Source organism: Urocitellus parryii, chromosome 8, assembly GCF_045843805.1.
Source record: "Urocitellus parryii isolate mUroPar1 chromosome 8, mUroPar1.hap1, whole genome shotgun sequence".
NCBI lineage: Eukaryota > Metazoa > Chordata > Mammalia > Rodentia > Sciuridae > Urocitellus > Urocitellus parryii.
In genome coordinates this window covers 152,240,430-152,383,156 of record NC_135538.1, presented here as the reverse complement: position 1 = coordinate 152,383,156, position 142,727 = coordinate 152,240,430, and the positions used below count along the sequence as shown (strand labels likewise).

Below are 142,727 nucleotides of genomic sequence, written 5' to 3'. Positions count from 1 at the left end.
GAGGTTGTTTTCTTAGGTATTTTTTGTCACAGAGACACAAAGCTGACCAACACAGACTCCTATTCTCACAACTGTGTAAAACTGCGGTGTCTTAGAATGAAGGTTGGGCAGAGAAAGACATGGAAAACACCAGGTATAGGATCATGCCTGTTTCTCCTACATCTTCTATGACATCATCAATATGACCTCTAAGAGGAAAGCAATGCTTTGATTTAGGTCACACACACAGGAAAATTGCACCCCCAAAGCAGTGGTCCTCTTTGTACCTGCTCACTGCCCCCCGAAAAATGGCTTCTACTCTCAAAGCTGGCAATGGTTTCCTCACCAGGTGGATATCCTTTCCAAAGTGAAAATATGCGGGGTGCCGTGGCTCACGCCTGTAATCCCAGTGGCTCAGGAGGCTGAGGCACGAGGATCCCGAGTTCAAAGCCAGCCTTTTCCCAGTTGAGGGCTGTCAGCCTCCATTCGCCGGGCTCTGCTCTCAGTGAGCAGGATGCTGGCCAGGCCTTGCCTTAGCTCTGTCCGGCTCCTGCAGGTCAGAATGTGCTTGTGAAAATGCAGATTTACCCCAGGTGAGACACAGCCCTGAGAGTGCGGCGGCGGGCAGAAGCCCGCTGGTCTCTGGCCAAGAGTTCCGAGGAGGAAATTCCTGCTTTGGTTGGGGAACTGGCTAAGTGGCCTCTAGGATCTCTTCCAACTCGGAGGTCTCGTTTGCATGAGTTGAGGTTGCTGTTGTTTATTTAAATGGAAATCCCAGATGGTGTATCTCCCTCCAGTGTTGAAGGACGGTTCTAAAAGTCGATTTGACAGCTCGCGTACTCTTCTTTTTAAAATGGAGCCTGAGGTTGCTCATTCCATGGGCAAGCAGAAGCCCCGGGGCTCAGCATGTGACCTAAAAAATATAAAACAGAACTTTACAGCCCAAAGGCATGAAGTAGATGAAGCTTGCTTTCACCTCTGCCCTCGCTCCTCCTCCCTCTGTTCCACCTCCGAGCAGCAGCAGCCTCAGGGCCCCCATGTCGCAGCCCCCACTGCACCCCCAGCGGCAATCATTTATTCACAGGCCCCTGTTTCATACTCCCCGAAAAACTTCCCTCTTTCCTGGCCTTTCATAATCCTCTTTCCTTCCCATGACATCCAGCTAAGGAGATAATAACCTGTGCCTGGGTGTTCCCCACTCCCGGGACCCTCCTGTCCTCCAGAGCCCATTCTGTCCAGGTGCAAAGGTGGGAATTTGCCAACAGGTGAGACAAGGGAGTGCAAGGAAGCCCCAACACCTTCCGTCCCCTGACTCCTTCTGCATCTAGCACTGAGCCTCTGACAGCTGTCTCTTCCATCCAAGATGTTCTTACTGCAGATGTTTTAAAAGAAAAGAAAAAAAAAATCACTGGTGGCAGTTTGGCTCTTTGGATATTGAAAGCTGAGTCATTGTCATGGTATAAAATTGCATAGTTTTGCAGTAAATCCAGATTTGAAGCAGCTCTTGGAAAATCAGGAGATGTGGCAAGCGGGGGGGGGGGGGATGTCTCTCAGTGCCTCCAGTAGAGTCCAGTAGAGACTGTCCTCTTCACACAGGACACAGCTTCCTGGGCCCAGTTTCTACCATTCCCCATGAAGGCAGAGACATCTTACAGCACATCTTGCCCACGTCTCTCACTGCCTGGCCCCCGTAGCTCCTGTGGGCATGAGTTTTATAGTGCTGCTTTAAAAATTACACACAGTGCTGGGCACACCTGTGATCCCCATAGCTCAGAAGACTGATGCAGGAGGATCACAAGTTCAAAGCCAGCCTCAGCAACTTAGTGAGGCCCTAAGCAACATTGAAGCCCTGTCTCAAAATAAAATAATAAAATAGGTCCAGGGATGTGGCTCAGTGATTAAGCACCCCTGGGTTCAATTACACACAGTGCTCACTTCCCAGGGCTGTGCAGGATCGTACAAATGAGTGTGTGTAAATCATGTGAAGCATCTTAGACATCAACAGAAAAATGAGCATTAGTCTATGAACCTTAAAAATGTCAAAACTTTAAAAACTGTCTTGTTCTCAGTTATAAATATACAGGAAAATGAAAAAAAAATAGTAAAACCAATGTTTATTTAGTAATCGTGGCTTAAAATATTAGAAATATTAAGAATTGAAGTATTTATTTGTAAAAAATTGATCAAAAGCTGTTTATACTATGCATGCCCTCTGTATCATTCACACAGCGGGGCTACCATTTTTTCTACACCCTTCAAACTGTCCTTATTTCTAAGCACAAATCATGAGTTTTATAGTCCTACTTAAAAAAAAAAAATCAGCTTCCAACACTTTATCTTTTGTGCTCTCGACACCATGAAATACAGCTGAGGGGGTCTTTATTATATATATATATATATATATATTTTTTTTTTTTTTTTCATTCCTCTGAGTCTGGCCCTCCTAGCTCCTGTGGGCGTGAATTTTACAGTGCTGCTTTAAAAGTTCGCCCGGGCGAACACACCGCAGCTCCCCTTACCTGTGGGGTGGCGTGTGACACGGAGCTGTTCCACGCGGTGCAAGATCACACACCAAATCTTAAACTAAAAGCCGGTGGACGGTTCCGTGGTGAGGGCGGCACCAGGAGCTTTCCACCTGCGGGGCGCTCAGCGAGAGCCCCGTGCCCACTGCTGGCCGCCAGGGGGAGCGCCAGGCTCCCGTCCTGCCCGGGCCTCCCCAGCCCGAGGCTCACCGCGCCTCCGGGAGCGCACGCGGAAAGGCGCCTCCGGGTCCAGCCCTGATTCCTCCTGCGGAACCCTCTCTCCCTCCCGGGTGCGGGAAGGGCGTGGGGCTGCCCCTGCCCGGGTGGGAGCCCTGCCCTGCCCTGCCCTGCCCTGCCCTGCCCTGCCCTGCCCTGCCCTGGAAGGGCTGCAGCCAGCGGGTAGACCAGCTCCCCCGGCTCGCCCCCGCTGCCGTCCCTGGGGGGCTGCGTCCCCAACCCTTCAGGCTGCCACTGTGGGCCTGGGGATGCGGAGCCGCTGAGCCAGTCTGGGTGGCCTCCTAGTCGAAGCAGAGGGCTTCAGTGGTTCCCAGAGGCTCCGCACACAGTGAGGTGTGGTTGGGAGATGCAGGTGCTGAACTCCCAGGTGGGATTTGTTCCTGGCCCTGGGCACAGATGTCCCTTGGGAACCCAGGAGGGGTCATGATCATAGCAGTCAGCTGGTCCAGAATCCCGCCGGTCCTGGGGACAATCACCTGGATGACTCGCCACACAAGCAGTCCCAGGAGTCCACTGTGGAGAGACTCATCACAAACCCCAAAGCCCAAGTCACAGGTCATTAAATAACTGAAAATGCACAGCCAGGCCGAGGGCAGGGGCACCAGAGGGAACACGAGGCCCTGCCCGAGGGATGGACAGACCCAGCTGCTGGGACCCCAGGGTGTGCAGACTGGCCCCCATCCACCATCACCAGTGACACTACAGTGACAATGGCCAAAACTGAGGTGTGACTGAGAAGTCCTCGGCAGAGGGAGCCAGAGCTAGTGGGACACAGGGACACCTGGGCTGCGCACAGCCTCAGGTCCTGGATTACACTACCGATCGGCCGCGGGTTCCGTTTGTGTGTCTTAGGAGAGAACTCAGAGGCCCTGATGTGGGTGTGGGGTCCGGGGCTCCTCTTACCTGGTACATCCTGAGTGTGTTCTCTCGGGTGCTTAGAGCTTCACCTGTCTCGTTCCGGTTATTTTCTCCTGGATATTAGGCTCCTCCTGGTGTGCCCATTCTTTTCTCTCCATATTCAACCTACCATGCTCTCCTCTCTCGCCAGGACTCCTCTTAACACATGTTCTCAGTTTCCTCCACCCCATTTGCTGCTTCTGTGGCATAATGGAAGCACTGAGCATCACCTGCCTGCCTGCCATCAGCTCTGCTGTCTACACAACAAAGTTTCCCCGCATCTGCACCCCTTTTAGTTTACTCTGGGAGAGGATCTACTGAGGTTGGCCTCAAACTTGTGATCCTCCTACCTCAGCCTCCCGAGTTGCTGGGCTTACAGGCAAGTGTCTGGCTGCTCCTAGCTTGTTGGTTTATCTTCCCTGCTTCCGCATCAGAAGTGCCGACTATGATGTCTTTTTTTAAAATAGCCGCCTACTGAAGTTGATGTGGACTGGCTTTCTGATAGGACCAGAAGTCAAAACCATTATCCTTTCAGCCTGGTGAGCTCTTGTCACCATGCTCCGTGGTAAAGCACTTGTCTAGCTTGCATCAGGCCCTGGGCTTGCTGCCCAACACCCAGACAAACATCCCCAAAATGCCACAAGTCCACAAACATCATTAACTTTTCCATAAGCCAACACTTTCATCGTGAGAAAATATCCTGAAACCTAGACTGAGATTGTATTTGTGGTGTCGTGTTTTGTTGTACTTGGCCTGTTTCATTGGCATCGATACAACAAGACGTGCTGAGTAGGAGCCTGTGTACACTGCTGCCATAAACAGTGAGGGACATAGTAAACGCTCTGTGTACTTAACTCCTGTTTATTGTTCTAAGTGCTGAAATCAGTCAAAGGATGACATCTTTTCTAAATAATCATTATTCTTTGAGTTTCCTTGACAATTTTTCAAATCTCTCTTTTTTTACTTAACTATAGTGCACTGATTATAAAACTAATGAGTTCCATTGTGACCCTTTCATGCATGCGTAGAATGTGCTCTGATTGCACCCACCCTCCCTAGCACCCTCACTTACCACCCCCCCTCCCAGGGTCTCAGGAAAGTTCAGTCCGTCAAATCTTTCTCAGGTTTCCCGTGAGATATCAACTGAAGTTATCAACTGAAAGCGTGTCAAACAGAGACATGAAGACAGATGAAGGGGCCAATCGACATGAACGTGAACCACGGTGGCGCATTCCCTGGGTCTAGTCCCTGGGTCAGGCTGTGCGCAGGACGTCCATATCCCGGCTGCAACAGTCCCAAGGACCCAGCTCAGTGCTGAGCAGAACATGTCAGGTGTGGGGTCCCACCTGCTACCAAGATTCTGTGATTCAGAGCTGTTGTTTGTAGCAAGGGCCCTTCGACATGGTAAGAGGAAATCAGGAGCCACCTGTTGGTGACAAGACCCGTTTTCATTCATTGACTTACGGGTACAGAGTGAGGAGCCTTCTGTTTAGACAGATCCCGGAGGAGTGAAGACCTTGGCCAACTTGGCTTCACTCTGCTCCACTCCCACTAAACTGCAAGGGCGTCTACACACAGGGGCAGAGTCGGCGTGGCCCTCGGTGTCTGCCGGCCTTCCGAGCATGGTCCACGCCAGGAGTGTGTGCTGTGGCCTGCGACCTTGGGGCCTGGTGTGAGCACCTCTGTCTTATTGGCTCCACCCCACTCTCTGGGTTTTGTTTGGTCTTTGGCTTTCTTGGCAGTACCGGGGATCACCTGCTGGGCATGTGCTCTAGCACCAAGCTAGGAGCCCAGCCCTCTTCCTGTGTCTGAGGGACTTAATCCCATTTGTGAGTGAGCCTTTAACTTGGTTCCCCGGCCCCTCTGCTCCATGGTCCCTGGGGGGCCTGGCCTGGTCTTGCAGCTGGCCATCGTTTGCTCCCCCAGGATCCCACCAATCTTGGGTTGAAAATCACGGTTGTGTGCGTTCTGAACAGGTGCAGGCTCTGATTCCTCGTCAAGATTCCTTCCGCAGAGCGCAACCCACTGTGGCCTCACACTTACACTGCATCGGGTGTCCTGAGCCATCCAGAGGCCACCTGAAGCACGCAGGACAAGCGTGATGCCATTCTGCACAGGGACTCGAGTGTCCCAGCATTGGGTATCCTAGGGGTCCTGGGCCAGTTCCCTGCCACACCAGGGACGGCTGTTCTCGGAGGCCTCCTCTGCCAGGAGATCACCCCACACACAAGCACCCATCATTCGCTGCACCCGACTCTCACCCTGCACCCAACCCCAGGCCCTAAGGCATGTGTGCTGCTTGACTGCCGAGGAAAGCTGAGCCGGTGGCACACAGGTCACCCAGCTGGTGAGGAGCAGGGCCGGGACCAGAAAGGGGCTTTCCTCAGTGCCCTGCAGCCTCCTGCGGCGGCCACCTCAGAGCGGCCACTCCAGGCTCCCACCAGCCTGTTCCATTGTATTGTCAGCTCAGGGTAGAACCTGGGCCGAAGTTCACAATCACTCCTGTCCCTTGAAGGGTCCTGAGGAAGCCCTTCGCAGGTGTGGAGAGGATCAATCTGGCTCTCTGTCCCCTGTCCAAACAGCCACCTCCAGTGCCCAGCGGCTCTGCACCTGAGAGCCATGTTCAGACCTTAGTCAGCCTGGGTTTGCACGAGGCTCGACCCCCAGCCTTGAGCAGACTGCTGCAGGGAGACCAGGTGACGTGGAGAGCACAGTAGGACCACTGTGTCCCCTGAACAGAACACCTGTGGGTCCTGCTGCTGAGCAACAGTACTTCAGGTGTTTCCTGGCAACCATGGCATTGATCTTCCCTGGAGGCAACCGCCTAGTTAGCGCTAGTTTCCAAATCGCTCCTTCAAGAAATGCTCGTCTACCACACGCAACTCGGAAGCCGTATTTATTTTTAAGGTGTTCGTTCAGTGCCTGAACAAATGTGTGGATTTCTAGTCCAACGTCAGACCTTTCCTCCACTGAGTCCCCCGAGAGGCACAGGACAGAGAGGTTAAGAACATGGACAGTGGCAGTGTAGATCCCTGTCTGCCTACTGTGCGACTTCGGGCAGGTGGCCGCGATCGCAGTACCTGTCACAGGGCTGTCATGGAGACTGCTGAGTGAATACACACAAAGGCCTCCTCACAGTGCCCAGTGGTGCTGGGCAAGCGCTGGTCATCTCCTGAAGGAGGGTTGGGGAGGAGGTCTGCCCGCAGCCCCGGGCCTTCACCACCCTGAGCTGTGGCCCTGGCCCCGAAGCTGCTGGGCCCCGTGCAGGATGTAGAAGCTGCTCTGTCTCCCGGCGCCAGGAGCTGCCCTGCCTCCTCAGCTCCTGAACTTGGTTCTGCCATCGGTCTCCCAGCTGTCGCTCAGAACCTCCAGAGCCGCAGCCCCCACAGCGGCTGTCCGTGAGGCTCCGCCACCTGCACTGACCCTCTGCACCAGCACCCATGGAGGTGTGAGGGGCAGTGCAAAGCCACGGTGTCCGGCCAGCTGCCCAGCCTGTGATGGGGAAGAGGTGGCCCTGAGGTACTGCCCTCTCCTCTGGCTCACAGGTGAGAACGGGGTGAGACTCCAGGGACAGTGCTCTGCTGGGCCTTCAGGGCCAGTCGGCAGCTTGCTCTTGTCAAAGGTCTGTTCTCTTTCATTTCGGGTTGTTTTATGTTTTCTAATCACTTGGCCTGTGCAGCCTGGACCCACCTCCTGCCCAGTGTCCAGTTGGGCTGAGCTGCTTTTCCTGGCCACCTCCCAGCAGTGTTAGAAGAGAGGAACCCCTGGAATTCTCGGAAGTGACAGAGCCCCCCTCTCCCAGCAAGACCACTTCTGTCCTTTAAAAGGAGCCCAGCCCAGTGGATCTCTTATACAACCACAGAGTCAGGGCCCTGCTGAGAGTCCTGCCGGGTTGAGGGCAGCTCAAACCGTGGTGTTTCCTTGTGGCTGTTGGTGAGCTCTCCACGCCCAGCTGGGAGATCTAGGAGCGCTCTGGTTTGGAACCCTGACCCCTCAGCTGTGCGGCCACAGGGGTGGCAGGGGACGCGTTTCCTGGGGAGGCCCGAGTGCCTCCCTTCCCTTCAAGAGCTGCACCCCCTTCACTGGTCTGGCAGGTAGCAGCGTGGTGAAGGGTGCCCAGGGCCCCCTGCTAAGCTCAGCACCAAGGATGGACAGACAGCAAAGAGGGACCCGACAGGGCAGCCTTGGAGGGACCAGTCTACCCACAGGGAGGACTGCGGTGCCTCCTTGTCCTCCATTATGACAGAACAGCCTCTGGGCTCTTGGGCTGATCATTGTTCCCTAAATCTTGGACACGTTCATGTTGATAATGACAACGGAAGCGCACGTTTCTATTGAGCATTTTCTGTGGGGCCAGGGTGCTGCTCTGGCGTCCTCTCATTCAGCTCGTGAAGACAGGAATTGCTATTCCATTTTATAGATCAGGAGACGGTGAGTCACTTGCCCCATGTGGTTAGGATTGGGCTCCACCGTGCAACTTAGTGTAGAGGGAGACAGAAAAAAACACGTAGAAGCCCGTTTGTTTTTCTCTCGCATGTACAAAAAGGCTGGGAATAAGTAGTGCAGGGCAGAGATGAGGCACCAGCTCTGAAGGCCCCGGCTCCGTGCACCTGACCCGCCACTCCCACTTGTGCCCAGGGCCACCCAGTTCCAGCCATGACATCCTGCTCCAGGCAGCAGAGAGGGGTAAGACCACAGAAGCTTGCGCTCCATCCTTTCAAGGAACTTTTGGAAGCCATGTGTAGTATTTCTGCTGTATCCATTGGGAGAGCTCGGCCACGGCCACACCTCGCTGCGGAGAGCGTCAGCAAAGCAGGTTCCTTATGCCAGACAGCCGCGTGCTCCGCTGAGCCTCAGGGGTTCCCCACCAGGGGAGGGGAGAAGGGGATGGGAGCCGCCGGCCGTCTTTGCCATGGTTAGAACCCGGTCAGTCAGTCGGGCCCCAAGCTCACAGCTTCCTGGAGAGGTAGATATGCCCAACTGAGTAGTCAGTTAGGCATCCATGAAGTTGTTCCAAAGGCAGACAGAGTCCGGGAAATCAGGCTTCAGGAATGAGCCCCACACACACCCCTCCCCTAGGTTCCCCCACACAGGGCCACATCAGGACCCACCACAGCCACGGGAACACCAGCTGTGTCTTATGCACAGGAAGTCACGGAGCAAGCCAGCCATGCGTTCAAGTAAAAAAAAAAAATTAAAAAGAAAAAGAAAGAAAAGTGGGAGCTTCGTAAACGCTTAGTTCCTGATGAAGCGATAAGCTCACGGCCACTCGCAGCAGAAAGAGTCTTTCTAGGACAGCAGCAGCAAGCCACGCTGAGTCACAGAGGTGGAGCCCCGGAGAAGCTCCAGAAGGGGCTGAGGCGCACTAGTAATGTCAGTCACAGCAGCTGCCCAGTGACTCATTCTGTGAGCAGACAGCAGGGCGAGAAGAATCTGGGTCCTGGAGTGGCAACAACCAAACAAAACTATTATTCCTTTCTGTGTTTCTCTTGGTACAAAGCCAATAATTGTGACTGATCTTTAGAAAACGAGATTTCCAAAGGAAAGTATTTTATCTTCATTTTCTCAGCTTCAGAAGTATGTGACTTTTATCATAAACATGTTTCTCTTTTATTACTAAAACAAACAAACAAACAAACAAACAAAAAAACCCCAAACCAAAAACCAGACTTTCAGCACTTAGAACTTGCTAACTAACACACTATGGCTCGTGGGAAGGTCAGACTGAGGCCCACAGCCCGGTCGTTTTTCATTCATGACTTCCTCCGAGTCACAGCTCCAAGCCCCGTCAGTGTGTGTCTAGAGCCCACCCGCTCTCTGCTTGACTAAGGCCTGGGTCAAGGTGCGCCCCTTGGTCTCTGTGTGCACTACCCACTACCGTAACCTCTGCTTCACAGATGACGGAACTGTCACTCAGAGAGGTTAAGTGACTTTGCTAGGGTTGAACAGTTAGCAAGTGATGGAGGCAGGGGTGAGACCCAGCAGGATGGTTCCAGGGTCTATGATGTTCCAGAAGCAGGGTGGACTGGGTAGGGGAGCTGGCCAGGAGACCCAGGGCCCACGTGGTACAGATCTAAGGACCCAGCTGCCCCCCCACACCTAGAGGGGAGAAGAGGAAGCCCTCCCCCCACTGGCTCATACTGTCCCCTACCTCACCTGTGTCCTTCCTGAGCAGAAGGCCTGCAGCTCGGAAGGAGAAACCTGCCACTGTGCACAGGCTCGGCTAGAGTCTCCGCTGACAGCTGTCCCAGAGCCCCGGGTCACCTTGGGGAGGGAGCCTGGGAAATGTCTGGGTGACCCGTGCTCTCCTTCACTCTCAGGAAACTCCCGGCTCCGGGGCCACAGAGAGCAGCATTGAGAGCCTTATCCCCAGATAAGATCCCCGTGGCCCGTGGTGCCCTCCAACCTCCACACCCGGTGTTCAAGCAGGAGAGCGGCAGAGCTGATGGAAAGGAATGGCAGCTATCCGAGACCCACCCCTTCTCCTATCTCCACGAGAACTGCAGAGAGGAATTTGAGATAGAAGACTGGGGGCAGATGAATGTGTCCATTCAGAGGGCCAGCGAAAGGCTGTCGCCCCGCCTTCTCCTGCCGTCCCCTCTCCTCTGCTTGGACCCTGGCCAAGCTGGCTGACCGCACCCCAGCCCAGCGGCCTCCAGCCAAGGGCCTGTCTGGCAGGCTGGAGAGGCCTCAGGAGTGTATTAGCCCCCACAGAGCCACACCGCACCCCCTGCCTCTGGCGTGGCTCGTCCACCCACAGGCAGGAGCTCTGGGTGCCAGGAGAGTTCCCGCCCTGTACCCAGCACCCCCATGTGCTCTGCCTCTAGGTCCCCAGTCCACTGGCACACAGGCCACAACAGCAGGCCTGGGAACTGGGCACTCGCCAGGCCTGACTTTCCCATCGGGGAAACGCACACTTTGTACCAGTGTCTCTTTGCCTTCTGAATGCAGCCCTCCTGGCTCTAAGCGTTATTCTGTTCTTTAACGTTTGTTTCTCTCTTCTCCCCTCTCCCCCTCCCCAACAAGATTAGGGGGACCCTTACCTTTTCTTCCCCTAGTTAACTGCCCTTGAGGCACCCTAACCCACTACAGGAAGGAGATGCCTGCTAAGGACCTGGGAGGTGAATGTCTCCCAAATTAACAAGTGAATCCTGACACGCCATCAGGGACCCCCCTGTCAGGGCACCCTGAGACCCCCTGTCAGGGCACCCTGAGACCCCCTGTCAGGGCACCCTGAGACCCCCTTCAGGGCACACCTGGAATGTAAACCTTGAAAAGTTCTTTTAAATCCCTCCTGTCCCTCCTGATGGGGAGAGTCACAGCCTTTGGGGCAGGAGTCCCCTGTTTCTCCTTTGCTAGCAAAGCAATAAACCTTTTTCCTTTTTCTCAAAACCGTGTCCTCATTATTAAATTGGCATTGATTGGCATTGGAGACTGGGACCGAGCTTTCGTTTACAATGTTATTCTTTTAATAATATTTACACAAAAATGCATACATTGGTAAATAGCATGCTGTTGGGTCACACTTAAAATGACCAGGTGTCCAGGTTTGGCTCAGTATTGGTGACAGCAAAAGTTGTGGACATGGTCCAAGGAAGGTCCCCTGCAGTCCAGGCTGCACTTGGGTACATTAGGGAGCAACTTACTGGCCTTGTAGATGTTTTAATTGGGCAGAGCTAATCAGAGAGTAATTCAAGTAATTTACGGTGTTGTTTGAGATTCTTAGCAGCTTCTTGGTGGCACTAGGATCAACCGTGCTGAATCTATGGAAAGTGATCTCTTTGCATTAACTATCAAGGCCAAGGGACCTCTCTGGAATAGGACTGTCCAACGGGTCCCAGCAGAGGGGACCTAGGGCCAAAGTTCGTCGTCTAAATGCGGGCTCTTCTCAGCCACAGCAGTGTTTTATTTGCAAGTTCCTCCTGTGTACCAGGTTTTTCACTTGTACAACTCCATGTAATTTCCACGAGGAACGCATTTCTAGTCCCATGGTGCACGGGAAGAAGTTTAGCTAAGGGGCTGGTCATGTACTGAATCAGTACCAGGCTGACTGGAAATCAGAGTGGAAATCTGACATCGTGCTCCGCCACCAGCTTGCTTCCAATACTTGAGTTCATTGTAATTTTCCAAATTGAAACCCATCATCTGGATGGCAGATCAGCCACGGCTTCGGCTCTGGGTCATAAATCCAGCGTGGAGGAAGTCATGAGAGCTGGCCTTTCCCTCCACAACAAGGCGGAAGGCGGAAATGGAGGGTTTCCATCAGTGGCATTAATCATTCCTGCCTAGAGTTTTGTGGAAGTTTTTTGGTTTTTCCTATTTCTTTTTTTGGCTTGTGGTGCTGGGGATTGAACCCAGGGCCTTGTGCATGCCAGTCAGGTACTCTACCAACTGAGCTATACCCCCAGTCCTGGAAGTCTTTTTTTTAATAACACCTGATGGTTGGTTACAAGAAAGAAAAATAAGATCCAGTTCAGTACGGTGATTCCTCAGAAAACTAAGAAAGGAACCACCATATGACCCAGCTCTCCCACTCCTTGGTATAGATCCAAAAGTCCTAAAATCAGCATGCTATAAGGATGCTGTCACATCAATGTTAACAGTAGCACAATTCAAAACAGCCAAGGTACGGAACCAACCCAGGTGCCCTTCAACAGATGAATAGACAAATAAACTGTGGGAAATATACAAAATGTAATATTACTCAGCCATAAAGAAGAACGAAATCATGGCATTCACTGGTAAATGGATAGAACTAGAGACTATAATGCTAACTGCAATAAGCCAGACCCAGAAAGCCAACAATTGAATATTTTCTCTGATATGTGGAAGCTATTCCAAAATAAGGAGAGAAAAGGAAGGAGCAAGAGAGAAAGGAAAAATGGGAGGGGGAATTCCATCAAAATAGAAGAGAGGTCAGTGGACTCAGTGAAGGGGATTGAGGGGGAGGAGAAGGGACGGGAGAAGGGGAGAGCGCAATGACCTAACTTTCCCAAATACATGCATGAATATACCACAGTGAGTCTCACCATCGTGCATATCCATAAGACACTAATGAAAAATAAAACTAAAAGTAAGTAGCAGAAAAATCAGTGGAGGGAAGGGAACAGGGGAGGGAGGAGGGAGAAGAAAAGGAGAATACTAGGGCTTGAATCAGAGCAAATCATATTCTATGTCAAAAGGAATTCTAATATAACAAAAAAGAACCAATTAGAAACCCTAGTTATTAAAAGACAAAATTAGGGCTGGGTTATAGCCCAGTGGTAGAGCACCTTCCAGTGGGCATGAGGTCCTGGGTTCAATCCCCAGGACTGGATTAAAAAAAAAAAAAAGACAAAATTAAAACAAATCTAGCTGTGCCGATCTCAATTGGCTTTACTTGGGATTCCAGAATCAGGCAGCAGTCTGGACCAAAAATAGTCCAGAATACTGTGGACCATCTAAGCGGGTTTTATTGGTAGCAAGAGGACAGGAAGCCACAGGAAGTGACATGGAAGATGGCAGTGAGGTCCAGAGATGGCCTGGTGGGTTACGGCTCCTCCTGTCTCATCTGAAGGTGGCTGGAGCAGGGAGTCACTTGTGACTGGTTGAGTCTCAGCTCCTTGTTACACGAGGCTGCACTCTGTCCCCACACCAGGCCAGGTCAGAGTTCACCAGGCACAGAGGAAACCTTAGGCCAAACTTACATATGTATGGAGGTGGCCTTAAGCCAGTCTGAAGTCATTTAGCATAGTCACCCTGGAGTGATGGAGAAGGTGGAGAAGTCGATTCCACAGGGGAGCGGGGAACGGCCAGGGATCAGCTCACCAATGGGGAAAACCAAATGAAACCTTCAGCCCCAATCTCAACAGCATGTCCCTCGCCCCGTGGGGAGGTTCCCATCAGCCTCATCCTGTCGATGCCCCTGGGGGACTGCCACATCTCTGCCCAGAGTGCCCACCTTGTTCCAAAATCCTCCCACAGAGGAGTCACGCCCAACCCTCGTCGCACCCTGTGAGAGAGGCCAGATGGGAGCCCTCGATGGCTGAGAACACCAGAGGGTGACCAGGGCCCTGCCCCAGGCGGCTGAGTCAAGGGGAGCTTAGGATGCCCAGCCAGGTGGTCCCACCCAGGACAGCCCCTGTCATTCACCCTGTGGTGTCAGTGAAGCAGCTCAGGGCAAACTCAACCCTAAATACCAGACCCCGGAGCTAGGGCTTCAGAGCCTGTGCTTCCTGGAGGGAGAAGACACAGGGATGCTGTGGAGGGCAGGGGACGTGTGTCTCAGGGCTGTTTGGTGGAGCCGATTGGCTTTCATATTTGGAGAAGCTCAGGTATAAAGGAGACCCTGATTCCCAGCTCTGTGGTCCCTCAGGCGTCATGTGTTTATGTGGTCATGTGAGGAGTCCAGGGCAGGGGGTGTACACAGACAAGTGAACTCTAGAATTTTAAACCTTGACCACACCCTGATCATGAAAATGAGGAAACCAAAGCTCAGAGAAGTCAAGGTCGGTGCCGGGACACCCAGGTGGTAGCTCTCAGCTTCACAAAAAACGTTTCTGTCACTGAAATAAGCTGACCCCAAACACTCAGCCCAGGAGGGAGACACTCACAGGTTCCTAGTGGCTCTATGGCTGTGTTTAAGGGATTTTCCACTTGAACCCATGCTCACTTATCCTGAGACACAGAGACTCCAGGCGGTTGGATCCAGGGATGCTTGAGTTCTCGGGGCTTCACAGACTGAGACCTGCTTCTCCTTCCCGGGACCATTTCAGAATCCACAGCCCTCCTGCTGCTGTGAGGGAGTCCTGAGTTCCCCTGGCTGAATCCCCGCTGATTGCAAGGCTTTGGATCCATAGAGGGGTGGAGGAAGCTTCTGCACTTGAGAAAGCACTTCTACTTTCCTTTGAAATGCTGATGACTTTAGTCACATGCTGAATAATTAGGCTTTCAAGAGCAAAATATTTATAAACCCACAGAACCACAGGGCAGCCTCTCTACAGCTCCCCCACCCAGGAGGTGCCAGGCCACACCCACTCCTCCCCCATCAAGGTGGTCTTCAAAATCAGAGGGTGCTTATGACCTGTGGCCCCGATTTCTTAGGTTGGAATAAGTGTGAAACGATGGGCTTATTGCACAGTGGAGGTGTGGTCCCTGGATTTCATTCTTCTACTTCGAGAGATAAGGAAGCCGCTGGCCGGCCGTGGAGACAGAGGAGCTGTCCCATGAACAGGCAGGGCCCGCCAGCCAGACAGCAGAAAATCCAGGTTCCGTGTCTGCACCGTAACGTCCTTATAACTGCTCTCAATTATCCTATTTCCAAACGAAGTCCCATCCTGCGGTTCCTGGAGGTGACAAGGTTCAACATGTTTTCTTCAGGGAGCAGAAATCACTGGTGATGCGAGAGCTCCTTTCATGATCGGGCTATTCTGATTCGTTCCAGAATTTTCTCAGAGCAAAGTCTCACAGAAGATGGGTTTGGTGGCAGAACAAGGCACGTGAAAAAGACAAGTCGTGACACAAGAGAGGCGTGGCCTGCCAGAGCCTCGCAGGCCCTCACAGTGCCCTAAAGACCCAGAGGAAGAAGAAAAGCCAGAATGTCAGGAAATGGAGGCTGGGAGGTGGGCAGTGTCCTGGCCGGGGAGTGTGGGAAGGGGCGTGGGAGGATGTTCAATACTTTAATAAGCAACCTGAGCAGTATTGAAGGGGTCCCTGCTGTATGCAAAGCCAGGGGCTGGCGGGCACAGAGTGACGGGCTGGTCAGGAGGTGGCTCCAAGCCGGCATCCTGGGCTGGCTGTCCAGCTCACTCCTTACTGTGGCGTGCTCTGGGGACAGTGGCTGGCCCTCTCCAAGCCTGTGAGGTGAGGGCCTTCACAGGCAGGGGGTGGGGACACAGAGTGAGCGAGAGGACACCTGACTACTTAGTGCTTGCTGTGGGACAGGAGCCATTCTAAGCACCTAAATGTTAACTTGTTTAATCCACAGGGAGCCGGTGCAGTGGGTGTGCTGTGGAACGTGGGGTCCAGCAAGGCTGAGCACCTCCCTCCAGGCCTCCCAGGCAGCCTCCTGCCGCTGGGTGCACTCAGGCAGCCCTGAGCACAGAAGGCCCTCCTAACCTTGGGCGGGCGGCTCGAGGTGGAGAGTTCCCAGGGGCCCAGGGCAGGGCCAGGTGTGCTTGTCTGGGGCGGGACGAACTTGAGCACCAGACTCAGGAAGACAGAGTGTCTTGCAACTGGAATTCTTCTCGGTTTTCTGCTTTGCTGCTTGAACAAGTTGTGGAGACTTAAAATCATAGGTTTTGTGTGGCCATGGAAGGCCTTGCAGTAGAGATGAGCAAAACCATTTCAAGATTGTTCTCCCCGTGACACAAATTATGGTCTGAAGAGGAGAGAGTGTGGGGGTATGAGCGGCCAATTAAAGAGGGATGAGAGAGCTGTGTCTAGGGAAGGGGAGGTGGGGGTGAAAAGAAGAACACAAATTTGAAAGATAGAACTAAGGGAAGAATATTAGGTCCATTAAAAAAAAAAAAAACTTATTATACTAGTCTGTCCTGGCATTTAGTACCAGAGGCTGTACGATCTTTTTGTTTGGTTTTTATGGTGATACGTATTGCCTAGGGGAGGTAGGATGCAGAAGACTTCATACATGTTCACTGTGGTAGGTTTTGAGCTTTTGGTCATTTCAAGAATAACACATGGATATACTCCATGTATGTATGATATGTCAAAATTCATTCTACTACCATGTGTAACTAAAAAATAAAATAATGTAGTATTCGGGCACCGGGTCACATGCCTGTCATCCCAGTGACTCAGGAGGTTGAGGCAGGAGGATCGTGAGTTCAAACCCAGCCTCAGCAACTTAGCGAAGCCCTATGCAACTCAGCAAGACCCTGCCTCTAATAAAATTTTAAAAAGGATTTGGGATGTGGGTCCATGGTTAAGCAACCCTGGTTCAATTGCTGGTACCAAAAAAATAAAAATTAAAAATATCCAAGGGGAAAAAAAGATAGCATATGGAGTTCAGCAGTAGAGCATTTGCCTAGTGTGAAGGAGGCCCTGGATTTGACTCCTGCACATGCAAAATGCATTTGAAAAGCTAAAGCAGGAGATTATCAACAGGTGCATGTGAACAGGTGATTGAACCTTCCAGGACAGGTTGGTCTTGTGAAAATCTCAGGAGTGAGATGTGCGTTTTAGAGATGCATATCTTTACATCTTCAAATGGGGGCTTTGGAAAGAGTTGCTTTTGGACATGGCTTTTGGAAAGATCCCATTTGCTGGGATCTCTGCTAGGGGCCCAGGGCTCTGGAAATGGAAGACTGCTTCAAAGGGGCCTCTTCTGGTGGAGGCAGGTCAGCCGAATGGCAGCCCCAAACCCCATTGGGCAGGCTTGTGTGTCCTCCTGCATGTCACCCTTCCTTTGATGGCTAGCAGGCGACTGCAGAGAAGTCCTCCCTCTGCCTCTCTACCCTCCCACCCGGGAGCAGACTTAGGGGCTCCTCACACCCAGCAGTAGAGAAGGGAGTTGCTCACGACTTTCTCAAAAAGTTCCGGTGCAGCCATGTGTCTCCAGCTAATAGGTAAGACAGGAGTTAGAATATTACGCCGCCTTTAGGTCTACCTTTTATTTTCTTTTTTCTCACTTTTATTTTGAAATGATTATAGGTTGATACAAAGTCCCAAAAAAAAAAAAAAACAGTGGAAAGTCCCATATTGCCCTCATTCCATCTCCCTAGAGATTACGTTTTGCAGAACTGTGGCACGGTATCAAAATCAGGCAGATGACATGAGTGCAGTATGTGAGTGTGGCTCTATGCCACCTTATCAGACATGCTAGCTGCCACTTGGGACCCCCATCCCCTCCCGGTCATAGAACGATGCCTCTCCACCAAGGTCTCTCCTGCTCCCCCTTCACAGTCCCCACCATCCTCCACCCCTGGTAGCTACTAATTGGAATGCTATAGGGAGGGACGGTGGCAGGTGGGCTGTGGAAACGCCGCTTCTCCCAGCAGGTCACCGTGTGCCAAGGGCCCCTTCCCTTCTCTGCAGAGCCTTGATCTGAGGTTGGATTCCCAGGCCGTTCAGCCAGTCACCCACAGAGTGACAAGTTGGTCTTTTTCAGTATTTGACTATTATAAGGAAAACCCACAGACATCTGTGTGCAGGTTTTTGCGTGGATACAGATTTTACTTTCTGTGACATAAATGCTGAAGAGTGTGATTGATTGACTATATGGTAAGTGATTCTTTAGTTTTTTGAGAAAATGTCAAACTAATTTCCAGAGTGGCCACCATTTTGCATCCCACCAGTAATGTGAGAAACATCTAGTTTCTTCTTGTCTTCACCAGCACTTGGTGTTACCAGTATTTTTTATCTGAGCTGTTCTGACAGGTGCACAGTAATAGCTCATCTCCGTCTTAACTTGAGTTTTCCTAATAATTCCTCCGCTACCGGAGTAATATTTTTTCGTGTGTCTTTTGCCATCTGTATGTCTTCTTTGGTGAAGTGCATTCAGGTTTCTGCTCATTTTTTAATCAGGTTCTTATTTTCTTAAGTTTTGAAAGACCTTGCCTTTGCTCTGTCTTGTTTTTAACTTTGTCTTTTCTTTCACATTCTCTATTTCTTTGGCTGCCCAGCTGCATACCCAGCGCTGTCTTCAGATCTTTGTATTTCATGAGTTCTTTTCTCAGCAGTGAGTTTTATTCTGTTATTATCTTTATTTCCCCAGTACAATTCTATTGTCTTTCAAACTTGTCTGAATAAGAATATTCACACAAGATTATTCACTATAGTTTCTAGTCTCCTGCAAGTTATTTTCAAACTTGTGTTTTTTAAAATAAGTTAAACATGACCCTTTTGTAGCCTGTCTGATCATTTTATTTTGTGTAGTTTTCATGAGCCTCTCTCTGCCATCTCTAGTCTCTTTCACAAATTGTTTAGGGACTGAGCTCTCAGAGAGTGAACTCTGACGGGCCCTGCAGATGCCCCTCCTTGGGCTTCTCAGTCCCAACCAGCAACTTTCAGAGTTGCTAGCCACACACCAGGCACTGTGGACAGATTCTTTTCCTGCCTCACAAGGGCTTCAGATTGCCAAGTCTGGAGCCTCTCCCATGAGTACCAGGGAAGGAACTGAGCTCTCGGAACACGTACGGAATCACCTGCCGCAGGACCTTAAAGGCCTTAGGGAGAAACCCAGTGGGACTGGGCACAAAACAGAAAAGGAGGATCTCTCTCTCTTCCTCCTCCCTTGGTCAGGTGCAAGTTCTTTCCAACTCTGAAGAAGGAACAGAGGCTATGAGACCACGTTTCCTGTCTGAGCCTCCTCACTTCAAACACGACGCTCACAGATCTCAGTTCACCCGGATCATAAGTTAGAGACAGAATCGGATCAAGCTCTCTGCGGGGCTCCTCATATAACTATATATGCCCCATTTTTATAGTATCTGTGCTTTCAAAAGAGCTTTAAAGGACAGACGGATTTTAGGAGTAACTTCCCTGGCTGATAACACTCTTTCCTTACATACTGTTGAGTGCACAAGCCTTTCTGATCATAAATCCCGGCTGGGGGCACAGGCAGTAAGGTGTGTTTTCACACTTGAGATGCTGAAGTCAGTCACCCCTGGGAGACCGTGGACCAGATATTTCACTGTGACGATGCGAGATGTTCAGAGCCCTGAGCCTCACCATCCTGATTAATATGGTATTAAGATTTCACAATTCCCTAACCCTCCCGCAAGAGTTTCCTTTCTTGCCGGCTTTGATTCCTGTATCAGGCAGCTGGGATGCCACGTGTGGGGCCCTGCCGAGTTGGGGAATTATACATTGGAGGATTATGAAACCAGGCTTGATTGATTTAATCACTGTGATCAGCGCCATTGTGTAGCTATGCAGCCGGAGGTTCTCATCCAGCGACCGTGCATGATGAAGTCAGCTAGCTGCCAGCCTCATCCCGGTGGGAAGGAGGGTGGAGAGTGAGGTGTGATCAGGGTCGGGCACTGCTAGGTGAGCCCACACCATGGGGCCAGGTGAGATGAGTCAGGCCCGGAGCTGCGTGAAGTCACCTGCCCTATTGGCTCCTTGGGGAAGGGCCAGGAAAAGAACTTGATCTAACTGAACGTACATCCTCCAAGAGGGTTAAAAGGCAGGGTCTGGTACGTGGCCAGAGCTCCACAGAGGGTGGTCTCTTTCTCCATGACAACCCTTGGAGGGTGCAGGAGGGTGGGGTGCCCCCTGTGGCTACCTGTGACCCTCAGTCCTGGGAGGATGGGCACAGGAGTGGCTTCTTCCCTCTTGGCTCTAGAGATTGGCTGGAGTGACTGGCCAAGCAAAGGAGTGTCCAGTGGGGACAGTGAGCCCATCTCCCAGGAGTTGATACCAGTCAGGGCAGCTGGTCAGTCTTTGGAGAAGGCTTGGGAGAGAGCCAGCAGAGTCTGAACAACCATCACTATTGTGGTGGAACTTCAGGCCTCAGCGTGGAGGACGTGTGCTGTGGCCTGGGAGAGCGGGGCAAGCCCATGTCACAGAGCCCTGGGTGTGCGCCCGCGGGAGGCTGTGCAGCCGAGTGCGGGTGGGGACCCGGGAAGATCAGGAAGTTTGCCCTGAGCTGTTGTCCAGGGGCAGCTGAAGGGTGAAGGTGTGTTGACAGGTCACACTCAGTCACAGCTTTGGGAAGGAAGCAGGGCCTCAGAGACCCTCTGCCCCAACCCCTCATTTTGCTGATGAGGAAGTCAAGACTGGCCAGGGTGCACCAGACCACACAGACTGTGAGCGGCCAGGGGGTCCCTGCCACCCAGCCTCCTGATATGTCCTGGTCCCACTTCCCATGCAACGCACTGTGCCGGAGAAGAACATATGGGTCACTTCCATGTGAGATAGATGTGATCTGATTTAATCCTGAAGCTGCTCCTGTAAGGGAGAGAGTTTCAGTGATTTTCTTTGGTGAATGAGGAGACTGTGGCTCAAGAGAAGTCATGTGACTTAGAGACTGTGTGGCCAGGGCATGCACTAGACCTGGAGGCCAGGGCAGGGCCAGAGAGCTGTGGCTCCAAATCAGCAGAGGCTCTGGTTCAGTGTCCAGCAGCACAGGGATACAGGTGGCCGATCCCCTTTACCTCTGTCTGGTCTTGGCTGTAGGAAGCCAAGCCTGTGTGGGGTAGGTGGGCCCCTTCCCCTCCACCCCTCTAGGTCGTCTTCAGGTGCAGCCTTCAGTTGCACGTCCTTGACAAGGACTTGAGCTACTGTTGCCATGGAGAGGGAGAACAGGGCCTCTCAGGCTTGGGCAGCATCCTTGTCCTACTCCGGGGTCTCCTCCTGCTAATGTCCCTGCTTGGGGACCCCGCCTCTAAAGGAGAAACTGTTACAAATCCTTGTGCCTCTACTATACCAGTGGCTTTCAGCTGGGACAGTTTTGCTCCTCAGGGGACATTTGGCAATGTCTGGAGGTATTTTCTATGGTCAAAAATTAGGAAGAGTAGGGAATGAAGGATGGCCAGTGGCACCTCTTGGGTGATACCTGGCTAAACAGAATCAAGACACAGTCTGGACATCCTGGGAAGGTGCTGTAGGACTCAGAGACTATGAATGCCACGCTGTACCTGCAGGGCATGGAGTGAGGGCTGTTGGATCAGTGAGCCCCACCTGCTTCCTGGCTTCACCCCTAACATCCAAATGATCGGGATGAACTCCAGCCACAGGGGACTCTGCAGCCCAAGCTGTAGGGAGAAACCCTACCTGCACCCCTTCCTGAACTGGATGGAAGGGGCTGCAGCTCCCCGAGATCTCCCGCAGCATCTCGACCACCTCCCTGCTGTAGACAGTCGTACAGAGCACCACGAGAGGACACCAAGGAGCTCCAGGCCTGGTTCTCACACCACACCTCAGGCCACAGCTCTCTGGCCCTGCCCTGGGGTTTCTAGTCCACAGTGTGGGGCAGGGCCTGGTGTTTGCACTTTGCATGTGCTCCCCAGATGCTGATACGCCAGTCCAGGTCAGAACACCTGCACAGGCCTGGATGTTCCGGGGCCCAAGGACCAGCAGCAGCTGATCTCCAGGGAGAGTGTGAGAAATGCACACTCTTGGGCATCCTGCCCAGCCACTGGTGAGAGCAGACCCCACTGTTGACTCAGATCCTTGCTGGTTCACCTGCACATCAGATTTTGAAGAGCTGGGCTCTAAATCAGCATGAGGCTCTGGTTCAATCTCCAGCACCACACGGATACATGTGACTGATTCCCTTTACGTCACTCCCATTGCTGTCTGAAAGATTCAGCTGTTTTAAAGTCGCACTTGACAAATCATACTACTAAATGTGACATACGTCTCCACAAGGCTTGACAGCATTTGTAAATTGGCATTGTGATCAAATAACATTTACAGTTAGATGGCATGTGTCTCCTGCCCTGGTGTAAGGGCATACATTCCCAATCATGTATGACCTGTAAGGTCCACAGGGATAATATTTATTATTTGTATGGATTTTTACTTTGCTTGAACAATTAAATTGACCAAATAACTCTGTTGTCACAAACCCTAAGGTTGTGGGATTTGGGAGAGGGTTGGCTCTTTTGGCAACACAATGTAGAAGAGGGATAGTTTGAGTTGGTGTCAGAAGAGAAACCCAGTTAAATCCAACTCAGCTGAAGCAATTGGCATGATCTACTGCTTCTTTCATCAAAAAAGAAAAGAGGACAGATTTTCTTTTCTTTTCCTTTTTTTGGGGGGGAGGGGGAGGGTAGTTTTGAATACACTTATTTGAATAAGTAAATAAGAGCACCAATTAAGCATATGTGCAGATAATTCATAACTAGTTTGGGAAAGAAAAATATAAAGAACAAAATTAACTTGTCCTTATCAGGACAATTCAATGGGGAAAGAGAAGGATTTTCAGCAAATGGCAGTGTCACCAGCAGTAGCCACACACAAACGAAAGAATTTGGACCTCTCTGCACACCGTTCACAAAAATTAGTTCCAAATGGGTCAAGCGTAAAGTATAGGCATTCCCAGAAGAAAACAGGAGTGAATGTTCCTGACATTTGGTTAAGCACCGATTTCTCACATGTGAGTCCGAAAGCGCAAGTCAAGTAGGTAGGTACAGGATTTCATTTATGCATCAAGGACCCGATCAAGAAAACAACCCATAGAGTGGGAGAAAATATTTGTAAATCACATGATTTATAAGGTGCTTCTATTCACAAGGGGCTTATATATGAAAAGTGCTTCCCAGCGCTGCTCAATTTAAAAATGGGCAAATAATTTATATAGAGATTTACCCAAAGAAGATATGCAAATGTCTAACAGACACATGAGGACTCATTCAACACCATCAGTCCCCAGGGAAATGCAAGTCGAAGCTACAGCGAGATGCCACTCTGCACCCACTGGTGTAAGTGTGGGGAGAGGACAATGCACGCAGCCTGGCGCATGCTGGAAGGAACACTAGACCTCGGTGCACCGAGCCTGGCGCATGCCGGAGGAATGCAAGAACTCGCAAGGCCCCTTCAGAAAGATTTGTCGTGAGTGTTCCTAAGCGACGGTCCACGGCAGCGTTATTCATAGTGGCCAACAGAAGCTCAAATCCTTGAAGACAGCCGGACACCCGCGGACCGCGGAGGAAGCGCAGCCGTGGGAGGACGTGAGGTGCGGCAGGTGCAGTCGCCAGGGCCCTGCGGACTTCATGCAGAGTGGGGGAAGCCAAAGGCTGCGGGGAGGTGTGACAATGTGCAGGACAGACAAACCCAGCAGAGAGCAGGCGAGTGGCCAGCGGGCGCCAGACTGGAGAGTGGCTGCTAATGGGCTCCGGGTCTCTTCAGGGTGTTGAGAGTGTCCTAGAATTAGATGGCTGTGATGGTGGGTCAGGTCCATGAATATCCTGAAGCCACTGACCATGCACGTCTGGTGGATAGGTTAAGCCTATCTCATCAAGCCCTAATAAAATACCCATTTCGGAGACAGAGGTCCCCCGCAGAGGACCCTGTCTGTGGACTCCGCAGACCTTTCCCGCAGAGTGGAGCCAGGTGAGCGGAGGTACGGGCACCCCAGGATCTCACTGCCCTCAAGTAACCTCTCCCCTCGGTGTTCTCCAGGAATCGAAGTCTAGCTGTCAACTCCCACACTTATCAGAGACCAGGATGTTACTGTGGGCAGCTCCTTGGTACAGAGAAGAGCCAGGTCATGGTCTCTGCCTCCCTGTCTACACCTGCTGTCCAGCCGAGCTCCTCCGAAGCCGCTCCTGCACCTGCCTTTTCCCCTCCCTTCCTAGTGCTCTGGCCAGCGCCAGCATCATTCCTACCTGGATTGCTGCAGGGACCCTATCATACCCAGGTTCCTGTCCCAGTGCTACGCCCCCCAGCAGCCAGGTCAATGTCTCTCTGGCTTAATGCCCTTCCATGGCGCCTCTCCTTCAGAGCAGGTGAACATGCCTTCAGGCATCTCAGGAGGCCAGCGACAGGACCTGGGGGGGCCCCTTCCCACAGGCCCTTCCGCCCACTCCACTCTGCCCCATACTCATGGCTCCTCCCGGGCCCTGGGCACAGCCTTCATGTCTCTCCTCCAGTCCTGGACCGCGCAGACCTCCCTGCGCAGAGTCGGCTCCCTCTCTTGCTCTGGGAACCCAGCAGCATTACCCCGACCAACAGTCTGTCCTGACACTGCAGCCCAGCTAGGCCCTTGCTAAGAGTTCTCACAGAACCCTCACTTCCCCTCCGATAAACATCTATTGCGTAAAATTGGAATTACCTATTAACTTTCCTCAAAGTTAAAGGTTGGGCAAGTTTTTGTGTTTCCTATAAGAAATGGGGATAAAAATAGTCCCCATAGCATAGCCGTGCTGTGAGGCTCAGATGAGACAGTGTCTGTGAGTCACAGAGGACAGTGCCTGGAATGTTTTAAGTGCAGCAGCGTGTGTGTGTGTGTGTGTGTGTGTGTGTGTGTGTGTGTGTTTAAGAGCGTTGCACACACCTCTGGATTGTAAGTCCCAAGAGATGTTTTATTTTATTCCCTGTTGCATCTCCTGTCGATGAGTTGAACAAATGAGTGCCTAAGGGAAGGCACATGCTCAGGTAACTCAGAACTAGCTCTGATTTTCAAGACCTGGTGGGGAGAGCGGAGAATAAATGAGGCATGTTTCCGAAGAAGGCAAGAGAAAATAGAAGCCAAAACAAAGGTAGCACTTAATACTGGTGGAGGTATCATAGGCTATTCAACAAATGAAAACCTCAGATCATCAGGCTTATGGGGAAAAGCTGAAGTGAGAATCCACTCAGCGTAAAAGGAAGTAGTTCCACGGGCAACTAGTAATTGAGAAGAAAAAATTATTTAAAAGCACAGGAGAGCTGGGGCAGCTCCATGGTGGGGCCCTTGCCTTGCCTGAAGCCCTGGGTTCTATCCCCAGCAACACACACACACACACACACACACACACACACACACACAAGCAGTCACCTGCTGCTGGGGTGTGCAGATCTCTGCAACCTTGCACGGGGAGATGTCTGTTGGTGTGGACAGGTTCTCTGTGAGCTCAGAGCTGCACAGGTGGGTCAGGAATCCACCTAGGGGACATGCCACCTACATCCATCCCACCTTGATGCAAGCAAGACGTTGAACACATCACTTAGCTTTGTTAGGCCTCCATTTCCCATCTAGAAAACAGAGACCATCATCGTAGTAGGACTACATGGGGTGTTATGAGGGTGACGGAACAATATTTGTGTATCACAAGTGACTTTATAGAAGTATATAAAAATTATGTGGGCTGGGAATACCTCAGAGGGGAGATTTGTGTTTTTCTTCCTCTTAACTGTGGAGTCTGTTCTACAATAAGCATGCCCATGACTAAATCAGTCAGGATCACTCCACGTGAATTGAGTTGGCACCAAATAATCACAGAGTCAGAGAATATACCTTTTTCTTGGGGTTCAGCAATGGATCCCCAGCCGCGGCTCCCACAAGGGAAGCAAAAGAGGCAGAAAAAAGAGAGAGAGAGAGCATGCCTGCAGCCCTGTTTATTGAGGGGAAGTTCCACCCAAGGAGGCAAGGGATTGGGTTTCAGCAGGGTGAAGCCCACTCCCAGAGTTACAATTCCCCTGCAGAGAGAAGATGGGATTCACCTGCGCCCAGCACCTCCATTGCTCAAGGCTAAGGGTCATGCTCATCTCCTTGTGCTCAGCCCCTATTTATGGCAGCCCAACAATGCCCTGGTTTTTAAAGTAACAAAATCATTTTCAATTTTGAAATATTATTTTTGCAGCTAGAGTGTAACTCAGTGGTGAAGTGCTAGCCTGCCATGTTCAAAGCCCTGGGTTCCATCTCCAGCAACAATGAAAGAAAAAAAGAAGGAGGAGGAGAAAATGTTTTAAAATCTCCTTGTTGAGTATTTGTGGTCATGCAAAAATATTCATGATCTATTGTAAGACAAAAAACGATTTATGAAATAGCATGCAGAATAATTTTAATTCTATAAAAAATACAGATTTAAACCACAAAAAAATACAGATTTAATGTACAGATACACACAACCACAAATAGAAAAAACAAAGAATTTACAATATTAGCATCAATTGTCTCCGTGTTTGAGTTACATCTAATTTTTATTTCCTCTCATATTTCCTAAAATTTTAATTGATTATAATTACCTATAAGGCCAGGGGTAAAAGTGTGTTTTTGTTTTGTTTTTTGAGAAATAGCATGGACTTTCATAGGTAAAAGATAGATTTCAATCTGACCCAGGGGGAGGAAAGGGTGGGTTACTGGTTAAAAGGTGGACGAGCACCTGAGGCGCCTCTGATGGTCTGTATCTTCTCTGCACTACAGGATGAAAGGTGGACAGGGGCTTAAGCTTTGAAATGATCGTGGAGACTGAGAAAGAAAGGTTAAAAAGAACACGTGAGGTGCAGGCTGAAGCTGCCTGTGTGGAAGAGCTAATTTCAGAGTCCAGTGAGCTGGGAGCCTGGCCCCAGAGCTCAGCGGCACCGCCCTGGAAGTGAACTGTTTACTGAGACTGCTGAGCGGGTGGCAAGGACGTCCCCCGATGGCAGAGCTGGAGGGCTGTACGCTGAACATCCACAGTGGTCATCTCTGTTTCCTTGGCTTTTTAAGAACGGACAGGCCTTACAGAGCCTGGGCCCTGTTTGTCCCCGCTGCCATGCTTCTGGGAGGTAGTGGAACTTTTGAGGTAGGGCCTGGCAGGAGGCCTAGATCTTTGGGGAGGGGTGCCCTTGGAGGAATTGTGGGACCCCGCCCCTTCTCCTTTGCCTCTTTCATTTCCCAGCCTTAAGGTGAGCAGTTTTGTTTTACCACCCAAAGCTCCCAACACATGGAGCGGCTGTCCCCAAAGCAACAGCAAGCTGACCATCAACTGAAGCTTCTAAAAACTATGAGTCAAAATAGACCTTTTCTCTTCATAAGTTTGTTATTTGGCGTATTGGTTAGAATAATGGAAAGCTGACTAACTCAGTGGTATTGTTTATTGAAGATGAAACTAATAAGAATACAAACAACTCAAGCAAATGTATGAAAGTAAATTCTCCTCCCAAAATGTATCCCCCAGAGATAAACACCTGCTGGCATTACGGCCTGCATTTTTTCTCTGGACACACACAACAGTTAGCAGGTATGGCATTACTTCTTCTATAGATCAGAGTATGAATAGTCCTGACTCTTAATGTTTTTTTGCAATTTGCTCACATTTACATTAGGAAGAGCTCTCTTAAGTTCTCCACAGCCACCAAATTGTCTAAGAATCTCAAAGACATCTTAAGGGCACACATTTTGTTCTCAATGTCAGAAATCCTGGCAACTGGAAAATGTTAGTAATCCAATTTTTGCTATTTGTTTTGTCGTGGGGGGAAGTCACTGTCAGGGACCGGGCCTTCCTGGCTCAGCAGTGTGACATGATTGTATCAAGCAGCTCCCGGCCTCTGTTCTCCCAGCCCTGCCTGCCCTGCTGCAGCTCTCAGCATGGGCTCCAGTGTTGGAGTCCTCTCTGGCCAGGCCCACACTTGGCCAAGGATGGCGACTGTGCTGGGTGCTTGCATCTGAACAGGGAGGGGCCACCTGTCCAGTTCAGATCAGTCCTCTGTGCTCCATCAGGGGCTTCGGCTGAGCCCAAGTTACCAACATCTTCCCAAGGTGATCATATTTACCTGCATAGTGTAATCGGGCCGTCCTGAAAAGACAGCATCAATTGGGTGGTTCAAACAACAGAGGCTTATTTTCTTTTGGGGTTTGGGGCTACAAGTCCAAGACCACGTGTGTTAGTCAGCTTTTCAGCACTGTGACCAAAATACCTGAGAACCACCTAGAGAAGGAAAGACTCCATTTGACTCATGGTTCCGGAGTTTCAGTCCATGGCTGGCCCGCTCCATGGCAGAAACATCATGGTGGAAGAGAAGGGCGCAGGAAAGCCGCCCAGCTCTTGGCAAAAGAGGCTGTGGAGAACCTAAACCCTCTGGGGGTCTACCCCCCAGCCCCACCGTGACTTACCGCCTCCAGTAAGTTCCACCTCCCAGCAGCCCTCCAGCTCGCACTGATGAGGTCAGAGCCCCAGGATCCCATCGGTGCCTAAAGGCCCACCTCTGGACCTTGCTGCGTTGGGCACCCTGCTTCCAGCACAGGAGATCTGGGGGGACTTCCAGGCCCAAACCATGACATAAGTTTCCTGCTCTAGGGGGAAGTGTCTTCCCCTAGTGGGTTTATGGCTGAGGCCCCTCTAACACAAGACAGATCAACAAGATAGAAACATACAGAATGGCTTGACGTGTTTCCCATGACACAGGAGCCTTCAGACACGGAACCCCAAAACAGAGACAGCCATGCCCATGAGTGATTGGACACTGGGGGTGAGAGCAGAGGGTCACAAATCGGGCCCCCGAGCAAGGCCAATTTATTCAGATTTTTTATTGTTGTGTCTTTAGAATAAGGACTTTCCTTTGATCAGGTATAGGGTAGGTGCTTCTCCAGCGAGGGTCTTCTAACCTGCTTCAGGGAGGGTGAGGGTGAGGGGAGGTGTGAGCTCCTTGATTCTGTGCTCTGAAGTGCCATGGTCCTGTATTCTGCTGTCCTGAGTCCATCGAGAGCTCTCTTCCTGACGGGCGTTCACAGTCTTTCCTGGTGCATGTTCTTGGAGAGAGCGTGAGTTCTCCGATGTCTCTTCTTATGAGGACACTAATCCTATGAGACCAGGGCTTCACCCTTACAATTACATTTAACTTTAATTAACTTTCTTACTCCAGATACAGCCACACTGTGGATTAGGGCTTCCACATATGCCTTTGGGATGGGACATTCCTTCCCCACTAATTTTATACCCAACTCTTTCCCCTACTGTACTGTCACATCAACTGTACGGCTACTTCTTATCTACATATGTCGTATATATCTTCTAAATTAAAAAGAAAACTACTTTCATAAAGCAGACAACATACATTACTTACTTCTATCCAGCAGTGTGTTACAGCCAGTGCCTGCCTACTTATAAGAGACATTATTAGGCCAGGCGCAGTGGCACACGCCTGTAATCCCAATGGCTGGGGAGGCTGAGGCAGGAAGACTGCAAGTTCAAAGCCAGCCTCAGCAATTTAGGGAGGAGCTAGGCAACTCAGTGAGACCCTGACTCTAAACACAAAAAAGGGCCAGGGATGTGGTTCAGTGGTTCATTTCCCCTGAGTTCAATTCCCAGTACCAAAAAAAGAGACTTTATTATAATTTCAGAAATGTTGTGAGCTATTTGTTAAAAGAACCATGATTAAAAGTTAAATCCAGGGGGTGTAGCTCAGTGGTAGAGCGCTCGCCTGGCATGTGTGAGGCACTGGGTTCGATCCTCAGCACCACCAAAAATAAAATAAAGGTCCACCTACAACTAAAAAATACATGTTAAAAATTTAAATCCAGTAATTATACAATTTAAAAAATATATTTTTAAAAAAATGTTAATACATGATTAAAACCCATCAGTTCCTAATTAATGTATTTTACTATAATTTGTGCATTGGAGATTATTTCTGTCACATCTGTATAGTGGTGTGCTACTGCACAGCTTTGTGTTCAATAATGTCATGCTAGTAACTTGAGAGTATTTGCACTATGCAATCAGTACAGACTGCAAGTCAGCACCCCCACCCAGGAACTAGCACCTCACTCTGAATTTGTATCAGCAGCAGCTAGCGTGTTGGGGGCCTAGGCAGGTGGGTGGATATATGGATGGGTGAAGGATAGATGGATGGATGGATGGATGGATGGATGGATGGATGGATGGGTGGTTGGTTGGCTGGGTGAGCAGACATGTGGATGGATAATAGAAAGGAATGATACAGGAAAGAGAAAGCAGCAGAGGCTTGGAGATGAGAACCACAGAAAAAAAGCGAACATTGCCAGGTGGGGCGCTCAGGTCTGCCCTTTATCTTGAGCCTGCAGTCTCCGATGTTCCTTTTCCTTCTCTTGTGGGTTTCTTGTGCTGCGTTCTTACACATTGTGCAAAAGAGTGCAATACAGTACAGAAAATGTGCTCATCCCATTGCTGAATTCTGCATTGCTTCATCACATTTCAAAAGAGGTGTGAATCGTAAATTCCGGTTCATCCCACTCAAGACACTGGTGTGGCAATGCCCAGGGCGCTGTGCATATTTACCACACACCACCTCGTTACAACTGGGTCCAGCGGAAGGTAAGAGGGGTGGGGCCCTTCTGTGGCAAGGTAGTCTTCACCACAAGTTCCGTTCTCACATGTTCTGATTCCAGGGCATCTAAAGAAAAGGGAACTAAGGGTGACGCCCACAGCTGACCATGCTTGTGTTAGGAAGCAGTGAAAATACTGCCCAGAAAACGCTGGACGCCACGACCGACCGCCCTCCTCTCACAGAGCGGTCCTGATGCTCCCTCGCAGGCCCTTGGCAGAGTCCGGTTTTTGATATGCCCAGGAAGTGTCTCCGATATGGTTTCCTTTTAGTCCATAAAAATGGGATGGGACCAGAGAAAGAAAGAACAGAGCCTCAGATGGCGAGGCCAAGGAAGTGGAGAGAAAGTGGGGGAGAAACCCTGTTACCACGAGAGACACGCGTAGGAGTCGTCATTAAGCTACTTTCAAGGGGACCTTTCATGAAGCCTTATCTCTGTCAATTCAATTGGAAGACTCCTGGTCTGCAGGTGACCCTGTGCAGAGACACTCTTGGATCAGCTGATGAATGGACATGAGAAAATCTGCATGGCTTCCGCATCCATAGAGTCAATCAGCTGAGGATGCAAAATGTTTTTTAAAGATTGCCACTATACTGTACAGGCACAGAATTGTTCTTGTCACTGTTCCCTAAACAATACGGCAGGTAACTAGATCCTGTGTTCCGTGTGGGGCATTGACATTGTGCTGGGCATTGTGAGTGGACGTGATGGGAACCATGCAGGAAGACGGGAGGGTTACAGACAGCTAACTTGCCATTGTATGGAAGAGACTGGAGTATCCATGGATCTGGGTCTCCATGGGGATCTTGGAACCAGTTTCACGTGGACACTGAGGGTGACTGACCACATGGAAGAAAACACAAGTCCTCCCACTTGCCCTGATGGGGCCCAGCGAAGGGGGGTTCTTCTGGCCCTTTTGTGCAGTTGACAGATTTCAGTGTAAGACACCTGTGGCCTAGTGTCCTCACTGCCCTGCCAGAGTCACCCCACCCCTGCACCAGTGGGCCTCCTGGAGCCTCTGGACCTGACACCTAGAGAAGTCAGTATTCACTTATTTGAAAAGTGCGCATGGAGCACTGATAGGCATCAGGGCTCAAGCCCATGTCTTGCCTGACCTTTGTCTTGGAGGATCTCAGAGGTAGCAGGGCGTCCTGGCTCCCTAGCTAATGCCTGGACTGTGTCCCGTGGGAGTGCAGGGGCCAGCACAGGAGCCGTCTGAGAAGTCAGCACCAGAGAGCAGACCCACCCCACCCAGGCCCTCTCCCTGCCGCCGGGTAGATGTGCTCTAGCTGTGGGAGGGGCCGGAAGCAGCCACCCCAAACCAAGAAGCAAACACCAAAACTAAACCTCATGCAGCCTTTAGGAGGTCGAAAGTCAAGTTCGTTTCACTGCAGATTTGAGAGGCTTCTCCCACAACTGAGGTACCCACAAAGCCTGAGAACCCAAATTCTGCATTGCAGCAGGGGGGCTAGGGCTGGCCCGGGCATCTCCTCTCACTCTCCAGGTTTCTTAAAGAACACACTCACCTTCATTGGCATGAACACTGCCATCACAAAGAACGGGGAGTCTCCGGAGTACAAGGGAAAGCAAGACCCATGTTTTCCTAAGAGCAAAGACAGGATTGTTGGAGAAGAGGGAGGGAGAAGAAACGGGAAAGAATTTTGCTTATGGCACAGGCATTACTCACTTTCTCCCCTTACAGAGTTATCTGAACCAAAAAAAGAACCTATCAGGGTTATCATCATCAGAGAATATCCACAATCAATTCCAGCAGGTGACTTTTGAATAAAGATTTTTTAAGATACAGTCCAAGGAAAGAAACTCCTGGGAGCTGTTCGGAGCATCTGGCACCCAGTTCAAGCTGGCCCTGGGGCACTTACTACTCCATAAATAACAAGCACCACACCCACCGCCACAGGAAGCTGCCTGCATCTGACAGTAGTCCTATCTGGGTTGAGCAGTGCCTGCAGAGCGGTGCACCTGCCCGCAGGGCTGCCCCTGCCTCCCCCTCAGAAGCCCTTTGTGAAGATACTGATGACGGCAGAAAACAATTCAGCCAGCCTTCTACCACCTCTCCAGGAACTGGCTGCTCCCAGGGCTCTCCCTGAGGGAAAAGGAGCTGGACCCTCCTGAACACCTACTAAGCAGTTTCCAATCTGCAGGGTGTTTTCCTTCGCCTCAGGGTGGCTAGCAAGCCCCCTGCCCTCACTCCACAGTCTCCGTGACATGGGAGGATGAGCCGTCGGCATCTGCCAAATCTGCAGAGACAGTCCACTCTGCCTGCTTATCGCCAAGCCCCCAGAAAGCTGGCCCAACCCACGGTCCCCCAACCTGACCCTAAGAGTGTCCTGAGAAGCCAGGAGCCCCTTCCCATGCAGAACTGAGAGGGGAGTCTTGTGACTCTCCAGGCCCCACCGCTGAACTGCAGGGATCTGGGTTCTCAACCCCCAGGGAGCCTGGTTGTGGGAAATGTCTCAAGTCCGTCTACAGTGAAAACAGCTTTGACCCCTTCCCCCTCCCGAGGGCCGGGCTTCCTGGTCTCTGGAGTTCACCTTCTGCTCCCTTGGCACTGGGAGCTGCGGGGTCTGTTCTTGCTCCCTGCCGGCCCCCACGTGCTCTCTGGTCTACACCCTTGTTTATGAGCCTGCTTCACTGCCTTCAGCTGTTTGTGGTCTCACAGAGGATGGGCGGCACTCCTCAGCCTGTTATCACGGCAGATACAGTTCTGGGAAGAGAAAAAATAAGGTCTTGTTTTGAAGAGGTAGGTGGGAGAGACTGACATGGAGGTGCAGATAAAAGGCACCGGAGGTTGTTTTCATGCCTCTCCACTGAAATCAGAGAAGAGCCACAGAGGAGCAGGGCGCCCAGACCAGGGGAGGGCCCATCCGGGCCTGGGAGGAGAGAGCCCTGGGCCCTGGCAAAGTCTCTCTGGGGCAGCCTGAGCTCACATTTAAAAGGGGGAAAGGTGTTTGAAATATGCAGAGTGGTTGATAGCTGTGATGCCCATTGAGACCACCATGGGGGACAGAGGGAAGAGGGGGACAGGAGCTCCCAGCGTTTAGAGCAGGCAGGCCTCAGGCTTCTCTTCCCTCCTCCTGCCCTCCCCCTCCCTCTTTTCTCCCTCCCCTCCTCCCTTCCTTTCTGCCCCACCCTCCTTCATCCCCAGCCTTCCTCCTTCCTTCCACCTTCCCATTCTTCCTCCCCTCCCTCTCTCCTTCTCCCTTCCTTCCTCCTCCTCCTCCTCCTCCTCCTCCTATTCTTCAGCTGGCCTCTCCGGGTTAGAAGGAAGAGGAAGCTGAATGTGGTGGCCCAGGCCTGAAATCCCATTGACCCAGGAGGCTGGGGCCAGAGGATCGCAAGTTCAAGGCCAGCCTGGGCAACGTGAGGGAAAACACACGCAGGCTGGGGTGTAGCTCCGCAGAAGCAAACCCTTGCAGCGCAGGGAGGCGAGGAAGGAGCTGGCAGGTGGGACACCTTTCCCCACTGTGGCCCTGCTGTGCCACCTTGGCTTTGGGGGAAGGCAGGTTTTGCTGCCCTGGTTCAAGGTGAGAAGCCAAGCAGAGGCCGGGACCTGGAGAAGCCAATCGGGGCCGCAGGGCTTCTGGAGCAGGACCTTCCATCTCCTAGTTGTAGGGCACGTGGTCTCCTTTTCACGGGGTTTGGTCTTCTCCTTGTCCACTCCAGATTGCGATTCACATTCCAAAGTGAAATGTTAGCGCAGAGCCTGGGTGGCGGCTGCCAGTGCACCAGGGAGGAGGGTCGGCGTCCTCTGTCATCGTCATCCCCTCCGTCCAAATGGAGCCTGAAGCACTTGGGTCTTGCCTGACAGGCAGGTTGGAGCTCACCGAGGGAGCCACACCCCAGGAGGGAGACTTGGCATATAGTCATGAGTCACCGGGACCCTTCTGCCCAGCATCAGTGACACGCACCCAGAACCCAAATTTCCAGGAGAGCCAAAATTTCAAAGGGTCTTGTCAGGGACCCTCTAAGATAGCAGATGCCATCCGGAGTGTTTTCTTCCCAAAGGAGACCCTGCCCTCCTGGAGCACTCCCCACTCCACTGCTCCCTGTGGTTTTTGAAGACCTCTTCCTCCAAATTCTGTTTTTGTCCCCACATGTCAGAAGTCACAAGACAAGGATGTTGAAGAGAAGCCACACGGGGAAGGGTTTTCAAACACAAAAAACAAGATCAGAACATAACAAGTTCCGGAGTCCAAATTCTTACACTTCCCGGTGGAGAAATCTTCTGAAGCCAAGAGAGGGGCCACCAGGTGACTGGGTCCCGTTCCCAAAGCAAGGCAGGTGGAGTATCGCTGATTCAAAACGCCAGGGGCCACAAGTGTTTCAGACTTGGGAATTTTTCACATTTGGGAATACTTACATACACATAACTTGGGGATAGGACACAAATGACACACGGATTCATTCATGTTTCATTTATGCTTTATACAGGCCGGGGTGACTTTATGGAATGCTTGGCGTGCCATGCATCCTGACTATAACCAATCATAGATGCAGGGGTAGAACTGTCCACTTGTGGCATCATGTCAAAGAGTTTTGGAGGATTTCAGATTTCAGGTTTTCAGATAAGGGATGTCCGACCTGTACGCAAAGGGACGGAGCTAGCAGGCTCCCTTCTGCAGTGCCCGGCCTCTTGGTCCCAGTGTCCTTAGGCTCCCCTGCCCCTGACTTTACTCAGTGTCTTAGGAGTCCTATGAGGGTCTCATTTGGCTCAGTGTGAGGCCTGTACCAGTGATCTTTACCTGTTGAGTCAAAAGGTAGGTTCCTGTCACATATCTAGATGAGGTAATCATAAGTTCTAAGTTAGGAAGGGCGTGATGTATAGAGTGGTATGTAGACATCAACAGTGGTCCATGAAGTTTACGTTATTCCTTTCTCTTGTTGATTCTGTTCCTACTTGTCTCCCACATGGAATTTTATCCTAATTGTTAAGACAACTTCTCAGACAAATTAACCAAGTTTTGTCCAAACTTACCATAAGAGAATGATTCCAAGGCAGCCGGCAAAAATATTTTCTGTTGATAGAGGCATTTACAAGAAATAAAAGATCAACACTAAAAGACAAGTTTTGTTTTGTTTTGTTTTAAAGAATTCCAGTTTTAGATCATTAGATTCAGTCTAAGACTGAAAATCAGGCAGGTCGGGATAAATCAGTACTCCAGAAAGGCTTTAACATCGTTAAAACCCATTAGAAATAGACCCAGGGTACAGAATAGAGGACCCAGAGACTAACCCCAAAAATTAAAACTATCTTATATTAGACAAAGGTGCCAAAAGCATGCACTGGAGAAAGGATAGAATCTTCAACAAATGGTGCTGGGAAAACTGGAAATCCATATGCAACAAAATGAAGTTGAATCCTTATCTCTCACCATGCACAAAAGTTAACTCAAAATGGATCAACAATCTAGGGATTAAACCAGAGACTCTGTGTCTAATAGAAGAAAAAGTAGGCCCTAATCTCCATCACGTGGGGCTAGGCCTCAACTTCCTTAATAATATGCCTAAGCACAAGAATTAGAACCAAGAATCAACAAATGAGATGGATTCAAACTAAAAAGTTTTTTTTTCTCAGCAAGAGAAATAATATGTGAGGTGAACAGGGAGCCTACATCCTGGGAACAAACTTTTACCCCTCACACATCAGATAGAGTTCTAACCTCTAAGGCATATAAAGAGTTCAACAAGATAATCACACACACACACACAAAAAAAAAAAAAAAAAAAAAACAGATAATCAATAAATGGGCCAGTGACCTGAACATACACTTCTCAGAAGAGGATATACAATCAATCAACAAATATACAAAAAAGTACTCATCATCTCTAGCAATCAGAGAAATGCAGATTAAAACTACTCTAAGATACCATCTCACTCTTACTGAGTGGCAGCCATTATGAAGCAAACAACAAGTGCTGGCGATGATGTGGGGGAAAAAGCACACTCATATCATTGCTGGTGGGACTGCAAACTGGTGCAGCCAATCTGGAAAGCAGTATGGAGATTCCTTGGAAAACTTGAAATGGAAATACCATTTGACCCAGCTATCCCACTCCTCAGTTTATACCCAAAGGACTTAAAAACAGCATGCTACAGGGACACAGCCACATCAATGTTTATAGCAGCGCAATTCACAATAGCTAAATAGTGGAATCAATCTAGATGCCCTTCAGTGGATGAATGCATAAAGAATAGAATATTACTCAGCATTAAGAGATAATAAAATCATGGCATTTGCAGGTAAATGGATGGAGTTAAAGATTACCATGCCAAATGAAGTTAGCCAATCCAAAAAACCAAAGACCAAATGTTTTCTCTGATATGTTGATGCTGATCCATAATGGGGGTGGGGGAGCATGGGAGGAATGGAGAACTTTAGATAGGGCAAAGGGGAGAAAGGGGATGGGATGGGGTATGGGGGTAGGAAAGATGGTGGAACGAGATGGGTATCATTACCCTAAGTACATGTATAAAGACGTGAATGGTGTGACTCTACTTTGTGAACTACCAGAGACATGAAAAATTGTGCTCTATGTGTGTACTATGAATTGAAATGCATTCTGCTGTCATGTATAACAATTTAGAATAAATACATTTTAAAAAATACATTCTACTATCATGTATAACTAGTAAGAGCAAATTTTTAAAAAGAATAAACCCATTAGAAAACAGATAGGAATATTTTAGGGATATTCAATACATTTTACCAGGAACCCTAGATGCATGTCCGGAGGCCCACTAATGCATCCCATCAAAAAATTCTCCTACAGCCCAAATTTGGGACAGTGTTTCCCTTCTCAATGGAAGGTAGTTCTATACTTAGAAGCTTTTTTTAAAAATAATCTATCATATTTCTGTGAAAGAAAAAGATGTGTGTGTGTGTATTTTTCTTGTGACTAAATGGTTTTAAGTATTAAAATTTTTAAAGAGTTATCATTATAAGAAAAAGTAAGGAACACTAGAAATAACTGCCATTGGTAAACATAAGGGACATACAGATGCATTTTTGCTGATAACTCTTTCCCTCCATCTTACTTAAAAGACTACTTTGTAAAGCATGTGAGTCTGTGTGGACAGACATACAATAGGTAAGGGTGTAGCTTGTGGGATGGGAGCAGCTCAGAGGACAGGGGAGCCCTGACCCAGGATTCTATTTACTATTGAAATGCAGGTGGTAAAAATCCAAATCAGGTTGTTATAATCCCCAGGGCAATCACCAAGAAAATCAATTTTAGAATATAGCAAAAGAAAGGATAAGGAAATTAAAATTGTACACTAGAAAATATTCAACACAAATAATTGAATGATACTACCCTAACAAAATTCCCTCCATTTTTATTTACTTATATATGTAAACTTGGCTGCTTAGCAAAGTAAAATAAAATATCAGAATATATATAACTAATCCCTGTCTCATTATAGAAAAAAAATTAGTACTCATTCACAAAACTCATTTTTCAGCCATTTTTCTTGAATTTCTGGATGCCTTTCCAAAAAGTTGATACTGACCATTTCCCCAAGCATTTATTATTGCTTTTATGGAAAAGAGGATTTTCAAAAAGTCTTTACAACATCATTTTCTCTGATATACAACCTGATTAACTGAACTTTTTTCTCTATTATATACCATGATATATAGTCATAAAGAATTCCCATGATGAATTGTCATAAAGAAGATTTTTACTGATTTATTACTAACAACTCAACAAAGTCTTCCTTCAATACTTTGGAAAAAATTAGAAAGCCTGTGATTTGTGAAAGGATTAACTAGCAGGCATTCAGTAGCATTACATTCTTCAATGATGTTTTCTAATGTCCCTGGTTTCGCACCCAGTGGTTCAATATGCCACAGAGCAAGCTCTAATTGTAGTAGTCATGATGGCTGAGATTCATGCTTTTCTTTCAGAGTGGAAGTACTTCTTCCTGCTCATGGAGATGCCCTCTTGGGGCACAGACCCCAGGGGTGATTCTCTTAAACTCTCCCCGTGTCTCTTGCTGCTGTGGAGATAGGCTTCTTACACCTGGTCAAGGTTTAATCCCTCTGTGTCTTCTCTTCACTGCTTCTGACACTTTACACAGATAGCTTCTATACCAAAAAAAGGCAGGAGGGACAGACTAACCTGTACCTATTCTAAAGCTGATGTAGGGCCACAGGGAAGGATTCACAGCTCAATTAATGTACCCAAAACCCCGAGAGGTCAATTTTAGTGGCCAGTGGCAGTCACGATACTCACTGAAAAGGCTTTGGGCTTACATTCTGGTTGAGACAGAAGGTTCAGGCCAAGGAGAAGCTCAAGTTCTGTTGGTATAGCAAACACAATGTACTGATGCAGGCTGTATTATAATTTGAAGCAACCTGGGGACGGAGGACTGAGTTTTCCCTTAGCGCAGCCACTGATTCAAAATTCCATTTTACAATTTAGTGAAGATTCAGTAACTTCAAAGAGCTGGGCAGTAGCAAAGCCAGGATGAAACTCAGTCCTGCCAAACCTTAGAACCAGCTCATTTTAATGAAATTTTTTTAAAGCCACTGATTGCAAACTAAACACTCCCAGTAATTAAACCCTCAGCCCAAGGCTCAGGCGGTGCCGACCATGGCCAGTGTGCGTCTGGCTGTGGGATCGTTCTTACTAGGCCCTTCTCCTTCCTTCCTGAGTAGAGGGAATGGGAATCACCCAGAGGGCCATTGCCATTATCTCTAGTCCTAATGAAGAATCCGACCCGGGGCTTTGGTCAGCTTGTCCTGCAGGCTTCCTTAGCACCTGCACTAAGTGACCCTTGGTGTGGCTCCTGCAACCTGTGGTGCCCTGAAGCTGCAGGGGTGGGGTGGAGAGTGGAGGGGACACTTCCACAGGCCCTGGAGGGCTGCCACATGGAGACAGGAGCACTGTGGACAGCCATGAGCCTCTGGTCCCAGCTCTCCGCACGCAGCATTCTGCAGCTGGACACCTTTCGTGCCCATCCTTACTGGCCACTCACCCAGAGCCAGGACTGGGTCTGGCCTGTGCGCCTTTCCCCTGTTCTCCTTCCCTGGTCCCGGCCGCTCCTCCAGCCTCGTTCCCCTTCCTCCTCCCATCTCCTTTCTGTTGCTGGACGTTCCACCTGCCTTGCCCAGACCCTGTTCTGAAGTGAGTACCTGAAAGTTGGGTGTCTTGCCTTGCCTTCCGGAAGGAGTGGGAAGTGCTCCAGATGCGCACCGTCTGTGGGAAGGAGGCCCACACTGGGCCATCATTTTCCCACCAGGGCAGCTTCCTCCTCTGAGCGAGTCACAGATGGTATTTGAGATTTTCAAGACAGCGAGCCAGACAGGGATGCTTTAAATTAATAAGTAAACCAGGACCATCACAACTACGTCATCCCGCCATGAACGAGTGGCTCTGTCCACACACGTGCTCAGCCACTTGAATGTCTCTTGCTGCACCTGAAACCTCATTGGACATTGTTTGAATGGACAAAGGAGCACAGGGATCAGTAAGCAAAATTTCTCAAAGCCAGGGCCAGGCCTTGCTCATCTCTCCAGTTCAGACCTACTGTGGCACCAGTGGCCGCCGACCATGAGGGTATAAAATGGCGCCAGGCTCCTGTGCTTCTGACGTTTGATGTTCTACTGTTAAACTCAGCCCGGGTTGTCATATGCCAAGCTTTGATCAAAGCAGTTGACTCATCCTGGTTCATCCTCGCTTTTGTTCTCTTCCTTAACCCCAGTCTCTGGGCTGCTGGCCTCCACCACTGAGAAGCCAGGTCTTTTGTGTTGTTTCAGACTCACTCCTTACTTCTGAGCCACAGCTGCCCTCTGAGGACACAGAGATGCCAACTGCCCCTTCTGGTCACTACTCACTGTGCAGGTGTAGAGATGTGACACTGAGCTCCTGAAAATAGGAACAATTGTACTATTTTATTAAACTAAAAACATATTCAAAAATAAAATAAAAAATAACTCGCACTCTATGGTGCTTACTTTGTGCCAAAACAGCAGAAACAAAATACCCTCTGTAGCCTACAGCCCTAATCTAATCACTGCCTTCCCCGGCCTTAGTGTCTTTTCTAGTTTGGATTTGAAGGGGACCAGAATGTGCCCCGCAGAACATGCCACTTTAGCATGAGGACTATTTACGGCTGAAGGCAATTGAGAAAGAGCAGATGCTGGAAGAATTCTCTGCCTAAAACAAGGTACAAACCTCCCTGTGTGGAGGTGACACAGGCCTTCCTGTGTGGAGGTGTCCCTCTCCCACATGCCAGGAACTTGGTCCCTGGAGGTGGCTCTGACATAACCGTGTGCCACACCCTTATCTACCTCATATCTCCTAGCAATATGCCCCCCTGGGAGCCCACCCTCCTGCCCTGCTGTCTCTGTACGGCCACTTCTTCACAAATTTATTGCCCTTTGTCAAAATGGACGGATGCCACCACATTTAACCACTTCTTTGGGGTTTGCACTTTTTTTCTCTGAAGACCCTCTGCACAAAGAACTGTCAATAAAATCTGCATGCCTTTTCTCTTATTAATCTATTGTCAGTTCGATTTGAAGGCCCCAGTTATAAACATTAGAGGAAGGAGGAAGATTTTCTTCCTTATCTGCAGATTCTGGGACTAACTCCGAAGTGAGAATTCTCACTCTCTTTCCACACCAGAGCTTTCTACCTGGTTCGTTTTGTTGCCGAAAGCCCTGTCCCGAGGCCAATCCAATAATGAGGACATGGTTTTGAGAAAAAGGAAAAGAGGTTTATGGCTTTGGTAGCAAAGGACAGGGGACTCCTGTCCCAAAGGCTGTGATTCTGCCATCCTCAGGAACAGGGGATTTAATAGAGGTGATTCAGAGAAAAGGAGCTCAGGGAGGAGAGATGGGGAGGAGAAGGTCAGGGGAAAGATCAGAGAAGAGAGGGTCAGGAAAATGGTTAGGGAAAGAAGATCAGGGAGGAGAAGGCGGGGAGAAGGTGATTAGGGCAAAGAGGATCGGGAAGGAGGCTAGGGAAAAGATCATGCAGGAGAAGGTCAAAGAAGGTTGGGAAAAAGAAAAAATATGTAAGTTTCAAAGCCACAAGGGATACAGTCAAAGCATCAAGTGACCCCGGTTACAGTTGGCCACCATCGACTCGTGTGCCTCAGTGGCTCTCTGCCTCTCACTGGGTTGAGGCACTGGAGATGCAGAATTGAAGGAGAAATGGCCCCTGCCCTTGAGGACTGGAGGGAGAAGTGACACAGACAAATATGTGACTCAGGGGAGGGCAGCAGGTCTACTCCCAGGAGTCAGGGAGGATGAGGGCTGGGGGGAGGGGGGCTCCTAGACTGAGCCTGACCCGAGTAGATAGTTCTCAGGTTGATAGAGATGGGGGAGGGGAGCCTTCCAGGCAGAGGGAGTCATGTGAGCAACAGCTTGAAGTGCCCGAATCTGGGGACCTGCAGATAGCTCCAGGTCCCTTTATTCCTTCAGTGTAGCCCGGGCCTGGGTCAGGCCCTTGGGTGGCTCCTGTCACCTCCTAGGGCTTTTACTAACATGCAGACATTGACTCCAATACCCAGCCTTGGTGTGAGACTGGTGAATCCTGGCGTGGACAGCTGTATCAGCACTGTAGAAGTGGTTCCTTCCTATCATTAGTGTATTTTTTACATTTTGCCCACTTTGGGACATTCATATGGATATAATCGATACGTCTTGGAAATCCACTCATCTGGATGCACTTATCCGCAGCTTGCTGGTTTCTAGGTCAACACACTGCATGTTTCCCTTGTCTCTCTAAGGTCATTGTGAACTCTGAAGAGCAAGGACCGTGGTGTCTATTTCCCGCTGTCACGGAGTTCTTGGTGGCATTTGTATTTGTTCTGAGGTTCTTAGCTACGGTTTAAGAGGTCTAAACTGGAGAAGAGGAGACTGGAAGCTGTTGAGATTTTGCCTGGAGCCTGGTGACTGATCAGTGTCCATCCCCCTGAGGGGAGAGGCACCCTCCACACACCTGCCAGGCCACAGGCCACAAAGTGCGCTCTAGTTAGCCACATCTGCTGTGGGATCCCAAGAGAGTTGGTCCAGATCCAGAGACTCCAGGGTCTCATCTGTAAAACGGGATGGTGACGTCCACTCTGTGACAGTGTAACTACAAATGATAGAACCCACTCACGCCTCTCACCTCAACTACACCACCTGAGCTCTCTGCCATCTCCTGGTTCCCTACATTGGGGCCCATTTTTGATGTCTATGCAATTAACTGCAGCCCTTGACCAGACACACCATTTGGGTGCAAGTCAGGGCAGGGAGTGGTCAGAGAAAAGCAGGGGAGATGCAGAGACAGGGGCAGCTCTGGCTGTCGGCCTCAGAATCTCTCAACGGGCCCTGAGTCTCCCTGGGGCCAGACAGTCCCTCCTCCCCTGTGCACTGCGGGAAGCTGGTCCTTCCTGGTCCCTGGGCAGCAAGGCATTGGGTCCCAGTGACAAGCCTTTGTGCAACTCTGACACCCACGCTGTCTAGCTCTCCTGAGGATGGCTCCAGCCTGGTGGAGAGCCACTGTGGTGCCGCGTCTTTGGGAACTCCCAGCCACCTGCTCAGGAGGGACCCGGTGCTCAGTTCGCCCTCAGTGGCCAGTTCTGTCCTCTGAGATGACGGTTCTCACTGATGGGCTTCTCCAGCCCCATTATCCACTCTCTTCCAGCAGAAGAGGGCACAGCTGGGGGAGGAGGGCACAGGTTCTTGGCTTGGGACTGGGGGGTGGCACTGGGGCACTCTTTTCAAAACCATGCAATAAATAACGCTCCAGAAATAACCCGGGGTCAACAGCCCTCTCTGTCACCTCTATTTGCATCTCTGAGCTTCTGCGCCCCCTGAGAGACCCTGGGAAATCCCAGCTGAAGTCCCCATATCTCAGAGATCTGGGCCCAGCGCACAGGGCCGGACTTGGGGCAGCTGGGTACGGTGCAGAGGCCCCAGCGCCACAGGAAGGGGCCGTGGCCACCCCTCCCTTGGGGAGGAACTGCTTTTTCAGTTATGTTTTCTCTTTCTCTTCTATTGATAAAGTCTGAACTATCCTGCCAAGTGAATATTGTGAAATGGCAGTTGTCTCACCAAAACCACTTTATCTGCCACCGGCCATAGATGTAATCGGGACCATGAGAGCCTGGATCTGTACTGAATTTGGCTTCGACAATGCAAAGTTTCCAGTTCTCAATTGCAAAAGGATTGCAAAACAGAAAAAACAAGGATTACTGAGAAAAAGTAAAGCTCCCGTCCTCCCAGGCCTGCTCTGGGGTGTAGTGGAGCAGCTGGCTTAACTTTCAGATAAATTGTCATTGAAGAAAAACCAAGATAGGAGAAACGTGAACCCCCTCTTTCAACACAGTCCATTGTGTTCAAAGTCATAAGCAAGAGAGTTAAGAGCCCACCTTCCTTTCTAAGAAAATATGAAAGTTAGTGCTTTGAAATAGAATTCATGGCTCTGGGACTTTGAGTGATATCTGCATTCACATCCAGCTGGATCTGCAGCTCCTTCCAAACAGTTCTTTCTTCTCAGCGGTGAGAATTACCTCGTCTGGAATTCCCTCTTCAAAAGGCGCTGGAGCCCATTCACCTATGAATGAATCTGCAGCCCCAGGCCGATGCGGAAGGGCCCTCCCCTCCCGGGCAGCAGCTGAGAAGGAAGTCACCCCAGCACTGTGGCCTGACAGCCCGGGAGCACAGACCTGCGGCCCACCATCTCCCCAAGATGCAGTTTCTTGATGTGGAGGAGCCTCTGGCTGATGAAGAGGATGACGTTTTTGGTGAAGGTAAAGGATCTTTCTGGCAGGAGCCGTTCTGATCTGCTTTGCCTTGTTTCGACACCAAGGAAAACTTCTGCGGTACTTTGAAATGACGAAGCGAAGCTTTCTGAGGGAGATAGTTGTGGCAGATATCAACTTGGGCACCGAGGCACCTGGGCAAGGTTGGGCAGGGTTGCCAAGCGGTTCCTCCAAATGTTTTTTATAAAATCTTGATGGATACAGGTTTGCTTTAGGTCAGAAAACAGTATTGAATCTTTCCGCTGGTCTCTCCTCTGCACTGTGGTGTCTGACGCCTTGGGGGAAGCTGTCCCCAGCTTGCTTTCACAGCCAGGCTGCCGGTGGCTGCAGTCTGTGGGCTAAAGTCCGCGTCTGTGCCAGGATTGGTTCTCCCGGGTGCTGTGTAGCTTGGACCTGGCTCTCCTCCTCGGGCAGCACTGGACACCCACGGGCAGCGCCTAGTTTTACACTCTCATTTGACAGCTCTTCCGTAAATCGTCTGTGCAGTGGGAAGTTTGCTCTCAGTCTAAGTGGCTCATCTAGTGATCTACAGAGGTTTTATGCCAGCACTTTCTAGGAGATGGGCCTTAGGCAAGAGCTTTTCTAGAATTTGGACCTGCCTAAATAAATAGGAATCTGGACCCAGGGATCTTGAGATTTTGATTATTTCCCATAAAAAAAAAAAAAAAAACATGTTCAGTGATTTTTTAAAAAAGATTTCTATCAAGTAAGTTTTTCAAAGTGAGACTTTTTTGATGATTAGCCAAGTAATACAAGTTCACGGAGGAAAAATCAGAGAGCATTGCCCAGTAAGAATGCCCCATCATCTAGTCATCTGGGTTGACAGCTGTCAGGGTTGGTTTCTGTCTTTCTTATTTTTTTCCAACCACAGAAATAACTAAGATGATAATTTGGGTTTTCATCACCACTTACACCCATTTGGGGAATGGCTACCTGAGCTTCGCTGCTGTGGCGTCACCCTGGTGACTGGCATCGCGAGCCACCCGCGAGGTTGAATCCTAGGCCCCTTCCTTGGCTCTCACTTCTCCCTGAGGGTGTCTTCTCTGCTGATTTCTGCAGAGATGCTCACGCTCTTTGCAATCTTACAAACGTGCACCAACAGGAAGATAAGCCTGGGCTGGATGATGTGGTAATTGTTTGTCCACTTTTCACACCAGGAAGGGTTTTCCAGAATGCCCAGCCCATTTCTTTCCCAAAGAATTTTCCTTTGGGGGCTGACGACAGTGTTGAAGAGCGCCAGGTCTAGACTGGGGGTTCCACTCTGGATGGAGTGGTGGGGGTCCTTCCTGAAGGGAGCAGGGCTTGATGAATTGCAGGACCCCTCTCCACAGCCTGCGTGAGTGCCAGGTGACTGTAACCTCGGCAGCCCTGCTGAGGCTCAAGTCGGGGGCCAGAGGAGATCCAGCCTGAGTTCCGTTTCTGCCTGGTGTTGCCTGTGCCTGCCTGGCCTTCTCCACGGGGAGCTGGGACAGAGAGAGCTATCAGGTTGCCCGGCTTCTCTTTTTAGCAGATTCCGGATGTTTGCATTGCTCTTGAGGGTGGTGTGGTTGGCCCTGTCCAAATAGATCATCTCATTTGCCTTAATCCTCGTAGATTAGAGAGAGAATCCTTGCAAGTTCAGTGCATTGATCTTCAGTTTCCAGAGTCAGGGCTGGTGTCTGGAAGCTTGGCCAGCTGGTGCCTCCCTCTAACCAAGCTCTGTGCCAGGAAATATCACGAGCACTGCAGTTGCCAGGTCTGGGCTTTGCCCATTACCTCACTCTGTGACCTTAAGCAGGTTGCTTAATCTCTCCGTGCCTTAATTTCTTTCTCATAAAGCAGATCACACACGTCATGGGGCTGTGTGCAGATTAAATGCTATTATAGGGAAAGCATTTAGAACAGTACCTACACATGGAAGTACTCAATAGATGCTAATTCCCTACATTTCAAGGAAGAACATCAGATTTTTTTCACATGTCTGGTTAGTAGATTCAAAGCAGGGTTCATTTACATCAGTTTGTAGGCAACGTTTCAGAGTTTAATGGGGAGGAAACGTTCTTGGAGTAGTCATCTCCATTCTGCACGGCAGCCAGGCTCCTGCTGCGACGTAGCTGTAGGGCCTTGGGCAGGTCTTCATTCTCTCAAGCCTTGTTCATCTTAAATCAGAGGGTCGATTGCATTCTCTGAGATCTCACTTCTTAAAAACCTCAGAATTCTACCTAATCTTCTCTGCATGGTGACGAGTCTACCTAGACCTCGTGCCTTGTTCTAGGTCTCACCTAGGGGACTGGCTCACTTTCCGTCCTATGGAAGCAGAAGGCTTTCCACAGGCTGAGTTTCCTCTAAGTAAAGAAAGGACAAGGATATGCCCTTGCCACTAACAGATTTTCCTAAAGGAACATAAGTTTAGAATTTACGTCCATTTAGTCGAATATATATATATCCACACACTCATTTAGATATACAGACCCCGTAACGACAGGGGGTTCAGGGGTGGGAGAGGTGCTGATGAGTCATACTCATGATGTTTTCTAAACTGCCTTTCTGATCCTGTTTGCTTCAGCTATTATTTTCTGTGGTTAAAGAAAATGTTAAGTTTACAGATCGAGGAAGCACTGGTGTGCAACTCTGCTCTTTTTCCACAGCAGGTTGCATAGGAAGAGAGAGAGAAAGAAAAACAGTCTCCACCCACACACCACACCACAACCCCAGTATTTCTCTCTCTCTCTCTCTCTCTCTCTCTCTCTCTCTCTCTCTCTCACACACACACACACACACACACACACACACAGCCCTCAGTTTGCTTTCTAAACACCACCAATGTCATTATGTCATTTAGAAATAGTGACTCTTGGGTAGATGTGATCTTTCTTGGGAGCTGATTGATTTGATTATCGGGATATTCAAAAAACGGTAATTAGATTGAGAGGCTCTTTCCCCTTGGCTGCCTCAAACTTATCAAATTCGAGGGCTTTATCTGTTTTGGCACCGTGTGGTCCTGACAGCCAGCCTGGTGAACTTAGAAGTAGCCGGACGAGGGATCGTGGTGATGGTGACAGTGACGACCATGGAGAGGGTGGAGACTGAAGAGAGAACACAGGGCCACACACAGGGGAGCCCTGAGCCAGCTCAGAGCTAGCAGAATTCATGTGGGGGAGGAAACCTCTCCAGGCTCTGGTTGGTCAGCATCTCCCTGCTGAATTTACTCCTGAGCACAAGTTAGAGCTGCAGTGGCCTCTGGAGAAGGCCAGACCTCGCTGCCTCCACCTGGAGCCTGCTCAGGGGCCTGCTGTCCCGGGGGGCCATGATCAGAGCACAAGACACATGTGCAAAGCTCACAGCAGAGGTACAAAGTCTTCTCTGGCACTTGTTCCCTGCCTGTTAGGATCTCCTTCTTGGCCACGTGGAACTGCGTCTTGTAATGTGCCTGGGGCTGGCTCAGCACACCACAGCAGAGCAGAATGCTCCCCGCCTGCTGGGTAACAGTGTCCGGGAAAGTCAGTTCCTCTCCCCAGCGAAGGCAGAGCCTCCAGGCAGACATGAGTGGCAAGGGGAAGTCCACTGGACCACGGGCTGCTGGCAGCTCTTGAAGAGAGGGCTGGGACAAGGCCACCCACTGGAACCAGTCCCTCATGTTTCCCCAGGCTGCCCGCCCGTCCGACTCTTCCTCTTTCAAAGGGAACTAAGAGTGAGCAATAGGATTGCAAAATGAGTGTCAAGAAAATCATTTCCTGCAGTTAGGATACCTGCCCGCTTTTTATGGACTGTTTAGGAAAACAAGGTAGTTCTATTGTTTTTATTTGTGTTTTTATAAATAGATAAACAACTACACAATCTGTTGAAATCTGATATATTTTGATACTGCATACAGAATTACATTTGCCCCTTCCAAAATTGGAAGAAAGAGAGAGAGAGAAAAGAGATTCAGGTGTGATAGCGCATGCCTGTAATCTCAGCAATTCAGGCGGCTGAGGCAGGAGGATTACAAATTCAAGGCCAGCAACTGAGTGAGACCCTGTCTCAAAATAAAGAATAAAAAAGGGCTGGGGATGTGGCTCCGTGGTTAAGTGCACCTGGGCTCAATCCCCCCCAAAAAGCAGGAGGCAATGAAGGAAGGAAGGAGCTTTAGTCGGTTATTTCACTGCTGTGGCTAAAGGATCTGACCAGAGCAACTGGAGAGGAGGAAGAGTTTATTTGAGGGCTCAGAGTTTCAGAGGTCTTAGTCCAGAGAAGGCCGACTCCATTCCTTTGGGCTCGAGGTGAGGCTGAACACCATGGTGGAGGAGTGTGGCAGAGGGAGGCAGCTGACATCACCAGGAAGCAGACAGAGGCCAGCTCCAGGTACAGATGTGCACACCCAAGCCACGCCCCCAGGGAATCACCTCCTCCAGCCACACCCCCCTGCCGCCAGCCACCACTCAGTGACTCCCATCAGGGGCTACTTCACTGGCTGGGTTAAGGCAGTCAACCATTTCTCCTCTGAACCTTCTTGCATTGTCTCACTCGTGAGCTTTTGGGGAACACCACATATCCAAGCCATAACAGAAGAAAAATTAAAATATAGGTATAAAACCAGTAAATTGTGCAAGTGTAGATTGGTTGTCGACACCTTCATGGAAAAAGTAAGAGAAATAGAACATGAAAGTGTGGGAGCCTTGGGTAGAACATGTTGGAGCTGTCTGTTTGATCGTGCTACATTTCACGTCACGTGGACAAATACCATCGTGGTTATTTAACTATGTCGAATCTTTCTCAAGGAATATCTGGGGTCCCAAGTGGACTCAAGTCATGGCACTGGAGAAAAGACGGGGCGAGGTTGTCCTAGTTTCTTGGGCTGAAAACAATTGATCACTCTTTGCTTTCATGACTGGCCAAGATTGATGGATGCATCTCCACCCTGGGGCTCCTGGATACCCTCTGTGTCCCGGGATCCGTAGCACACAGACCTCCCCACAGTAATTCTTGCCTGCCTGACTGCAGCTTTGGATTAATAAAAAACAGCCTCTTCCCATAGATGTCTAAGAAGCTTCCTTGGCTGGTGCCAAAGGACTGGTGTCACTTCAGGGACACACGCTAAAATAGCACATGGCCCAACAGCTAGGCAGGCTGTCCGCCTCGCCATCGAGCCACCCTCTGATTGATGGTCTCAGTGACCTCAGAGCCATCTATGCAGATGAGTCCAGTGCTGAAAGGGGCCCCACAGCACGGGCAACGCACCTTCAATGTTTATTTTAGTATCTCCACGAGCAGCCAGCAAAGTCTTAGCTGTTTAGGCAGAGTGAAGGTGTGCTCAGGGGTGTCTTCTACAGGATTCCACCTGAAAACTTACAGGCTGTGCAAACTCATTGTACAGGTGATCATCTCTTAAAAAGAAAGATGGGAAAAGAAATGTGAACGTGTTGTAACAACGTTGAATAAATGGGGAAGACTATCTTCCTGTCCTCGATAGAGCCGGGTCACTTACTCAAGCCAACACATCTGTGGAAGAGAGGCCACCTACCCAGTCAACCAGGCCACGGTATCTCCTGGAGCTTAGCAGGGGCCAGCTTGTTCAGCTTCTCATTTATTTTTAAAAGGCTAAATTTTGCCCATGGACTGTTTGCCAAAAGCTGTGATGGTTAATTACGATGCTTCCTATTAAGTTTGACTCCAGAGTGATTCTAAAGGAGGAAAAGGTCTTAGTTGAGCCAAATTAAAATGACTGTTTCAAGAACCAAAAAGAAAGCAGGACAATTGGACAGGAAGAAAAAACAAATTAGGATAGGGCAGTCCTATCAAGTCAAAACGAAAGAGAAAATGGACCCCAAACCGGGGCGCAGGTGGGACCGGAACACTCGCAGGCTTCCCCACGTGCAGTGGGCTCCAGGCTCACCTGTGCTATTCCCTGGGGGCCTGGGGGCCCCAAGGCAGCAGTGCACCTGGGAGGAAAGAAGGCTGAGTGGAGAACCTAAGCTCCATCCAAGCCAATGCGCCCCGAGTTCACACAGCTGAGCACCTCTCGCTGTGTGGTGTAGACAGAGCACATCCCACCAATCATCTGGGGCCTCTTGTCATGAAAACAACAAGCTACTCCTTCATGTTTATCTGTTTTTAAGAGGAAGGTTTGACCCCTGCTGGGATAACAATTGGAAGGCAAAGATAAGGAGCCAGGTGTGGTGGCGCCTGCCTGTGATCCCAGTGACTCGGGAGGCTGAGGCAGGAGGGTCACAAGAGCAAGGCCAGCCTCAGCCACTTAAGGAAACAGTGTCTCAAAATTAAAAAAAATAGAAGAGGCTGGGGGGGGGGGGGTGGTTAAGCACCCGATTCCATCCCCAGTCTCATGAAGAAGGAAAACTAGCAGTGATGATGTTCAGTTTACGGCACCAGGTGTGTGTGTGTATTTGTTATCCTCACTCCTACACTCTATGTCTGGAACTTTTCATGCCTCAACTTAAAGAATGCTTCAGACAGAGGACAATTAACCCATTAAGTCCCATGTTTTTAGTTCTGCAGATATTTCAATGAAATTGACATGAGTGCACAGAAGTAGGTTGGAAATCACACCGTAAACCTTATTATGTAACATCATTAATAACAACAATGGATATTACTGCTAATCACTTATCTGTGACTTTTATCAAAAGAATAGAACTCCAAAAGCATAAACGTTTATTTCAAAGTTACTATGAATAGTATATTGGTGGCTGAATTTCATTGTTTATGGGAGTCCCAGGTAGGGGATGATGGGACCTAGCAGCTCAGGGAGACTATAAAAGTGAGGCAGCCGTGGGCTCCTAGGGAGGGCAGTGTGTCTGTTTCTCCAACTGACAGAAGGGAAAACATATCAACTTTGTAAAGATTTGCAGTCCTAGAGAAGCTAGTGAGCAGAGAAAAAAATCCTGCAGGTCTTCATGTTCTGCACGGCTTCCCTCCCGTCTGGACTGTTGGGAGCTGAGCCCGGCCATGATTGCACCCTGGGACTCGGCTCCCACAGGGAGGACTCTTCTTCTGCAAGACTCTGTTGTACATCATTTATCAGAGCTGGAAGTCATGAGCTAGACACAAGGAGAGAAGGATCTGTCTTTCAGATCGCAAGCTGTCAGCTGGCTGAGCTGTTGGACTCAGCTTTTTATTCTCTGGAATTTCGCCTCCAGAAAACGCTGAGAGGGAATAAGTACGGAGACATTTCCTGTGGTGCAGTCTTTTCCTTCAGTTGGTAACAGCATGGGGTACTGGTAGAGTGGCATTTAGGAAAATATGCCAGAGATGCAGTAGGCAGGTGCTTTTACTCCCTTAAGCTAGCTTGTGTGACTGAAACCCTGGAAACGGGCTCTTCTCCTCAAGTCCTGGCCCACATGCCGTGGGTCTCCATTAACTTCTCTCAAAACCAAAAACCATCAGAACTTAAAATCCCACCATGAAGTCTGATAAGAAGCCCCTCTAGAAAGCACCGCTGCTCCGAGTGACGGGCACACTGCCACTGGGGCTTGTATCGTGTGCTCCCTCCGCCAGGGGTTTCCAGAGCAGGGCCAGGCGCCTTCTCCAACCTGCTGCTATAGCAAGTATTTACATACAGAAACTCTTCAATCTTTGATTTTTACTATTCAGAGTTCAAACTGTGGGAAAGTAGCAATATGCTACAGAATAAATAAAGTATTTGAATTCAAACTATCAAGTTCGACTTACTAGTTGTTTGATTTTAGTCAAATTATCTAACCCTTCAGAAATTTCAATTCCTCCTTCCACATGGGGATTGCAATACTGATGGTGGTGATGGTGGTGATGGTGGTGATGGTGGTGATGGTGGTGATGGTGGTAATAATGATACTGGGTGAAGATGTGATAGTGATGGTGATGGTGGTAGTGGTGATGGGGAGGGGATGATGATGGTTATGGTGCTGATGGTGGTGATGGTGATGATGGTAGTAACGGTGATGGTGGTAGTGGTGGTGGTGATGATGATGGTGATGGTGTTGGTAGTGTTGGTGATGGTTTTGATGATAGAGGTATTGATAGTGATGATGGTTGAAATGATGATGATGGGGATGGGGATAATGGTGATGGTGTTGGTGATTTCGATGATGCTGGGGATGGTGTTGGTGATGATGATAGTGGTAATATTGGTGATGGTGGTAGTGCTGGTGATGGTGATGGTGATGGTGGTGATGGTGAAGGTGGTGATGATAATAATAATAATGGTGTTTGTCCCTTCAAAAAATAACTGAGTGTTAAGGGGGATAATGCATGAGACAAATGAAAGTCATTCAGGGCTCACTATGTAGATGTCGACTATTATTCCACTGTGATTTTCTCAGTTGTCCCAGCTTCCCAAGTCTATACAGTTTCCCTCTTCTACTCCTGGTTTTTGTCACAAACAGGGACAAGTTGGCTTAATCAAAGACACGGCAGGTTAGAGCAGGGCTGTTGAGACTGCCCCTTTCCTAGGGCTGTAGAGATGCCTCTGGCTCAGAGACAGCGAGCCTGGCTGCCCCCATCCTCACCACGTGACCAAGGCAGGGCTCAGAATAACCTCCCTGCCTGGCACAGACGCAGGGCACAATGTCTCCCCCACTTTCTCTCGCTGTCACCAATCTGCTCTCCCTTTGGGTATTGAAGAGCAGAAGACACGATGGCAGTTTTTGGTGGAGAGGGGCCTGTTGCTTGGTCCGTAAGTGCTGGAGGTGGAGGCCCTTCCTAACAGTGTCTCTAGCCCTAGTCGGGACCTGTTTCCTGGTAAGCATTTACTGTGGTGAACTCATCCCCGTTACTGCCAACCTCTTCTCTGCTTTCCAGAGCTCTTTTAGGGATGTAATCTGAAGAGGGCTGCCCTTTCCACATGTGTTAACCATTTCTAATTTGCAGTCACCACCACTCTAAACTTTGATCATATATGTATACACGCACATACCCTCAGGCACACGCAGACACGTTCATACGACTGCATCATCTTGGGACAGTAACTAAGATTTTAAATGAAACCTCTGTAATTTCCCCTTGGGAGGCACTCTGTGTTCATTTTTACTTCCTTGGCTCCTTAAATATTTCCAGTGGTAAATAACAATGACCCTCTGCTTACGTGCATTACGTGCATTTGCATGTGAAGATGCTCATGGCGCATGAATGTACAGGAGGACAGACACTAGCCTCCGGTGCTCAGTCCACGACTACAGAGGCAAGATAGCAGGTGCGTAGAATCAGCCCTGGGGGAACTGACCATTCACTGAGCTCTGTTCTGACCAGGGCTCACCACTGGCCAGTGAGGTTAGCAATGACCCCAGCCGTAGCAGGGCCGACCAGGAATGGACCCCAGGACCTTCCTACGGCGAGGAAGACTGTGGGTGGTGGGTCAGAAGCGTCCTCTTCCATCTGTGAAGACACAACACATCTTGTCATTTACAAAAGTATCACCATGCAGAAGACAGAGAACCCCTGCATCTTCCTAACATTGATGATAAGCCCAGAAAGACCACGGCTAATGCCTTCAGAACCCACGTTCGTGGGTTGGACTGCCAAAGCAAGCCAGAGGCTCTCTGCCTGCTCTTGCTCCAGGCAGGGGCTGACAAGCCACCACCTGCAGGCCAAGTGCAGCCCACAGCAAGAGAGTGGTCTTCACAGATGAACCTCTGCAATTGATTCCATGTAAGGTACAAACTTTGACTCTCAGTTAAGGAAAATTAATTGAAAATTAATTGGAGAAGTCTCTCAAAGATAAAGAATTCCATTCTTCTCTTTAGTACACCATTATTACCCAAAAAAGTACTCAATGATTGTACTCTAAACTTCGTCAATAAAAAATGTGAAATTTTGCTTTTTCCCCCTTGTTATGAGTATCTACGTAATTTCCTCATTTTTACCTCTTGGCCCACAAATCCTAAAATATCTCTTACCTGGCTATTTAGACAGAAGGCCTTTGTGTGGGCTAGGAGCGTCTTCTCCTTATTAAGTCTCTATCTGGGAAGGGACTTACCCCTCATGGTTTTGTTGAAACTCTTAAAGACAGCTCGTATCATCCTATTACATAATAATGTAATGGAAGTTGGAAGGGTGACAAAAATAAGGGGTGCCACACAGCGTGCTCTGGCTGCAGAGGGGGTGGTATCATGCACAGGGTGAAGGAGGACGAGGTGAATGGCCAAATGTCTGTCTCCAAGCTCAACAGTAAATAAGGTGAAAGAAGATAGCTCACAGCCAGTGTCCAGGGGCCTCCCACTTACTCCCCTGCACCACTGCAAGGGACCTCTCTCCCCAGGAGACTAGGGCTCCCAGGTCTGTGAGATCAGAAGCCCTTTGACCTACTCATAGTCAATGACTGATCCGCAAGCAGGACCCAAGATGGTCTTTGGGGCTTTCCCACACACGCAAGTCCCCTAGTTCACCAGGAGCAGCGACGCAGGCCTCCTCCGAGGGCATCTCCCAAAAAACCACAGGTGGGAAGTGCATTACCTTGATGTTAGAAGATTACATGGGATTAGTGGGGTTTTGATCTTCCCAAACCAGTGCTGGCTCTTGCCCACTGCCCCAAGTCTGTAAGGCAGACCAGCATGAGCGTGCTCAGCCTGCATGTTAATTTGAGAACAAGGAAGCCTTTTCAAAAGAGACGCGACAGGAGAGAGCTAAAAGCACTGCCACACACACCCATGCACATTCAGCAGGGGCCGCTCGGCTCCTGGTTGCTAAGCATTAGAAGAAGTAGGAATGTTCAGCTCTATTAGGCATCTCTGAGCAGCTCTGGCTGGCTGGAGGGGGAAGTCAATCTTTCTACTAAAAAGACTTAGGAAACTCTTGTGCACTGTTGGTGGGAATGTAAATCATGGTGAGTTCGTCAGCCTTCTATCACTGTGATCAAAACACCTGACATAAACAACTGAAAGAGGCAAGTTTATGTTGGCTCCTGGTCTCCGAGGTTCCGTCCGCGGTTGGCTGGCTCCATTGCTTTGGGCCCGAGGCAAAGCAGAACATCATGGCAGAGGGTGCGGCACAGCAGAGCTACTCGGCTCAGGGCAGCCAGGAAGCAGAGACTGAAAGAGAGCGGCAGGGTGCAGGGACAAGATCTAGTCCCCAGGACACACTCCCTGGACTTACTTCCTCCTATCAGGCCTCACCTGCCTACAGTGAGTTCATTCAAATGATTCATTCATCAAATGGATCAATCCACTGATGAGGTCAGAGTCCTGATCCAGTCATCACCTAAAAATCCTACCTCTGAGCGTGGCTGCACTGGGAACACGCATTCAACACAGGAGACTGTGGGGGAGGTTCTGGATCCAAACTGTAACAGGTGGTGATGTAAAATTGGGTGCCATTGCTATGGGAAATAGTAAGGCAATTCTTCAAAATATTAAAAATAGCATCACCAAAAGATCTAGATTCCAGTCTGGGAATATACCCAAAGAAATTGAAAGAGGGTCTTGAAAAGGTAGGTGTACACTGTATTTGAGTGTTATTGACAACGGCCAAGTGGTGCAAGCAGTTAAGTGTCCCTTGAAGGAGAAGGCACATGTGAACTGTGGCACATACACACACGGAGAACGATTCAGCTCTAAGGAGAGAAACTCTGACACCTGCTACAACATGGGTGAATCTTAAGGACATTATGCTAAGCAAATTCAGTCTCAAAAAAGACAAATACTGTATGATGTCACTTATATGAGGTACCTAGAGTCATCATTGAGACAATAAGTGGATGGCAGTTGCCTGGGGCAGAGGAGAGGAGAGGATGGATGACTTTAATTTAATAAGCATAGAGTTTCGTTTTACAAAATGAAAGAGATTGCAGAACAAGGGGAATATACTTTTCACTATTAATTCAGGGTACACTTGCAAATGGCTAAGATGCTAAATTTTATGTTAATGTGTATTTTACCACAACACACACACACACACACACACACACACAAATGTATGTATCTCTTCACTTAAAAAAAAAAATAGTTCAGGATGGGTATACCAAAATACAAGGCAATTTCTAAAAGTCTGCACAGCCATTGCTTTTCTTTAAACCACGTCTACTTAACAGGAGTGAACCAAATTGCAAAGAAGATAGAAGGGATTCTCAGGGGCTGATCTAGACCATGCCAAGGCTGGGTTTGTCTAACTCAATCTTAGAAAGACCTTTCTTCCTCACAGCGTGGGAGACCGATAGGGGATGCCTTCTAGCACTCTGTCTCCTTGGGAATCCTCTGCAGGGTCTCTGCATGAGTACGTCAAGATCAGCACCAGCCAAGCTCCTCTGGGGGGTGGCTCGGGTGAAAGAGGTGGCTCACTTGGGAGCTGATGAGCTGCACCAGGGTAGAAGATGGGTTTCTTTGGTCATTGAACGAGTACTGTTAGAAGTCTGCCATGAGCTAGGTTCAGTCCTGTTCTGGCTCTCAGCGGTGACTTCAGGAAAGGCCCAGCCCCTGTGTAGTGACACTGTATTGTACGAAGGGAGGTGGATAGGCACCCCTGCAGAAACATGACATGTGACAGGTGACGCGTGCAGTGGTGGTGCAGGAAGGCTGTGCTGAGTGCCCGGAGGCTGGGGGGCAGTGGAGGCCAACCTGTGGGCGTGAGCAGGAGGCAGGTTCAGGAATAGCAAGGAGACCAGTAGCCGAGGACAGGGGGAACAGAGCCGGGGGAAGGAGATGAGACCCCAGGAGGTTTGGGGGTTCCAGCTCCTGCAAAGCCCCGTAAGAGTTTTTCTTCTCTGCATAACTCAGGGAGCCACTGGCCAATGCCTACCAAAGAGGCGTCCTCTGGCTTGACTTACAAAAGGATCCTTCCGCCCGTGGGAACGGGGATATGCTTTTCACTGCTAAATGGTACACTTACAAATGGCCAAAATGCTAAATTTTATGTGTATTTTACCACAACACCACACACACACACACACACACACACACACACACAAATGTATGTATCTCCTCGCTTAAAAAAAAAATAGTTGTTTTTTTAAAATGGAGACGGGATAAAGGAAGCAGGAGCAGAGGCTGGTTAAAGGACTTGGAATAATCCAGGGGAGGGGCTAGGGGGAGCCTGCCGGGCCTGGCGCTGGGGAGTCCAGGGGCACATGGCACATGAGGGGAAGAGAGCCGTTAGACGGAGGCTTCGTCCTGGGAGGGGACCTCACTCTTCCTGGGGTGAGGAAAGCTGTGGAGGAGCAGGCGGGGCTGAGCAGGGCTGCTGTGGTGGGGAAGCAGGAGTCCAGCTGGGGACAGTCAAGTGGACAGTGGGTGACTTTGTGAAGACCCCTCTGAGTGCTCACATCCACTGAAAGGCTGCCGGTGAAGCAGCACAGACGGGTGAAGGTCCCCCACAGACCCTTCTCCAGGCCGGGGGACGGGGCAGCAGGACCTACATGGGCTGGTCACAGACCCTGCAATGCAACTGCTCCGGGTCAACCACTGGGCCACGGGGAGGGCTGGGCGGCCTGGGCAGGCTCCTGGGTGAGCAGCTGAGGGTGAGAGCGTGGCGTCCTCCCAGCAGGCCTGTGGCAGGGGAGCTCTCCACTCCTTCTCCTGCACCGGGTGCTGTGCTCTCGGGGCCAAAGCCTGGCCCTCTGCCTCCAGGCTGTGGCTCATAGGCTCAGGAGAACCGCTCCTCCTCCTCCTTCCCCTTCCCCAAGGAGCGTTCGCGGCCTCCCTGGCCACACGTCCAGAGCAGCCAACAGCAGTGCAGCTCCTTCACTGGAGGTTAACTCCAGTCTTTCAAGTTCAATCACTTCTTTATTCTAATCTTAGAGAAAGTTGCTCTTCTTCCTGTAAGACTGTCCTTGTATCCTCCAAACACAAACTAACACACCACTGAAGGAGCCAGCCCAATGTTTGCATTGCACTGGGCACTTGAGCCGAATGACGTACCGACCACCAACAAGAGGCCAGTGTGTTCCCGGGGGTGAAGAGGCCAGCTGTCTGTGAGTGAGCACTGAGCACAGGAGCGCCCGGCCCGCAGCTGCTGGACTTGGATTTCTCTGTGGATGTGGCGCCCAGAGACAGACCCACGTCGGCTTGCTCTTCTGGACCCTGTCCCTGGGGTGTGCTAATGCTGACTGGGCATCGTGTGCTCAGGGCTCAGTGAACAGAGGTGTTCACGTTTATCTTTCTCATGAAGCCCCTCGAGGCTCCTTGGGGGGTGTCAGCAGGGGAAAAGGTTAAAGCAGAGACATCATCCCTGGTCTCGCCCCAGCCCACATCCAGCTGTCCAGCTGTCCCTGAGGCTGCTGATGAAAACCTGGCTGGGGTCCACCAAGACATTTAATACAGGATTGCTTGGAGAAGCCACTGACCGAGGGATTTGCTTAAACCAAAGCACCTGGATTTGTGACCATCGCTGTGAGACTCTCACCTCCAGCAGCCTTCGCGCCAATGACCTATTTTGAACGTGACAGCCGATGACACTTCAGTGGCGTGAATGATTCATTAGGTGCCAGAGCGCGGTGGATGCCGAGATAGTACAGCAGCCTCACTCGCCTGGCTGATCATGGAGGATGGCAGCGCTCTGTCCTGTGGCCACAGCTCCTGTCCTCAGCTGCCAGGGATGTGGAGTGTGTGAGGACAGAGGGTGGGAGAGGGGAAAGGCCACAGCATCTGGCTCCGGCTCCCACCAAAAAGGCTGTGTGGGCCCAGCAAGCTGTGGGCCAGAGTCAGGCTCCTACTTCCCTCTCTCCAAGGGAAACTCTGCAGGGCCTGGGGGTGGATCTTGGATCCAGGATCCAGATTCTGCATAAAATGTATGCCAGCTGCGAAAGGGACCTGGGAGGGAAGAGGCCTCAGATGCTGGGGCTATCTAGGATGTCCGGTGGGCTCCGAGCCACCAAGAGCCTGCTGGACTCAGAGCCCCGAGCAGGGAGAGAGCTGCTGGGGAAGGTCCATGCACAGCAGGAGGACCTCCTTCCGGCTGCCGAGGGGGCTCCCTGCGTGTCCTGTGCCTCCAGACTCTCGGCAGCTCTCTGGCCTTGCTTCTGTGACAGCTCACTGAACCCCCTGAGACCTCAGTTCCAGATGCGAATCACACTCCAAATAAAGTCCCACAGATGGTGAAGATTAAACACCAGTGACAAGCTCCAAGACACAGTGCCAGGCCTCTGATTCCTCCTCAAGACACCTCCTGAAGCCCCCTCCTCAGCTCATGAAGGGGAAGGAACTGGCCTTTGGAACTATCTCTGCCAGTTCAAGGGCCGGGAGAGGGAGATGGTGGAGATGGTGTAGAAGCCAGTTCCTTCCCCTTCATTTTGGCCTAAATTGGAAGGAGGAATGAATATCAAATTATAGGAGATCCATGAATAACAAAATATCTTTAAAATATGAGTGGATAAAAACAGACCTTTTAAAAAAAATAATCATCCTTTTTAAAAAATTTTAAGTAACAAATGCATTTTAGCTGCTCTCGGATAAGACCTCCTGGGGGATGGCCAGTGTAGGGGTCATTCCTCATCTCTCAGAGCCCCATCCTGGAAAGCAGTGAGGAGCTGGGTTGGCTGATTGTGGTCACCCTCTCAGGCCAGCCACAGAATTAGAAGGAACAGGGCGTCTCATACTTTCAGCCGACTGCCTGGCTGGAGACATATCCAGGGTCAAATCGTGGTGTGTGTGTGTGTGTGTGTGTGTGTCCCTCAGCCCCCACCACACGCCACACTCCAGCCCAGCCCTGAGCTTGCTCTGAGCCTTTTCCTCACAGTCCCTTCCAGCTGACTCTAGCAACCCGCTTGGCCTGCCTTGGGGTCCATCCTGGGCCATTGTGCGCTGTGCCCCCCAGCGTGGTGGGTGGGCAGTGCTGGTGGGTGAGCAGTGAGGCGTGGTCCTCTGGCTGGTCTTGAGGGGCTTGCCGTCTTCCGAGGCTTTCTCACACCCAGCCTGAGACCAGCCGTCGGGTGACCAGATTCCTGGGAGTCCAGGGAGGAAGCCAGGAGCCAGAAGGACAGCATAAGAGTGGGCTGGCCAGGTTTGAAATGTTTTCAATGATCAATGGGAGATTTAGTTTTAAGAGAGAGAGAGAGAGAGAGAGAGAGAGAGAGAGAGAGGAGAGAAGAGAGAGAGAGAGAATTTTTTAATATTTATTTTTCAGTTTTTGGTGGGCACAACAACTTTATTTTTTATTTTTACGTGATGCTGAGGATCGAACCTAGCGCCCCGCGCATGCCAGGCGAGCGCGTTACCGCTTGAGCCACATCCCCAGCCCTAATAGGTGATTTTTAATAAGTATGAATCAGGGCATTATTGAGAAACTGATGACTCCCTCAACTTAGAATGAGTCTGGAATGTTTTGCTTACCAACGGGAGAGGAGGATGCAGGACAGGGCTGGCTCAGCCTCAGCACTCAGAGCCACTGCTGGACCAAAGGAAGGATAGGAAGAAGCTGCCGCAACCTGTGAGGAGAGACAGCTGTGCAGAGGGGGCCACCGGAGGGGAACAGTCACCCTTGGTGAAGGACGCAGCCTGAGGGGACCCCACAGGGAGAAGCCGGTGGGTTCATACCCTGGCAAGCTTCTGTCCCTTGTTAGGGGTCAGTTGGCTAGACCCAGCCTCTGACGTGGTCCCTGGGTGGGCTCAGACAGAGAGCAAGCTGGAGAAGGCTGTCCAGGAGCAGTGGACAACCCGCACCCAGAGGCTGCCTTGAGCCAGCTGGGACGCCAAGCAGTCACGTGGGGAACCTGAACGTCTTTACTGTTTCCCCTGATGATGAGACAAAGGAAGGGACGTTGCATAGTGAAAGTTAAGGTCCAACCTTAAGGACATTAAGGACCTGGCATTCTGCATACAGAAAACTCTGAGTTTCCACCATTTCTACTTCCCTGTGAATTGCTTTATGCTCATATGAATACCTTATTAATACTTAATAGTAAGTATTGTTTAACCAATAATGCTTACTGGTTAAATGCAAGCTGTGTACTTTCAGCCTTAGGCATTCAGAATGATAAAGATTCTCAAATTAAGGGCTGGGGATGTGGCTCAACTGGTAGCCCGCTCGCCTGGCGTGCGTGCGGCCTGGGTTCGATCCTCAGCACCACATACCAACAAAGATGTTGTGTCTGCCAAGAACTAAAAAATAAATATTAAAAATAAAATTCTCTCTCTCTCCCTCTCTCTCTCTTAAAAAAAAAAAAAGATTCTCAAATTAACATTTTGCCAACATTTTTGTCAGTCTGAATCACTGGTTCTTAAAAAATTGTGGTCTGAGGACCCCTGAGGTTTCCCAAGACCCTTTCAGGAGTCCCCAACCTCCTCAAATTTTTTTAAAGTCTAAAATGGTCTGGGGACCAAAGCGTTTGAAAATGACTGCTCTAGACTATGTTCTTGTATGGACAGGTGTTGGGGCCAAAATAACTGGAACCACTGGCCTAGGTTACGTTACTGCAGAAAATGGCCTCTGTGTGAAATATAACAACAGTGTATGAAACCTGGAGGGCAGGGCTCGGAGGGAAGGAGGCTGTGCTACACTCAGAGCAGATTTGATTTCCCATCTGCTTACTTCTGTCTGTGCAGCCTGCCGGGCACCAGGTGTGGAGGCGAGAAGTCGGGTGGAGGTGGGGTTCAGGATTGGGGTGATGGTCAGAGCACCCGGGCCTGACGTCAGCACCCTGAGTCATTCATTCCTGGGACACGCTAACATGCCGATGGTGGCAAGCGAGCTTCCACCGTGCAAGCAGATGTGTAAGGTGATGGTGAGGCAGCGGCCCCAAGGGGTCTCTGCCCCAGGACGCGCCTCGTACGTAGACACAGGGGCAGGACCAGGTGAGTCTCACGTTCAGCATGAGCAAGCCCCAGCTGTTGCCCCCCAGGGGGAAACACGCTTCTGTGGGTGCTGCTTGGATGCCAATAAATGCAGGCTTGTGATGCCATTTTCCAGGGGAGATGGTGACGGAGGCACGCAGGGGGCCAACAGGGGGCCAGCAGGGGCAGCGGGAGCTCTCATTCCTCATTTAATGCTATTCATTGGCCACCTCTATGCTCCGCGTGGCACGTGGCTCCTGTGTGGAGGAGTCTGTGACCTCGTGAGGAGGGCACCCGTCTCCACAGAAGGCAGGTGTGTGCTCAGGGGTGTGCTCTGGAGACGGAGGGCTCAGAGGGTGGCCGTGTCATGTCATGAGGGAGGTCGGCTGAGCCAGGCTTTCTAGGCCAGGTAGGATCCTTGGAGAAGAACCTCAGAAGCAGCAGAGAAGGTGATTGGAAAAGACTCAGCAGAGGAGGAAGACTCCAGGAAGTAGGAAGGCCTGAGCAAAAACAAAAAGCAGGAAATGTCAAACGTTGGAGCAACAGGCCGCCGGGCCATCGCTGTCTGGATCTTCCTGTGACACATGAGGATACAGAGGCCCCCAAAAGCTGAAATTTGCCAAGTTCTCCATTGACAACTAAAATAGAACTGAAGCATCTCCGCCCTGAGTCCAGGACCCTTTCTAGGGCTGTCCCCTGTGTGGGTGGCTGGCAGCAGGGTGGCACACAGCCAAAAGGTTTCCAGAACCTCACTGCAGAGCCGGTGGGGCTGGACGCCTCTCGGGGCTTTATGTAGACCACTGTTCCAAAGCACATTCGGAGATGACTGTCCGGCACCGTCGTGATCTCGATGGAAGGATGCGAGGTGACCTGAAAACCTGCATTTGAGACTCTTCCCCAGGTGATGCTCATGCACTTCATGAGTCAGAAAGCTGAAAACAGAGAGAGGAAGAAAAACTGGTCAGAGCAACAAAGGAAGAATCAACAGATGGGGTCGAGGTGGAGGGCGGGCAGCACGGTATCAGAGCGTGAGAAAGGAGTTGGAGAGTCGTGAACTGGCGGCATTCCAAGCTGGAACTGGGCCCTGCACTTGGGTGGCCACCCTCTAAAGAAAGGTCATACAGCAGAGGAGGGACTTCAGAGCAGGGTGTTGGATCTGCTGCCCACGTGGGCGTTGAGCCTCGCAGTTGGGAAGAGACTGGGTCTCGGGCGACCTCTCACCTCCCTCCAGGACTAGTCAATGAGGTGAGAACCCACCAGCACAACAGGCACGAGGAACATTCAGGAATGTAAGTGGAGAGGGTGGTGGACAGGAACACATCTCAAGACCTCCTGATTAAGCGGCAACTCCACTCCCTTACAGTGTGGTCCTGGGCAGGCTCTGAGCTCTGTTCTCCTCATCTGAAGTTCTCAACCAGGAAAGCAAAGTGGCTGCACCTTGGGGCCTTTCCCGATGTCTCCTGGTGACCACTGATAGCAGAAAGAACGGTCAGGCTGGCCTGGCCGAGTCGGCTCTCCAGTCCAACACTGGTTTACCAAGGGTCTGTGAGGGGAGGTCAGCATAGGTTCAATTATGGGAAGAGACGCTTTCCAGTGTAGCCCAAGTTCATACACTGGCTTGTGAGGCCAAAAATAACTGTGGTTCCCATAGCACCGTGGCACTTCTTCTTTCATAACACACCTCACTTATTTATAACCACCTCCAGCGCCAGGCTCACAGGCACGTGGTGAGACTACTGGGCTTCCCTCTGCACCCACTGCCTGAGCAGAGTGCCTGGTGCATGAGCTGTTCTCAATTACCCTGGGTAATTATTGAAATAACACCTATCACCTGTACTCAGGAGTGATTCCAATTAAGACTGATATATAGAGAGGTGCCAACATGGGGGTGCATGCCTTTAATCCCAGGGACTTGGGAGGCTGAGGCAGGAGGATCTCAAGTTGGAGACTAGTTTGAGATCCTGTCTCAAAAACAAACAAAAAAAAGAAGAAAGAAAAAGGAAGAGAAAAAAAGAAAAGAAAAGGGTGTGCTAGGGATGTAGCTAACAGGTAGAGCACCACTGGGTTCAATCCCCAGTACCCCACCACACACACACACACACACACAACATTCACAGGCAGCCCTCAGCAAGCTACCCCCAGCCCCAAAGGGGAAGTTGGGAGGGAGTTGTGGTGGAACATTCTAAGTTAAAAGAGCACTAAATTTGGATTCACACCTGACCTTAAATTTTAGCTTCACTTTTGTGATTGTGAGCAAGTTATTTGCTCAGCTTCTCAGAGCATCAGCGTTACCTTTCCAACGGGACAGAAATGGAAGGGAGATGGGGCAGGCTTGAGGGGGTCACTCAGTAGGGTGCCCGCCCTCCTGGCCACCCTCCCTTAACCCTGTTCATCATGCCCAGCAGACACTGCCGGAGGAAGGCGGTGAGGGGAAGTGGGCCTCCCGCCAGGGTGGGGATCAGCTCCGCACCCCGCACCCCCCCAGGTGTCCTGGAGCCTGTTAGCGGTAGCTCTTCACGCTCTCCCCAGACCCCACTGTGGCTGTGTGATTGCAGTGACATATGGCGCCGTCAGACTGTACACCATGCAAGGTGGGAAGAAAGGAACCAGAGCCCTGGTGGCTGGAGCTGGGGAGGAGAGGGCCTATGTGGGGCCAGAGGCTGGAGAGGCCCCGGGCCTGGCCGGCAATGGGATGCAGGGTGGGATTTCTTCTGCAGTCCAAGTAGGCAATGAAGGCAGGGCTTTAAGCGGAGAGTGACCACAAAACAGTTTCTATTTTTTTTTTTTAAAGAGAGAGAGAGAGAGAGAGAGAGAGAGAGAGAATTTTTTAATATTTATTTTTCAGTTTTTGGCGGACACAACATCTTTGTTGGTATGTGGTGCCGAGGATCGAACCCAGGCCGCACGCATGCCAGGGGAGCGCGCTACCGCTTGAGCTACATCCCCAGCCCAACAGTTTCTATTTTTAAAGGTCACTCTTTCTACTGCTGCATAATAAATTGCCACAAAGTTAACATCTAAAACAACACACGTTTATTATCCCAGGAATACAAGCATGGCTTAACTGTGACTTCTGAAGAATGGGGGACATGATGGTAGGGCCACCACAGCCTGGGTACTACAGGTTCCCAAACCTGTTCTTTTTCTTTTTTTTATGTGCATCTAAAGTTGATTAAACTTTAGATTTCAAATTGGACAAGTCTCTTGAACCTTGGTTTTCCCATCTATAAATGGGGATAACAATACCTACTGCAGGATTACACTCAGAAGTCAATGGCACAGTGCTGTAAAGTAACTGCTTTGCAGCCCAAGGATAGAATGAGATGGTCAGAACTCTGTAGTGTTCAGTTGAAGTCAACCAAACTCACTGGAGACTTGACTCTCGTGTATTGATCAGAAGACCAACATTGAGCACTTATGAAGAACCACTTGCCAGGCACATGGGTTCCTGTGGTGTGCTCCATCCATTTTCTCCTCTAAGGGAAGGTCTACACAGGAACATTCAGTGCTGTTGACCCGGTGAGGGGGTCACTGGAAAATGCAGCTGTAATGAAGGGCTGGACTGTCACAGGTGTGGTGACCAGTGGGGGCTTGTGGTTGCTGGTGCAGGTCTTAGGCACACCCTGCTCCTCTTGTGCCCTGAAAGGCTGAGGAGGGCACGTGCAATGACTAGGCTGAGGTTTGGCTTCTTCCTTCCAGTTCTCCTTTACCACTGAGTGGAACTTGACACTCTCTTAGGAACAGCTGCTAAGCTCACTGATTTCTTACTAATGCCGTCCCAAAGTGCCTCCCTGGGGTGGGGAGGGGTGGTGCATTTGTGGGTACAGCTCTAGTGAATATGTTGTAAATGCACAATTTATTCAACAGGGTGTTTTTGCAGACGAGGAAACAGAGGCCTGCCAGGGAGTTCCTATTGCAGGATGGAGGTGGAGTTCAGACCCGGTCTCCGAGCTGTGTTTATGAGCTGCTTTTGCCTAGCAGACCCAGTTTCCTAAGGGAAATCTTTATGTATGCTTCATATCCACCAAAACAAAATTTAAAAAACAATTTTCACCCCCATGATAATTAGATACCTGTCCACACAGGCCCCGGTGGAGTCCCGGTACGGTAACCCCAGCCCTCTCCCGGGGGCTTTCCGGAGCAACCTCGCAGGAGCCGGAGCCGGAGCCCCCGCCGACTTCGCGGCCCGCCCTCCCCCATGTTTTCGCCGCGCGGCCTCCTTAGATCCCGTCGCTGCCCTGGGCCTCCCTGGATCCCGTCGCCGCCGGCGCTGGTTTCCCTCCCGCCCGCTCCCGTGCGCTCGGTCCCGCAGGCCGCTCCAGGATCGCTCCACCTGCGAGCGCACACGGAGCCAGAGCGCGGCGACCGGCTGGAGCGGGCCGCGGCACTGTCCGGGAGTAGCTGTCAGGCAGCTGTCCCCGCCGCGTCTCCGCCCCCACCAGTGACGCCGCGGCCCCGCCCGCGCCCCGCCCCGCGCTCCGCCCGCCGCGCCCCCGCTCCGCCCCGCAACTTCGCCCCGGGCAGCGACCCCGGGACGGCAGCTCGGGGACAAGGCTGTCACCGCGGCCCTTCCCTTCCACCCGCGAGAGCAGCTCCGGCTGCCCGCACCGCAGCGCGCCCGCAGCCGGCATTGTGTGGGTGCAGCGGGTGACGTGCCCGGAGCCCGAGGGTCGGCCTGTCATGACAGGGAGCGTTCGTCGTTAGGTAGGCGCACGGTTTCGTTTGTTCTTTTTGCTTCGGATTTGGTGGGGAGGGGCGTCCTCGACAGGAACGATCGTGGCATGTTAAGAAGCCGTGTGGAGACACGGGCGTCCTAGGTCTCCGCCACCCGGTGGGTTCGGGCATCTGATGCCCTCCGGGGAGAGAAGGGAAGTTGCTGAGCGAAAGGGGCACACGCACTTTTTGCAGGCAGAACAGAAGGGTGCCCTGGAGAGAGGAGGAACGGCCAAGAAGGTCAGAGGAGCCAGCGGCAGCGCCCGGGCGGGAGCATTTCTGGGGCCGGGAAACGCTAGACTGGATGTGGCTGGGAGGTGGGGAGGGGTGCTTGAGCCCCGGCGGATGGGGGTCTGGGTGGCCCCTGGTTTAGGGAACGACTTCTGGCACTCTGTGCCAATGGAGCATCCAGCTCAGGGTAGGATTGCGGTCCCCAGGTCCTCACTTGTCCTCAGGCTGACCAGTTGAGCTTGACCATGAACCAGCCCCTTCCTCCTGGCGTCTGAATTCCAGATCTGACAGGTGGGGTGGGTGGGATGGTGAGGACCGGGAGAGGGACTGGAAAGGAGAAGTGGGTTGCCTGGATGTGGACCTGTGTCTGGAAGGATGGGGGAGTGGGATGCTCCTGAGGACAGGAGCTTGGGCAGTCCTCTTGGCAGGAGGGGCCCAGAAGCCAGGCATCTGCAGCCCAAGACTGTCCCCTCCTGTCTCCTCCCACAGGGCAGTGGCCATAGTAGGACCTTCACTTGAGAAGGAAGTGGTGCTGTTTGAAATTCAGTAAGCTGAAGCTGTGCAGGTGTTAACGCGGCAGAAGAGCTGTGCAAAGTGACAGCTCAGGAGCAAGACAGCAAGTGGGGTGCCAAGAGAAGCTGGCTGGCTCTGTGCAGCCTGGTGGTGCCCAGTACCTGGCAGCAGAGGTGCCCGTGTGTGGTGTGAGTGACAGAAGAGAGAGTGTGAGCTTCTCGTCTGGGGGAACGTGGGGCTGGTCCTCCCTGCTCCCCACCGTCTGCCTTGTGTCCGTGCCTTGGCTACAGGTCTAGGATTGTGACTAATCATCACCCCCATTCCCACAGAAACTGCCTGGCCCTCTCTAGGGGACTGTGCATCACCTGTGGTCAGCTGTCCATCCCATGATTACCTGACACAGTCATTTCTTCCTTTTAGTTTTATCTCAGGTTTGTGTGGTCTGAAGATATTGCAACCCCCCCCCCACCTGCCCCCCCCCAGTATTCCTATTGGCTTAATTTTCCTCTTCCTCTTGCTCTTTCAGTCTTTTTGGACCAGGCTTTGGGTCTGTCCACACATGTCTTCTAGGTCCACCACACTGTTTTACCTACTGTCACACAAGGACTCCCCAGAACCAGGATCGGCACAGCTAGTCTGTGGTGGTCAATCAGGAAGCAGCCAGTAGCTGCCCTCCTCCTGTAGGGACGAATTGCAGGGATGTGACAGTTGCTAGAGAATAAGGCCTGCCCTCTTCTCTCTGCCCCTCTAGCCATCCCTGAGGATCAGCCTCCTGTGCTCAGCTGCCCTTCAGTAGAGATCCTTCCAATAATGGCTTTTCCCCTGGGAGGCAATGCATTTGTCCCAAAATGTGCTGCATCTAAAAGCCTAAAAACAAGCATTGGAGAATCTGTTAATAAAAATCATCCTGCAAATGTGGTTTTCCAAAAGACTCCCAATTGGTGTTGCTTCCTTCTTCCCCTGACACGCTAATGTGCGCTTTTGCTCTGAATATTTTATCCTCGGTATGCATATAAAGATACACAAAGCCAGAGAAGAAAACTGAAAGTGCCCACCGGGGACTTGCATGGAATTCTGATTACCCAAACACAAACTCCAGAAATGGCTCCCTTTCTTTGTTATTGACTGTTATTTCCAGCAGAGAAGGCAGACCTGTCCCATTTCAAGAGTGGCCTGGAGAAGTCTAGGGGACTATGGAGGAAATATTTATGTCTACAGATCTTGGTCGCTAAACTTACATACAAATTCCATGCTTAGGTATGGAAGTTCATGGAGTGGGGCCCTGCTGATGACAGCCAGGTGCCCCACACTAAACCTGAGGTCACTGCAATGGAAACATTGTTACCATAATAAACCCCCAAAGTGCAGCTGCCATAGCAGCCACATGCCCTTTCCAATTGCAACCAAGCCACTTCTGTTACACTTTGGGTGAATTCAGGGAACTTCCCTCTGTCAAGGGACCCAAACACAGCCAGGGACAGCTGTGGACAGTGAACGGCATCGCTTTCCGATTTCGTCGTAAATGGTGTGATCGCGCAGACAATAGGCTCTTGGGTTGGAGAGTTTGCCAGCCGGTGTTTTACTTTATAGGTCACTGCATTCAACGTGTTGGAAAAAATCAAAAGCTGTCTTGTTGTTATTCTGAAAAGAAGTCAGAAGTCTGAAGCCCGGTTCTTGCTTTCTTGGGAGGAAGTGGTGGTGGAAGCGAAAGTCCTTTCATCTGCACAGTGGGTGCTCCTCAGGGCAAGGCAGAGCTGACTTTCCAAGGGGCTTCCTGTGCCCCGGTGGCCAAGAGCGGCTCGTGCTCGTGCACAGCTCCTTTACCAGGGTGGTTTTCTTCTGCCAAGCAGGGCTCCCAGAGCTGGGGGAGATAGACAGCTTGTGTTTGTGGCCATTCAACCAGAAAAGAATACCAGCCAAACAGACAATGGGGGAGAGGACTGGGTGGGGGTGGGGAGCAGGAGGGATGGCCCCTCCGCACTTAATTGGTTCCCAAAGGCAAACCTAGGTGTGCAGCGGAGTCACAAAGCAGTTGTCATGCAGACACCCCAAGAGGCGACTATTAGATCTGTCTGGAAAAGGAGATGATGAGGAGTATTTCCACCCGAGCAGCCCTTCCTCTGGCCCCCTTTCTGCCTACTTCCAAATCATATTCTCACAGGCAGTCTCCGGAAGCAACACATTCGTCACTGAAGCACAGGGAAGCCTTCGTGTGGGTTCAATGGAACCAAGTCCCTCCCCGCCTCCTGTACCTTGAATGAACCACCATGGAAGCCCGCGAGTCCTCTTCCCTCTCCGTTAAGGGGCCCGGTTTGGGTCTGGGTTCGTCACCGTACAATGATCCCACTTGGGCTGGAAATATTCCCTGAAAATGTTCTCCTGAGTGTGGCAGGCCACCAGGAAAGGCCATTGGACAAGTGGCCCTCTGCTGCACTGCCCTCCCTCAAAGGAAACCCAGAACCCTATAGACTTGGAGGAGTTGCTTTGGTTTATTGTGCATTGTTGACGTGACACCAAGGAGCACTGCGTGGGGGAGAGGAATGCTTTCACACCTTCATTACGCTAATGAAACAGGAAATGAGATTTTTTTTCAACAGTGAAAGCAAATAAGGTGCAATATTTCTGTGCTGTTTTCTATAAGATCAAAATGAAGTCGCAGCCGGACCAGGGAGGGAGGTGTCTTAAACAAAGGGAGCGTTTTTCAGATTGTTTAGCATTCTAAAATATAATGAACCACTTAACAATCATTTTAAATCCTCGGGCGCATTTTGAGTCTAAGCCTGCAGTGTGATGTAATTTAAGCGAATATCACTCTTTTTTATTTTCAGTTTAAGCATGTGTGCACTGAGCAACTATTTTGGGATCTGGTCTAAGTAGATTCTCATTCAATATTAATGTGTAAGGTATTGATTATGCCTTCCAGGGAGTGCAGTCTGACAGGGGAGAATAAGGGACCAATGCAGGACAATATGTTATGGGTGACCACAAGCCTGGTTTATCCCATGTGTGCTTTTTGTCACTATAACAAAATACCTGACACAGGCTACTTAGGAAATAACGGTTTATTTAGCTCACTGTTTTGGAGGCTGAAAGTCTAAGTGGCATTTTTGCCGGCTTGGTGAGGGCCACCTCTTAACACCATCACCTCAAATAGTTGGAACTCCTGCAGAAGCTAACAAGTGATTACCTCTTGGACCAAGTACAGAGAGAGACAGGTGTCCCACAATCCCCTCAGAGACCAGGCCACCAATTGACCAAGGCCCTCTTGGCCCTGCCTCCCAGAGGGTCCACTATCTCCCAATAGTGCCACCCTGGAGACCAAGCCCAGGATCCCCAGGGGCCCTGGGGAGTCGCTCACGCCACACCCCAGCCCACCATGCACCTGCTGTTGCGGCGTGATCCTTCCTGGCCACTCCTTCACTCAGAAGGTTTGGGTTTAGATAAGAGGACACACAAGGTCCCTAGAAAACAGCCGAGGAAGGTCAGGGGAAGCGAACGGCTGTGGGTGGACCAGTGGTGATTTCTCTCGTGTGCCTGACGTTGTGGGTAAGTGGAAGGGAAGGGGCCGGGCAGACAGGAAGGCCAGGAGGACAGGGAGCTCCCTGAGGTGCCGAGCTCTGTTTAGCTTGTCCTGCACCCGCAGAGCGCAGAGCTGGCGGGCCGCCCTCCTGGGCGGACTTCAGAGGTTGGCTGGAGCGAGATTGCAGGTGGGAAAGGTCAGGACGGGGTGGGGTGGAGGCGTGCCTGGCAGGGAAGGCCCTGGGGCAGGCTGTGAGCCAGGAGAGCTGCTGGTGACGGCAGAACAGGGCCACCCCAGAACGGCCTTGTGTGGAGAAGGTCCTGCAGCTCCCTCTTGGGCTTGTTCCTTACCTCTGGGTTTGGGCGCCACTGGCCCTCACCACCAGCCCTGGAAGTGAGCTGTTCCTTCTCAAGGGACGTTAGAAGAATGTCACCATTCTCCGGGCTTGTGTCCTTCTGTCCTTGTCTTCTGGGACTCTTGGAAGGGAGAGAGGGCAGGAGGGAGACGGAGAACCCTAGAAACACAAAAGCAGCACAGATAAAGAGCAGGCGTACTTCCTGCTGCGAGGAGGAGGGATGATTGAGGATGACAGTTCCCTGGAGCGAGAGCCACCTCGGGAGGCCAGTTCCAGAGTGGCATTTCACTTCCCTGTCTCGCTGTGTGTGATGTTCTGGGATGACGTGACCTTGGCCTTGGCTGGGACCATCTACCTTCCAGTTAGTACGTCCCCACATTGAGATGCCCTGATAGTACAGAGGTCTGGGTCAGTCAGTTCTGCAAGAAGACTTCAGAATGACCACCAGTGGCAACCCCTGGGTGGGGGCCACACCATGCGTCTGGCTTACAAGGCGACGGGCAGCATTTGCTTTGGTACAATCCCTATCCCTACAAGGTTCGGTCAGACTCAGAGTCGTCGGGTGCTGCCTCGTCCTCAGCGTAGATTCTTCAGAGCAGAATCCACGCAGCAGAGAAGGGATCAGTGGAGACTGTTGCAGAATGGATGGGTCAGGGAGGCCGAGGAAACGCTGTAGGTTGAAGGCACTAGGGTGGACTTGGAAGGCCAGGGTAGAACTGGGCTACCAGTGGACCCACCACCCAATCTACAGTCCAGAAGCTGCCTGTGATTCCAGACACTCCTGGCTCCACCATGGTAGGGAAACAGCCAGCCAGGGGGGGGAAAAGAAAAAAACAAAACAAAACAGGTGCCCCATGCAGGTGGCTGGAGACAGCGATGATGGGAGAAGCAGGGGGCAGAAAAGTAATGCCCCCAGGATGCCCGTGTCTTAATCCCTGGACCCACAAATACACTTCCCTGTGTGATCGGAGGGCTGGGCAGGAGGGTCAGTGCAGGACTTGACAGCACCCTAGGTTCCCCCCTGGGCCCAGCCTGACTCTGAGAAGCCATAGGACCAAGGAGGAGGAGCCAGGGAGGGGCAACGCTGTGGCCCTGGAGGTGGAGGAAGCGCCACAGGGGAAGGAATGCGGGAGGCCTCCAGCAGCCGCCAAGGTGAGGGTTTTCCTGTGGAGATTCCAGAAGGAAGCACACCTCTGAACTGGTCAGTGAAACTCGGTTCGCCCTCCCTCCTCCAGAACTGTGAGCGTGTTGTGTTTGAAGCCAGTGCATTCGTGGGCCTTTACCGCAGCCACCATAGAAAACGGATCCGTACCTCCTCCCTCTCGTGCCACCTCTGATCTTGTGCCACCTCTGATCTTGTGCAGCTGTGTCTGATGGGCCCTGCTTCACAGGCGGAATCCTAGCTGCAGGGGATTCTGGGAAGCAGGCTTCTGGGTGGGGTCAGAATGACACTGCATGCCCTCAACGCCCCTGACAGCTGCCGTGGGAAGATGAGGAGCTTGGGGAGCCCAGGAGGATAGGCCCAGCACTCTTACCTGTCCCTCTCTGAGGGATGGTGGCACGTGGCAGAGCAGAGGTGAATGCCTGAGGCGCTTGGGAAGTTCAGCAAGTGTTGTTCAGACACTGAGGCCCAAGGGGTTGTGGGGAGGAAGGGGGCGTCAGAATGGGGCAGACCTAGCATGTTAGAAGCCACCGTCTGGAGATGAAGGAGAGATTATTCGTAAATGTCAGTATCAGGAAAAGACACACTGTCTGCAGCTGGGCCCTCATCCACAGCCCATCCCTGGAGAGGACTGTGTGTTGCACAGGTGACCTCAGCAATTGGCTACCCCACACAACCCTCCCACAAGACGACCCTCCCCCTCCACCCAAGAAGGGAAGGAGGCTCATGTCCCTCCCCTTCAGAACAGTGACAGTCGTGACAGACAGAGTGTGTGATGAAGGCAGATGGCAGCAGACAACCCACCTTCTACCTGTCATGGGAGCGGTAACTCTGGAAGCTTGAAGCTGCTTCACCATGTTAGCTCTGACTGTTCTGAGACCACCATGCTGTGAGGAAGCCCAAGCTAGCCAACCACAGGGACCTGAGAAGAGAGAGAGGAGGTGGCCCTCAGCAGCTCCAGCCCTGCTCCTCCACATCTACCAACTGATGAAAGACCTAAGACAGAACTGTCCCAGACCTCTCCAGTGTCCGACGCACAGCTGGCCTCAGGCCTCTGCATTTGACAATGATTTGTCTCCCTGTACGGGTTGGTCCATACCGTCAGATGTGAAAAACATTCAGACCACAGTCTTGCATCCTCCCTGTCAAATTTCTCGATGTGAGGCCAATAACACTGCAGTGATCACTAGCACAATAACCAAACCTAAAGCCCACATTGGCCTAAGGAGTACATTCTGAAATTCTATATCAGAAGCAAACATATTTGGTTGATTTGTCGGGGGAGGCTTGAGGAAAGCGGAGTTGATAGCATTGAGAAGGAGTGGCTGATCCCACATTGACTAGGCAGGAATCCAAACTCCTTTTAAAAGCAGAGCTATCTCGGTTAGTAAGCCCAGGTGCTGCAGGTCTTTACTTTGGGAGTGTCCTCAAGTCAGGGCCCACTGAGGAGATGAAGAGAGAGAAGGAAGAGCAGCTGGGCTGACCGCAGTGACCGCTCCTGAGGCCCAGGGCACAGAGGAGGGGAGCGCCCACTCCTAAAGGCCAACGCTGCTCCCTTCTCTGTCTGCCCCTTCGGCCTGCACCTGCGGCCTGCCTGACGGCCTTGCAGCTGCTGTTCCTCAGCCTGCATTCGAGGTCTGTTGAGAGCTGTGTAACCCCTTCCCTGCAGGTGACAGGACCCCCCCTCTGGGTGGGCTCTCGCAGAGCCCAGCAGCTTTCTCCTCCCTCATCCCATTTGAACCTGAGAGCAGCCCTGGGATGGGACTCAGTGTCCCTACCTCACAGTCAGGCGACGCAGTGGACAGTTACCTGGTCTGCCCAGGACCACTGCACAGCATCAGGGGCACTGGGGGGCCTGGCTCCTCGCCAGCGTCTCCCACCCAGTGGGTGCCCCTCGCCACTTCCCCGGCGGTGGCGGTCCTGCTGGAGAGGCAGGGTGCTCTGTTCTGCCTCGCCCTCCTCCTATCTGAATGTGGCCTCTTTGAAGCCAGAATTGTCAGGAGGCCTGAACTGTGGCCGTGCTCTTATTACCTGACTGACGCCCTCCGTGGACCCTTGGTTTTACAAATGGAAACCCGCCCCGTGGTGACATAAGAAAGGTCAAGGAGTGCCCCCTTTTCAGGCCAAAAACAGAAAAGTCTGCCCTTTGAATCTTGTCACAGGGATCTTTGGCCTAAAATAGGACATCAAGGACACGTGGTATATCTTTTCCGAGGGTCATTTTCTTTTTTAAGAACTTCGATGTGTGCTTCTTCACGTTAAGACATTTTCCAGATGTAGTTTTTAGACTTTTTGGCTCTCTGCTGCAAGATGGCTCTTTCCCCACTGAGGGAAGGAAATAGCCAAAGCATCAGGCGGCGAGGGTGACTGGACTCAAGAAGCTTTCGTAAAGGTGAAGACAGTGATCGAGGCCGAGGGGCTGCAGGAAAAACGTGTCGAGGGTCACAGATTGCCTCACTCAGGGGCTGGACTCACGCCTCTGCAGATCAGCGGGGGGGAAGATGAACCCGGCCCAATCCCGCCCAGAGGGGTCCAGCCACAGGAAGACGGCCTTCCCTGGCCTCTCCCTTTAGGTACGTCTTGGGGTCCTGATGCAGGTGGAGCCCGGGCCTTCCTGGACACAGGGGAGTCTGGAGCCAGCTAAATGCCATGGACCCGTGTCACATGGCCTGTTGACACAGAGCCTGTCCCGTGGTGAGACCTGAAGAAGGCTCCCTAGTCATGCTAACGAGAGCCAGCATTCGGGAGAATGTCTTACCTGCCAGGCACAGGTGACGACCCACGGAGTCCCCCCAGCCACACGAGGTAATGACCTCCATCATCTCCACTTTATCGATGGGAGAGCGGAAGCCTCACTGCATGAGTAGGACGCAGGGCTGAGTTTCAGCCCCAGGCTGTGTGACATCGGAGTCCAGGCTGTCCACACACAGGGCTCTGAAGGCAGAGCACCAGTTCCCACAGCAACGGCTGAAGAGGAGCAGGTCCTCCAACCTCACGGGGTGGTGGCTGCCGGCTCCTGGGGTCCAGCCACTCACCTGGCTGCCCGCCCACGCAAGCTGAGGTTCTCATGGATACCCAGACGATCACGAGGTTCTTCCGGACCCTCGTTGTCCACGGGAAGCTTTCCCACATCATCCAGGAGGAAGGTCCGTTATTCCAGCCAAGTCAGCAACCAGAGCGCCCACCCAGGTGCCCAGTCACTGGGAAGTGAGACGCCCCTTTCCTCTGAGTGAGCGAGGCGTCTGATAAACCATGTCAGGTCAGGGACAAGCCTCTGCCTCTCTCGGAGGCAGGTACCCAAAGACCCCACAGAGGGGAGGGGACGCAGAAGACACAAACCTGAGAGCTTCGGTTCTGTGAGGAGGACTGTGGTCTGATCCCTGCCCAGATGTAAAGCATCCCTTGATCATTTTCACCCTAATTACCAAATGCAGGAAAACACATCCCTGTGAACTCGTGCAGGTTTAATTTATGCAGAAAAGAGCTACGCAGGATAATCACCTGCCGTTGAAGAAAAATGACTGGTGTCAAGTGTGGTTAGTACACGCGCGATTTACCCTCCCGTCTCCATGGAAGAGACCTGGAGCGGCAGCCCATCTGCAGGACGTGTGCCTCCCTGGCTTTACGGGGCACAAGTATTATTCCCTTTGATTTGCATCACAATCAGAGCTCTCAGATATGGATGGACTAGATTTAAATAAAATTCCCAAACAACAGCTGAGGCTCACTTCTCTGTACCCCTGATGAAAGACACTGGATGTGACCCTCCCTGAGATTCTGTGTCACCTACTTGAGCTGTGATGGTGTGGAACTGTCTCTTCCTCAGGAAGTAGGTACCATATCTGCGAGCCAGCTGCCGACACAAGTGCTCTTACATAGTTTGCCTTGACCCTGAAAGTGCCCACGAAGAGAGCTGCTAAGTCTGATTCTTGCCATGTCCTGCTGGGAATATTAATTGTGGCGCACAGTGGAATCCGGAATTCCACTCTGGAGGGCAGGGTGCAATGGCTGACTGTGCCGGCCACCTGTCCACGCTGCGGTCCCTTCCCTCTTCACCCTGAATACCCCGGTCTGAACAGTTGGAGGGCATCTGCTCCCGGGCCGGAACACCCGCACTGCTGACTCAGAAACAATGGGCCCGCCCTGCCGCAGGAAGTATTTTTGGTGCAGAGAAAAATCCCATCCCTCCTAGGAATCAAGATACATTCTTCTGCGAAGGCGTGTCGTTTTTGAAAGACATCGCCTAGTTCACAGTCGGAATTCTCCTCATCCCATCTGATTATCCTCAACACCCACAGTCCATGTTCCCTGGGCTTTCAAATTCCAAAGTCTTGCCACGAAGTTTGAGAAACACGCCGTGTGAATGGCATCCTTCAAAAGAGAAAAGTCTCAGAGTGACTGAGTGTCTGGAGGGGATTCGCTTAACATCTGAGGGATCACACCAGGGGAAACCAGCTCTTGGAAATACCCCGGGAAGCCTGTCATTGTTAATACCAACGGCATTGTGTGAGCTGGAAGAGCCAACTGCTGCTCTTTCTCTGCAGATCTGTATCACCTGTCTCTATAACAGAAGCCTCACGGGCTTTACTAAGTCAACTTTCAGGACCGCCGAGAAAGCCCCATGCTTGTAAGCGAGAGCCTGGGCATGTCTTTGAGCTGGTGAAGTCAACCTCCTCTGATTCCTCTCTGCTGAGGGGTGTGCTGGAGTTTCCATCTAGACCTTCTTAAACTGGCCCTGACGCTCTGTCCTCCTCTGCAACAAGGAAATAAGCAGGGCTTACTCACTGTCCTGGGCTCCTGTGCCATTAACGTGCCTGACTCCACAGCAACCTGAGTTTGGTCCTCTTACTGCCCCATTTCACAGATGACAGGGGAGGTCTGGGGAGGTCGAGGAGCCGCAGGGGAGAGAGACCACACAATAGGAACAGAGCCGAGAGGCCAGGAACCCCGCGGCTGGACCCTATGGTGTCTGTGTCTGGGGTGACAGGCACTCGTTCTGCCAGGCAGCACTGGGAATCGAGGACAGGTGACCACAATTCCAGTCCTCACACCTGGCTCCTTCAGTCTTTGCAACCCTTGGAAAGTTCTTTTAAGTCTTAATATTTTCATAGACATCCTTATGTTCCAAGAGAGACGGTTTTAGCCTTTTTCTCTGGTGGAGACTTGCAAAGCCTTTTTTCAGATATCTTTTGAAGTCAAACAAAAAAAACATGAATGACTCAGGGCTTTTGCATATCATGTGAAAGAGAGGCAAGAAGTGCCAGTGATGGCTGCATCCTGTGTGTATGCACAAAAATTCAACCTGAGAAACATAAACAAAACGTACCCGTGCCCAGGTCCCTCTCCAGATCAGCTAAGCAAGCATCTCTGGGCTCAGAAAACAACTTTTTAAAAAAGCTCCCAGGTAATTTTAACATGCAGTGGGTTTGAGGACCCCTCAATTAGATAGTACGTCTCATCAGACTCCTTCTGGGGTTCTTGATAGGTTCATCCAGAAGCAGATGCGGGATTCAAGTTGAATATTTATTTCAGTGTAGCAGCTGTATTCAAATAAACCCCATAATCCAGTTCCTGGGGTGCACAGGACTTTGTGGATTTAACCACAAGAGAATGTGGTGCAGGACGTTGCTTCCCAAGCAGCAGAGACTGCCCATCTAGCCCTGCTGGACACGTCATGATAATTACACTGTCTGTCAACACTTCACCAGCACGTCACGGTGGGGACGGTTGGAGGGCATGGAGGTAACGGCTCGGGCAGCCAGCTGACCTCGTGAGCACTGGGTTTACACAGACTGAGTTGTCTGGGGGGCCTCAAGGCATTCTGGGTACTAAGACCTGGGGAGCTCTGCTTCCGCAGCTAAGGGGCAGTGAATGTGGAGAGGAACAAGCCCTCAGCTGGGAAATAGAGATCCTGGTTCAGGGTCAGTGCTGCCCCCATGTCATTGGAACGGTGGCCAAAAGGCCAGTGTCCTTACCTGTAAGACAGGACTAATGACGACTCAGCCACCTAGTGCACAAGGTCACTTTCAGGATGCACACACAGCCCATGTCAAGGCATTTGAAAAAGTGCCACTTGTAAGCACGCACTGTGAGGAGTGGCCTCTGGCAGAAGGCATTGAGTCCCCTAACTCTAGTGGAGATGCATATGGCTGGGAGCCACCAAAAGGCAAGCCTTTCTTTTTGCTGATTTTGCTCTCTAGTGAGTCACCTGCTCCTGGTATTCACTAGGGCTAAATTCTCAGCGAACCCCACGTGGTAGAAAGGCCCCTCTCTGTTGGCCTGCACACCCCACTTCCCTACACAGAGATTCTTGCTTTGTTCTGTTTTCTCCAGGCTCCTGAGGCCGGCCGGGTGCTCCCTATGTGTTCAGAGTATGCCTGTTTCTTCAGGCCCTGACAGTCTGAGGCCTCTGTGTCCCCTAAGTCCCAGAATACTCCCACAAGCTTCTCCCAGAAGATTCAGGCAAAATTGGAGGCTTCCTCTCAACATAATTCCCTGCCCCCGTCAGCCCGTCCATGTCCGAGGGAGATGGTCCCTGGCGAGGGACCCGTGTTTACACAGATGCTGGCCTGAGCAGAGGGGAGAATGGCTGGTTCTGGAACTCATCACAGCTGGCTCGCATGACCACCAGTGTGGCTTCTTGCAGCTGGACAGATAGACCCATCCAGCTAACAGGCCAGATCACGTCTGCTTCTCCTTGGAGAGAACACAGACAAAGCTCCCTTCTCTGACCATCTTTTACCTGCACTAATGTTCAGGAGGACAGGGCCTCCTTTTGGATGGCCTCCGTCCTCCATTCCGTCCTGCTCTCACTCACCATGTCCTGATGTGCTCATGAAGACTAAGGCTGTCCCTGGGACGGCACTGGCCTGCTCTACGCTGCGTGACAGTCTGATTCCCAGGGCACTGGGGATTGCCTGTGTGCCCAGGCACTGGACCATCGGTCCATACATTATCACAACATCAAACAGGTACCAAGGAGGTGGACCGGACAGCCAGTCCTCAGGGAGCCGCTGTCTAGCGGCAACACTTGTCAAGAGCTCCCTTGATGGCCTCTCCCATGGTTATTGGGGCCCTGAAGCAAGCGACAGCCAGTCCGAGCTCCTGCCGTCTCCCGGCTGTGCTCTTCATGGGGCGCAGAGGTTTTCTTTCACAACCCCAACACCACTGCAGGCCTAGCCCAAGAGTCAGGCTTCCCTCCTGTCACCTAATGTCTCATCCATATCAAAATCCCCAGCAGCTCAAATGTGACTTTGCAGTTGGTTTGTCGTGATCAAAACAGGGTCCCCGTGCTGCCTCTGGCCGGCCTTCTCCTGTCCTTCCCAGGCCCACGTGAGGCGTTTGTTGGATCAGGAGTCCCAGCCCAGGTTCCCCAAGGGATCAGCTCCTCTGTTCTTTATAGCTTCACCCAAGAACGTGAGTGAAAACCACTTTCTCGGCAGCGAACCAGGCGGCGGGTTAAAGAGAAGGCCAGGCGTTGTGCAGTGACCTTCGAGCCCAGAAATCAGAATGGGTCCTTCAAACAATTCTGGTGTGGTCTGGAGGATGGAGTGTGTCTGTGAGGCCACAGGGAAGGGTGGAGTACAGGACGGTACTTCCCCAGGCAGCCCCGGGCAGCAATGTAGACTAGGAATAAGCGGGTCCCCGCAGGAGTCCTGGGAAAAGTCCCTCAAACCTTCAATTTCCTGCTCGATAGAAATGGATGTGATGCCCATCCAGGCAGATGGGCTAAGGACAATGAACAGGCAGAGGATTGTGGGCGTGGAGAGTGGCAGCTGACCACAAGCCTTCAAAAGAGGGGTGTGATCAGAGGAGCCATGTGGGCACCTTGGGGACACAGTGCGACCTGCCTTGGGGCTGGGAATGCAAGCACCAGGCTTTCCATGGTGTACAAATCAGTCTTTAATGTATTCTTTTGTCCCTGGTGCTGGGAGTCTGCCATGCCTTGATGAACCCAGAGTTGGGTGCGAGAACATTCACTCTCTTGAGGCTGCGTTGTGCTTGCAGCTAAGGATTAGAAGGGCTTTTTTGCCTGGTTACTGTTTTGCAAAGCAGGGGATAGCAAGAAACTATTAAAAACCTTTGGTATACAATGTTAAAAGAATGTAACTCTGATTTATTGATAATCTAGATGCTTGCACATAGCTGTACCTAACTGCTTTGCATTCTGCTGGCAAATTATTTGGTTTTGGCAACCAAAAATAACTGAGCAGATGTTATGCGTGTGGCCCCTCTTGGTATGCAGCAGCAAGGACCAGTAATGAAGCCACTGTCCCTGTTATAGCCCTTTAATTTTCTAAAATTACCAGGCAGAGAACATGTGTGCAGGCCCCTGGAAGCCACTCGACTCTGAAACTGCCGGCGTGTGACGGCACATGCATACATAGTGCCACCCCACACTTCTGCTAGAATAGCTTTCACCAGGTTGTCCCCAGTTAATCATCTGTTATAGTTTTCTTCCCCTCCTCCCTCCTTTTTTTTTTTTTTTTTTTTTTTTGGTCAACCTTATTCATTAATAATTTACATGATTGCAAACAAAACACACAGATTTAAGTAGACCAAGATAAAACTATCATATTTCTTTCAAGACAGAGAATTAAATATAACAGATAAATTTTTCTCCCCATTTAATCATAGTGACTGAAAAGGTCTAATGTCCAACTAGCGTACTAGTTAGTGGAAACATCTTCCTATTTGTATAACACCAAAACAAATTTCAACATGAAACTTAACAAACATCTCTGTTTTCATCAGCATAGGGCCCGCACAGCTGGTTACCGACTCCATTTCAGGTTCACACTAACTACAATAGTTTTTTACCGATTGTTCCTTTTCATAATCATTGTGTGTTCTGAGAAGTTTTTCTTTCTTAGAAGTTGCATTTACATAGTGAATCATTCCAATAGCTTGCCATGAGTGCCTGAAATCAATCAGAGCGCACCATCATTTACTGGCTCCTAAAAGCTGCGTGACGTAGGCTATAATCAAGAAAATGAAACACAGAAGGCCATGAAAGAACTTCATTTTTACGAATGCAGCCAGAGAATAGAGACTGGGAATAATAATAAGTATCTTCCCACATACATTCTTCAAGCTTCCCTCCCCTGGGCGAACCCTCACCTTCTTGAGGGGAGGGAAAAGCCAGAAGTTCGAGAGCTCTAGGCCCAAAGCCAAGAAAGGGGCGGGGGTGTCTCGGTCGGCCTCTCCTGGTGGCCACCAGGGTGCCACCAGGGTCACGAGGCCCCTCGGCAGCGCCAGACACCCTGGTATATCACCTTCAAGTCTATAATAAGGTGCTAAGTGCTCAACATTTGAAGTGCTGCTTTTCAACAGTGTTGTCATAACAACGGGAATGAAAGGATGAGTGTAACCCAGGTTGGAAAGGCCTGCCTCCCTTCAAATCCCTCGCCATACCTTGGTGCTGCTCAAAGGAGGGCCAGGAGCGCGGGGCACTGCCACAGTCGAATCAGGGTGTAGCTGCAGACGCCCTGATGGGATTGCCCGCCAACCCTCCATCCGTCAGTTTACTTGCTAAGATGGACAGAGAAGTTGGTCAGCCCCTTGAGAGATCGATGAGTTTGCCCATGTAGGCCATGTCTGGAAAGCTCTTTCTAGATCACTTCCTGTGGCTTGAAATCAGCATGCCTCTCCACTGACAAGGCTTGGTTCTCATCCCTACCGCCCCGGCCCCCATTCTCAACTGCCATTAGTCACCCACGTGGGCAGAGGAGCAGCCACGGGCCCACGACCACACCTCCCAGCAAGGGTCGGGGACGTTCTCCCAGAACCTAGTGGCTTCTCTGTTTAAGGCTTCCAAAAGTGCAGCTCAGGTCTGGTGCAAACGATTTTTTTTTTAAAGCAAAGTAATCAAGATGGTCCATTTAGTAAAGTCAAAGAGCAATAGAAGAAGAAAGGTCAGTATCCTCTTGGTGCTGTTATAAAGAAGCCACCGTCCAGACAGGCTGAGAGCGAGCTGCCATGCTCGGGCACAGACACGCTGGGTGCAAGCACACCTGCGTTGCTGATTTCCCCTGCCTATCAGTGTGGTTTTGAGTCTGATGAGCAAAAAAATGAGGGTTTGTGGTGGGTGTATTTTTCCCTCGGCAGGATCAGCCAAGCTGTCTCTGAAGACTGTGTTCCCAAGAGACATTCCTTTTTGATACCCATGGGTTTTGCTGGTTTAGGAAAAAATAGGTAGATTCTCTGACTGTGGCAGATGGCCCCAGCCTTCACGCTGGTGCACTGTGCCCTCCTCCTGGCCCACTCTGACGGGCAGTGGGCACCACACGGAGGTCTACCCGGTTCTCCAGGCTTTGCATTTTAACATGAGCAATGACAACATGAGTCAAAATCAACCCAGTCCCTTGAGAGATGTCGGCAAGTTTAATGTCCTGAATCATTTCTCTTCTAATTATCCCGAGGCCAGCTGCTGCTCCCTGCATTTATTTAATCCACCAGAACGGAAGAAGAAACAGAATTTTCATTTTCCCCAGGGCTGGAACAGTGTCAATTATCTCGAAGTTCCTACAATTGACTGGCCCAATGAATAGATTCGCTATTAACATTTCCTCTTTACTCTTCAAATGACTGCATCAGGCCCTTAAAATAGCTTCCACGTACTCTGCTGTCATTTCTTTGAGAAAAGGGAGAGCAGTAATGTCGCTGCACCGCATCTCTGTGTGTTTTCTCACCTGGGACGTGTGTCGGGTCTATAATAAGCGCATCCCATTCAACTGCTAAAAGTCATACAGCTCTGAAAATGCAAGTTCCAGTTCCAGAAAAGACCATTTACTCCACACGAAAATCTTTACTCATTGCCTTATTTTATCCTCAAAATAACTGTGGTGACTTGGGAAATTATTACTCATTTTATTGAAAAGAAAAATAGAGGCTTAGAGAGGACAGGTGGCTGGAGGGGGACCTGGGTCACCTGGATCCAGAGCCAGGGTTGTTTTCCTCTTACCCTGTACCGAGCAGCAAAGTGTAAAAAGGGGGTAGCTTCCTGAGACACTCAGGAGGGTGATTATGATACGAGAGAGTCCTGACACGTGCTGCCCACTGGTAATCTCAAGTGCTGGAGTTCACAAAATGAGGTCTCACTGTGCTGCTCAGAGAGTGCGTCCAGAGACAGGGAGCTGTTTCCTACAAAGACAGTGACTGGTCATAACCCGCTGAATTAAACAAGAATCCAGGAGCCCAGACTGACAATGAGCAAATAAGCAAATGAATGGATAAAATCCCAGGGGGAAGCTCCTAGCCTAAGAAGGATGCTGGAGTACCATTTAAAGAGCACCATTCTGCCACCATCACCATGATAATTGATTCAGACAAGAATCATGAATGGATGCTGAAACTCCTAGGGTTCAAGCCTCTAAGTACCTCCTTACCAACTACTTATCAATTACAAAGGCTAAATCAATACAATAGTAATTTATCAGAAGAGAAACCAGCCAACAGTCCTTAACCAAGGGATCAAAGTTGACATCTCCAGTCTGGGACAACTGCCACCCTGAGCCAGGGCCCTACACACTGGAGGATGCTTGTGTCCCTGCTGAGCAGGCCTAACCTGAATGTTATCACAAGAAAACATCAGGCAAACCTAAGTAAGGAACACTCCACAAACAGCTGGCCTGCGTTCTATTAAAATGTCAATGTCCAAGACCAAGAGTGGCCACGGAACTGCCGCTGGTGAGAGCCTAAAGACAGGAGGAGGGAGGAAGTCTGTAATCCTGGATTGGCTCCTGGCATCAGGGTCGGGGAGACACTATGCAGAATATTACTGGGGTGATGGCTGGGATTTGGATAAGGTCTGTACGTTGGATAGTAGAATCATTTCATGTTACACGTCCTGATATCAGTCACTGGACTGTGCCTGTGTCAGTGAATGTCCACGTTCTTAGGAAGCACGTGGAGCTAGTTAAGAGGAAGTTTGCGTCACATTCTCAGATTTGTCAGTGGGGAGGGGTGCAGAACGCTGCATGTGCAAACTCCCAGAGCACCCAGGAAACGTGGGTCTGTGGAGGGGACAACCCTGAGACATGGCAGGTGTCAACCAACAATGCGTTGGGCAAAGAGATGACGGCTTTGGGTGCATTTCTTGCAATTTTCCTGTAGGCTTTAAACTATTTCAAAGTCAAGATTTTTTTTTTATTGACTTTTGATTTGGGCTTCCAAAGTACCCATGTTTTTGCTTCTTATCAGTCGGTGTTGTTTAGTTACCTAAAAACTGCCACCTTCAGCATGCGGCTGTGAGCCCCCTGGCTCCCACAGGCCCTCCACTCCGCTCAGGTGGCTGGAATTCTGTCTTCCCTGGGAGACATCCTGGCCGTTCCTGTCCACATTTCTCATTTTTGAGAGGACTTTTTGTTATTCTAAATTACTGTTAACAAATAGTTTTGTTAAGCACCTACTACACACCAGGTCTGTGTATATTATCTTCCTGGGACCTCATAAAATCTTCTGAATAGTCTTCTTGTCCAAACGAGGGAAACAGAATTCAGAGACGTCGAACAGCATGCAGAAAACAGCCGTGAACTGCAGAAATGAACCGGGCCCAGATCTGTCCTTCCCCAGAGCCCACCTTGTTGCCACCCTGCCCTCCACGGGCCACGTGGAGACAGATGCTACTAGAACTTCACCTCTTGCTATTTCTTATATCCAAAATTGTCCCTTGCCAGCATGATGTGCAGTTGTATTACCTTCTCCAATTGGTTTATTAACGTTCTAAAGCAGAGCTCAGCCTCAGTGCTCCTGGACGTTGGCCAACACAGAGCACCCTGGCAGCCTTACACTTATAAGATGTGCTAAAGAATCACAGGTTCATGGATGGCTCTTAGAAAACACAGAAAGAGCCAGGTGTGTTGGCACATGCCTGTAATCCCAGCAGCTCTGGAGGCTGAGGCAGGAGGATCTCAAGTTCAAAGCCAGCCTCAGTAGCTTAGAAAGGCCTTCAGCAACTTAGCAAGGCCCTGTGTCAAAATAAAAATAAATAAATAAAAAGGGCTGGGGTTGTGGGTCAGTGGTCGAGCACCCCCAGGTTCAATCCCTGCTTTAAAAAAAAAAAAAAAAGGAGGAAAATCATCAATATCTTTTCCAGAGAAGCTGCAAGTCAGCTTCTCTTCTGAGATCGGTGACACTGTGATGTCAGTTGAAACCTACAATGCTCGCCCACTACACAGGGAGAGATCACCACCTTTATCCTTCAGGTACAGAATCTGCCCGGGAGCGTGGTACTTGCCTAACAGGCCAGTTGGAAAACCTGGCCTCGTTCTTCCTTCCCCTTGCTGAGGACCCAGGCTGTGTCTAGCTGTTCTGTAAATCGTCTCATCCATTCACCACACTCGTCTCCGTCCATCAGCACAACGTCTCATTTATCGTTGGGTTAGCAAACAGCACTGACAACTGAGAAGCAAATATTGCCATTGCCTTGATGTATTTTAAAGCAGCCATACATAAAAAACAGGCAATGACTTAAATACATCTACTCTTTTTTTCAGAAGATTAGTCAAGTGTGCTGTAATGGGTACCTTGTGACCGTATAATAAGCGGACACCTATTTTTAGGACTCGTCTCAAGTCATCATTTAGCAGAGCAGGCTATTTGCAGCTGGCCCGCATGCTTTCTGCAGACAACGGAATTATACTCCTGCTCTTGACCAAGATGTGGGGAGCATAACCAGGTGGCATTGTCAGGGAGGAGAAAGACCCCAAGTCGGCAGGAGAAATGACTCAGAGCCCAGTGGCCTGCCTGCCGCAGCTGAGGTGGCCTGGCTGGGACAAAGGGCCCGCTCTGGTGGATCCAGATTGCCTCAGCTTTTCCTTCCAACTCCTGATTTCCTGCACTTCCTCTTAGAGGAAGTCGTGGCTCTTCTAGAAATCCATAGTGATTAAAAAAAAAAATAGCCTTATGGATGTAAAACCCAAGGCCATAAATCCACTCAAGTATCCATTTAATAAAATAGCAGTTTAATAAAGTTAAGAAAGTCATACAGTTGTGCAAATGTCCCCACATGCAATCTTAGGGCACTTCGTCACCCCCCAAGAGTCCCCTCTCCCCTTTGCCTGCTCTCTCCTGTCCACAGCAGGCACTTGGACTGATGGTCAGGTTGGCCCTTTTACACACACACACACACACACACATATATATACTGGGGGTTGAACCCAAGGACACTTACCACTGAGCTACAAACCCAGCCCTTTTTATTTTGTTGAGATAAGGTCCTGCCAGGTTGCCCAGGCTGCCAGGCGCTTGCCATCCTCCTGCCTCAGCCTCTGGGGTGGTTAGGATGGACACCCAGCTGGAGCTGTTGACTCTCTACAGCACGGCACCCCACCCCGGCAAACCACCTATGGGGCCTGGCTCGGGGGTGGAACACCTTGGTCACCCTGGTAATGCTGGGTTTCTAATGGACATTCTGCTCCCATGGGAAATGCTTTGGCCAAAACTGAAGGACCCTTACTAAGGTCCCTCAGATCAGATGTCGCTGACCTTTCCATCATCACAAGGCCCCTTCCCAGTTCCCTGTTTAGGTTCTTAATCAGAGGACTTGGTCAAGTCAAAAGGTAAAACAGCGTAAAGGGCCCAGCTGACAGAGTGCTTGCCTCACATGCACAGGCCTCGAAAAACACACCTGAAGATAAAAGCAGTCGTCGCTCAGTGTTTCTTGTTTTGTTTTTAATTTCATGGCATTTGATGTCCTATGGCTCAGTAGGTACAAATGCTCTTATTTCCCAGAGAGAAGCCCTGGTCTTATCCTTGCAGGCTTGCCCTGGGCCAAACCTGCTTTATCTTTTTTTATTTTTCTTCTTTCCTCATTCCTCCTCCTCCCCTCCCTTCCTCCCTCCTCCTGTTCCCTTCCCTCTACGGTCTACTTATTTACATTTGTGAAAGCCGGTGTCCTTGGGTGCTCCGTGTGCATGTGCTGTGGTCTCTTCCTACAAGACATTGGAAAGTTAGTTCACATTCAGTCCAGCTTCCCTTATCCCATCCCTCTCCCTGCTCCATCCCCTTCCTCTACTGCTCCAATCTTTTATTTTGATGGAATTCTCTCCTCCCTGTTTCTTTTCTCTCCCTCCGCCCCCACCCCTTGCCCCTTATTTTAGACCAGCTTCCACATATTAGAGAAAACATTCAATCTTTGACTTTCTGGGTCTGGCTTATTTCACTTAGCATGATCTTATCCACTTCCATCCACTTACCAGTAAATGAGATCATTTCATTATTCTTTATGGCTGAGTAATATGCCATTGTGTATATATACTACGTTTTCTTTATCTATACATCTCTTGAAGGGCACCTGGGTTGGTTCCATACCTTGGCTATTATAAATCGTGCTGCTATGTACATTGATGTGGCTGCATCACTGTAGTGTGCTGATTTTAAATCTTTTGGGTATATACTGAGAAGTGGGATAGCTGGGTCAAATGGTGGTTCCATTCCTAGTTTTTTGAGGAATATCTACACTGCTTTTTAGAGTGGTTTCACTAATTTGCATTCCCACCAGCAATGTATGAGTGTGCCTTTTCCCCCCACCTCCTCACGGACATCTATTAGTATTTGTATTCTTGATAATTGCCATTACGACTGGAGAGAATTGAAATCTCAGTGTCGTTTTGATGTGCATTTTCCTAATCGCTAGAGATGTTTCATGTATTTTTGGCCATTTGAATCTCTTCTTTTGAGAAGTATCTGTTTAGTTGTTTTGCTCATTTATTGTTTGGTTGTTTTTTTGTTTTCTGGTGTTCGGTTTTTTGAGTTCTCTATATATTCTGGATATTAATGCCCTACCTGAGGAGCAGGGGCAAAGATCTTCTACCATTCTCAGGGCTCTCTCTTCACACTCTTTTTTCAATATTTATTTTTTATTTTTTAGTTATAGTTGAACACAATACCTTTATTTTAGTTATTTATTTTGATGTGGTGCTGAGGACGGAAGCCAGGGTCTGTCCCGTGCTGGGCGAGCGCTCTACCGCCGAGCCCCAGCCGCAGCCCCTCTCTTCACACTCTTAGTTGTTTCCTTGGATGTACAGAAGCTTTTCCGTTTAATGGCCTCCCACTTATTGATTTTTCAGTTTCATTTCTTGCACTTCAGGAGTCTTGTTAAGGAAGTTGGTCCCTGTGATGATATGCCGGGGTATTGGGACTACGTTTTCTTCTAGTAGGTGCAGAGTCTCTGGTCTAACTCGTAGGTCTTTGATCTGCTTTTAGCTGACTTCTGTGCAGGGTGAGACACGGAGGTCCAGCCTTCCATATTGGATTCCCAGTTTTCTACATGTGGATTCCCAGTTTTCTCAGCACCGCTTGTTGAAAAGACTGTCTTTTCTCCAGCATGTTTTTGGCACCTCTGTGTTTATATGGGTTTGTCTCTGTGTCTTCTGCTCTGTTCCCTTGGTCTTTTTGTCTGCTTGGATGTCAATTCCATGCTGTTTGGTTACTGTGACTCTCTAATATGATTTGAGGAATTGAGTTGCCTCCAGCTTTGCTCTTCTTGCTCAGGATTGCTGGGGCTATTCTGGGTCTCTGTTTTTCCTAATGAATTTTAGAAGTGATTTTCTAGTTCCGTGGAGCATGTCTTTGGAATTTTGATGGGAATTGCCTTGAGTCTCTACGACACATTTACTAGCATGGCCACTTTGACAATATTAACTCTGTCTGTCCTAGAACATGGACGGCCTTTCCCTCTTCTAAGATCTTCGATTTCTTTCTTTAGTGTTCTTTAGCTTTCGTTGCAGAGGTCCTTCACATCCTTCATTAGATTAATTCCCCAAATCTACTATATCTTGACATCAGAAATTAAAAAAACATATGTACTGTAGACTGGTTGTCTTTCTTTGTTTCTTTCTCTCCCTTCCTTTCTTTCTTTCTTTCTTTCTTTCTTTCTTTCTTTCTTTCTTTCTTTCTTTCTTTCTTTCTTTCTTCCTTCCTTCCTTCCTTCCTTCCTTCCTTCCTTCCTTCCTTCCTTCCTTCCTTCCTTTCTTTCTTTCTTTCTTTCTTTCTTTCTACCAAAAGGGAACACAGAATATGGACTCGACCTAAATATCCTTTTAAAAATGGTTTAGAAAAAAATCTAATATATAGACTCTTTTGCATAGCTCTAAAAAATAACCTAATAGACAAAGCAAGATACAAAATCTAGCATGCAGAAAGCTAATGATTGTCTTTTCGTGGAAAGGGAAGAGTTGAAGACATCAAGCCCACCATAGTCCTGGGGAGGGTCTTTGGGGGGTTGAAAGGGCCTGGCTTTTCCCGCCCCTCCACCCTGCCTTCTTTTACTGTCTCTATTTTCCTGATAGAGGAGAATGACTCTATGCTTATACGTATGGCAACTAAAGACAGCCCAGCGACCCCTGCTTCCCTCCTGGAGCCTCTTCACTCTACAGTGTGAGTGTCTTTCTAACGGGCAGGTCTGCCTCCAGTCGCTCTGTGGGTTATGGCTGCCTCCGGTCTTCCGCTTTGAGCCAGTCAGTTAGGAGCTTTGAGCCTGGAGGTGCCGAAGGCCAGCCAGGTGCTGGCATCAGGACCCTGACCCTAGCCTACCAAGCCCGTGAATCCCACAGTGGAATTGTTGAAATCCAGAGAGAGAGCCTTGCCACCCAAGCTAATCCGGCTCTCAGGGGCGTCTCATAAACCCCAGTGCCAGCTTGCAAAACCTGGGGCAGAGGCGGGGGTGCAGAGCTGCCACCTGGACTGGGCTCTCCAGACATTCTGCCACCCCGTCTCCACTTTGTTCCCTCGGGGGCCTGCCGTCCAGGCTGCCGTGCGGATTCCACCCTGGCCCGTCTGGAGCAGCCCCCTCCTGGGTGGAGTCCTATCAATTATTCTTCAAAGTCGGGTTATGCCTGGCTTCTCCAGGTGGCTGGCAGTGACCCCCCTGGATCACAGTCATATTCTACCTGTCACTTCAGGTCCAGTCACAGCTTGAGACCTGGGGGGAGGAGGTGGGATCTCCTGACCCCTGATCTCTCCTGCCTGCCATCTCCAGGCCCAGGCCCCTGGCCCAAAGCTGCCTGCTGGGTGGATGAGCCCCCTTCTTTTTGGACAGACAGGTATTTAGGTCAGCCTGTGGCTCTCTGCATCCCCAAGTAGTGCTGTTTATAACATGTAAAGCCTGCTTCTCATTTTAATTTCAAAGGCCCTAGCGCACGTGTGGTTGGAACTTAGCCCTGCGCAGCTAGGAAAGAGGCTGTGGTTTCGCGGAATCAAGAGGACAAACAGCTGTGGCTTTCAGGCTTCTGTTTCTGAGGCTCAGCTCAGAATGGTAGCATTTTTCCCCCAACTATTTATTTACTTATTTATTTGCATTATGGGGATTGAAACCAGGGCTGCTCTACCACTAGGCTGTGCCCTCAGCCCCTTTTTATTTTATTCAGAGACAGGGTCTCACTCAGCTGCCCAGTCTGCCCTCAAACTTGCCATCCTCCCAACCCAGGCTTTCCAGCTGCTGGATCACAGGATGCGCCACCAACCAAGGTGATAGGAGTTCTTTGCAGAAACATCCTGTTGTTACTCTTGGGTGTGGAAATGGCAGGCGGTGGGCAGCTGCCTGGTGTGACAGAGGAGCCAAGTGAGGAGCAAATCATTTGCCTGAGGTTGAAATACTTGCTGGGTTCTAACACACAGAAGGGAATGTTCTGGTCAGGCGCAGTGGCTCTTGCCTGTGATCCCAGCTGCTCGGGAGGCTGAGGCAGAAGGATCCCAAGTTCAAAGTCAGTCTGAGTTACAAGTTCAAAGCCACTTAGTGAGACCCTGTCTCAAAATAAAAAAATAAAAAGGGCTGGGATGTACCCAGTGCTAGAGCACTCCTGGGTCCACTCCCCAGTATGGGGATTGAAAACAAAACAAAACAAAAAATAGAATGTTTTGCAGGAACTTTCAGAAAGACCAGGAAAGAAGTCAGCAGCTATAGACTGGAAATATGTTTCACAGCCTGACAGTTCTTAGTAGCAGCCACCCAAGATGAGCTGTTTTACATACAGTTTCTTGTTATTGGCTGCAGTATTTGGTGATCTCAGCAATATGTATTAGGTGTAGTTGCTAAAATTTTACAAATTAAAATAATGAAGTTGTTATATAACTCAGAACCCAAGGACTTCCTGGAGGGACCTGAATTATTATAATGTAATCAAACTTTATAAAACCTGATATATTATTTCTTGGAAATCATATTTCTCCCCTGCAAGACTTATAAACATATATATAAATATAATTGCTGGCAGCACAATGATCTTGTACGTGAGCTCTCTCCTCTACAGTCCCAGCTCCAAGTGGCCGCAATTTTTTACAAAAGGAATTTTTGCATCTATGAATAACCCATGAATACATTTGCTCTGTCAGAATTAATAGAATGCACAAAATATTAAAGCGTTGCTGACTACCACTCAATCTTACTTCTCCATAGATCATCTGCCTGTGTACTTTCAGAACTTTGCTATGAATATGCATTGTTTGGTATAGCTTTGTGTTTACACTCCAGCTATCATACTGTTGTGTTCCGCAGTTTGTCCTGGGTGTCTTCTACTCGGACATATTTTTTTTTAAAATGCTGCGTATTATCCCATCCTTCCGTTCCTGTAATTATTGGGTTTTGTTTTGTTTTGTTTTGTTTTGCACCAGGGATTGAACACAGGGAAATTTAACTACTGAGTCATATCCCCAGCACTTTTTATTTTATTTTGAGACACAGTCTCACTCAGTCACTTAGGGCCTTGCTAAATTGCTGAGGCTGGCCTTGAACTTGTGATCTTCTTGCCTCAGCCTCCCGAACCCCTGGGATTACAGGTGTGCACCACAGCCCCAGCCTCACCCCCCATTTTCCTAGTATTCCAAACATTGCCTGTAATGAGCATCCCTGTGTATTCCTCTTGTGCAGTTGGACTTTTCTTTAGAGGAGATACGAAAGAAGTGTGTTTTACTTGTTTAATAGATAATGCCATGTTGTCCTCCAGAACTTCATTCCTCCTTTATACCTTCCCAGCAGACACTGCCTCCTGCTCTTCCCATCTTTCGGTTAAGGTTTTGGGAAGGTTGGTGCACCTAGTATTAAAATGCAGATTACCCGGCCGTGGATGATCAAGTGAAGTCCTTACCGTAGCTAGGGTGATTTTGCTGGGAGCTGGGAGAGAACAGCTGTGGGAGTTCCTGGGAGGTCAGACGGCCTGAGGACTTAGGGTACCAGGAGTGGGGTGTCTGGAAGACAGGAAAAATGAACGCAGAGCTTGCCGCTGGGGGAGGGCAGGGGAAGGAGGGACGTGGAAAAGAACAGCTGCTCAGGAGCCAGGGCTCTGGATCTTGTGGACTCTCACCTGACACGCCCCCAGGCAGTTGTGTCCATCTTTGGGGACACTGTTGGTGGGACAGAGGTCTCAGCTTGAGCAGCTCTTGGCCAAATTCTTTCCCACTAGATACTGATCATTTCTAAGACCACAAAGACAAAGCAGAACAGTAACCAAACCAAAAGCTGGCAGAGAAGGGTTTAAGACTGAATGCCATTTTTTAAAAGTTGATAGATTGTACAAGATTGTTATTTCCAGAAGTTTTAAAGTTTCAACAAACTTGGTGTCTTTTCTTTTTCCTCTCCCTCTTGTTCTCTGTATTTTTTTCTGTTTGTGTAATTGAGCCTTCTAAAGCAGTGGCTTCACAACTTTTCTGAACATCAGAATCGCCTGGGGACATTTTAAAAGTCATCCCCAGTTCACACCATGTTTTAATTAAAGCAGAATGCCTAGGGGTTTCACAGTCAACCACTATGATCCAATGGATAAGAAAAAAATATATAATTTTGGCTTAAGAAATATAATTTCAGGGGCTGGGGATGTCGCTCAGTTGGTAGAGTGCTTGCCTCACATGCACAAGGCCCTGGGTTCAATCCCCAGCACCACAAAAAAAAAAAAAAAAAAGAAATATGATTTCAGGAAGTATAAGAAGACACAGTTAAATATTTAAATACTCTTTTTTCTGTAATCATAGAATATTCATGATACATAGACATATTGGGACAATAATTTACAAAATAAGTGCAATACTGATACAGTTTACCAAATCAAGACTTCAGTATAGATATCAAATTATTGGGGACACGGCCGAGGTTGCAGCTCAGGGGTAGAGTACTTGCCTAGCACACCCAAGGCCCTGGGTTCGATCCTCAGCACCACAAAACAAAGTATTGAATACCAAAAGGAACCCAAGCCACAGTCTTTCTTGACACTCAGCTGTACCAGGAAGGCTCCTTAATGAAGTGCAGACCCCTGTTACCAGCAGACAGCACCTGCTGCCTGTCTCCTGGAGGAATTGAAGGAATTCCGGCTATTTTCGTGCCCTCCAGCTCGGGGAGTAACTGAGGGAGCTTTCTGCACCTGCTTTTGCCTAAACCACGCGTGCATTACCTGTTGCTGTTGACCTCTTACATACTTCGACTTCATTACCTTTAAAATTCCAAAAGAAAGCCCCAAACTCACCCTCCCAGCTCAGCTGGCCTGAGGATGTTCTCCCACAGGGTCAAAGAGGGAGCCTGTTGGCCACTTCCAGACCCATTGCTGCAGGAATGTGCACAAATCCCAGCGCTGCTTTCTCCCGGGGAGGGAGGAGGGAGGAAAGGGATTTAAAACCAGCAGCACGGGCGGGGCGGGGGGCAGTTACTATTATGATTTATGAATTTTTTTTTGTTTAGCTTTTCTTCCTTTCTCATTGGGTCTTTAAGGGGGAATTGTTGGTGCTACTCAGACATGATTTGGTGTCTGTCCCCTGGGGAAGGCTTCAGTCTGGACAGTCTCACCTTTTCCCTGCTAGCTGAAGCCTCTCTGGACTGAAGTCACAGGGTGAGACCATGGTACGTGACTCTGCTGACCTGCAAAGGAGAGCACCACCTCACGGTCTAGGGCAGTCTAGGGAGAACCACCCTGGGCCTCTGTCCAGCTGTGGGCGGTGGACACCTTGGTCTATGGCGGTGGGTGTCCTCAGGGAAGCCCTGCTGGAGGCTAGGGCGGGGCTGCAGGCTTCTCGCTGTCCTAACCTGGATTGAGCCGCTGAGCTAACCTGGATCGTGGCTTCCTTTGTGAGCAGCTCCTTCCACCTTCTCATTTGGCACCTCCACAGTAGCGTCAGAGTCCTCCCTCTCAGGCATCCTCAGGGTGCACAGGACAGCAGCTGCAGTAGTTCCTCTCCGAAGGAGCCTTGTGTTTAGCCTTGTGACCTCTGAGTGTGGAATTCCACCTGCAGGCCGAGCACGCCTTCAGAGGACCTGGCCCAGGCTTCCATGCGGCTCATTTGTGTGTTTTCTCTGTTGGATGGAGGCTAAGTGTTGCTGACGTTCTTATATTTGGGAAGGTGTGATTGGCCCTTGTAAGAGAAGAACTGCTGAAGAAAGCTAAAGTTATGGATAATTTCATGTAATTTATATTTATTTTGGTCTAAGTAAGTGGGTAGCTACTTTTTTTTTTTAAACCTGACTGCTAAACACTTTGGTTTAAAAAAAAAAAAAGCTACAGGAAAAAAATCACACCAATGTCTCGGAACCCTAGTGACATCGACCTCTGGACTCACTTCACCTGATTGATAAGCCTCGTGTGTTTTCTGTCTTTCTTACAGGACTGCCAACCAGACTCCCAGAAATCATGTTGGTAGGGTCCCAGTCCTTCTCACCGGGAGGGCCCAATGGGATCATTAGAAGCCAGTCCTTCGCGGGGTTCAGTGGCCTTCAAGAAAGACGATCCAGGCAAGTGCAGATCGGTTTTCCCTGGGGAGGTGGCTCGTTGACTCGTGGGCCTGCACAGGCAGCCTCTGCAAGACACACACACACACACACACACACACACTAGTTTAATCTTTTTTCCATAGAAAAGATAAGGTACCCCAAATGAAGTGCCACTAATTTTTTCCTATCCTTTGGAATTCCTCCTGCACAGAGGACCGAGGATGTGGGACAAGCTGGTGGCCCGTGTCTGGACCTCTCCACACCCCACCCCTCCCCATCCCCTATGAAGCACATTTTCCATGACATTCAGATTTCGGAGACTAGGTTTGGAATGAAGTTATGCAGTGAATAAAGATGAAGACTCTAGATGCTAGGGAGCAGATGCCACTCAGTCAGAGGCTGTGAAAATTGTCTCCTGGTCTCCCTGGACCATCTGAAACTGAAACAGGGGTCACTGGATGCTTTGGCTATATCCCTTGTGGCTTTGAAATGTACATGTTTTTTCTTTTTCACAACCTTCTCCTCCCCGATCTTCTCCTCCCTGATCTTCTCCTCCCTGATCTTCTCCTCCCTGATCTTCTCCTTCTTGATCTTCTCCTCCCTGGTCTTCTCCTCCCTGATTTTCTCCTCCCTGATCTTCTCCTTCTTGATCTTCTCCTCCCTGGTCTTCTCCTCCCTGATCTTCTCCTTCTTGATCTCTCCTCCCTAATTTCGTTTTTTTTCTCTGACTCATCTCTATAAAAGCCCCCTGTTCCTGCTGATGGGCAGAGTCACGGCCTTTGGGACAGGAGTCCCCTGTGTTTCTCTTTTGCTGGCAAAGCAATAACAGTCTTTTTCCTTTTTCTCTTGTTTTTGGATTCGCATCCCGGACAAGGAAGGACTGAGCTTTCAGCTACAAATTCAGAAAGCCCAGGTAGCAAAGAGGCAGCATGTAGTCACGTTGGACCTTAGTGCTTCTGATGTCATAAAGTCCCCCTCTGAGGGCCTATGTGGGTGGCCTGGGACAGGGGTGGCAGAAGAGCGTAATAGCCTAGGGGCAGGGGACTCCAGTCTCCTGTCTCTCCCCCTGGAGCAGATTAGTGAGTGCAGGGCATTGGTCTCCTGATCACCCATAGCGTGGGTCGAAGTCACCAGGAGTCTGTCTTGCCACTGTATACTCCATGTCTGCTGACTTTTCATAATTATAGCTATATAATTTAAAACAAATAACCCTTTAAAGAAGGCTATCAGTACGGCTGTGTGTGCTTTTCTTTCAAGCCACATGGGATCAGCTGCTTGTCAGGCTTACGGCTGTGCATCAACAGGGTTTCATTACGTCCCAGCCACACTTAGCAGAGGCTGTGTGACCTGGTGCACGAGTGTACCTGCTGTTGTACCTTCTGCCTGTTCATCCTTCCCACTGCACCCACTCTCCCAGGCTCCCTGAGGGTCTGCTGAAGCAGCGCACTCAAACGCCGGTGCCCTCCAGGAAGCTTGGCCTGGCCCCAAACTTCCAGATTTCTGCAATCAACCAATTGACACCAAGAAATAGATGCAGGAGGCTCAGCTCTGCCCCTAACCAAGGGCAGCTGCCTTCTCCCAATGACAATCACCTGAAGCCTCGGCGAATGGAGAAACTTTCATCAAAGCCTTTTGGACGGGTCTCAATGTGCTTTCTTTTCTTTCCCTAGGTGTAACTCCTTCATTGAAAATTCCTCAGCTCTCAAGAAACCCCAGACCAAATTGAAGAAAATGCACAATCTAGGACACAAAAACAACAATCCTCCCAAAGAGCCCCAGCCTACAAGGGTGGAAGAGGTCTACAGGGCCCTGAAAAAGGGACTCAGGTAAGAGACGGGTCCTGGTCAGGCACTTTCCCTTCTAACATGACCGGGAGGAAAGCTAGCCTGTAAGGTCACTTCCAGAAGGCTCTATCTGTAATAGGTGTTTTATTCTTCATTCTAAAGAATAAAGGGAAGCTAGAATGAGTCCCGAGGACGTGAAGCCTGTTGCAGCTCACCTCCTCCACGCCGAAGGAGACCTGGAGTGGTCATCCATCAGCGATAGCCCCAGTTAGTGTTGGTTTCCACTCAACTATGGAGCTCAGGCTTATCCACTCTAGAGACTGTGGCACGGTTGGGGTGGTGGCTCAGTGGTAGAGTGCTTGCCTAGCATGCGTGAGGCACTGGGTTCGATCCTTGGCACCACATAAAAACAAACTAATGTATCCACCTAAAACTAAAGATACATAAATGAATAAATTTTAAAAAAAATAGAGACTGTGGCAGAAGGGTTCTCCAACGTCCCGGAGCACATTATAGGGACTGTTGGCGCAGAGTGAGACCCTCCTGGCCTGTGATGAGGCATCCAAGTCAGCGTGGTGTTTAACAAAAAGATTCTGAGAATCCGGACCCATTCCCCGGAGTCTTCCCTTCCCTCCCTAGGGGTTTTTCGTTTCTGGACTGTAGGACACGCAGGGGCCTTCCTTTCTGATAATCTGGACAGTATGGGATACAATTGCTAAAGCTTTATAAAGACTAGGAAATGGGGCTGGGGATGTGGCTCAAGCGGTAGCGCGCTCGCCTGGCATGCGTGCGGCCCGGGTTCGATCCTCAGCACCACATACAAACAAAGATGTTGTGTCCGCCGAGAACTAAAAAATAAATATTAAAAAAAAAAAAGACTAGGAAAGTACGGCGCCCCCAACCCACCATGTCCAGATGTATTTTTCCCCAGTGCTGCAGATGGAACCCAGGGCCTGATGCATGCTAGGCCAGCACTCACCACTGAGCCATGCCCCAGCCAAAGTTCAGGTTCCTGACCTCCAGGCAGCAGGAAAAGGTCAGCGGCCACAGCAGTCATCCACCAGTGACAGTTGACGGTGATGTCTTGTCTTTGCAGTGAATACCTGGATGTTCACCAGACGGAGCTGGACAAGCTAACGACTCAGCTCAGAGACATGAAGAGAAACTCGCGCCTGGTAGGTGCACCCAGTCCTGTGGAAGTTGCCACCGTGGGGTTCTGGTTTGGCATCTTCGTCCTGGATAGGGAGGGAGGAGTGTTGAAAAACACCAGATCCAAGGGGCAAAGTGCCGTCTGCATTGTCCTGTGTGTCTCGAAAGGAAGAAGAGGACTCTCCTCTTCGTGGTCTATTTTTAACACTCCTCAGTGTTTTCCTAGCAGGTTGGTAACAGGGAACAGGAGAAATCGCCAGAATCCCTCCACCTCCCAAATACCATCAGGAAAGGAAAAATTGGAGTTTTCCTGGCATAGTGTTAGCACATTCACAATTCAGGAACTAGGACATTTACTTTATCTCCAATTGAAAAGAAAAAATGGCTCAGTGGTGCCAGGAAGGAGTGAGTCTCCAGGGGGTGACTGGGTTGAGAAGTCAGAGAAGTCCGCAGGCTGGTCCACTGAACCCCGAGCTGGAACTTCCTGTGTCCCAGTGAATCTGTGAGCGCGTGTCTGGTTGGAGAGGTATTCCTAATGCCTGCACTACTGTAAAAGATTTCGTCCACTGCCAAACGCTGTTATGCCTTCATATCTGAAGGCCTCAGAAAACCTGAGAAAAGACCACGGGTTCCTCAGAGGCGCAGCTTGTACATGGAAAAGCTTTTGTCCTTTACCTTTTTAGGAGAGGGGCTAAAATGTTGATGGTCCTTTTCAAAGGCTCCCAGGTCAAAGACTTTACCAAGATTCAGTGGTTTTATTTTCTACTAGTGTTGCATCAATCACCTCAAATGTGGGACTCCCCATAGGATGACCTTCACCCCTTGTGGTGGCCCTGGAGTATCCAAGATGGCGGCCAATGGTCCTCCTAGGGAACAGTGGTCAATGGGAGGAGGGGCTTCTGCCAGGACCTCTTGTGCCATACAAAGCCTTCAGCTGGAGGACCTAGGGATGCAGCACCAATTATACTGTGGTGTTGTGAGCTCACAGGAAATGAGCTTTCATGAAAAACAATTAGTGAAAAGCATTATCTCCACCCTCAGGAATGCTTCTTAAGTACCAATTTTACTTGTCCAAACAGCAAGGCAAGTATCTTTCCAACCTATATACCACTGCTACATTTCATGTTAACATCACTTTTTATTCTTGTTAATGTTTTTGTGGTGTTGGGGATGAAACCCAGGGCTCCCGCATGTTAGGCAAGTGCTGTACTGCTGAACTGCACCCCAGCCTAACATCATTCATTTTTAAAAACTTTAAAAAGGGACATGAATTCACCTACCCTCAGTGCTTGGGCGAGGAATACTGAAGGCAAGAGAACCCTAAATTCCCCAGTGGGCAGAGAGAACTGGGTGCAGTTTGGGGAACACAGAGGGCACATAAATATTCACTCTTTAAAGTACTCTTACCAACATTTAAAATAATTGGATTTTTATCTCTTTTAAAGCTAATGTCAAAATTTCAGTAAAATTTTGCAGGACTGATCATTATATTTCACAGGTAATGTGAAAATGCAGGTGAAACTATTGTATTAGTGTTTAACATTTTTTGAGGAAGATATACTTTAATCCACATACTCTTTGTTTGTTTCTTAGGGTGTGCTGTATGACTTAGACAAGGTAAGTTATTCTGTGTTGGGGTGTTTTTGAAAGATAAAACTGAGTCCTTGACTAGATATTCATGCGGGAGACTCCAAGAGCTGTAGAATCTTACAGAACCAAGGATTTTTCTAATCTTGGAAAACTTCATGCTTTTGTCTAATGAGGGTGATAAATAAACACCATGATCTGCAGATTCAAGGAAGTGTTCAAGGTCATTTCCATAGAAATGCTGCTGGATGGTAGGGTCTCCCGCTGTTTGGATAAGTTTGAGGACTTCCAAGTGTTTGGGGCTCCTCCGCTGAACCATCTTTAAATATTATCTATCACACTTGATCATATCTCAGACTTCTTTGATTAAAAAATGCAACCTTAATTTATGTGCCACTAAGAAAATAAAAATGAATGACTCCAGTTAAACTTAGACAGTTCTTTCTTTTCACTTAAAATCTGTGTCTTGTCCTAACTGTCAGAACTCTTTTTTATGGCTATTTAGACATGAATTTCTTACTTTCTTTCCTTTAAGCTAGATATGGAATTGCTCTCTGGCCACACCTTTCTGCGTACACAATAATTTTATTTCTATGCTGAATCACAGCAGATTCTTTCTGAAGATATTTAAGGGCAATTAAATTCAATGCGTAGGAAAACAATAACATCTACAACTCAGAGGTGACACACGCAGCGCTGATTATCTGTGAGCACGTACAGGCAGTGGCCTGCATCGGCCAGTGGAAATCCTGAAGTGCCTCCCAACTTCCTAGATGATAAACTATGAAGGGAAAATCCCAGTGTGGAACACGGAGAATGCATTATGAGAATATTTGAATATAGTCCAACTTGACCCTGTTCTGCCAGAAATCCAATACTGTCCATGGTTTGCCTTCCCTGACATTAAACACAAGGGTCACAATAATTAACCCAACTCCATCTTACAATATTTCATATTTTGAAAAATATTTTTCAAATTGATATTAAAGCATCTCTAAATAGTAACTAAAATAGGAGAGGGGAAATGTTTAGCATCAACTGTTTTTTTTTCTTCATAAGATAACAAAAAGAAATATTCACACAAACCTAAATCAACTGAATTGTGATTGACTAGACTTTTTCAAACTTCTTTTAATTCCAGCAAATTAAAACGATCGAGAGATACATGAGACGCCTGGAGTTTCACATTAGTAAGGTAATTGAAGTTCCTCTTGTCTTTGCTCCTGGTTCTCAGCTCTCGGTTACTGATCAATACACCTTTGGCCTGAGTGTAACATCTAGTCCAAGGAGAATTTCTTACCCAATTGACTCCGGAGCTGATTAGCAATTAAGGCCTACAACAAGCAGCAGACAGGGAGGGGAAATAGGAGCCCAGAGCCTGAGAGCCCAGCACAGTTTGGCTCTGCTGTTATCCTGGTCTCTCCTGAAGGCCTGCTTCCTGTGTGGCAAACACGGCTGGTGGAGGACTTGTGGGCTCCATGTGGTGTGCCTTGAGATAAGAGTGGCCCAAACTGGCCCCAGCAAAAGCTTTGCCCTCTGGTCCCACGTTCAGCTGGGCATCCCATGAACTCCTTCCTGAAGACCTTTCAGTTATGTAAAGAAGACTGTCTGTGCCCTGACATCCAGCCCTGAACCCCATGAATACTTCTCTGGTGGTGCACCGGGTCTAGTGTGATGGACAGGACGATCACCCTGTGTTCTGGACGCTCTGAGGAATTATCAGTGCCAGTTAGGAGCTTCCCCTTTGGGGACATATCAAGCCGCCAGCAATTTCCATTTCCACCCATGCTCATCAGCCTCTCCTACCAGTGCAAGGCCTGGAGGATCTTAGCACGTCTCCCTATTAGAAGTCAGAGCTTTGGACTCTGGCCCTTCCCACTCACTCTGTGGCTGTGTGGACCTTGCCTTTCCTCCCAGTGAAATGGGGCTGGGGAAGGACCCGTATCCAGTCTAGCTGATCCTAAGGATCTTTTTGTCTTGAAACCTGAATATGATATATATGTATGTATTACTGCCTTTATAAAGTACCATGCCACTTTGAAAGATACTTATTGCCTAGGCAAATCTGAAGTTGCTTTTATTTCTGCCAAACTCAATAAATAAAACAATGGCATCCATGAGAAGGGACCTGCCCAGCTACATCAGAAAAGGTACCCATACACCGTTTTTAGAAGTTGTCTGGGGATCTCCCGCATCAGATCAATCCATGGTGTTCATGTAACCTATCAGACTGCTGGCCCAGCCCCAACCTCCTGAACCAGAATGGGGCTGGGGTGTCTCGCAGGAAAGCCTCAGCTGAGATTTAAAGCACAGTAACCATGCTCTGTGTCCATCACCCACCAAGAGATCTGAGCAGCCTTGAATCTGCCAGTTCCCTCTGGTCGGAGATGAGTCCCCTGGCCTGGAGACTGAAGGCTGCTGCCATTTCTTCTTTTGTGTGTGTGGTTCTGGAGATTGAACCCAGGGCTTTGTGCACATGAGGCAAGCACTTTACCAGCTGAGCTAGATCCCCAGCCCAACTGGAGTCTCTTCCAAGTCTAGGAGTTCCTCCAGCACAGATGAGTGAGTCCTTGGACTCAGGAGCAACAGAGAGTCACCTTGAGCTGACCCGCGGTCCTCCCCACAGTGGCCTTTCAGGGTAAAGCACAGTTGCCATCCCATTTCAGCTTCTCATCTAGGGCACAGCCACCTCTTAGAGGAAACAAAGTTCTTACCAGAATGAAAATTCCAATGGCGTAGGTAGGCCATGCCTGCCGGGAGCGCGGGTTTCCTTGTTTCTGCCCAGGCCTGGTGGTCCTGTTCTCTGCCTGACCACTCCCGGCGACTGTGGCTGGGTGGTGCTGGTGACTGAAGTCAGTGCAGGACTATAGACATTGTCAGGAATAACTAGGACGCCTTCCAGCCTCAGCCCGGAGGGTGCACTCCGACGTCTGCCCAGGGCTGTCCTCTGTGAGAAGGGCTGTGTGGCTGCACCCCTGGCCTCCGCCCACTCTGTGCCAGTAGACGCTCAGGGTCAAGCCTCCCTAGGCTGATGGAGAATCACTGCCTTTGAAGTATGAGGTGTTGTCAGGTGTGTCTGGTGAATGTGATGAGTCGATTTAAGAGGGTCTCTTACTACGAGTAAGTGTAGAAGGGGGGTGTTCATTTTCATTTTTCCATTGTATTTTTTAAATTATGGTGTGATTTGTATACAAGAGTTCCCAGTTCTCATGGGTGCCATTTAATAAGTTTTAACAATTAAATTCTTATCTTAAACCACTTAATAAATTTATTTTTTCTAATTATTGAGCTAAGACATCACAAAAAAATTTGTTATCAATAAACAGCCTGAAGTTCTTTTTTCAAAAAAATGCTGATGTGTAAAGATCACCTTCAGATAAGCTAGGAGGTGTGTATACAAGAGTTTTCACCCCAGATTGAAGCTGAAACCTCTTCCAGCCTTGCTCCACTGACCAAGGCGCCTGTCCCAGCTCTCTGAGCCCCACCCCAAAAGGCAGGGTGGTGTAACTTGATGGCAGGATCAGAGTGAAATCTGTTTGGACAAAACGGATCACAGTGGTAGAAGTACAAGTGACTGGTGTCTGTGGAAAGGAATAACAGAGACCCAGAGCACCTTAGGCTCCTCCTGGTGACCCAGGTGACTTCTCCCAGGCCGGACAGCGACTCACGTGTCTGCCTTCCTGCTCGCACTCTGCAGGTGGACGAGCTCTACGAGGCCTACTGCATCCAGCGACGTCTCCAGGACGGCGCCAGCAAAATGAAGCAGGCCTTCGCAGCGTCCCCCGCCAGCAGAGCCGCCCGCGAGAGTCTGTCGGAGATCAGCCGGAGCTACAAGGAGTACACGGAGGTATGTGCACCGCTCACCTGCTTGCTGGCCGGCCCCACCTGGGCAAATAGGGACCCCCACTCATTCCATGATCAGTGTTATGATCAGTGTCATGGTCAACCTGAAAATAGAAAATACATGCTAGTGAGGCAATAGTGGAATTGTTTAAAATAAACAGGCCACGGTGCTCTGATTTTGTCACTTAAATGCATTTCCAAATATTCTAGTGTAGAGTCCAACCTAGCTTTACCCTGTTGAAGAGCCCTTGTGGCTAAGGTGGCTACGGTGGGGGTCAGGGCTGCGCATCAGTAGTCCTCCTGCCTGCAACTCTGTGTGTGAGAGGGACTTTTATCTCCAAGGAGACAAGATAAAGAGCCGTGAACAGAAGTGTGCTATTGTGAGGACCTGGTTGACAGTCTCTGGGGCCAGGCCCTCCTGGGGTCACCTGATACCAATGTCCTTGATGAAGTGGCTGAATTATTAAAGCTGCACTTCTCACTATCCCTTGGGCCTTTATTCAGAGATCCGATTTCATGAATGAAGTCATCGCCTGGCCTGACCAGGGCGTGTTGGACAAGCCCCAGGGCTGGGCATCTGCTTTGGGATGGCTTTGTGCACACCCTGCCCACTGCCTCCTCGTCTGAACCACGCTTTCCTCTCCACAGAGTCTAAAACAGTTCACTTCATACCTAAACTTTCCTTTTCAAAATAATGTTTTTAGTGCATAAATCGGATAGGAATTCAAAGAATAAAATTATACATTGAAATAATTATTTCCATATTGTCAATACAGTTGTCACAATATTTTAAAAGTCAAATGTGTGGTATAGTGTGGTGCCACTTCTCTATTAATACTAAGAGCTAGTAAGATTTCAAGGCAGGAAAAAATATATATGGTTTCTTAACTTTATCTGTAAGACATGATGTGACACCAACTCCTGATTGCTGTCTCAGGGTCAAGGTCACACATGGGTGCCACTGGTACTGCTGTGGCTTCTTTCCACATGCATGACATGGATGTCTTAGGCCGAGTTTAGTGGATGTGATTCCTCCTACTCACCCCACCCAAGTGCATGGACCCAGAGGTAAAGACCCCCAGCTCAGAAGCATCCCTGGTCTGTCAGTCCTTGTTTCTGTAGATCCCTGAAATCAAAAGAGCAGTTCCAATATGGAGGCTGCTCATAGCACAGAGGCAGAGAACCTACCGCAGCCGCAGAGGGCGTTTCAGAAACACCCCGCCTGGCTCAAGTGCCAGGGCATGGGGTTGTGACTTTGCTCAGAGTCAAAGGTGTGGGGCTCAGTTTCGGCGAGAGGAAGGGCCGCCTTAGAGGAGAAAGTTGACCAGGACTTGGTGGCTGGTGCCTCTCTTGACATCTCTGTGGCATATGCTCTTGCCACCGCAAACGCCAGGATTTGACCGTGGAGGATCCGACGCTGGCTGCTCTGATGAGGTCCTCAGACACTGGGGTTAGGATGGGAGGGATGTGCCCACCCACATGTCTGGTGTCCATGCTGCTGCCGTGCTCCCCTCAACCTCAGCCTGAGGAGCGGACCCTCGTCAGACCCAGGAATCATTGGGGGGGGGGGGTATGGCACTGCAGCAGGAGGCCTGCCTCGCCCACCGGAGCAGAATTCAGTTCCTGTGCTCTTTTTGCCCCCGGTTTTTATTTAAAAAATTTAAACCTATGGAAAAGTTGAAAGACTAGTGTATTGAATACCAGGCCCCGTACCGAGGTTTTCCCATGGGTAAAGTCTTGTCATATTCTCTCCCTCTCATGGGATTAGTTTTTCTTCCAAGTCACTTGAGAATAAAATATCGTGACATTTCATTTCATAAATATGTTACCATGGATCTCTTCTTAAAAATCTTTTTCATTGATAAGTAAAAACTTTATGTACGGTATTCAGCATTATGTTTTCAAATATGTATTCTGTAGAATAGGTAACTCAGGCCACTTAACACATGGCATCTCTCTCTCTCTCTCTCCCTCCCTCTCCCTCTCTCTCTCTCCCTCTCTCCCTCCCTCTCTCTCTCTCTCTCTCTCTCTCTGCATCTCTGCAGTGCTGGGAATTGAACCCAGGGGCCGTGGATCTCTTAATAGTAACAGTGCATCTTCTGCATAACCACATTCCATTGCAACTAAGAAAATTGACAGTCCTCCTGTAAAATTATCTAACATCTCATCCACTTTCAGGTTTCTCCTATTAAGCCCATTGATGCCTTTTATAGCTACTTTAGTTTATTTGCTTAATTTTCAAATCAGGTTGTAATCAAGGTCAAGGTATTACAATTGGATACTATGTCTCTTCCCTCTCTTTAGAATTTGTTTCCCCATGATACTTTGTGTGTGTGTGTGTGTGTGTGTGTGTGTGTGTGTGTGTGTCCAAGCCAGTTCTCATAGAATCTATATCCACATTCTGAATTTGTCTTTGGTATAATTGGACTTGTTCATCAATGCCTGGATGTCCTGCTTAGCCTCAGATTAAACATTTGGCAAGAATGTTTCAAAGGCTGTGCTGTGCCACTCCCGTCATTCATTCAGGGCCTGCTGTGTATTAAAATGACCTCTGCTTTGAGTGCCTGGGAAAGAAGGCCACTCTAATGCCCCTCTGCTTTCTGCCCCACAGAACATGTGTGCCCTGGAAGCGGAGCTGGAGAATCTGCTGGGGGAGTTCTCCATCAAGATGAAAGGTAACCCTTCCCCATCGGGGAGAGTACTCTGCAGAGCTCCCTGAGGTCTGAGACGCATGCTCCTGTTTCCTTGTACAGACAGGGCCGCCCATGCTCAGCCCTACCCACAGTGTTAGCATATCCGTGCTTCTCGTCCTGAGTCTTGCCTTCAGACTTAAAAAAGTACATTCATTATCCGAGAACCTCAAACATACACAAAGGTGGAGAGCACATCACAATGAACCTTCATAAACATACACCCATCACCTAGATTTAGTAATTAGCAGACTTTTGCCTGATCTGTTTTCTTGTGTTTGTTTTCCCTTTGATGAATCAGAAGTCCTTTGATGAAGTGAAACCTAGTTCTGTCAGGCTGCCCTGGTACTCCAGTGTGCATGTCTTGAAGAATAGGGCCATCTTATTATAGCTGTGGGCTGAGTCCTGTCACATTACCACATCTAACAAAGTCAACAGGCCCGATGGTAACCCATTTCCTTACTGAATTCCCCCAGTCGTCTTACAGCCAATTTGCTTGGGTTAGTTAGGATCAGGACCAGGCATCATGATTAGTCGGTGGGTATACCTTTAGGTTCCCTTTCATCTGAAACGAACCCATGCCCCCTTTCCCCTCCGAGGTCTGGTAGAAGATCCCGCTGGGCCAGTGTCTTACTCCAGACTTGCCGGCTGGCCTCCTTGCCGTGTGGTTTGAACAGCTCCTTTACTCCCATGTGTCTGTAAACTACCACCCATCGTTTAGTCACAGAGGACGGCGCCTCTGTGGCGTTCATTCCAGAAAGTTCCATTCTAGAAGCATCATTGATTTATACCACAGCATCTTCAGAACAAAAGGGAGGTCTGGCTACAGATGGAACCGGCCCAGGGCTCACCAGATCCACAGCTCGGTGGCCAGGCAGGAGGCCCGTTTCTGTTTGACTGCAGCCCAGGGCTGGTGCTTAGCCTTCTGTTTTCTCCTGGGCTTTTTAAGTAGCTTGATCCCTGGGCTGTTAATGGGGATTTAGTCACCCTCTTGTCTACTTTCTGCAATTAGGGAAGTTAAGAAGGCAGACTTCTTTAAAGAGTGCTCAACAGGAGAGCTTCCTTTACAAATGAGTCTCCTACCTCTGGAGGCGCACTGTGCCCTGTGGGTGGAGTGAGGACCTCTGAGTGGGTACACCCTGGCCCTCAGCTCCCCGGTGGTGCTGCGGACTTGCTTTCAGAACCCCTGAGTCCTGTTCAGCCTGGGCGTCTGCACCTGTCTGGGTTTTCAGTTCTGTTCTATTCCTGGGGACTTTCCAGGCTCTCCACCCGAGTCAGTGGTTCAAAGCCCCTTGCAGGAAGCCAGAGCATGTGGCGCTGGGGTGGGGTCCTAGAGGGTGTTTTTAACTTTGAGGATGTCAGCAGCCAGCGCCACCCCTGTGGACCCGCCGCACCAGCACAGGGTGGGCCCTGCTGCTCCTGTTTCCGATACTCACTGTTACCTGAAGCCTCCATTTTTGGTGAGAGGGAAAACGTCTTCATTTCCTACCTGGGAAATGAGGGCTCAGGGAGCTTCAGTGATTGGTCCTAGAAGTGACACAGTTAGTTGGTGTTGAACTTGAAACTGAATTCCAGGCTCTTGGCTCCTGCTGCCCCGGCCCAGCCACACACTGTGAGAAAGTTCTTGCTCAAAGGGTGGTCCCTGCTGGGAGAGGTCTCCCACCCCACACAGGCACTCTTGCTCAAAGGGTGGTCTCTGCTAGGGGAGGTTCCCCACCCCACACAGACACCTTGGGGTGAGGGAGGGGCTGCCCACCCACCCACGTGGTCCTCAGGGCTGGTTGACAGCCGTGGGTGGCATTGGGGCCCTACCACCCCAGAGGGTCCAGAATCACCCTGCTGCTACCAGAGCTAGGGAGGTGGGCATGGTGATGGACTGCTGACCTTCAGCTCCCGCCTGGCCCAGGGGTTTCTCCCAAGGCTCTCAGACCTGAGGCCGACTCTGCTTTCCCAGGGATGGACTTCTGTCACCTCTGCTTTCCTAATGTAACCTAAAAGCCGGAGGCCACATCTGTGCAGCCTTTGGAGGGTAACGCCCTGTAGATACCCACCCCTCCCTGCAGAAAGGGCAAGGGAAGCCCTGCCTGCTGCCAAGAAATCCTAGCTCTTTGCCAGGGTGGATTTCTTCTGTTACTCGTTCTGGTAAAAATAACCACCCCATCGCAGGCATCGACCAACTGAAGCTGTTGCACGATACCCTCAGATCTGGCAACCCTGACTTCCTCCCACCACACCCTTCCCACTTCCCCTCCTGCCTCACCCCAACACGCACTAACAGCCAGGGCAGGGCCCCGGTGACACCCACAGTGGAGAAGGCGCTTCCTGGGCGCCTCGTGATGGTCCCTGGCCTGAGCTCCATGAGAGCTCCTGGGGAAGTGGAGACCTGAGCCAGGGCACTTAATTCAATGGAGTAAATGACCAGCTGGACCAATAACAGGACCAGATGGCTGTGGAGGCCGGAGGGGAGGCAGGAGGAGTGGGGAGGACGGAAGGAGGCTAAACAGTGTCACCCGTGAATTAGAATCAGCAGGACTGGAGTAGCACTCACCAAAGTAGGGAAGCTGCTTCCAAAATGACAGGACACGGTCCTATCAACATGAATTCTACTGTCATGTGCAGCTAAAAGGGACCAATGATTTAAAAAAAGATGACAGGACAGACATAGTGGTGCACGCCTATAACCCCAGCCACTTAGGAGGCTGAGGCAGGAGGATCACAAGCTCAAGGCCAGACTCAGCAACTTAGCAAGAACCTGCCTCAAAATAAAAAATAAGAAAGGCTGAGTTTGTAGCTCCCTGGTAGGATGCCCCGGGGTTCAATCCCCAGTAAAAAATAAATAAATAAATAAAAACAGAAGAAGAAGGAGCCTGAGAAAAGACCCGGGCGGCAGAGTGCTTGTTGGGAGGCGTGGGCAGTTCTTTGGGGCCAGATTCTGAAATGCCGGGAATGCCCCTGCGGAGAGAGCCCTAGCTCCAAGACGGGGAAAACCGGTTTCCTTCCCGGTGACCCCAGGCTAGTTAAGTTCCAAGCACGCGTCCTGAAGTCTGGGCTAACTCCTTCAGCTTTGGGGCCCAGTGGGCCTCGGGAGAGCTGGTCAGCAAGTCAGTAAGGCTGACGCGGAGCCACCGTCAGCCACGGGCAGTGTCCCAGGGGCAGGAAGGGTGACTCTTGAGGAGGAAGATCCTGGTGCAAGAGGGAGAAGCCATGAAGGTGTTCTGGCCCCTTCCACGTCTGAGCACAGGCCACCCGTGGGCAGCTGCGCCCCGCGGCTCCTACCCTCCACTGAGGCTGTGAAGAGCTAGTGTGTCAGGAGCGAGTGAAGCTGCAGAGGGTTGGAGTCCCCTGGGCCGCGGCCTCCCTCCACTCACCCCTCGGGGCTCAGAGTGGTCCTGAGGAAAACTTCCCAGAGTGCAACAGTGATCCCCAAACTGCAGGAGGAGAAACGAAACGTTCCGCTTTCCTGGCTGGGAACGGGAGCCCCACGTGCCCGAGTGTGCCAGGAGCCGACAGCCCACTCGCATGCACCTGCACACACAGGCAGGGCTTCAGGGAGCTCTGCTGCGTCCTTGCTGTAATCAGAGTCTCTGTGACGCCTCTACAAGCAGTTCCAGGAAAGTGCTTAATAACTTGGATTACGTAAGAGAAGTCATCACTGTGTACCTTTCTCCCTCTCAGTTAAGGTCTTCAGATACGAAATTTCTGGCAATATTGAAAGGGGGGAAAAAGTCAAAGGATTTTTCCCTTTCCTCACCTTTATCTAGCAACCATAGTGGGCCAGTTTCTTTTTAACCAAGCTTTTATTGTAGTTGCACACATAAACAGGCTATGAATTAGTCCCAAACTCATTTGCAGGCTTTTCTTTAAAAGCACTTTGGATTTTTATTAGAATTAGCATGTCAAGCTTTGGATTTGTGAAAGGCAGCCAATTATGTTTTCCTTCAGAAGTATGTTTTTTAAAGACTCGGGGCCCTAAATTATTAGTGAAAATGGGTTTCTTTAATTCTGCTCTTAATTCAGTTAAGTCCTAAGTGCCTTGCCACCTTCTATTAATAAAAGCTCTTCTGAATGGACCACTGGCTGGGTGCACTGGACAAGCTGGTGAGTTGCTGCCACCTACTGACGGCTGCTGGCAACAGCAGGTTCTTTGAGCGTTTCTCTAGCCCTTGCCTCTTAACCCCAGCCCATCAGTGGGGTGGAAGAGCTGTGTCCTGTAGAGTCTCAGTTTGTTACCCAGCTCTTGGTAAAGGAGAGGCACCTGGTAACATGATCCCTGTGTTCTTCAGATGGCTAAATTCATGTTGAATGCAAAAAGAACCCAGAATACAAAGACTATAAATGTGGAGGTGAGGAGGCAGAGGAAGCAGGGACCCGTTAGTTATTTGGACATCTTTTCTGTGTTATGGATCTAAGAATCACAGGGCTGTTTTCTACCAGCTCATCAAAATCATCTCCTCTCAAGCTGCAACTGAGAAATCACTGGATAAACAGAAACAGGATGTTTGTGTCTTCTTGAATTTCTGCAGCGACTTTTGAAAGTTGTGCCTTATAATTTTTAAAACATTGAGAAGCGGGGCATGGTGGCACATGGCTGTAATCCCAGCGGCTCAGGAGGCTGAGGCAGGAAGATCGTGAGTTCCAAGCCAGCTCCAGTAAAAGCAGGCACTAAGTAACTCAGGGAGACCCTGTCTCTAAATAAAATACAAAATAGGACTGGGGATGTGGCTCAGTGGTTGAGTGCCCCTGAGTTAATCCCCATCCCCCCCAAAAAAAACATTGAGAAATATATCCCATAAATTAAAAATATACATAATTGCTCTACCCAGTACTAAACTTTGTTAAAATGATCATAAATATCCAACAAGCCTTTTCCATGTGTTTATGTTGACTACCAATATGTTAGTAGCTCTTTTATATCTTTTTTGTTACAAAATAATTAATCACTTGATCTTTTCTTTCTTTTTTTTTTAATTTTTTAGTTGTCATCAGAGCTTTATTTTATTTATTTATATGTGGTGCAGAGAATTGAACCCAGGGCCTCACACATGGTAGGCTAGTGCTCTACCACTGGTCCACAACCCCAACCCAATCACATGATCTTTTGAAAATCAAATAAAAATTACATATTTAATAGGAAGGAATCAAATATTTGTCATCAAATATTTAACTTTCTCCCCGATTCCGCCTGCCAGAGATAGTTATTCCTAAGTGTTGGTCAGTTTTTCTAGATTTGTTCCTTTGGATACATTTATATGTAGTTGAGATAAGACTCTTCATGACACTTTGCATTCTGCCTTATTTTTTAATTACAAATATTGCCTTTTATTAAAACTTCACTGCAAACATTTGTACTAAATTTTTAATTGGAATTTTTTAAATTTGTAGTTGTAGATGGACACAATGCCTTCATTTAATTTATTTATTTATATGTGGTGCTGAGGATTGAACCCAGTGCTTCACATGTGCTAGGCAAAGCACTCTGCCACTGAGCCACAACTTCAGCCCTTAATTGGAAGTTTTATCACAGATATTTTTAACCAGAAAGTTAAAAAGTGACAAAGATTTTTTTCCCCATTTCTATGGGATTTATTTAGATCCTTGATTAAAATTTTCAGACTCTGGGTCCCTGTCAGTATAAAGGCTTTGCTTTATGATTGGCAGGAAGCAGCCCACTGAAGCCAGAGCAGCTGATCAGATGGAGCTGGGATCAGCCTCTGCCCTGAGCTCCGTGCCCTGGGTCGGGACGCGCCTTTCTCCCGCTCCATACTCAGGCTTGACACACAGTAGGCCTTTCAGAAATACTCTGGGGGGCTGAGAGCGCAGCTCAGGGGTAGAGCACTGGCCTAGAATGTCTGAGATGGAGGGTCCAATTCCTAGCGCCTCCCAAAAAGGGTGGTGGGACGCATAGGCCCCTCGCCCAGCCTCACCTGCCTGCAGAGCAGGGCCACCTTGCTGTGACGAAGTTTGCTGTCACTGCCGCTCTCCTAGTGGGACTGTCCTACAGAAGATGAAAGGCAGTCTGTCTCTTTTTATTTTTGATTTTAATTATGTAAGGAATACATTCTCATAAAATCACAAAATGAGGAAAAAAGCAAAGATCTTCTGTCATTTCTGCTTTGCTGTGTGCTTCCCTGATGGTATTAATTTGCTGCAGATCTTATTTATTTGTACTCAAGATTGAACCCAGGTGTGGTCTACCACTGATCTGCATCCCCTTTTTATTTTTATTATTTTTTTAAATTTTGAGACCAGGTCTCTCTAAGTTACTAAGGCTTGTCCTCAAACTTGTAATCCTCCAGCTTCAGCCTCCCAAGACACTGGGATTATAGCCATGCACCACTGTGCCTGGGGAGAGCCCATCTTTTAAATGAATAGTATACATCATGTGCTCAGTACCTGGGTATGTAACCCTTACCACATTCTAAGCACCTACTGTGTGCCAGATACCATCTGTTTCCTTACCGACAGTTTTATAAGGTGGACATTGTTATCTCTCTTTTAAAGGTGAAGAAACAGGGTTAGGTAAATTATCTAGGGTGGGCTAGCTGATAGGTAGCACAGAAAGGAGCCTCACTTTAATCCGTCTTCCAGTTCACAGGCCCTCGGCTGCTCTAACCGTGTTTTGTTCCATACTGTGGGTATCTGGGAAATCTTTCCTGATTTCCAAATCGTTACCCTGATGCGTGGTGCAGACCCTCGCCCACAGCAAGCTCTCGGTACATGTTGATAGAAAGAAGAAAGAGACTGGCCAGAGCCAGCGTTCCCGGAGGGGCCGTGTAGCTTGCCGACATTTGGTTTTGCTGCTGCAGATAGAGAGCGTGCCAGGCCTCAGATGGAGCGGGTCCTTTCAGAAATGGCCAGAGCCGGGAGGCCACCTCTCCCCTCTGCGGGTGCAGGTTGTTGCCAGGTGGAGGGCTGGTTTGATTGGTCTCAATCACTAGTTTGTGTGAATGCAGCGATTTCATAATGCAGTAGACGGCGGCATCAGGGTGCTGGGTGGGAAGGACGGGGGAACAGGAAGGGGTGGGCTGGAGCCTTAACTGGGAAGCCCAAAGAAACCTCCATCTCACAACAGGAAGGAAGACTAGACACCCATTTATTTTCATGGGAACATGTACACAAACAAGTGAGAGTGTCTTTTGGGCCCTAATGCCCTGACCCTGGAACCTGCCGAGGTGCCCAGAACTCTAGCCACCCTGGAGCAATGTCCCTGCCCCAGAAACCCTCTCCCCTCCCCCCCTCAAGGAATGTCACTCCAGCCACCATAGATGGGACTCCCAAAAAAGCTGTTCCACGCAGATGGCCCCAAAAATGTTATCTGAGGTTTGCCAAAGTGTGGCACTGCACCTGGATTTCTCCAGGTGCGGCACCGCCTTGGGGATGCGCCTTCAGCACCTCATGTCCTAACTGTTTGCCTGCAGGTCTGGCCGGCTTTGCGCGCCTCTGCCCTGGAGACCAATACGAAGTGAGTATTCTCTGATCCACAGGTGGGGACTGAAGACCTGAGGGGCCAGGGCTAGTGGTATTGTTTTACTTCTGGAGTGTTTCTTATTTTTATTTGGAGAAACATTCTAAGCCCATGAGAAGATCTGGAGATGGGCGAAGACCTGCCCCCTGCCCTTTCCCTGGACTCCCCTCTTTTAACCTGGTGCCACAGTGGCTTAGTTATCACTGCTGCCCTCGAGCCCCTACGATTCAGCTGCGCTGCTTTAGAGTAGGATGTCCCCCGCCTGGCCCTTTAGCCCAGCCTCCTGCCTGGCCCTCCCGCCTGGCCCTCCCGCCTGGCCCTCCCGCCTGGCCCTCCCGCCTGGCGTCCTCTGGGAAGTGGGAGGATGATCCGCACAGCAGCGCACAGCTCCCAGTGTGGCTCACTCTGGCTCTTATCTTCTTATACAGTCTGTGTTCAGATTCCGCGCATGCCCCAGAATTGTACTTCGTAGCAGTTTTTTTCCCCCCTAATTGAAGACCTAATCCAGGACTGTGACCTGTTGAGTGTAATGACTGAAGAAGGATAGAAACGCAGGCCTGTCCATACAAACACCAACTCCACGGAGTACAAAGTCCTTTCCCGTGTTCCCCTTCTCAAGAGACCTCACGTAATGATCTGTCCACCTCCTCCAGTGCCCTCTGCCTGACCAGGGAGAGCCTGCACAGCCTCCCCAGAGCATGTGTGGGTCACAGCCTTGCCAGCTTGCTTCGTCACCCAGGGGCAGGTGTCTCTAGGCAGGTTTTAGGGGTGGGCTCTGGTCTCTTGGAGGATCAGGGCCCTGGAGGACTAGTCCCACGGCTGTTCTACTGACACAGAAGAAGTGAGGGGGGACCCAAGGGCGAGGGCCGGGACTTTACTGAAGACCCTCCAGGCCTCGTCTTGGGGAAGAAGAGGTGCCCCCTTTAATATGCCCCTTCCCCAGTCATGGTCAAGACAGGCGGCTGGGGTGATGGGGGCCGCCCTGGCGGGCCTCCCTGCCCAGTCCTGGTGTTGGGGAGCTAGCCAGGGCAGTGGAGCCTGAGGCCTTGGCATGTCTGCCCCCAGGTCTTCATGAAGTGCGGCCGGCAGAGGTGGAAGCTGAAGGGCAAGATAGAGGTCAACGGCAAACAGAGCTGGGATGGGGAGGAGACCGTCTTCCTGCCCCTGATCGTCGGATTCATTTCCATCAAGGTCAGTACTGCCCCTGCCTCTGGTGGTCGTCCTGGTGCCAAGTTGGACGATCCATCAGGGGTGACCTTTCCCTAAGACTTCTGCCATCTCACAGGCTCCTGACCCCACAAGTCTGTGACAAGGACAGCTGCCCTTGTAAGAAAGCTGCCCTGTCAGAGCAGCCCTGAGATGGGCTTTTGAGATACCTGCCTCGGGTGGCAGACCGTCTCTTTCTGAAAGAAGCCACCAGCTGGTTCAGGAAAAGGAAAAGGGGGAGCCCATTCCCTGTTCTCTCTGCCTGTCTTCCTGCCAGGTCACAGAGCTCAAAGGGCTGGCGACTCACCTCCTGGTGGGCAGCGTGACCTGTGAGACCAAAGAGCTGTTTGCAGCCCGACCGCAAGTGGTGGCCGTGGACATCAACGACCTCGGAACCATCAAGCTGAACCTGGAAATCACCTGGTAGTAAGTTGCCCTTTCCCTGTCGTCCTGGGGCAGCGTGTGCTGCAGGTGCTGGGAGGCCGGTGTGGACGTCGGCAGGGCAGGGAGCCTGTTGGAGCAGACCGAGGGGCTGCAGCAGACCTGCTGGGCGAGGGCCTGTGGATAAGCTGGCCGTGGCCCTGCTCCCCTCCCCTTCTCCCTACCTTAAGCCTCTTACTCTGCCTCTTCCCTCCCTCTCCACCTGCAAACAGAGACACCAAGTATCATGGCTCCCAAGCAAACCACTGGGAGCTCCAGTAAACTGTCCAGAGAGGGAGGCTTTGCCCTCAGGCGGTCCCTGCTTAGCCTTCTGACCCGTACTTCACTTCCCGCTGCCCTGGAGGACTGCAAGTGCCCTCTAGGCGTCCTTTACTGAAACAGAGCATTTCCACAGGCTAGAGGCAGCTCCTGTAAAATTTACAGGTGGCTTTCCAGGGTCTCCTCCTGCCATCCACACTGGATGTCATGTCACTGGCCCACCCAGTGACATTCGGGGCCTCCCTTCCACGTGGGAGTCAGGGTGGTCATGGCCAAGACCCCGCTGCCTCTCTAGGAAGCAGTGCCAGCCTTTGCCCAGCCCTGCCCTCCTGCCCAGTGCAGCCACTGACGTCACAGAGCAGGCCATCCTGCTGGATGACCAGGGCCTCAGGATGATCAGCAGCATCCCCGCAAGCAGGCTGCAGTCCTCGGCGGCGCATGGGGGGCTCTAGCGACTGAAAGTGGTGGGATTCTGTTTTGGAGTTTTTCATCAGAATCAAACAGCAGTCTGTTCCTGGTTCGAACTGTTCAGGGTCTCGCCCGACAGAGCTCGAGGATTTTCACAACTTCCCCAACATCTGGTGACATGGGAGCCAGCTTTTGTGAGTCCCCGTTTCTAGGCTCACGAGGACACAGACACACCTAGGCCAGGAGGGAACTGGTGCTCACAGCTGTGATCACCTGTGGCCCCTTGGGGAGCTCTGAATTCCGTCCTCTGCTCCACTTTCTTTCTTCTTGGCTTATTTTCTGACAAACAGTTTGGCCAAAACCAGCCCAGTGCCCTGGTTTGTGTTCACCTAAAAAGGTACTCTCTTGGCCTGCGGTCCTGCGGTCACAAGTGACTAACGGGCGGCTGCCTGTGGTTTTGCAGTCCCTTTGACGTGGAGGACACGACCCCATCCTCGGGGGGTGCGGGGAACAAGACGGCAGCGCTGCAGAGGAGGATGTCCATGTACAGCCAGGGCACCCCGGAGACGCCCACCTTCAAAGACCACTCCTTCTTTGTAAGTTCCACGTGACTCTGGAGCAGAAGTTGTGTCTGAGTCGTGCTTGTGCCCAGCACTGGAGAGGCCCAGCAGCGGGTGTTGGGGTTCTCAGGAACGCCTACTCACGCCATTCATTCTTCAAGGTCTTCCTAGTCGAGGGCTGGCTGAGGAAGCCACCTCCCCGTCGCCTTGGGTCCGTGCACAGTGGTCCCTGGTCCTTCCTCTCCTTCCCTCCCTGTCCTTACCTACTGCTGGACCATACTGGGTAGACTGCTCCAAAGGTTCTCTAGCATTAGTCGCTGAGAGAAGTGGACGTAGGTCCGGGCCTCGGCCCACCTGCTAGCCAGCTAGGGTAACGCAGTAACCTGATTCTCTCCACTCACCCCGCCCCACGCCCTACTCTGACTTCAGAGGAGCCAGCTGCGTCCCTCTGCAGACAGGCCGTGGTGGCTGTCTGTCTTGAGCGCCTCCAGGGACTCTCTCTTTGCCAAGCTGCACCGCAGCCGCTCTCTCAGGGACCTGCCCTCCCTCGGCCTGAGCCCCATGGCTGTGCTAGAGTTCTATGTGAGTGTGGCCCGCCCGGGGGACGTGCCTGACTTCGTGACTTCAGGGCCCATGGCATGGTGCTTCTGCATGTCCCTTCTTTTTCTTCTGGCACTGGGGTTGGACCCAGGACCTCGGCTGCAGCTCGCACTCTGGCCCTGAGCCGCCCCAGCCGTCCTGCGTGTCTTCCCTCACCTCCCTGTTGTTCTCCAGGCTGGCTGTGCATGCAACTTGTGTGAATTCTCCTTAGATAAGCCCCGTTTTGTGCTGTGATTTTTCTCCACTGTGGCAAAGATATCCATGGTGACCAGATTTTTATTTTTAAAAGCACAGCTATCCTTAAAAGCAAAGGAGGTTTTATTTCAGAAAGTATCAGCCTTTCAAAGACTGGCCTTCAAGTCTTTGAAGGACTTAGACTGATTTTACTAGCACTGTGTCTATCTAAAGAGGTTGTGGGTCTTGGTTTATCATAGCATGTTAATTCTTCAATGCTGTAGTAGAAGAAACAGGGATATAGCAGGCTGCTTACTTTATATGAGTGACACGTGGTGTCCTAAGAGAATACATGTGTACTTGTACATACATGGAATATTCTGTTCTTTTCAGACACATAAAGTCATCTTTGAATGTCCAGGGAGAAGAAGATGAAGTCTTCAGGCTAATAGCAATGTCATCATAGTAATAATTACATCTTATTCATTGAACCAAAAAGCACAGATGAAAAGGATGAGGGTAAACTCTGGAGTTTCAGAGGAAAATCACAAGACTGTATGGGGAAATGCACACAGAGTCATACATAAGAAGCAATAGAGCTCACTCAGCTGCCCACCTAACTGTCCATGCAATGCTTATGCACACTCAGATGCCACGGGTTGGAGGGTTTGGGAAGTCAGTAGGGTTTCAGAGCATGTTTAAACAGGAGCAAGGATACTAAAGCTCAACGGCTTCGTGTAGCCTCGTGGATGCACCTGAAGTCCCCCAAACAGCCATCCTCACCCCACCCAGCCCACCTTCCAGGCCCATCTCTTACCCTGCACCCACTGTCCTCCAAACTCGCCACGTCCCTCCAGGATCTGGTATCTTTGCATACGTTGTCCCTGTCCTCTCCCCATCCTCTCCTTCACTGTATTGAAGGCTGGATGCAGGTCCTCTCTTGGGCAGCACCTCTCCCCCTGCTGGGACACTTACCTCCTGACACCAAGGTAAAATCAACCCAGTCAAGGACAGAAGAATGATGTTTACTTGGGGCTTGTGAGGATGGCGATACTTGGAGACAGAACTCAGGCAGCCTTAGAAATGCTCAGCTTGAACTCCCAGGGCAGGGAAGGGGGCATTAACTACACCTCTCCTTCATCAAGAATTGTGAAGGCCAGGACATGGGCCTGCAGAGGGTCTGAGTGCATGTGCAGGGGCATGTCCAGCAGCAGCAGGGGCACTGACACCTCTGCGAGTAGATGTGACCTGTCTTGGGTCTGCTCCTGTTTGGCTTGCTGGAATGTTTTATGAGAATTGTCATTTTATATATAAGTAAAACGGGCACTGGCCTGATGATGACCATTTACAGTCATTCCTGGTGTCTGCAGCAGGTCCCAGCCCCTTGGATACCAAAATACAGGGATGCCCAGACCCTCGCAGGACACAGTGTAGCATATGCATGTAACTTCACACATCCCCCATGCACTGTAAACCCTCTCTGGGTTACTTCTAACATCTGATGCTATGCAAAGGCTCGATCTTACACTGTACTGTTTAGGGAATAAGACAAGAAGAAAATGTATGTGTTCAATACATATTTTTTTTCAAGTATTTTCAGTGTTTGGTTGTCTCTGCATGTGCAGAACTCATGGACACAAAGGTGATTTAAAAATCCAATCTGGAATGCAGAAAAACCAGCCATGATGAAGGAGTTAGATAACTAGAAAACACAGAGCGGCATTTGGCATCTGGGCACTCTACACAGATGCAGCCTAGGGGAAGCTGGCTTAGCAAGTGCAGCACCAGCGTGAACGAATCGACCCTCTTCAGACTTCCACTCCCCGCTGCAGAGCCTGTCGGGGACACAGCCTGCATCTGCTAGACACGTTGGGAACCTGGGGGATGCCTCATGGAAGATAGGTGTTTGTTTCTTAGTCTCGTTCAATCATTTCTAGAGAAGCTACGCAAATGTATGGTTGACCTTGAAGTATTTATGGCATGTTTACTAAATTAATAAAACATTTTCAAGAGTCTGGGGCTTGTGGGTAGAGATTTTCAAAACATAATTTTTGAAAACCAAAGTAGAACAAACCATCACATCCTTGAAGCAAAGTAGCAAGAATGTTGGGAAGTCCTTTAAGGTCGATGCCAAGAGGAAAAGAAAACATTCATAGACTTACTCAAAGTATGGCTGCCAAATACTGTGAGATCCTGGGATTGAGAACACAAGCAACCATCCCACCCCAATCCTAACTGCTTCTTATGGAAGATGTCAGACCTAAGAATAGGCACTGTGAACTTTCACCTAAATTCAACTAGGCAGTTTGCAAGGGCTTGTTTTCTTTTGCCACACACACACACACACACACACACACACACACACACAAGACAAATAAAACAATAATGTGAAAGTTCTAGCTCTTTCATGTTGACTCCTTACATCTCGTCTGAAAACAAACCCTGCCAGATGCATCATTTGTATTGTCTTTATCCTCAGGCGAATCTGCCCAATGACATCTTTGAAACTGGGAAGACGGCGGAGCAGCCAAAGCCACTCTCCCTCAGCTCCTGTGACCTGCCCAACGGGGACTGTGCCCTCCCCTGCAGCTCTGCTGCGTCTCCCTCTGGCTCAGCGAATCCAGAAATCACCATCACCCCTGCAGAGCTCGGCCACAGCAGCCCGCCTTCCCAGGACGAGGGAGGGGATGACGGCAGCTCGGCATCTTCCAGGAACTCCTTGGGAGAAGGCCAGGAACCCGAGTCACCCCTGCAGGAGGACCCAGCGGAGCCCACGGCCCTGGGGGCTGAGCGCCTGTTCCTGGAGAATGCAGTCGCCGAGGCCCTTCTGCAAGAGTCGGAGGAGGCCTCGGAGCTCAAGCCTGTGGAGCTGGACACCTTTGAAGGGAATATCACCAAGCAGCTGGTCAAGAGGCTCACCTCGGCCGAGGGGCCGGCAGCCACAGAGCGTCTGCTTTCTGAGGACTCGGCCGGTGGGGAGTCCTTCCTGGATGGCAGCTTGGAGGACGCCCTGAGTGGGCTGTTCCTTGCTCTAGAACCGCATAAGGAGAAGTACAAGGAGTTTCAGGACCTGAACCAAGAGGTCATGCATTTGGATGATATTCTAAAAGTAAGTGCCTTTTCTGAGAAATGGGATCAGGTGTGCAGAGAGCTGTCCTAAACCAGCTGTCTGTTAAGATGGCCTATCTTTCTTCTTCCCCTCCTCCTCCGCCTCTTCCTTCTCCTCCTTCTTCTAAGCCCTACCCAGTCACAGGAGCAAGAGGTGATCATCATGTAAATGGCAGTGATGATTGAGGCCATTTAGACAGATCCATTTTTATTTCCCTGACAACAGATCAACTTCACTAAACTGATTAGGAGCTCATTTAAAAGCTCATAAGACTGTCTAAACCCTTCTAGTCCCAGAGCTCATCATTCTGATCCTAAACGTGAGATGCTGGCACAGTGACCAGCCCAGCCTCACAGATGTTACTGGACAGGGTCCCTCTCAGGAAATAGAGGAGCCCTCCCCAGTGGGAGTCCCAGCTGGTCAGCCCCAGCGTGAGCGCCATGGCACCCTGTCCTCCAGCGGTGCTCCCTGATAGAAGAAACCTCCCATCTGCAAGTCGGGACCCCAGGTCAGCACTTAGTCAGCCCTCACACACTGGAAGCCAGGGAAGGCCAGAGTTCACCAGAGAGATTTTTCTCCATCCATGGTGATCCGCTAAGAGTAAGGGGACGGATTCCTCTTGGGTGGGGGGTCTGAGAACAAGATCCTCATCTCTGCTACATCAGAATGGATCCGTCTCCCCCCGGCATGTGGATTAACATTTTTAAAAATGCCGCACATGAAGGCAGAGCTTGAAGTTGTGCCCTGAGTTGCACTGCCACTGCTTGTGTTATTTGCTTTCCGACTCTGATTCTTATGAGCATATAGAAGGGAACTTGGATCCTTTTTCTTGAAAGAGCAACTCCATGGGGACCAGTCCTGTTGAACAGGCTTAAAAGTGAGGCTGCCGGCTGAGAATCGGCCACAGGAGGCGGCCGCAGCAGTTTTCAGAGGCGGCCCTGCCAGTGGCGTCTGGAAGTCCATTTCCACGGCTTTCCTGACCCTCTCATCCCTCTCTGTCGAGCCCCACTGACCCAGCCCTGGAGAGGACTTGTGCCCTCCTAGGTGATTAGTTAGCCTCTGACTCTGCAGGTCCTCAAATGCTGGTGACAGGTTAGCTCCACGGTGGACGTAGCTCTGAGAAACAGGGAGGGGCAATGGAATCTGCTTTCAGTACTCCTAGCTCAAAGCCCCATCTGAGGCCTTGGGCATGGAGGCTGCTGATCCCATCCTGCACTGAGCATCTCTTCTGCACAGTTGACCGGCTCTGCCTTGTGAGCCAAAGAGCTAAGACACCGGGCTGGCTGTAGCTCAGTGGAAGAGCACTTGCCTAGTATTTAGGAGGTCCTGGGCTCAATGCCCAGCCCACAGAAAGAAAAGACCTCAGGCATGAATTGACCCCACCTGAGCAAATGCCGTTAGCAAGCCTGTGGGGGTCGCAGCTCGGTTCCAGGAATCCAGGACGCTGCTCGGTCCATCCAGAAGCAGTACGCACGGCAACCATTAGTCTGACGAAAGGCTGGAGCTCATGGATTCCTTTCCATTTGTTCTAAAACTTGCCAGTGAAATCCTCAACCACGCCTTTCTTCTTTATAGATGATACCTAAACCTGCCCATCCTCTACCAGATCAGGTTGTACAGAGAGCAAGCTTAGGAAAGAAGAGCCCAGACGCGGGTCCAGTCCAAATAGCTCTCTGTCTCCCCTTGAGATTGAAGGTGTCCCAGAGGGTTTGGGGCAAGTGGCTTGGCATCCAGCCAGAGTTAAAGCATCAGCTGGACCAAGCTCTCTCTCCCCTCCCCCCACATTCCTAGGGTGCTAAAACATCTTGAGGATCAGAAACTAAACGAAGCTGCCTCTTGGACGGAGATCCCTGAGGGCCAGTGGAGCCACTGTGATTTAAAGCAGCGACAGACGCTTCCCCTGTGCTCTTGGGCCACCCTGAGTGCCCGAGACAGAGCCCTGCAAGGCCCCTCCTGCCTGGTGCTGGGAACTCATCCAGCAGTGCCAGCGAGCAGCGTGGAGGACACGCAGCGCATCTCCCTGGCAGGACTTGACCCCTTCCGTCCTCCCCAGCGTCCTCTTGAGTCTTTGGCGTCCTTGTCCCCTCTCTGTGCCTGTCACCCTGGCGTCATCGTCGGGTCATGTTTCTGCACATGTCCTGCCACACAGTCTCAGGCCCCACGTCCCAGGGCCTGGCTAAGCTCAGGGAATGCGAGGCTGCGTCCCGTCGCGCCCACATCACTCATTCAGCCCCTGGTACCCAAGAAGCCACACGCTGTGCCTGTGACCTCAGCTGTAGGCCTTCTCCATAGAGTGTGGGCTCCCTGATCAGAGTGGCTTTGTGTGCCGGGACTTGCCTCCAGGACGACCTGGAGAGCAGGTGCTTTAGATAGACAGCTCTGGTCTCAGGACTTTGAAGACATGGTCGCTTGAAATTAGAGATTGGAATCAGCACTGACTTGGTGTCCCTTAAATTTTATCTGCTGGGTTTTGATTTGTTGAGTTTTTTGGAGACTGGGTCTCACTGTGTTGCCCCGGGCTGGTCTTGAACTAGTGAACTCACGTGATCCTCCCGCCTCAGCCTCCCGAGCAGCTGGAACCATAAGCATGTGACCCTGCACGGGGCTGGCTGGCTGTGTGTGATCTGGGGATGCGCACGAGGTAGAGGGGAATATAGCCTTTCTGTTTCCCAAAAATTTCTGGTTGACATTTCTAAAAATGTTTATTATAAAAATTCCAAACAGAAGTGGATGTGCCCATCCCCACAGCCACACTGGTCCTCAACGGTCAGCTCATGGCCAGTCTTGTTTTATCTGTTCCTCTACCTGTGTGTTTCTCTCTGGATCATTTTGGAACAAACCCCAGATATTATGCCATTTTTACCTGTGGTTGTACTTCTTTTTGGAACATGGAGATTTTAAATGCCAATAAAAAATAAAAGCTTGACAAAGGAGAGCTGAAGTGTGGCCTCTGGCAGGTGCCGGCTCCCCCCTGCAGGTGTGCTCATGTCCCCGGTGCCTTCTGCCTTGCAGTGCAAGCCCTCGGTGAGCCGCAGCCGGTCCTCCAGCCTCAGCCTCACGGTGGAAAGCGCTTTAGAGAGCTTTGACTTCCTCAACACCTCTGATTTTGATGAGGAGGAGGACGGGGAGGAGGCGCGCCGTGGCGGCGGTGCTGACTCGGTGTTCTCGGACACCGAGCCCGAGAGGAGCAGGTGAGTGGGACAGGGCACCGTGTGCACCCGCGGGGGCTGGTGCACAGCTCCCATGCGGCCCTGCTCGCGGCACTTGGCTCCTTTTGCCAGTCAAGCACAGCTTCACCTCCTCGGGGTTGCTTAAGGGAGAACAGATCTCTTTCCCTCCCAGAAGTGAGGGGATGGCTGGATGAGCCCCGTGTGCGCCCTTCGTATGCATGTGGTCTGCAGCCTGCCGTGCAGTTCTCGCCAGCCAGCTGGGTACACTGCTTGAGAACTGCGGACCGGTCCCACCAGGAGCCCTCTTCCTTCCCAGCCCTTGGCTTTGCTGGGCTTTGCTCTGCCTGCCCCTTCAGCCCAGCGAGTCTTCAGATGGCTAAGCTCCTCCAGGTCCTGTCACAACCAATAATTGCCATTATCCACAGCCGGGTGGAAAACGTGACCTCTGGGTGGGGGAGCATGGTCCTGGAGCAGCTGAGCCAAGTTCTCAGAGCCAGGTCCTGGGGGCATCTTGTGATTTCAGACCAAGGCAGACAAGCCCCATGGGCATACCTGCCCCTCAGTCACCGAGGAAGACACACAAACACTCCCCCCAGGAAGGGGTGCATTGTGCCTTCAGGACAATGTGACATAAATACATCTTCAAAGCTCTCTGTTCAGCCTTTACAGCTCTCTCTGTGGGAGGTGTTATTGTTTTGGGGTTTTGTTGTTCCTAGAAGGTTTCTTTTTCTAAGATAAAAACAACAAAGAAAAATACAACGTGAGAACTAGAATTTATTCCTTGAGCAAACTGGGAATAAAATGAGAGCAAATTTAATGAGTGAATGTAATATTTAAGTTCTGCTTCTGCATATTGTCTAGCTTGACTGAATTGGCGTAATACTTCCTCACTAAACTTTTCTGTAACTCGTTAGCTATGTGACACATCACAGCCAGGCATCCATCTAAACTATTTTTCTTCTTGCTAAAGGAAGCATTTAATAACAAAAACATTATTGCTTTTGTACAGTTTACAGAACATTAAGGTTAAAAGTATCTAACTCAATCAGTCTTACTGTATATTATCAGAATTATTCCAAAGAACTCTGTGTGTGTGCGTGTGTGTGTGTGTGTGTGTGTGTGTGTGTGTGTGTGAACCATGTGTCAACCACCTGGACACAGCTGAGCATCTTCCCCTGGAGGCAAATGTGAATCAGAGCAGAGCCCTCCAAGCTGCTGAGTTGGGTGAGGGTCTCTGCATGGTGGGCACTGAGAAAAGAGCAGGAGGTGAGAAGCAGAAGCTGCCTGTTGGTGACCAGGACACTCTCCAGACTCCCTGTTCCATCCTCCCAAGCACAGATTCACTTTAAGAATAAAATGGGACAACATCAATACCATCATGATAAGACCTCAGACAGGGGGACGTGGGGCTTGCACAGAGCCGGAGGCAGGACTCGGCTGTGCTCCGAGCACTTGGACACCCTCTAGCTTCTGTCCCCAGTAGAGCGTCTCCTCTTTCCTCCTGGCCACCCTCTTTTTGCCTTGTCTTCAAGAAGCCATTGATCTGGGGCCAGGAAAAGGCCGTGACAGATTATTCCTTAATGCCATTACTCTTGGGAAACCACTGATACACAGGACAACTTAATGCCAGAAAATCTGGCAAGCTGCCCTGTCAACAGAGCAGGAAAGTGGGACACACACACAGTGAGGGCCCGACTCAAAGCCCTCGGGAGACACCTCGCACACGGCTGGCTGCTGGAGACTCGACGGAGACCCTAGGGCAGTGCATTTGCCAGGTCCTCTAATGCCGGGCCGCCCAGCAGCAGGCTGAGTGGTTGCTTCTGAAAGGCCCTCTGCTTTTCAAAGGAGGCGAGGGAAGGCGGAGTCAGTGGGCGCCTGGGGCCTGGTGCCAGCCTGCCCACACAGCTCGTGGTCTGTACACAAACGGAAACAGCTCACGTCTCACCCACCCCCTGCTTCACCAGTTACAGGTCGGTTCACCCAGAAGCCAGGGGGCATCTTAGTGAGGCACTGACCGAAGACACAGGCGTGGGGACCAGCGTGGCAGGCAGCCCCCTCCCGCTGACCACCGGGAACGAGAGCCTGGACATCGCCATCGTGCGGCACCTGCAGTACTGCACCCAGCTCGTTCAGGTGGGAAGCCAGGCTGCTGAGGTGGCAGGAAAGCAGGCCTCCGGCTTTGGTTTTGCAGGGAAATGAGAATCTGGGAATAAGAGGACAACCCTGCTCTGATATAAACCACCTCAAAAACTCTGATGGTGTGCCCTGCCTTCCTCACCCCGGGTTTCCTATCTCAGAACCCAGATCCCCAGGCCTTAAAAGGTAGCAGATAGAATATGGTAGGTTCCCTCTTCTAAATCCCTTGGCAGTAGATGAGGGGACCGTGATTAAGGGAAAAGGTATTTGCATCCAGAGGGAGTGGGAAAGCCAGCATGAGTGAACATGTATTGACATCAATGTCACAGGCACGTCCCGCAAGAGCTGAGAGCAAAGGCGGAAGACTGCACCTGCCCTACCCCAGGTCTGGAGCTGGCAACTCCTGCGAGCAGTGGGCAGCCACGTTCCTCTGGTCCTCTCATCACCACTGAGCCCTCACTCTGGCGCAGCCTAGAGCTGATTTTTCTTCTCATTTCAAACTCTGCCCCTGAAGGTTTGCAGCAGAGCAGCCGAGGTTCTGAAATGCTTTCCAGGAGACTTTCAGCTGCCCCAACAAACCTTTGCCCCAAGGCCTCTACTTAAACGCTTCCTCCTGGCCTGGTGGCTTCTCTTTCCCCTCTTGTTCTTCTCTCGGCTTGCTGGATGTATGTGGAACAGGGTAGGACAGGGGCGGGGGGCTCGGCCACCCAGGAGGGTGCTGGCAGGAGAGGAGCTGAGGTCTTGGGAGCAGGAGCTGGCCTGGCAGCAGAACAGGGGCAGAGTTGGGGAGCCCCAGGCCTGGGGCAGCATGGCGTCCTTAGTGCACAGCTGGGATGAGAGGGAGACGATGGTGTTTTCCACACCTAGGAAGAACTTTCCACGGCCACAGGCAGCTGGCGTGCTCTGGGAAGCTGGCTGGCAATGACAGCTCAGCCAGCCTCCTATTTGATCTCTGCTGTTAGGTGTCGAGGTTACAAACCACGATACCAAAAACCATCCTGGCACAAAGTGTAATATTCTTCTCTGATCAAAAGGGACAAGCGTTTTTATTTACTTACGGCTATTCATTATTTACCAACCCTTTGAATGGGAGGGTTTTCATATCTCTTTGTCCTTGCTGATACCATGCAGAGCAAACCCCCTACTTACCTCTTAGAGGTAAAATAGTTACTTTCAGAGACATAAGAATTCTCTTCCATGACAGGAGAGGTTTTCTCCCAAAGACTGATCAACCCAAGTCTTCTTCGGGAAAGAGCCATGCTAGAAAAACAAAGAGGGGGCATAAATAGGCAGACTGAAGGAGGGGCGAATGCAAACCTGACTCACTTGCACTCGCTCCTGAGTTGGTGGGTTCACTTGTTTGGTATATGATCGTAGAGAGAGAAAAATGGGCCTTCCCAAAGAAACCTACTCACTATGAATGTTTTTTTAAATAAATATGCTTCTGTTTTACTCACTTAACAAGAAAGACGTTAGCACATGCTTGCTAGACTTTGGTTTGAAGTGCTATTTGTTTAGAGTGGGACTGCTCTAGAGGGCACAGCCTGGGAGCATGTCCCTGTGTCCTGCCTTCCTCTGTGCCTAGCAGGTGGCCAAGCAGGTCCTGAGAGGCACAGAAGGGCAAGGGATGTCAACACCAAGTGACTTATGTCTCCCTTCTTATGCCTCCTTGTGCTGGTGAGGGCACATGAATAAAAACACCACTTGTAGGACACTGGGCAGATCACTGAAGTAAAATGGGGACATCAATAGGACTGCCACATGGGGTGGTGGTGAGAAATAACGAGAACTAATGCACACACGGGGCGGAGGCTGGTGCCAGGCCCACAGGAAGCACTCACTAAGCGTGGTGAGAGAGCTCAGATTGCAATCACAGTTATTAGACAATCTTGAAAACAAAAAAACAAAACCACACTATGAAAATCGACTGCATTTTGCCAAACAGATCTTTTTCTGCTCACACACCGAGACACCACCTAAGTGAGCTGAGTTTCTAAGAGGAGGAGGTTTATGATACAGAGAAGGGAACGCAGCTGCACAGTAGCTGGCAGCTCTACTGCTGATAAAGTGAGCCAGGCATCTGGGGCACACCTGTCGTCCCAGAGACTTGGGTCTCAAGTTCAAACCCAGCCCCAGCAACTAAGCAAGACCCTGTCTCAAAATAAAAATTAAAAAAAAGTTTAAAGTAGCACACCCAGGTGTGACTTGGACAGCCGTTGTGCCTGGCAGGGAGAGGAGACATCACCAGGATGGACCAACAGCCCTTCGTGAGTGGAAGGAGGCGCTGGGAGCAGGAGCTGAAACAGCCGTTTTGTTTGTTTTATCAGCAAGTTGTCTTCTCCAGCAAAACCCCCTTTGTGGCAAGAAACCTCTTAGAGAAGCTTTCGAGACAGACCCAAGTGATGGAGAGACTCGCGGCTGCCAGTGACGAGGAGGCGGGGAGCCTGAGCTCTGTCGTGCAAGGTGAGCCTCCGTCCCCAGGGGCACAGCACTGTGTCCTGCCTCTCCCCACTGCTGGCAGGGGCGCGAACACCCCCGCCCACCCACTGCCCACTGCTCCCGGCTGTGTCAGGAAGACGGGGAAGCGGTCTAGGCCTCACAACAGGGAGGCGTCTGGGCTGCGGGCTCCGGTCAGCCCCCACACACTGGCGTCTTCTGCAGGGCCTCCCTCGGGAGTGGGCCCGAGTGTGAACAGAAGCAGCATCACCCCAGGCAGGTCCAGGAGCGCCCCTTCAGACAGATGACCAGGACTCTGGCCATGCAGCCGGCCCAGTCCCCCATAGCGCTGTCCAGGGGCAGAGGTAGACGGAGGTGGGCTGAGGCCTGCAGGACAGGCCCTGGCTCTGAGTCTCAGCAGCTGAACTGAGGTGCGGAGGCGCCTCGCGCTCCTGTGGTCTGGCCCTGGGAAGAGTTTCTACTTTCACATCAGAAGGAGGCAACAGAGTCTTCTGGAACCTCCCTCAGGCCTGAGCCTCTGCGGGGTTCTCCCTGTTGTGTCTGCCTCAAGGGTAGCTCCTGGGAGCAGGGCACTTGACGGGCCCTGAGAGGCATGAGCAGGGACAGACATTCAGGCTGCAAGCAACTGTCCCCTCCTCTCCATCCCACTGTCTCAGCCACACAGCAGTACAGCAGTGACACACTCAGCTGCACACTGCTGTCCACTCTCCTGTCTGAGGCCACCAGGCAGGGTGAACTCCCCTGGCCACCATGGCTGCATCCCATGCCTTTCAGGAAACCTGGGGAGTGAGGGTCCTGATCCTGTAAGCTAGGGGCCATGAGATGCCTGGGTGACCCCAGGGGAGAGCCGCTGTGCCCTCTGTCACTAAGGCAAACAGCCCTGTTTTTCTGTTGTCCTCGCTCCCGGGCAGGAAGCTTCCTCCTCCTGTCCTTGTCCACCTGCCAGCTGCAGAGGACTCCTGTCCCAACTGCAAACCCCTCAACAAAACAGAGCCCTGACAGCGCCTGCCCGCCCCACCCAGGGGCCCAACTTTGTTGTCTTCATTTAACGTGTGCCCTGGGATGGGGCGCTCTTCTCTCCAGCCATCCCAGAGTTTCACAAAAAGCTGTCTCTGCTGTCCTTCTGGACCAAGTGCTGCGGCCCGGCCGGGGTGTACCACAGCTCTGCCGACAGGGTGATCAAGCAGCTGGAGGCCAGCTTTGCCAGGACTGTCAACAAGGAGTACCCAGGACTCGCAGACCCAGGTAGGACAGCGGGAGGTGGTAGGGCAGCGGAGGTGGTAGGGAGAGGGTAGCGAGATTAAAATGTCTGAATATGTCCACTACAACTTTTTTCTGGATATTTTTGATTCACGTCTGAAGATGTAGAACCCACGGACACTTTTTTCATTACGGTGTCACATGGTACAACCACTTTGGGGAAACACTAGCAGTTTCTACTAAGACTTGATGTGCTCCTCTGCCACCATCTAGAAGCTCTACTCTGGAACATTCCAAGAGAAACGAGGGCTTCTGTTCAGGAGGAAGGCCCTGGGGGGGGAAGTTCATGGCAGCTCTACTCACAGGAGCTGAGAGTTGGTGCCCAGGACAGGAGATTGGATAAATCATAATATAACCATGTCACAGGGCATTACCTAGTGCTTTTTAAAGAATATATTGCTGCTACAAGCAACGACTTGAGTGCATCTCACCGATGCTTTGTTGAGTGGAAGAAACCAGTTACGACAGTACGTGCCCCATAACTCCAGTTACAGGAAGTTCAAGCTCTGGTGTAGACAGAGGCAGGTGACTAGTCCCCGTGGTGGGAGGGGTGGGCCGCTGTGGACTGGGAAGAGGCACTGAGTGCTGAGCGCCGCCCAGGTCTCCCGTGCCTGGCGGTCACGGAGGTGTGTGAGAATGCAGGTCGCCTGGCCGTGTGCCGAGACGGTGCGCGGTGTATCAGGGATGCTTCACTTCGCTCATTGACACGTTACCATCAGAGAATGAATGAAAGACAGCAAACTGCCCCCACGGCTCTGTGCCTCTCCCTTTCACATAGTGTTTCGAACCCTGGTCTCTCAAATCCTGGACCGGACGGAGCCTCTGCTGTCCGGCAGCCTCTCCTCGGAAGTGGTCACGGTTTTCCAGTACTGCAGTTACTTCTCCAGCCACGGCGTGAGCGACCTGGAGAGCCACCTGTGCCAGCTGGCCAGGCAAGGTGAGGCGGCTCTCGTGGGCCACTGCAGTGGCGCCTCCTGCGGGCATCTCCGTGGCTAATGGAGGCTCCTGCTGGGCACCACCTTAGGGATCAGTCGGCCCACATGGGACTCAGAACCCTTTTTTATGGTATTATCCCCATATTCCAATCAACACAGTGAGTTTCTCCACCGTCCTGCTTCCTCAGCGCGGGCTGGGGTTCACCTAGGACAGGGTTTGCCAGGTGATCTGAGTGAAAGACAGGGCAGTTGGGTTTGCTGTCCTATTCCAGAAAGACTGCACACAACATTTCCTTGCGTTTCCTTCAGTGTCGATTTTTACATTTGACTATTTAATTCATCGACACATTATTTTTGCTTCCATCATAAGGAAGAGCTTTCCTCCCCTATGACTGGCCCCTCTCTTCACTGCGGTTACTTGATCCATCGGTGCTTTGCTCAGTAATTGGAAACGCCTCCTTTGCAGAGTGACCACATGTGTTCAGTCTGTTGAGTTCTACTTGCACTAAAGACGCACAGGAGACCTGTGTATTTCTAGCTAACAGTTGACTGCACTGTCACAGCCGACCTTCTTTCCTGCCTCCCAGTCTCCATGGTGCACACCCTGCAGTCCCTGAGAGATGAGAAGCTGCTCCAGGCCGTGGGCAACCTGGCTCCCAGCAGCCTCCTGGCTCAGCAAGAGGTGCTCCGGACTCTGGCTCTGCTCTTAACCAGAGACGACAGTGACGTCAGCAAGGCTGTGACACTCTACTTGGCAGCAGCCTCCAAGAACGAGCATTTCAGGGAAAAGGTAGGAGGCCAGATCACGGCCACTGACTTAGAGTGCTTCTTACCATTTGAATTAACATTAAGTGCTACATGTTAATAAACCATTTAGGAAGAAATTAGCTTAGTAAATTTAAGAAAATTTATTTTTGCATGAAGATTTTTTGGGTGGTGGGGAGTGCTGGGGCTGGAACCCAGGGCCTCACACGTGCCAGGCAAACTCTACCATGAGCCACATCCCCAGCCCTTTAAAGAATCTAAGGCGCAACCCCCGATGCCCCGTATCCAACTGAGGGGCCACCTGTCTCTGGAGTTTACCGCCTTCTCTGGTCCTCCCACCATGCCCGAACACCCTTTTCTCCCTAGCTTCCCATCAGAAATCTAGCCAACCCTTCTGGTCCAGGTCAGACATCATCTTTGTGAAACCTACCCTAGCGCCTAGAGGACGTCCCTTCCCCCCTCCCCGTCTGGCTGGCTTGGCCTCTTCTGCTCCCTGCTGGAACCTGACTCTTCTCTTCCCCACAGTTCCTTCAAACCCTTGGGGTTTCTAGATCTGAGGCCCCTTAAATGCCAGAATCAGAGAGGTTAGAAAACAGGAAAGAATTAGTCCTGGTGTTCTGTGGCACAGTGGGTGACTAGGGTCTATGACAATCGATGATCTATTGCAAAATAACTAGAAAGGAAGAGTCCTCAACTTCCCAGGACACAGAAATGACAAATGTTCAAGGAGATGATTGGACCGTTACATATTGAGTTAATGGACTCTATGCCATAAATCCATAAATCCATTCAAATAGGTGTCAATTAAAAACTTAAATATAATAATATATTTTTTAAAAATAGAGTCACTGTGGAGTTTGCTAATGAACCAGCTCATTTTTTTTGAAAACTGGTGAATAAAGAAAAAGAATCGCTCCCTTTAAAAAAAAAAAAAAAAAAACCCTAACTTTGTATCATTCAACTTCATGTTCCTAAGTCCATGACCTGGTAGAATAGAGAGGATCAATTTATTGACTAAAGAGATCTTTTAATCAACACGAATTTCAGTGGATATTTTGTCCCCTAAGGAAGCAGCACAGAACACCTGGGTGGGTGCCGTGGTTCCTCTCGGGGAGTGGAGTGTCACACACCTCCTAAGGGACGCAGTTGGGATGCCTCACAGTGTCCCTCTTCTCCCCCAGGCCTTGCTCTATTACTGTGAAGCACTGACCAAGACCAACCTGCAGCTGCAGAAGGCAGCCTGCCTGGCCCTGCGGAGCCTGGAGGTAAGACCAGCAGCCCTCCGCACCCCAGCACCCCCAGCTGGGGCTCTCACCTCCTTGCAGCTGCTTGGTAGTTGTGGGTTGTAATTTCCCCCTCGTATGTGACTTTGTTAAAGGGAACAAGTAGCAAAAAATAATCATGTTCTGCTGTGACCTGTAAGAATCAGTTTGCCTTTGGATCAGAGAGATGATATGGTGATTTCACCGATATTTAATGTGCAGTACAAATAGCAAGGAATAATGAAATATGCAAAGAAGTCTCAAAAGTCAATGTGCCACTGAATTCCCACCCAGATCCTTTCCCAAGGAACTATTTTTATTAAGCAGTTCATCAACCTTAATCGTGTCAGGGGAAGGAAGTTAGTGGAGAGGGAGAGAGCTGAACTGTTAATGAACAATGAAAGCCAGAATCCCCAGCAGGAGAGAGTCGACCTTTCAGTGGGCGGGATTCAGTGTGTGACCCACCTTTATCACAAAAACAAGACTAATGGGGCTGGAGAAAAGAACGAGAAGGCCACACCTTAGGCTCTGCTAAAATCTTGGATGGGCACAGGGGCAGGGGGCAGGGACCGGCAGGCCTGATGGGACGTGAAGAAAGGGATTAACTCCTCAAAAGAAAAGTTAATGACCTGTGAAGAAAAACAACTGTGGGAAAGTTTGCCTTCCTTGTTACTTGGTCAAAAAATGACTTTCAGGTGGCCAAAACAAAGCCCGCTGGGACTGCTATTTGTTTGGGCAGCCTCCTGCCACACTGCGACACACACAGCTGGATGTCTGTGATTCAGACTTCACATGGGTAAAGACCAGGACCCCGAGGTCCAGCCAGGGTCATGGACGTACACGTTTCCAAGGTCACAGCAGAGGCCACTGTTCTAGCTCCTGCAGAACCCATGCCCGGGAGCACCAGATTTCTCCTTTTCCCTTTTCTCCTAGAAGATAGGGTCTTTTCTGCCAGATGAAATGCCTTTCTGCAGCCCCCCAGCTCCTGAGGGGGCTCCGTGCAGCACGCTGTGCAAGACGGTGCAGACCTGTCACTCACACAGACCTGGGATCCCTGGCCAGCTTGCAGGGTCTTGTTAATGGAAAATTAATGGAAACAAACAGAAATTTCTCATTTTTCTGTTCTTTAATCAGCCTAGAAACAACCTAGGGGGATCACGGTCCTCAAAAAAGTGGCCCCCATTCAGGTCTCCCATCTGTCACCACGGGCTACAGGAACCCAGGGGCCCCCGGCTGCTCCCCCTGGCTGGCCCCAGCCTGGCGCCCTGCACCAGCTCCACTACTTCATGAGCCCATCCTCCTCCAGGAAAGGCAAACATGACTTGCAGCCCATGCCCAGTCCTCCAGCGACTCAGCCGGCGTGTTGTCTTCCAGGAGGTCACCCCAGGGTTTCCATGGCCATCTCTGCACTGATGACCCCCAGTACTTCCCTCCAGGTCCCTCCTGACTCTTACCCAGCTGGCTGTTAGATAGCTCTAGCAGGAAGTCACTCAGACTGCATCCACCCACCACGGCTGGTCTCAGTGCCTTGGTGGGCCCTCTACCAGGCCCCTGGGAGCCGTGCCCAAAGCCCAGGAGTCAACAGTGACCCTGCCCCGCCTCCTCTCCCATCCATTCATCTGCCGTCCTGTGGACCCCAGCTCTGACCTGTGCACTCTGCTCTATCCCTGCTGCAGTCACCCGTCTGCACTAGTCACCTACATGGGAGCCACCCTGCCTGCTGCGGCCTGAGCTTGTGTCAAGGCACCCTTGCGATGACATTAGAAACATTGCAACAAGACACAGCTCTGCTCAGAGCTTCTCAGGGGCTTCTGCAATCTTAGATCTCAGACTTAGACCCAGATTAAGCCATGAATTTACGATTCAACCGGAAGCCCTTGACATGGCTCAGAGATTCTCCTTGAAGAGATACAGGCCTTCTCCCGACACCTCCATGGCCTCCTCTGGACTTGGGCCTGCCACAGTCTATTAGCCTTGCCTGGAGTCAGTTCCTTCTCCACCCCCCAGGCCCTCCCCAGCCCCAGGCACACAGACCCACCCACCCCCACACCTGGCTACCAGGTCTCAGAGGCCACCTCCCCAGGAGGCTGGCCTTCCTCAGCCTGAGGTGCTCTGCCCCAGCACCCTCACTCAGCTGTCACTCACCACAAGTACTCGTGTGACAGTCTGTCTGTCCACTCAGCTGCGGACTCTTTGGACCAGTACCATGTCTAGTTCATTGTAGCATCTCCCATGCTTTGTGACCTGTCTTTGTGACATGTGAGGCACTGGGTTCGATTCTCAGAACTGAATATAAATTAATAAAATAAAGGCCCATTGACAACTAAAAAATATTTTTAAAATAGTTATAAGCAATTTTTACCATAAAACACTCTGACAATAAAAAATCAAGCGTACTCAGTAACTGCTTACAGAATAAGTAGAAGCTGGGTACGGTGGCACACGACTATAATCCCAGTGGCTTGGGACGCTGAGACAGGAGGATCGTGAGTTCAAAGCCAGCCTCAGCACCTGCAAGATGCTAAGCAACTCAGTGAGACCCTGTCTCTAAATAAATACAAAATAGGGCTGGGGATGTGGGCAAGTGGTCAAGTACCCCTGAGTTCAATCCCTGGTACCAAAAAAAAAATAGAAGACATCCCATCACGGACTTTCATTCTCCTTCTTTATTTCAGTGCATAAACTGAATAAGAATTAAGTTTTTAAGTTTTATTTTTAATTGACAAAAAATAATTGTGCATGTTTATTGGGCACAATGGCTGTTTCAATAATATATGCACAGGAATTCTTAGTGTCATTTGGAGTCAATGGAATACGGCAGAAAGAACTAGGAAAAATGGGTTCTACTCTGGAAAAGCAGGAGACTCGGGTTCCACTCTAGACCTGGAGTGCTCTGGGCAATAAGAAGTTTAGCTGGTCACCAGATTTTCCACAAGTACACGTCCTAGGCTCCCTCCCAGGGAATTCCAGTGTAGTGGGTCTGGAGTAGAACCCAGGAATTGTACTCATGTGACAGTCTGTCCCTGAGGGTCCCTGAGGAGTCTGGCCCTGTCACTTGAGCTGCGCACACAGCAGCTGAGAGAGCTCACTAAATGATCCTGGCAATCCACTAAGATTGGGGACCCCAAAGTAAGGTTTTTAAGTTTCCCACCGTGATAAAATGATGTGTCGTGGAGCCCCCGGTTAAATGCCAGAACACTAAACTATTTCCCCCATAGGCAACTGAAAGCATTAAAATGCTAGTGACCTTGTGTCAGTCTGACACGGAAGAAATCAGAAATGTGGCCTCAGAAACCCTCTTGTCTCTTGGTGAGTTGTTGTCTTTGTTTTGTTTTACATAATTGCTTGCTTCTGATTTTCTCAAAGGAAGCTAAAAAGAAGAGTTTCATTCGCCCTATTTTAGCAATTTCCCCCACCTGCTGTCTACTGAGACCCATGGAGTATGGGAAAATCAGTATCCACCCCACACCTAGGCAGCCCCTCGCTTTCTCGGGATGTAGAGTGAAGATCATTCTCAGGAGCCAGGCTGTCTGGGTCTGTCAGTCCACATCCTACTGGGGATGAAGAACACAAATGCCAAACCATAAAGCAGAGGCTATAGAAATCCAGGTTGGGTTGCAGTGCAGGGTCAGGGTGGGCAACCACCAAAAGGCAATGATTGACCAAGATACCAGAGGTGCCAAATGCCAAGTGCCAATGTCTCGGCTTGGCACAGAATCACGAGCCACCACACAGCTTTGTAGGTTCAAACAGCAATTCTTTATTCCCAATCTCACACCAGCCTCCACACAGGTTCAGGGGCAATCTAAATCTGCCCGCACAATCCACCTACTCCACCAGGCTTTTTCCAAATCCCATTTTAATCTCACCAGAACTCAACGGGAACAAGCAGCAGGAACACCCTAATCCCAGCAGCCATAATCTTCAACCTCCAACTTCCCTAAAACCAGTATTGTCTCAGACCGGGAACGCCTTAAACCGGGAACACCCTAAACCCAAGGACCGGGATACTTCCTCAAACCTGCAGGATACTTCCTCAAACCTGGATCCACCCTCGATCACCTTGAGCAGGGTCATCTTACTAAAGCATACATGCAATGTCCCATCGAATGTCCTAAGCAGCATGGGGTATGCTGGCAAGGAGATTTTGATGCGTCATACCCACTTGGCAATGGCCCTCAGCACAGAGGTGCCTCCTACATACCGCGGCCTGGTGCTGGCCCCCAGGTCCACCTCAGTTGCCCTCTGGCCCTGACACCAAAGAAAAGAGCTGATGTCTTTATTCTGGGACACCCAGAGAGCCCTGTTCCCTTTACTCCACGAGGTTCCTGTTGAACATGTTTCATAATTTTATTCTTTTGGGTGGTCCTGAGAGGGGGAGAAAGCCTTTCTTAATGCTGCATAAAAATGTATGAATCAGGGACTGGGGTGATGGCTCAGTGGTAGAAAGTTCATGTGAGGCACTGAGTTCAATTCTCAGTACTGAATATAAATTAATAAAGGCCCATTAACAACTAAAAAATATTTTAAAAATAGTTATAAACAATTTTACCATAAAAACACTCTAAAAATCTAAAAGCTATACTCTGAAATTCTCCAAACAAAATCCAGTCCATAAAACCAACTGGGAAAAAAAGAAAAAAGTCGCCCTAGTTTGACTCTAGTATGTTAATCATGGGAAGGAGAATCTCGTGTCATTCATAACCACCATGAAAACCCATTCACTGTTAGACCTCTTTCTTACAGTTACAGGGTTAAAAAAAAAAAAAAAACTCCATTTCGCTATTGGATATATCATTTATTGCTCAGAAAGCTTAGCCAGCATGTTTGTTTAAAGAATAAAATAGTTGCTGGGTGCGGCGGTGCACACCTGTAATCCTAGCGGCTCAGGAGGCTGAGGCAGGAGGATGGCAAGTTCAAAGCCAGCCTCAGCAAAAATGAGGCACTAAGCAATCCAGTGAGATCCTGTCTCTAAATAAAATACAAAATAGGGATGTGGATGTGGCTTAGTGGTCAAGTGCTCTGGTACCAAACAAAAAACAAGAATAAAATAGTTATTCCTAATGACTGTTTTAGGTATAGAAAGTATTTAACGCTCTAAAATGTACCCAGGGAGTTATAACCATGAAGGTAAAAAGTAAAAGGTGGAAGTGTAAACTGGCCAGCCATGCTCTCCACCATACCCATATGCTCTCCACTGTGAGCTAAGCAAGGGTCCCTGAAGCCTGTCACCTGAGCTGCACACACAGCAGCATCTCCAAGAATGACCATCACTCCTGGTTCCTTCCACTCTTTACGTGCCGCCCACACCAGCCCTGGGCCCTGGCCACCCCAGGTCAGGTCTCAACACTGGCTGTACACCCCAGGGAAGCCTAATGCACACGTGCCAGGGTCCACCCCAAAGAGTTGCTTCCTTTGGTCCAACGTGCATTTTGCATGAGGGTTTCCAAAAACCTGAGTTTGATCCTCAGGATTGGGGGGAGGGGAGCAAGAAGAACCCCTAACAATCCATCCCTAAACGGTGATATTAATTTTCTTTGAATGATGAGTAAAAAGTCTCAGTGGTGTTCATGTTCACTGTCCCACCCAGGAGAAGACGGGCGGCTGGCCTATGAACAGCTGGACAAATTTCCGCGAGATGGTGTGAAAGTTGGAGGTCGTCATGGAGCTGAGGTGGCCACGGCCTTTTAGCCACGGGTCAGGCTGCCTGGCCACGGTCCCGACTTCTGGCCCTTCCACCCGGTGTCCAAGACTTGAAGACCTCCTACAATGTGAGGGGAGTCTCAGTCTGGTTTCACAGCCCCTCTGCTTTTCCTTTGGCCACAAAAACAGGGCTGTGCAGAACTCTGACCGCGTCGTTGACCGTGACTGGCAATATCAGGAAGAGTCCGTCTTGTCTTAATAAGTGGGGATTTTAAAACAGCCATCTTTGTACCTTTTTGGAATTTCAATAAGCTTGAAATTGTCATGCGATGTTTCTATAAATACCATCTGCTTTGCAGTTTTTCTCTGTGGTGTTCTCAGGGTTGAGTGGTCCTTTAGCTACCTAATTTTACTTTAAATACAAGCACACAAAAAATGATTTCTTCAAACAATGCTTGCCTGAAGAATGTGGCAAAATGACCCATTGTAAGAGTCTAATTTTTATATTTTACTTTTTTAAGCTCTGTGTTTCTTTTGTCCATCCTAAAAATTCCCAAATCGTGTTCTCATCATATTTAAAAGATAACTAAATCACTAAGAACTGCCTTAGTAAGATTATGCCCATATGCTCAAAACCCAAAAAACTCACTAAGCCTTTTTTATTTGTTTTTTGGATTTTTTTTTAGTGGGACTGAACCCAGGGCCATTTGGGGTTCATCCCAGAGCTACATCCCCAGCCATTTAATTTTTTTTCTATTGAGACAGGGTCTCATTGAGTTGCCCAGGCTGGCCTCAAACTTGTGATCCTCCTGCCTCAGCCTCCTAAATTGCGGAGACTACAGGCATACACCACCATGCCCAACAGATTTTTCCTAACAAGAGCCATTTTTTTTTTTAAATAATACTCTTACCATATAGGTATTTTGCTGCTAAGACAAATCAAAACCAAAAGTCATGGATTCGAAAAGCTGTGATGCTCTTTCAGGGTGGAAGAATGTGGAATCCTTAATGGGATAGGACCATAGGGACACTAAAAGTCATTCCTGCTTCTGTAAAAATCACATGAAATTAGGAAGAAGGACTCCCTGAAGGATCGCAAGTGCCCCTGGAAAAGTCCTCACCACTAGGTAGGACCCCCGCCAAGCAGCTGCAGTAGCATCAGGCTTCAGGAGGCCCCCCAGGGAGTCGGGACTTTTCAGCCGCCTTTCCTGAATGACTTTCCTCCCTGTGAAGGGGGACAAGGAGGGGCAGCCAAGGTATCAGAACAACGTTGTGAGTGCGACTTAAACCGTGGAGGTCAGCAGTATTCTGGACATGCTGGTACGAAATCTCACTTGGATGTCATTTTAAGTATTCACATGTTAGCAAGACTTTTAAAAAAGAATTTATTTCCTTTTAAAGTGAAACTTGTTTGCCAGGCTTCGGGCAAAATCGTTCTTTTAACTGTGAAGTTCTCATGTACATATTTGTATATTTATAAATATTATGTATGCATATGTCCTTCATTTTAAAGACTCACTGTACAGTCTGTGGTTAGTATGCACAGTCGATAGTCCACCTTAGATGGTTGAAATGGGTCTTTCCATAGGAAGTCAGGTCTCACATGTTACAGGGTTTCTTTGTTTGGGGTTTTTACATTTTTATTTTTTTGGATATTGCATGAGTGATCAATTCCACATCTTTTGTATTCACGTCTGCATTTTATTTTTGGTTGGGGGTGCTTTTAGTTTGGTGGCATTTGTATTCATCACCCAATCATGTAAGTTAAAATAAAAGTTATTTTGTAATTACTAGTCTCCGGTCAGTACAGAGTCTGAGATGATTTCTCACATGCCCTTCCTCAGCTGTATCCACAACACACTGCACCTCAGTCTCAACCCTCTTCTTATCTTGCTTTTCTTCACCTATATAAATAGGGAAAGTAACTTGATAAGAATTCTGAGATGTCCTAAATTGAGTTTGGGCGAATGGAAGGAGGGGAGAGAGGAGAAGGCCCTTTTAAATCAGAACTTCAAGCTCAGTCAAGTGCTCCACATCCCTTTCTGTTGGCTGAAGGTCAACCTCCAAGGCCACGTTGCATTCTGCTCTGGGAACCAACCAACCAGGAAGCAGCAACAACTCCTCTCCATAGACTAACCTCCTATCCATGACTGCCTGCTTCCCGGGGTCCTGCCCTCCTGTCGGAATAGTCACAGTAGAGTCCGTGTGAATGATTTATGTTACTTCTCCCCAAAATGTTGTTATAAATTCCGCTGGTCCCTGAGGTCTGGTGGGCGTTTTGCAATTGCTGTCTGACCTGTTGCAGAGGCTCAGGAATGTGTCCCACTGGTCCAGCCCCTTTGGTTACCATCGATACAGCTCAGCAAACCCTATTTTCAGAGACCCAGACCTCAAAACTTTGACTTACAAAGTAGCCCCAGATTCGTCGTAAGGCTGGTTGGGGTGTGGGCACCCTGTGTCAGGGTCACAGTGTCTATGACCACAGACGAGCACCTCGAGGGCAGAGGGAGCCTTCATTCATGACTGCTCCATCACAAACCACCCGCAGCAGCATCACAAGGGGCCTGACATTCACCTCGGGAGTGTTCACCAAGTATCATTCACGGCTGTGCTGAGTCAGGTTCATTGCTGCACTGTTGACCTGCATTGCCTCAGTTACTTGACAAAGTCATCAAGTAAGATGGCAAAACCGAACGCAGCAAAAGGTAGCAGCACTTCTTAGTAGATGAGAGAAACAACTTACTCAAGTAGACAAGATCACTTTTTACCCCTGACGTTTTCCTGGAGAGAGTACTGGTTATTAAACAAATCATAGCTTTTGATTTTGAGAAGGTTCTAAGTGCACCTGGGCAGCTTTTTGGTCTGGACCTAGATGTCCTCCAAAGGTTCATGTGCTAACAGCCTGGTCCCAGTCTGTGGCACATCAGGAGGTAGTAGAGCATTTAGCCCGTGGGCCCAGGTCACTGGGGAAGGGGCTGCCCTTGAAGGAGATATTGGGACCAGAGCACCTTACGCTGTCTCTGCTTCCTAGTCACCACGAGGTGACAAGCTTTGCTCTACCACACTTTCCCCATGATGATGCTCTTTCCAAAAGTAAAGGAGCCAACTCACCATGGACGATACCTCTGCAACTATACGTCAAACTAAATCTCTCCTTTTAAATTGTTCACCTCAGGGTATCTTGTTATAGCAATGAAAACTTAGCTAGCACAGGAAATTGGTACCGAGAAGTGGGGTCACGGCTGTGACTATACCTAAATGTGTGGTTCAAGCCTTTGGAACTGGTTTGTGGGATGAATTTGGAAACGTTTGAAGAGGGGAGCTAGAGGAGGCCTGGAATGCTGTGAGCGCATCCGATGGGCTCAGAAGACCACAACACTGAGGAATGCCGACGATAAATGCTGTGTTCTTGACGTTTCAGATGGAATAAGGGCTCTATTGGGAACGGGACTAGCGGCCATTTGTGCTATGTTCTGACAAGAAGACTTATCCACATTGTCCATTCCCTGAGTCTTTGTGGGAGGCTGCGTTTAAAGGTGTGGACTAATTAATCTGGCAGAGGAAATTTCAAGGCAGCACAGCATTCAGGCAGTGGCATGGGCGTTGCTGGATTCTTGTTTTATCTTATCTTTAAATTTGTTTCAATTAGCTATCCATGACAGTCGAATGCATTTATGCACTTTGATATATCATACATACATGGGGTATAATTTCTCATTTTTCTGAGCGTACATATTGCAGAATCATATTGGTCATGCAGTCACGTATATACAGAAGATAATAATGTCTGTTTCATCCTCTATGTTTCCTATCCCCACATCCCCTCCCATCCCCTCTCTTCACTTCCCTCTATCTAATCTAAGGTAATTCTATTCTTCCCTAGTGCCCACCCCTCTCTTATTGTGAATTGGCATCCGCATATCAGAGAAAACATTTGCCCTTTGGTTTGGGAGACTGGCTCATTTCATTTAGCATGATATTGTCCAACTTTGTCCACTTACCAGCCAATGCCATCATTCCATTCTGGACATGTCCAGTATACTGGTCATGTGTGTATGAAATCTCACTTGGATGTCATTTTAAGTATTTACATGTTAGCAAGACTTTTAAAAAGAATTTATTTCCTTTTAAAGTGAAAGTTCTTTGCCAGATTGTGGTGTTCTCAGGGTTGAGTGGTTCTTTAGTGGTCAACTCTGGAAGTGTTCACCAAGTATCATTTACTGCTTTTATTGAGTCAAGCGTTCCCCTAAAGGTTTATTGCTACACTGTATTCTGTTGCTACATTCTATCCCTTTGAGAATACTGTGTATATTGCTACATTATATTTCTTTTTTTTTTGAGAATTTTTTTAATATTTATTTTTTAGTTATTGGCGGACACAACATCTTTGTATGTGGTGCTGAGAATCGAACCCGGGCCGCACGCATGCCAGGCGAGCGCGCTACCGCTTGAGCCACATCCCCAGCCCGCTACATTATATTTCATTGACTATATATATATATATATATATATATATATATATATATATATATCACATTTTCTTTATCCATTCATCTATTGAAAGACACCTGGGTTGGTTCCATAGTTTGGCTATTGTGAATTGTGCTGCTATAAACATTGATGTGGCTGCGTCACTGTAGTGTGCTGATTTTAAGTCCTTTGGGTATAGACTGAGGAGTGGGATAGCTGGGTCAAATGGTGCTTCCATTCCAAGTTTTCTGAAGAACCTCCATACTGTTTTCCATAGTAGTTGCACCAATTTGGTTATTTTAGCCAAATTTACTGTGAGAATTAGGAACAGAAAGCATATCATAGAAATTTGAAAAACTTGCAGTTTGTCAAGAAAAGGAACTTACTTAAAACCACTGCAGGGAGGGCATGGTTTCTAAAAAGATCAGAGGCATTAAAAAGAGGCCAAGTAATCTGCA

The 142,727-nt window shown here is 50.0% G+C and overlaps 1 protein-coding gene and 1 non-coding gene across 2 annotated transcripts; both read left to right on the top strand.

The window, feature by feature from the left end:
• The first annotated feature begins 29,372 nt into the window (after positions 1-29,372).
• Trnaa-ggc (transfer RNA alanine (anticodon GGC)) lies at positions 29,373-29,444 on the top strand. Its single transcript has one exon. It is a non-coding gene; the product is annotated as a tRNA-Ala (tRNA).
• Positions 29,445-43,978: 14,534 nt separating this feature from the next.
• Positions 43,979-139,548, top strand: Ripor2 (RHO family interacting cell polarization regulator 2). Its single transcript, XM_026407706.2, has 23 exons — positions 43,979-44,056; positions 94,792-94,918; positions 96,568-96,723; positions 97,778-97,856; positions 99,424-99,447; positions 100,559-100,612; positions 103,115-103,264; positions 105,872-105,935; positions 113,369-113,412; positions 114,481-114,606; positions 114,899-115,047; positions 116,192-116,324; positions 116,718-116,870; positions 119,542-120,171; positions 123,184-123,362; positions 125,306-125,474; positions 127,805-127,940; positions 129,018-129,179; positions 129,973-130,131; positions 130,717-130,919; positions 132,076-132,159; positions 135,375-135,465; positions 137,747-139,548. The coding sequence occupies exons 1-23, from the start codon at positions 43,996-43,998 to the stop codon at positions 137,845-137,847; spliced, it is 3,234 nt and encodes a 1,077-aa protein (XP_026263491.2). The 5' UTR covers positions 43,979-43,995; the 3' UTR covers positions 137,848-139,548.
• Positions 139,549-142,727: the final 3,179 nt, after the last annotated feature.

Coding starts and splice junctions, on each gene's coding strand:
- Ripor2 (XM_026407706.2), top strand. CDS start 43,996: ATGCAGTTTCTTGATGTGGAGGAGCCTCTGGCTGATGAAGAGGATGAC. Junction 113,413..114,480: donor GCCCTGGAGACCAATACGAA/GTGAGTATTCTC, acceptor GTCTGCCCCCAG/GTCTTCATGAAGTGCGGCCG. Junction 130,132..130,716: donor GTGCCAGCTGGCCAGGCAAG/GTGAGGCGGCTC, acceptor CCTGCCTCCCAG/TCTCCATGGTGCACACCCTG.